Raw genomic sequence first — 124,739 nt, 5'->3', positions numbered from 1 at the left:
GCCAGTAATTTACAATTTACAGTTGTGAGATCATTTTCAGCATTTTAAATTGTTACAAGGAGGTAGAGGATATAGGAGACATGGAGGGCAGAGGGTGCATTGACAGAGGGGATAACCTGAGAGAGGGTGAGCACATATGAATACTGAACCCCAATACAATCAATCTTTACGCTGAGCAGCCGCATATCTACTAGACAGTGTGAGTGTGGGGAGGTGGGGGGGGGGAAGGATGGGGTGTGATGGAGGGAGAGTGGGGGGGAAGGGGCGGAGGGAGTGGGAAGGGGGGAGAGGGTGGGGATGGGGGGGAGAGGGAGGGGATGGGGGGGGAGAGGGAGGGGATGGGGGGGAGAGGGAGGGGATGGAAGGGGGAAGCGGGGGGGGGAGAGGAGGTTTGGGAGGGGGAAGCGGAGGGGGGGGGCAGGGGAAACCTGTTTTGGCAGGGGTCTGCCGCGGGAATCAGGGAAAGGGTATATCTCAACACGTGCTTGGGTAAAGATAGGGAGAGAGGGAACAACAAGCATACGACCTGTTCAAAGTGTTCTTTTATGGGGGGAGCTAAATTGGTCAGTCCAGGATAAGTTGAATGAGCTTCAGAGGAGCATCAGCCCTCCGTCGGGGGGTAAATCAAAATTCTCTTACTCTGGTCTTCGGGCAGTGCGCGGTCATCCACTGGGTGAGCCCCGCTGTGGCCTCCCACGGAACTCTCACGGAGTCTGCGAAGATCCTCCCACCCCGCTACCGACAGGGGCAGGGCTTCGACCGAGGCATCGTTGGGAGATCCCTTCCGGGAGGCAGCTTAGCCTGGATCAGGAACCCTTCTCCGGTAAGTGATGCTCTTTAGCGGAGGTGACACGGCAGCAGGTCCCGAGGGGGGGGAAAGGAGGTAGGGGGATAGGGGAGGGGAGAGTGAACTGGGACGGGCAATTTGTATGGGCCTGTCTGATCAATTGGTGGGCTTGGAGGGTGAGGATCATAGTGTACTGTGCTGTTGTGGGGGCTGTGCTAAAGGCAAGGGTCTCGGGGGGGGGGGGGTAGACCTGATCGGAGAGCCCTCTGTGTACAGTGGCGAGATGGCCCATCTTCTATGCCCGTAGTTGAGATCCATCTTCTAGGGTGCGGGTGGGAAGGTCCTGGGTGGCTCAGGGGACAGGGAAGAGCCAGGAAGGAGGGTGAGATGGGACTCGGGGGGGATCTGCTGGGGCCTTTTCTTGGGATAATCTTAGGTGGTCAGATGAGGCTAGGAGGGTGCATAGGAAGGTGAGGGAGGGAGGTGGGGAGTGGGAGGTGATGGATAGTAGGGGGGAGGTGATGGACAGTAGGGGGGAGGGGGGAGGTAAGGGGTGATCGGCTGGGTGGGGTAATTCAGACGGGGATCAAGAGGCCAGCGGGGGAGGGGGGGTATATCAGGGGGTTCTCAGGTATCTGGAGCACCACATCGCCTGGGCAGTTGGAGGGCTTCACGGGATGTCATCGGGTGAGCCTCTTCCTCCTGAGCTGAGCAAGTTCCAGAGACATCAATGGGGCCTCTGATTTGCAAGGCGCTCCGACGTCCGGGGGATCTCGGAGGGGTCCGGTCTTGAAGCGGTTCGTGGTACACGGTCACCGTCCTTCTGGGGTTTTTTTTCCGATGGCTTTTAGAAAGTCTTGGGAATCCACTGGGTCGGATATAGTGAAGTATCTGCCATTATTTACCACCACGAGCTTGAAGGGGAAGCCCCATCTGTATTTAATTCCCCAGTCTCTTAGCGTCATTGTGAGGGGCTTCATTTCTCGGCGCCTTGTCACAGTGACCCTAGAGAGGTCGCTAAAGATTTGAATGGCATTATCCTCCACTCGGAGGTCCCGGACGCCTCTGCTAGCGGCCATGATTTTTTCTTTCGCGGAATATTCATGCAGATTAACTATGGCATATCTGTGGCGATTGGGGTCAGGGGACTTTGGGCCCAGAGCCCGGTGGGCTCGGTCTATGAGTAGTTCGTGATCCGTTAAATCAGGAACCAGCTGGACGAAAACTTTTTTAAGGTCGGCCTGCAGGAACTCTGGGGACACAGTCTCAGGTATGTTCCTGAAGCGCAGGTTCTGCCTGTGGTCCCTGTTTTCTTGGTCCTCTAAGGCGTATTTTAATTCATTTATCGTGTGGCCAAGCCTGGCCACGTCATCCTCTGTATTGGATTGTACAGTGAGGGCCCCTTCCTGTTTGGTCTCTAGTACCTCCGTTCTCTCAGATAGGCCATTTAGGTCAGATCTTCTATCCTCCAGAGCCGTTGCAAGATCCTCCTTGAACACCTTCCTCATTTTAGTAAAGAGGGACTTAAAATAATCTTTATTAAGTCCTTGCCGCTCGAGGTCGGGATGTCCCTGTGCTGCGCTTCCTCCGGCGTGCTCAGGCTCTTCGCCACCTTCTTGGCTGTCGGAGGCCAGCTGAGGCTGTCTCTGCGCGGCCGGGAAGAACTTTGTGACCGGTTCAAAGCTTTCTTAGCTTTGCCTTCCATTCCTCTGTGTTCAGAAGGGGGGTAGGAAGCTTTTCTGGGTTTTTTTTTCTGGGTGGTTTTGCTCTTTCTGGTTGAATTCATAGGAGGGTGTCGGGAGCTCTTTCCCTAATAAGCCATGCACGGTGACGTAACCCGGAAGTCCGTGCCTGTTGCTTTAAACACAGCAAACATGTAAATCAGCAAACAAAATCCTCTCCTCCCTGGAGTATATATACACTTGTGATCCAGTTCTCTCTAACTGCGTGGTTAGCCCAGCGATTCACCATAGAGACATAGAGACATTCATATACTTAGATAGAAATAGATAATAGTCTTAAAAGAAAAGTCTTATCTATTAGCTGGGTTGCTGTAGGGGAAGGCTTTTTGTTCTCCTGGTGTCCACACCCGTGTGTGATAAAGCAATGTCAGGATCCAGGTATAGAAGTATTATCCCCTGTGTCTTGTTGTCAGCTTGCAGTCTCTTGTGGCAGGCTCAAGACGTCTGTCTCCTTGTTCAGCCCAGTTGTGGACTAAGGAGTCTCACTTCCTGTCTCAGAGGCAGGCTTTTTCTAAACCCTGTAATCAGCCAGGTGGTGTTAGTTAATTACCTACCAGCAGTTAACCCCCACACTGCTGGAATAGAGGTACATTTGTCAACAGGGATAAGTCTCCTGTTACAGGGGAGATATCTTCTTCCAGGAGGATGCCACTGAACATCTTGCTGCTGTTAAAATGAAGGAGATTAATTTCCATACTAGGCGGTCAATTTCCTCCCTCGGCCTGCCCAGTAGGTAGGTCAGCAGAACTATAGGGATTGTGAGGTCTGTGACCTCTTTTATTAGATTTTGAATTATGAGCCAATATTTCTGAATTCCTGGAAATAGCCACCAAATATGGGCCATATCCCCTTTTTGTCCACAGCCTCTCCAGCATAGATCAGAAGCCAGAGGGTAACTTTGTTTCAATCTCACTGGTGTGAGGTACCAGCGAAACATTATCTTATATATATTTTCCTTAGTTGTGGGGCATACGGAAGTTCCTGATGCCAAATCCCATGCCTTCCCAATCCTCTCTGTCAATATCTATATTCAATTCCGCTGCCCATTTGAGCATAAAATCATGTGCGGATGGATTCGCTGGTTTCTCCAATTCAGCGTAGATTTTAGTTATAACGCCTTTTTGGTGTGTGTCCTCCCGGCACAGTTTTTCAAATTTTGTGAGAGGGGGAAATTCTAATGTGGGGGACAACTTATGCAGAAAGTGTCGGATTTGGAGGAACTTGAATGTGTCCAGTTCTGGAGCATCAAATTTGGTGCGCAAGTCTTGGAGGCTCAGGAGCTTCATATCATTCAACAAGTGGCCAACTTCTCCGCTGCCCTTAGTTTTATATTGTTCGTATTGCTTTGTCTCACACCCGGGGGGGAACATGGGGTTTTTATAAAGTGGCGTGAGTTGTGAGCCAGGTGTCGAAAGTTGGAATTTAGTTTTCGTCTTTTGCCATATATCCCATCGCCCCTAACTCAAGCCTGCAGACCACCCTATCGCCTTTGTCCATAGACCACAGGCACGCTTGCAGAGAAGGCGTTTTGGTGTATTGCGACTCAATCTCTAGCCAGCAAAGCTGGTCTGGGTCCGAATTCCACATGACAGCCTGTCTTAATTGGGCTGCCTGGTAATACTTTGAGATATCAGGCACTCCCATACCCCGCCTTGCCCTTGGCAACATTAGTACTGACCTGGCAACCCTGGGCCTCTTTCCTTGCAGATAAATGTGAATATTCTATTTTGGACATTTTTCAATTCTGACCCAGGGACCCGGATCGGGAGTGTCTGAAAGAAATATAATAATCTGGGGAGTATGTTCATTTTAACTAAGAAAAAAGACGGTGTATAATCTGCGCTACAAATTGCAAATAATAAACCTCATTAGGAATACCCCCTAATTAGTGGGCTAGGCTGCCTGGTGGGATGCTGATTTGTACAAATCAGATGACAAGATATATGCAAAAGGAAAACCGGTGCCTTACAAGTCCAGTGAAGTACAAGAGACAGGGGGTGCCCAATGCTGCATCCAATTGACAAAACATATAAAGTAAAATACTTCAATAATAATAATTGGTTATTTAGTTAACCCTTTGGCCAAAGGCGTCATAAGCCTGCATACCAACGTCAAGGTATAACCAAAATAATGCAGGTCCTACACTACACTGTGAACACTTCCTTTTACCTCTGTGAGAGGGGAAACCATAATGGGTCTTGTTCCTGCAGCAAGTGAAATGACCTTCCAAGTTAAAAGGGTGAAGGAGGAGGAGTGAGCTCTGGGGGGAGGTGCCACAGCCTCCAAAGAGACATAGGTTAACACAGATACCCAGCAAGCTCAAACTCCCACGCCCACCACAAAGTGAATATATATTTATGTCAACCAGAGAGCTACTGAGCGTGGCAATTGTATATAACACGAGACAGGGGGTGCCCAATGCTGCATCCAATTGACAAAACATATAAAGTAAAATACTTCAATAATAATAATTGGTTATTTAGTTAACCCTTTGGCCAAAGGCGTCATAAGCCTGCATACCAACGTCAAGGTATAACCAAAATAATGCAGGTCCTACACTACACTGTGAACACTTCCTTTTACCTCTGTGAGAGGGGAAACCATAATGGGTCTTGTTCCTGCAGCAAGTGAAATGACCTTCCAAGTTAAAAGGGTGAAGGAGGAGGAGTGAGCTCTGGGGGGAGGTGCCACAGCCTCCAAAGAGACATAGGTTAACACAGATACCCAGCAAGCTCAAACTCCCACGCCCACCACAAAGTGAATATATATTTATGTCAACCAGAGAGCTACTGAGCGTGGCAATTGTATATAACAAGAGACAGGGGGTGCCCAATGCTGCATCCAATTGACAAAACATATAAAGTAAAATACTTCAATAATAATAATTGGTTATTTAGTTAACCCTTTGGCCAAAGGCGTCATAAGCCTGCATACCAACGTCAAGGTATAACCAAAATAATGCAGGTCCTACACTACACTGTGAACACTTCCTTTTACCTCTGTGAGAGGGGAAACCATAATGGGTCTTGTTCCTGCAGCAAGTGAAATGACCTTCCAAGTTAAAAGGGTGAAGGAGGAGGAGTGAGCTCTGGGGGGAGGTGCCACAGCCTCCAAAGAGACATAGGTTAACACAGATACCCAGCAAGCTCAAACTCCCACGCCCACCACAAAGTGAATATATATTTATGTCAACCAGAGAGCTACTGAGCGTGGCAATTGTATATAACAAGAGACAGGGGGTGCCCAATGCTGCATCCAATTGACAAAACATATAAAGTAAAATACTTCAATAATAATAATTGGTTATTTAGTTAACCCTTTGGCCAAAGGCGTCATAAGCCTGCATACCAACGTCAAGGTATAACCAAAATAATGCAGGTCCTACACTACACTGTGAACACTTCCTTTTACCTCTGTGAGAGGGGAAACCATAATGGGTCTTGTTCCTGCAGCAAGTGAAATGACCTTCCAAGTTAGAAGGGTGAAGGAGGAGGAGTGAGCTCTGGGGGGAGGTGCCACAGCCTCCAAAGAGACATAGGTTAACACAGATACCCAGCAAGCTCAAACTCCCACGCCCACCACAAAGTGAATATATATTTATGTCAACCAGAGAGCTACTGAGCGTGGCAATTGTATATAACAAGAGACAGGGGGTGCCCAATGCTGCATCCAATTGACAAAACATATAAAGTAAAATACTTCAATAATAATAATTGGTTATTTAGTTAACCCTTTGGCCAAAGGCGTCATAAGCCTGCATACCAACGTCAAGGTATAACCAAAATAATGCAGGTCCTACACTACACTGTGAACACTTCCTTTTACCTCTGTGAGAGGGGAAACCATAATGGGTCTTGTTCCTGCAGCAAGTGAAATGACCTTCCAAGTTAAAAGGGTGAAGGAGGAGGAGTGAGCTCTGGGGGGAGGTGCCACAGCCTCCAAAGAGACATAGGTTAACACAGATACCCAGCAAGCTCAAACTCCCACGCCCACCACAAAGTGAATATATATTTATGTCAACCAGAGAGCTACTGAGCGTGGCAATTGTATATAACAAGAGACAGGGGGTGCCCAATGCTGCATCCAATTGACAAAACATATAAAGTAAAATACTTCAATAATAATAATTGGTTATTTAGTTAACCCTTTGGCCAAAGGCGTCATAAGCCTGCATACCAACGTCAAGGTATAACCAAAATAATGCAGGTCCTACACTACACTGTGAACACTTCCTTTTACCTCTGTGAGAGGGGAAACCATAATGGGTCTTGTTCCTGCAGCAAGTGAAATGACCTTCCAAGTTAAAAGGGTGAAGGAGGAGGAGTGAGCTCTGGGGGGAAGTGCCACAGCCTCCAAAGAGACATAGGTTAACACAGATACCCAGCAAGCTCAAACTCCCACGCCCACCACAAAGTGAATATATATTTATGTCAACCAGAGAGCTACTGAGCGTGGCAATTGTATATAACAAGAGACCAGTCCAGTGAAGTGATTATGGAAGTCCAATCGGTTAAATATTATGTCTCAATATTCAGACCTTTCAGATCATTGAGTACCAGGTGGTCTGACGTGGCTTCCGCCGTGCGTTCAAGTGATATGTGGAAAAAACACAAAAAGAATTATAGTGCAATATGCCAAAAAATGTCACACTAAGACTGACATGCATGCCAATACAAACACAACATGTAAGACAGACAATACAAAACAAGACACTACCCGACAAACAAGACAAACAGTAGCAAGGCTAATATTGATAAAAGCTAATTTAATAAAAAAATAAAACAACATGAATGGTGATTTGCGGATGACTGAGAGACCGCCGGTACGGATAGGGTAAAATCAGGACCCTACTCACAAGATTACAGATATAAGCAGGCAATGGAAGTCGGTCATGAAATGGAACAGTTTCTCCTGCTGGTCACACTACGGAGCGTTGCTTGTAAACCCTCCTGTAGTTCCCCCGCGTCTCTGTGGCGGATGCTCCGTCACTGGGTGGCGGACCTTGTGGATGAGTACTCCTTCCATCTCCGACTTGCGTCTCCCGCGTCACTCTCGTCACTCCTTCACAAAAAGCTCTAAACTTCCCTACGCGTTTCGTGCGCTTGCGCACACTTCCTCAGGGGGCTCCTCCCGCTTGAGAAAGCACGCTGTAACGCGTGAAACGTACATCGGGGTAGCGTGACGTCAGCAAGTTGACGACCACGCTGTGCTGTTTGGAGGCAAGGTCTGCTCCGTTTACTCTCCTGAGCTGCAGCTGTTCACATGCATACATACATTGTATGCCTACAGGTTCTATACTTACCTTAAAATAAAAGAAAAAGACAAGCGCAAAACGCAATAGTATATCCCAGGATAACCCTGAAGAAGTATCATTCAGATACGAAACGCGTAGGATTACTGTTTTTATCTTTCAAGCCAATATGTGTGCAATAGCACATGAGACTTTCCTGCCCGCGCTTCTCCCGTTGGAGATACGCCTCGTGTGTGACGTCACACGCGTGCGCGAGGTGCAACGTCACAGCTGCTCGACGGGCTGCTAGGCGTGGAGACGAGGAACCGGCGGCTTCTGCCCCTGCAGGCTTATTGTTATTCACTAATAATCAAGGAGGGTTAATACAATTAATTTAATCACTGTTATTAATTATTAGACACTGTTCTATTATCACAATTGGGTTATTTTTGGTTGCGCACTTTATTTGTTTTTCTTTCTCTATACTTACCTTATTGTATGACCTGCTTTGATCTTGCTGGTGGCCATAAGCATTGCCTTTTTTCCGTAGGCTCTGCATGTTGTTCTCTTGTTTGCACAGCCTTGTGCACAGCTTATAAGGGACTGTACACCTGATTACAGCACTATTGTTGTTGTTTGTGCTATTTAAGCATTATAACACACTACTTACCTTGCTGGCCTTCATCCAACGCATGGGGATTTTATCTATGCATTTTTATTGTTTTTCGTCGGGTTTTAAATTAATTATTGGTTTAATAAAACTTTATTATTTTCGTGTACTCTAATGTGACCTTAGCGGTTGACCCCATTTAGGGGTTAGGCTATTTTGGCTTTCATTGAGCTGGCACTATTATTGCTAGTGTCACCTATTTAGAGTGCAATTACTGGGGGCTTTTTGTGATCCTCTGCGATCATTGATCTGTATGTTCTATGTTATCTTTTCCCCCATGCACCAGGTAGCTCTTTTTGTTGTCGTTTGTTTGGCGAGTGACGTGTTCATGTGTGTTTGATTTTACTCACTATGAATCCTGGCTCTTATTCTTTCTCTCCTCGGACTCTCATGTTCTTCTCCTTGGGTACTTCAACTGCCATATTGAAAACCCCTCTCTCTCCCTTGGGCTTCCCGCTTTATGTCTGTAATCTTTACTTTTGGTCTTTAACTGCAACCAGCATCCACAACTATGGTCACTAGCTAGACTTAATTTTCACTAAACGTTTCTCTCTCTAATTTCTCCATTTCCCCCTTCCACTCTCTGACCATTATCTCATCTCATTTTATCTCTCTCACTTCTCCCCTTCTCCACCTCCATCTACCCCTAGCTTCTGCAGAGACCTGCGCTCTATTAACTTACCAGCTTTTGTTTCCACTTTTCGCTCCTCCCTCTCCTCTCTCAGCTCTGATCAAGACCCCTACAACCTGGCCACAAGCTACAACTCTGCCCTGTCCTCCTCTCTTGAGCTACATGCCCCACTTTCTCTCTGCTGTCCTCTAACTTCTAACCCCAAACCCTGGTAAATTCCCAAATGCGCATGCTGCGTGCCTGCACTCGTTCCTCTGAACACCTCTGGAGGAAATTGCACACTCTCGCAGACTTCCTACACTACAAATTTATGCTATCCTGTTTCAGCTCTGCCCTCTCTCAGGCTAAACAACCCTACTTTTCATTACTAATCAGCACACATAAGTCTAACCCACGCCAAATCTTCTCTGTCTTTGATTTCTTACTCAGACCCTCTGCTGCCTGTTTTTCTTTCTCTATCTCACCTTAGGACATTGCTGACTATTTCAAGGAAAAGGTGGAATTCATACGTGAGGACATCACCTCTGTATCCTCCTCCCATCCTACATCTCTTCCTAACTCTCCCCTGCCTTCCTTGACATTTTTTCTGCTGTCACAGAGGAGGATGTGTCACTGCTGATTTGATCTTTTCCCTCTACCACCTGCCCTCTTGTCCCCATTCCCTCCTAAAACCTCTTGCTCCTAATATAATCCCTAAGCTCACACACATTTATAACAACTCCCTCTACTCTGGTACCTTTTCCTCCTCATTCAAACATGCAGCAGTTATACCATATCTCAAAAACAGCAAGCTTGACCCTACCTGTCATTCGAACTTTTATCCTGTCTCCTTCCTGCCTTTTCCCTCTCAACTCCTTGAACGTCTTGTATGCTCTCGCTTGCTCCATTTTCTCATCACCTATTCTCTCCTAGACACTCTACAATCTAGCTTTCACACGGCTCACTCCACTGAAACAACCCTCACTAAAATAACCAATGACCTCTATGCTGCCAAAGACAGAGGTCATTACACTCCGCTCATATTACTTGACATCTCTGCAGCATTTAATACTGTTTCTTCTGCTTCACATTCTCCATGCTCTTGGTATTCATAACAAATCTCTAGCCTGAATCTCCTCTTACCTCTCCATCATATTTTCGGTGTCTCTTTTGCGAACACCTCCTCATCTATCGATCTCTCTGTGGGGATACCCAAGGGCTCTGTCCTGGGACCTCTTCTATTTTCTCTGTACACACTTTCTCTAGGTGACCTAATCACATCTCTTGGGTTTAAATATCACCTCTATGTTTATGAAACACACACATTCACTTTTCAAACCCCGACCTTACACCTGCTGTATAGACCAAAGTTTCTGAATTTACCTCTGCTACATCTTCCTGGATGTCCCTCCGCCGACTTAAACTCAACATGTCAAAAACGGAGCTCCTCATATTTCCTCCAAAACTTGGCCCTACTAGCTCCATCCATATTACTGTTGGAAGCACTATCATACAGCCAGTACACAAGCACACTGCCTAGAGGTCAAACTCGACTCCTCTCTCACATTCGCCCCTCACATTCAAAAAGTAGCTAAAACCAGTAGTTTTTTTATCTGCAATATTACAGAAACACCCTTTCCTCTGTTGCTGGACTGCAAAAACTCTGACACAGGCCCTCATTCTCTCCCATCACAACTACTGTAACCTCCTGTTGCCCGGCCTTCCTGCCTCCCACCTGTCTCCCCTACAATGTATCCTTAATGCTGCTGCCAGAATCACTCTACTCTTTCCTAAATCTGTCTCAGTGTCTGCTCTGCTGAAATCGCTCACCTGGCTTACTATTAAATCCCGTCTCATACACTGCATTCTCTTACTCACTTTTAAAGCTTTACACCCTTCTGCTCCTCCTTACATCTCAGCCCTAATTTCTCGCTATGCACCATCCCGACTCTTGCGTTCTACTCAAGGATGTCTTCTCTCTACCCCTTTTGTATCTAAAGCCCTCTCCCGCCTTAAACCTTTTTCACTGACTGCCCCACACCTCTGGAATGCCCTTCCCCTCAATATCTGACCAGCACCCTCTCTATCCACCTTTAAAACCCACCTTAAAACACACCTGCTTAACGAAGCATATGAGTAGCTCCGTGACTGATAAGTAACGCCTCATACAAAAAGCTTGGTCCCTGCAGACGCACTTACCAGAACATCTTCCTACTGTCTCTGTACGTTCCTCCTACCTACCAATTAGATTGTAAGCTCTTTAGAGCAGGGACTCCTCTTCCTTAATGTTACTTTTAGGTCTGAAGCACTTCTTCCCTTTATGTGTTATTTATATTATTTGTTATTTATATGATTGTCACTATTACTGCTGTGAAGCGCTATGTACATTAATGGCGCTATATAAATAAAGATATACAGTACATACAGCAGTAATACATGACAGTCATACAGCAGGTGTAAGGTCAGGGGTGTGAATCGCTATGCACATTAATGGTGCTATATAAATATAGATATATATATAAATACAAACATCTATACATTTACATAGCAAATTTTCCACTACGCTTTTATTTTCAACTTTACATTTCAATTCTTTCCTTTCAGTTTTGAAAATATGACAATTCTCTCAACTTTTATCAAATAAGGTTTAAAGTTTAGAATGTACTGAAATTAAGCCCAGTACCAGTACTTTGTAAGGTACTTTGACTACTGACCTGAAAGTTGCCACCTCTCTTAGTAAACTTTTGTACAGTATACAGTGTTAGAAATGCAATAAAGCTAGAGACAGATAAATGACATGTTCATGTATTGATTCGTTGTATTACAGCATACAGTACGAGTTATTTAGTGCACAAAGTTGAAGAAACGTGTTCTTGATGACTTAGTCTTCCTTTGTCCTTGGTTTCCCTGTGTTATTAATGCAGTGACAGCTCCTCTCCCCCAATGCACGTCCGTATACAGCCATAGTCACAGCATTTCTGCTCTTCGATACAATGGATATCACTTTGGCATGATGGAGGACTGAATGGAGCTGTACATGGTGCAAATGTATTCAGCACAGGGCACTTCCCAGGTTTCACTGTAATACAGAAATTAAATAAGTGAGATGTTAGTCAGCACAAAGGTTCAGCTGCAAGAGCAGGATGGCCACATAATGACTGAGCCCACATAATCATACGTGTAGAACATGTAACCGTGATTAAAGGTAGAACTAACATGTTAGATACTAAAGGTGAAACACAAAAGACATATCACACCGCTCACTAATTTTAGATAGATACATTTTTATAATATTTTATTAAAGTCTAATTATGTCATAAATGGGTGCTACCTATGTACAATAGTTAATAGTATTAACAATTGAGTGAAGATTGTGACTCATCACAAAATCACTCACAGAGTGTACATTTGTGGTGCACACCACACTAAATGTTTTTAATTTTTGTAAATATATACACTGGCGACACACTTTATTCGAGCTCGGCTAGTCCCACGAATTCGGGTATACCCGGGTGTATTGAGGTTTGTGACTGTTTTCTGCCCGAGTGCATTGCGTTATTTTCCAGGCAGGGATTGAAGCATTTTATTCCCGCTGGCTGCAATACTGCACAGTATATATATATATATACTGCATTACAATTCATGAATTTATGCCATCTGGTAGACACGCGAAGCATTGCAGCCTATTAAATCCTAATCATTATCATTTAACAGATCAGCCGCCCGTCAGCCAGGCATGAACCCAGGCTGGGAAGGCAAACGCAACGGGGCTTGTCAGAGGTGAGGAGCGGCGCATTACAGGTATCTGCCAGGTACATACTGGGTATTTGCTCGAATAAAGTGTGTCGGTGCAGTATAGTGAAACACAATGGTGTTAAAGTGAAAAATAAAATGTAATTAAAACTGACACGTGGTATTGATGTCACTGATTCTGCTCAATTGTATGTAGGTAATGATTATATGATTTCACAATACTATGGGGTATTAACCTATCCTCCTGCTCAAATTGATAAATCAAGAGTAGTGCCCACAGTTGATAATTGTGAAATCTAGCAATCAAGCTAATTTACTTATATCTACAGTATGCCCCTGCATATAGCTTGATGAGTAATGCATAAAGTGAAACAAAATATCACATGGACTGGCATCCATGAAAACTCCAGAGTCACTGATAAATAATCTTCTCTCAGAGGTATGTTTGCAGAGTAAATGAGGGAATTCCCTGATCAGATAAACTACCATATGAACGCTGCGTGGGCGCAGTGACGTGGTGACGTCACATCACGTGGTGTAGCTGATTCCAGTTGTGCCAGTGCCCCTGCATGTGTGCTGGATGTGCTTGGTGTGCCGTGTTCCATGAGAGACGCAGCTTTCAGGCTATGATCAGCTGAGTATTCGTATATTATTATACAGAGTGTTATGTTGCATGGTATACAATTTCATCACTAGCTACAGGGACTCCCTAGTAAAATTTGACAGCGATGTTAGAGCTGTGCTGTTTGATCTCAAGCAGCGTTCATATGGTAGTTTAGCTGATCAGGGAATTCCCTCATTTACTCGGCAAACATACCTCTGAGAGAAGATTATTTATCAGTGACTCTGGAGTTTGCATGGATGCCAGTCCATGTGGTATTTTGTTTCACTTTATGCATTACTCATCCAGCTATATGCAGGGGCATAGATATAAGTAAATTAGCTTGATTGCTAGATTTCACAATTATCAACTCTGGGCAATACTCTTGATTTATCAATTTGAGCAGGAGGATAGGTTAATACCCCATAGTATTGTGAAATCATATAATCATTACCTACATACAGTACAATTGAGCAGAAATCAGTTACATCAATACCACGTGTCAGTTTTAATTACATTTTATTTTTCACTTTAACACCATTGTGTTTCACTACTGTATATATATTTACAAAAATTAAAAACATTTAGTGTGGTGTGCACCACAAATGTACACTCTGTGAGTGATTTTGTGATGAGTCACAATCTTCACTCAATTGTTAATAGATACTAAAGGTGCCTCATGCATCTGGTTGTGTAACAATTCAGCTGTGTAATGACTGTGCATTCAACAGCAGCAAGGAGCCTGCATTTATCAGTTACGTCATGTGTTATATGTGCAATAAACATCATAGTTGATGAAGTTAAAAATTCCTGATATTCTGAAAGGAAACCTTGGGAATTGCCCAGAGAGGACAAAAATATAAGTAACGAATAAAAACAGCAAGGTGTCAGTAATAATTTTTCCTACATAGAGGAAAAATTCAGGAGCATGGGATCCGTGCTACAGAGGCCTGGATTTACCCCACCCTCAGTATCCAGGGGATGAGCTGAGAAAGAAGAGTCTTCCTTTGGACAAGACAGCTAGCCTGAGGCCAGAAATCCTCTGTGAGTAAGAATTATTCATCTTACTATATTATAGCAAAAAAAAAAATCCTCTCCATGAAATATAGCTCATCGGTGAAATCATAATGCACATAGCTTGGTGGCAGATATGGAGAGTCACATAGATATACAGTTTAGGGAGAAAGTGACGGAGATACTAAAAACAGAGTGCTAGTTGATGGGAGGAAAAGCATAGGTCTTGTGGAAATATATTCGGAGGAGTAGTGGGTAATTAAAATACATCATATACCCCATTGGTGTATCTCTGGTGTGCTTCTTTATGAGCCCATGTGTCTCTCCATACTACAATTGGAGTGAGGTTTGAGAGGATATATATAGAACTCCATACTCTAATAGCTCCCGTCTCCCCCACTCTACCTTTCTCCCTCCCCATAATATTTTAGATCACAAGAAGAAGAGACCTGTACCCACAATAACATCTGTGAAGATCACAACCATTAATAAATCTACACTTCGCGGCTACTAGAACTTTTATAGATCTTCGAGAAATGTACAAATAATACAATGTAGTTACTGTGCTTGGGGTGTCCACTTACCAATGATGGGGTCTGTGCACTCCTGACCACACTTTGGGGTACAGCACTTCTTTATACCAGGACACTGTTTGTCACTTGTACACTTTGGCTTAGAAGAGGGGTTGACTGCACATAATGTCTTTGGCACTGGACAATTTCCAGGTTTCTCTGCAACACAGAAAGCAAGTGTTTTTATACGAGTTATTAGTGTTATTTTACTGAAGGGACAAATGTTTGATAACTTTGACTACCTTGGCCAACAAGTATCAATTAGTGGGAAACTTTTGAATATAATAAATAAACACACAGACTTTCCAAGTAAGCAGTTCTTTCTTTGACATGCAGCTGTTTTTGACAGATCCAATGTGATCATTCTTCCTCTACCTATAGAGGTAAATACGATTTTTAATCAGTTAGTATTAGGAGCTGCAATATTTGGTCATGCCTTGAAGTGGCTCGCAGGCTTAAAATGCTTTGGCCAAAGGGTTTAACTAAATTACCTCTTTTTAAGAGATAAATAGGTATTTGACTGTATATTTATATCATATTGGCTGTAGCTTTGGGCTTCTTTGTTTTTTTTGTTATGAATATAATAAATAGAATAAAGATGGGATGGGGTGCATTTGGAAGAAACCAGATAATCTTTAAAGTAAACCTTCTACTGTTCCTTAAGATAAAATTACTTTACCAGTGTATTCTACCTGCGCTCACATACGGATGTGAAACCTGGACCTTAAATTAAATGATAGCTCAGAAGATTCAAACAACTCAGAGAAGTATGGATGCAGAAAAATATACGCTGGGTAATACCTGAAGAGACAGGGGGAAAAATGAACGGGTTTTGGAAGCAAACAAAATTCTGCCACATCATGACAAGGGTGAAGAAATAAAATGACAGGGGGGTGGACATATCACAAGAAGAAATAGTCATCACTGGACAATGATGGTACTGGACTGGATTCCAAGGGATATTAAAAACCAAGAGGACAACCAAAAGTAAGATGGGAGGATAAATTCAATAATTATGTTGGACCAACATAGCCAGAAGTTGGCTAACAAGGGCTGAAGATGATGAGGATAAATAGATAGATAGATAGATGATAGATAGATAGATAGATAGATAGATAGATAGATAGATAGATAGATAGATAGATGATACATAGCAAAAAGAACGATTCCTGCGCTCCTACCAATTAGGCTAAAATAAAAAAAAAGTAATGTCATGAATAAGGGTTATTTAGTTAAACCCTTTGACCAAAGCGTTATAAGCCTGCAGCCAACGTCAAGTCATAACCAAATTTGTAGGCACCTACAGTGAATATATGTAATTATTGTCCCTTGGACTTCTGAAAAATGTGAAAAATCCCCGAAGTGGTTAAATAAAGCATATGCTTTTGTGAGTAGTGCAATTAAAAGCTGGCCAAAGCCATTATAATTGTTACCTTACTATAGAGGTAAACTGGGGGTGCCCAAATTCCTTGGTGTGAATATGATAAAACATACATAATTATTTCTGTCAGCCTCATACATTCACCTACTCTTCAACGGAGGGTGATGTGCAGACTGACATTGGGTGTAATATACCTGCACAAATTGTAAATTTGGTAGGGACTCTGCCCTGAACGGAGGAGAGATCAGTGTACTGTCGCGGCCGAGCTTATTCTAACATTTGCCCGGTCTCGGCCGCGACAGATACCGGGCGCGCCGGGTGTTCCCGCACGCGCGCCAGAGCCTCGGAGGATCGGTCCTCCGATCGAGGCATCCCCCTCCCCTCTCCGGGTCCGCCGGGTCCCCCGGAGCCCCCCCACCGCCACTCCCCACATTACAGCTCATCCCGATGAAGCGTGCATCGATGACGCGCAGCACGCCGAGGGAAAACATTGAGAAAACCGCGAAACCTCGCGGCTTGCGGCTCTAGCCGTGTTAGAATAAATAGTGTTGCCACTGTATCTTGAAAGTTCGCACAAATAAAAGCATTTCGTTGGTCACCGAACGGTATCATCTATTTATTTTTTGATTATTGAAGCTCGACTAACACGATACTGATACCTCTACATATACATATACAGTGTTCGACAAACCTATACATTTGCTCGCCCCGGGCGAGTGGATTTAACCCCCGGGCGTGTAAATATTGGCCCAAGCAGCACACGTTTGGTACTAGGTGGCGAGTAGATTTTTTTGTGTGGCGAGTAGATTTTTTGGTGATTTGTCAACCACTGTACATATATATACATATACATATACATATACATATATATATATTCCCATGACAATATACAGTATATATCGGTCCAGAAATCAGAAAACAAGGCACTCACATATATACATACATAAATGTGCTAAATATGGTGCAGACTGTCCAGGTGTAAGCAAGGCTACAAAACAAGACACGCATTCCAAGATTCAACTGAAATGTATTCCGCAATACATTTCACCTGTGGATTTTGGATATATATATACTGACAAATAATGAGTGTGTACACCTATATATGTATATATGAGGCTACAAATGATACAGGTGCAGTTACGTGGTTGGGTGTCCAATTGCGACTTTCACATGTAGGATGGGCTGAGAAGCATGAATATACAATAAATAAGAGCAACATAGAACATGAGAGCCCAATGTTTTTGTAAGAGATAAAGCAAATATGAAAACACCCTACTGTACATCCTCAGACAGACAGCCTAATACCCAGACTTTGTCATAATAGTAAGTGTTACCTTTCAAAGCCTTCACACACTGCATCTTGTTACCAGACACACAGCACTTCTGGTTGCGCGGACACTGAGAATCCGTGCTGCAGAGGGGAGCGCCAAGGACTGCGGCACAGGGTAACTGCTCCAAAATAACAGGGCAGAACCCAGCGCGCTCTGCAGAGAGGGACAGACAATATCCCAAGTCAATCTTTCAGACTGCATTCCCCGGAAAGAGTTTCAGACATTCAAAATATATTGTAGTGATCGGAGAGAAAAATACGGGAGCTGCTGCTTAATGTCTGCAGCAGAATGTCTATGGGATCACAGTGCTATGGATATTCTGGTTCCTGGGAAACGTAATTCCTGATGATGATAAAAGTGCTTCCCCAAAGTGAACTAAGAACAGGGATATGTTTAATGGGTTAAAACTAGGTAATTATTTTAATGACACCGGTCATTTCTGACTTTACAGTATCTTGAGAAAATCTATTTTAAGAATGTAACCCTGCAATAGCATGGAGAAATACTGTCTGCTGGAGAACGGTGATGAAGTGTTAATGCAAATAATGATTCAAGGCAGCAATGCATTATTATTATTATTATTATTATAAACAGCTTAGTTGCCAATAATATGTGTGGTTAATTCCCTCTATTTTATGAATTGGGGAGTTACTGTGCGACTCAACATCCACTCAAAGTCATTGCCAATAACACATGCTCAATACATTTGAGAATAAGAAGCAATTCTTAGGATCGTTGATCCCACTGCATGCACCAACCAGAAACGTGACATCGCTTAGTTACCTGTTTCTGGGTCCACACACTTGTTCCAACAGGATTTACAACACTTCTTATTCCCAGTACAGTCACTGTCCTTCTGGCACATTGGTTTAGGCAGCTTTGCAGGACACTTTCCCTTTATAGCTGGGCACTGCCCTGGTTTCACTGTAACAAAGACACAAAGTATTCCAGTATACATTGTTCAGAGCCGCATGTGCACAAAACACATAGAGAGGACATGTTTGACTCTGAGCACTGGGAGTAGCAGCTGTAACAGTTTTACATGTGATTATTAAAAAAATTGCCATCCATTTTAATCGTCATGCCCCATGGAATTTATGTATATTTGTATGTATGGGTGTATGCATATATTTATTTATATAGTACCCACAGTGTCCTCAGCGCTTTACAGTACAGTGAATTATAATACAATAAGTGTAACAAACAAAGTCAAACAATCCCTGCCCCGGAGAGCTTACAATCTAAGTGCTATGTTGGGCGATTTACAGATGCAGGAGGTGAGGGAATAAGTAGATGGCAGTGCTTGGGCACAATGGTTGGCAGGAGTGACTGTGGGTGTGGGACAGTAGCCATGAGTCTGGATTATTGAAATGCTTAATTGAAGAGGTGAATTTTAAGGTTTGACTTGTAGGTGGTGGGAGAGGGTGCTTGGCGCATAGACACGCGGCCGGCTTAAAGCTAATGCGGCTGCCCCTGCAGTTTAAAAATAGCTGCGGGCGGCACGCGGCTGTCTTCGGCCGTTTTCGGATGGTTTTTCCCGCGCCTCGGGCGCTTTCAATAGTAAGCGGCATTAGCGCTTATCTATTGAAGCGGCCGCCGCGCGGGAAACTCCATTTTTAAACGGAGAACAGACCCCCGGCTAGCCCGCTATGCACCCGGCAATCTTTCGAATAAAGCTTGCCGGGACAGTACTAAGAGTGATGGAGTTCCGCAGTGTAATGACAATGGAGTTTTGTTTCTGATGGTCCAGGTGCATGATGCTTAACTTTTGTCTCTAAGATATGCTTAAATGTAGTTTCTTTTGCTGTGTTGTGGAAATCTACAGCATCTAGCTGCGAAGCTCACCAGAAGAGCGTACTCCCCCTCGCCTCCCTTTCTGGGATGTTGGTTGAATGCCAGGATGTGTTTCCCTGATCAGGTTTGTCCAGCACGTAAGGACCAGACCCTCAACTGTGACCAGCTGGAGATGTTCTCAGCACTGTGCACAGTACAAACGTGATCACAGGAATATATTAACAGTCCGTTCATCCTAAACGATGACTGTGACGGTGAGGGGGTACCCAGGCCAGTAAATAAAGGTATTATGCCTGGCTGGGTGCCCCTGAGTCATATTGGTAAATGTGGAGTGTCAGCTCTGCAGCCCGGTATTGGCTGCAGAGCTGTAAATGTGTTATAATTGTCTGTGTGTGTCCCGCTAGGTATAAGGGGACACGTTAATACTCTGAGTGAAACTGTATAAGTGTGGTAAAAAGTACTGTATCAGTTATGTGTGCATTGCAACAGTGTTTCACTGCCAACCGCAGAAATGAAAAAGTTTTTAAAACATGGCAGCTTTCTGCATAGCGTATAAGCAGTGAGATATCTTTAGCTAGGAATGTCCTATCGCTTTGATATTTGCAATGCGAGCGGCTGGGGGTTCATCATTAGAATGATTGTAGTTTACTTTTCATAAACTTTTATGAAAAGTCATGAATGAAAGTCCCCCTCTTTTAGGTGTATTAAAGTTATAAGAGCCAAGGAATTTACATTCGGGAGGGCGGAGCAGCGGAAACACTTGATTCACGAGTACCACTATCAAAAGGTATATGGCAGGACATACCTGCATCATACATAACTTAACCCCGGATTTCTAAGGCACCCTGCGGGGATGGTCCTAGAATGTCTGAACAGGTCCGGAGTTAACAAAGGACCCGCATGTTAAAGTATTAAGATGGGAAAATGGTTTCAGGTCAGAGAGAGGTGAAAGGGGAGTAAAGGAGACAATTATGGGTAGAGCACAGGAGACAAGCAGGGCCATAATGACAGACAAAGGCTGATATGTATGGAGTAGCAGATGAGTAGAGAGCCTTGAAGGTAAAGGGAGCACTTTCTACTGCACTGTAGATGATCCAAAAATGTATGGGACGCAAGGAGCGGGATTTAAGGCTAGGAGGAGCTGAGCAGAGGCTGTTTTGGGATAAAGTAAATTTAATGTACCAGAACATTAAAAAAATCTTTTCACATTTCAAAGTTAAACGGACTGATCCATCAAATCAGAAGGTAGTAAAACACAGATAATTGGGAAGTTTTGCTCATTTCTTTGTGAATTCTAGAAATAGTCTAATCATTATCGATTTGATCAGTTTCAAATAACGAACCAGTGGAAACTCCCTAATAAAAATAAACTCTAAAGCTATTTTCAAGCAGTTATGAATTGATTTACTGTAGATGTAGAACCCCTTGTTCTAAACGCCAAAACGTTATGGCGCATATTTACTAATGCGAGTTTTAACACAAGATTTCTCATGACTCCATTCAAACTAATGAAGTCGCCAATAGCACTATTGTGTATTTGTGGATGAAAATCGAGCCATTCTAGAACTTTGAATGCGTTCGTATCAAGAAAAACGTGAATAAAAAAAATAAACTTTGCAAGATAAAGAATGAAGATTTGTATGTATTAAAGGGGAAATAGAAGGTAAGCAATGTACCTCAATGAATATCCAGGCCCATAATACTAGACAAGACATATTTCATGATCATTTATTATTGCTAGCTCATTCATTTATTGAAGGAACACTGATAATGGCAGGCGACTTTAACTCAGTAATGAATCAAAAGAAATATAAATCTAATCTTCCATTATCAATAAATGCATACTCTAATAAACTATTTGTCTAATTTATCAAGAACTTGTGGGTCTTTGATTGATGGAGATTGCTAAATCATACGGGAAAGGATTATACATATTTTTTTAACACCCATATTCTAGAATAGATAATAAATAGATAAAATATTTTTAGACTTGAGACTAGTTCCTGATATTGCAGATGCAGATATTGGTGCAATTGTGTGGTCTGATCATGCCTCAGTATAAATTATTACCCCACAAATTATGAAAAATTCATATTGCATCTAGAATACATAGAATCAGAGATAGTAAATAGAATATAATTCAAGATCCAGAGGAAATATGTAGAGAATGTGCCAGGTTTTTTACGACTTGATACAATTTACCTAAATCAGATGACCTGGTCAAAAAGGTTTCCATTACAATTCAAGATAATTTTAAGAAATGTAACATATCTAACCTTAAAAAGGGACAATGTAAAACAAATGGAATTCCTAAATGATCAGGACGAAATAGTATTAGCAATAAAATCAGGCAAGTCTCCAGGACCAGATGGGTCCCCAAACTAGCCCCAAACTATTAGCTCCCTACTGTACAGTATTTGGTTTAAATGTATAATCATGTTACAAAAAGTATCAAACTCCCAGAAATTCTAATCCAAGCTGTGATTTCAGTCATCCCAAAACCAAGAAAAGATCCAGTAAATTGTGCAAACTATAGACCTATACCCTTTCTTAATACAAATCTGAAAATATTTTCAGAGATTTTAGTGAATAGGTTAGGAACAGTGATTCCTAAGCTCCTACAGCCAGATCAATTTGGATTTATACTTTTTACAAGGAGGATAATTAATCTCATAAATATCACAAATGAAGGAAAAAAGGAAATCCTCGCTTGTACTGCTTAGTTTAGATGCTGATAAAAGCCATTGATCCTATCTATTGGACATTCATGTTATCGATTTTAAATTGTTAAGGACTAATCACATACTTTCTGAAATGGGTGAACGTACTAAATCATCTTCCGGCAGCTGGTGTAAAAATGGTTAGATGCATTTTGTTGATATTCTCCATAAGCAATAGGACTAGGACAGGGTGACCATTGTCTGCTCTCCTTTTTGCATTGTTAAATGAGACATTGGCTGCCAGAATATTTTCAGGGGTCAAGGTTGGAGGTAAAGATTATAAAACATCTTTATACGCAGATTATATATTTATTATTATAACAAAAGCAATGATCTCCTGGTTCAATTTACAGATGCAGCATTATGGTTGATCACGCTGGCCTCACAAAATCCGATATGGGCGCGTTTTTTATTCATGTGTGCTCGTGGATCCCCTGTGGCCAGACTAATGGCCGATCAAGATGAACACAGCGGGTGTCCCTGCTTCTGTTTGGGACTCCCACTGTGTGAATCCTACTGGGCTGGATCAGTCTATCAGTCTGCAAGAGACGCGCAATGAGAGCGAGACAGAATCTGACACACTCCCTAATATATACAATGACAGGGACAAAACTACCTCTTGATCCATGGACATTAATTCTGGGTAAATCTGTACCTTGGAAATATCACCACATTAAAGGGACCCTGGTGCATTATATTCTAACAGCAACTAGATATCCATAGCAGCAGCTTGGAAACAGTCCGAACCTCCCAACAATAAACAAGTAATTAGCAGAGTTTAGGGTATATTATTTATAGAAAAAGTAACCAGTATGACCAACAATACTTGTGAAATGTTTCTTGGGCTACGGAATCTTTGGATAGAGACATCTCCTAATGAACCTATGGTTTATAAATATGTTAAGTGTTATCAATCTCTACTTGGACAAGAGGAAATTGAATACTGGATCTCTAGCTAAAGTTATTACTATGAGTAAAAAGAGGACATAAGCATCATCACCTACATGCATTTTTCAGAAGCCTATCCCAAAATCCCACCCCTTCCTATTCCTATTATACATATGTATTTTTTTTCATTATTATGTACTTATTATTTAATGTATATTGATTGATTTGTTTATCTTTGTTTTATAATTTTATCCCATTCCCCTTTATTAATATACTACCAACAAAATGTATGAAAATTAAAAAAATATATGATGTTTAAAGAATAACAGACACAACATATGTGTATACTGTAGCCACTAGGAGCATGTACGGTGATCTTCATTTATACATAAGGGTTAATAAACTTTATAGGAGCATCACAGGAGTTTGTTAATGTTCAGTCACTCACTGTTTCATCAGTCAGAAGTGCGGAGAGGATAATTGTTCCTTACCTCGCTCAGTGGGGACGCACTGGCGTCTGCAGTTGAAGCAGCAGCACCTGTCGGATCCGGGACATTGGTCATCACTCAAGCATTCATTGGGAGCAGCATCAGCCAGGCTACATTTTGTGGAATCAAAGTATGGGCAGGAATCCATTTTATCTGCAGGGAGAGGACACTGTGACATTAGAGAATGTGCCAATGAGAAGAAAGAGAGAGAAAGAGAGGAAAAGAGAGAGAAAGAGAGAGAAAGTGAGTCTGAGAACATTTGTTTAAAGATCCAGTATTATCATTTTATTTATCTTCACTTTTATTTCAATTTTCACCAGGTACATTTGAAAGAAAGTGCAACAAACACACTGCAAACAGCACTTTTCTGTACGGGAAGTTGAAAGTGTCCATCTTTGTGCCCATAAAGACGATGCAGACAGATACAGAATTTCAAGTATTTTCTTAGAATGTCATTACTAAGTCAGATTTTTTAGGACTGGGCGAGATTTGTTTATTGGAGTAAGGAAGGATTTGCATTTCCCTTGTGAGAAATAACTGCCAAACCTCTGTATGAATATAAATATAATGCAAGTGTCACAACCAGACAGAATTTAACAACGAGTCTGACTTGATGGACTTTGGTCTTTCTCATTTAGTACAGTATGTTGCCATGCTATCAAGTTACTATAAAACTATCTTACCATATGATCATGTTTCTATGCTATCAAACATTAGAAAGCTATGTTACTATGTTGCTATAATAGTATATTACTGTTAGCTTACAATCATGTTCTATATACGAAACCAGCTAACCAACAACAGATATACAGTTATCCTAACACCCGCTCTCAATAATACATCATAAACCTACCGGTGCGTTCAGGGGGTAGAAGAGATATTCACAGAACAATGCAAATGTCCCGAAGTGTATGTTTGTTGCGGTGTTTCTGTGATCTTAGCTCAGAGGGTTGTTTACATATAATAGTTTAAAGTATTTTATGGTGACACTCTATGTGTGCTCTACTTTTTGGGAGACTTTTCTCCCCCTTTATTGGTACATTTTCTTGGTTTGCCTATTGCTATGTTATTATGTCATCATACTATTATGAAACTGTTACTGTATTGTTATTTTGCTATGTTAACATATTATTACTATATCATTATGTCAGTGTTTAAATGTGTTTATGTGTTACAAGGTTACTTACTACCTTACTATCTTAAATACTAAGCGTTGATGTTACTATGCCACTATTGTACTGTTACAACGCTACTGTGATACCATTGGTAGCGAGGGTGAGGGTAGTGTCCCTTAGGTGGGTGGTTAGGCCTCCCGGGTGGTAGTGGGGGAGGGTGGGCTAAGCCCTTAGGGGGAGGGTGGGCTAAGCCCTTAATTACTATAGTGGTTACTAACCACTAAACTGATTAAGGGGTTAGGGGCCATTAGATTGTATTTTTTTATTGTACTGTTGCTGACAACGGAGGACAAGGACGGTGATGAGGACGAGGAAGGTTTTCATCCTGGCAGGGGTAAGTGCAAGTTTTATTTACTTTATATATGGCTGGGTAATGTTTTATTTTAAATGGGCAAATGCACTATTATCCATATCTGGAAAATAGTAATGTTGCCCATTTCTCTACTGTATGTGTTAGTGGGGTTGTTGGGGGTACAGGGGGTGGGTTGTGTATTGGTACATCCAGTAGTAGATATTTTAATGTTTATTGTGGGTAGAGGGATTAAGTAAAGGGGGTACTTGGCCCAGGGTGTGTAGTTAGGCCTCTCAGGTGGTCAGGGTGGGGGTTAACCCGTTCATTACCACGGCGGTTACTAACCTGCTAAGGTAATGAAGGGGTTAACCCCTCCCACTGCCCAACCGAGAGGCCTAACCACCCACCCTGGGGCAATTACCCCCTTCACTCTCCCCCTCTGCCTCACCCCCTCTGCCCCAAATAAACCTGGTATTCTGCCTTAACCCCTTCATTGCTTTAGAGTTTAGCCGCTAAGGTGATGAAACTGCTTTTATTTTATTTTAATATTCCAGTATTGTAGCAGGGCGTCTCCGGAGCTGAACCACATTGATTTCAGGTCCGGGGGCCCCCTGCTTCCCAAGTTAGAGACGCTGTTATGTGGTGCCGGTATCCCTCTGCTTGGTTTAAATCCCCCGATCACGTGGGCCGTGACGCGGGAGAAATTAATTCCCCTCCGTCTGTAGAAAGATAATCTCTTTGTTTTTTATTCTGATTTCCCTTAGTGCACCTACCTTCTAATTATTTGGGATTCAGCTCGTTTCCTTTGCTGTTTTGTCTTTCTGTGCATGTGTATAGAGATTCATTTTCAGGAACATTAGACATAAATGTCTTTATATATAATCGAATTATTCCAAAGCACCAGCCCCAAGTGAGCAGTCCCTCCTCCGTACCTTCCAGTGGCAGGAGGCAGCGTTTGCTGCAGCCGGAGTAACAGCACTTTGCTTTCCCATCACAGTCACCGTCCCACTCACATCCCGACGTTTTTTTCATTGTATCCAGTTCACATCTGGGGTAATAAACATCCTTGGGGCACGTGCCAGGTTTTATTTTAGCTATGAGAACCTCGGGCTCTGAAATATGACAAATGAGAAAATCAACTCAGATTTTTAAGCTGTTTATAACCTGAAATTGGACCTGTAGTGGAATACCGAGAAAAAAAAGTAGTGGTACCAATCCGGTATTTACTGTCATTAAAAAAATAGAAGTGTTGATGTGTAAATAAAAGATTTACTGTTGGCTGTGATAGTTACATAGTTACATAGTAGATGAGGTTGAAAAAGACGTGCGTATATCAAGTTCAACCTATGCTAAATTTAGACAACAGATACTTTATCCTATATCTATACTTGTGTAGCCAGGTCCCTTAGGTTTGCCCTCACCTCCACTGTGGTGGGAGAGTCAGGGAGGGTTGCAGAGTGTGCAGGGAGCGTTCCGGTGCGTACGAGGCTCCGCATGCGCAGGGAGTGGCTGTGGTAGCGCGCGAAGCCCGGACCAATGGGAGGAGGGCTAGAGCAGGGGACTACAAGTCCCATGAGCACCAGAGAGACCATGTGATGCCAGGGAGCCAATAGGGCGACAGGGGATCTGCAGGAAGGATATAGGAGGTTGCGCAGGGGAGCACGTTGGCCAGTCAAGACCAGGAAGGGGAAGAGGTCGGAGCTATATATGTAGAGAAGCAAGTTGCCTCTACACTAGGCCAGAACTCCCCCCCCCCCCCCCAGGCCCAATATAGGCCCCTGAGTCCCCGGCAGCTTGTGGTTGCTGTAGGGACAGGCCCTAGAATAGGAACCTGCCCCAGTAGTGAGCAAAGTCAGGGACACAGTGGTCGCTGCAGTTCTGTATCAGAGGTTTGGGACCAAACCTCCTCAGAGACATTTACATCTATCCAAGTGGGATCACCCTGGAGGAGCACCGCGAAAGGCAACGCGTCTGCGGGTCCTTTGCGAAGATTAGTCTGCTGGTCCGAGTGCAGGAGCGCTCGGCAGGTAACTCTACACCAAAGTGCACCAACTATAACACTCTCACTCTAGTGGCCACGCGGTCACCACACACTTGGGGGTTTGGGTGTGGGACATTGGACATGGTGTGGGGAACACGGTGGAGGGTCGAGTCCTGCGAGACGCTTTGGCTAGTTGTGTCTCTATTGGGAGGAGTATGTGAATGTTATGCATATGAGTCTATGATTACTACTAGTAAAGATATCTGTTATTTTATGTACTGCGTGTATATCATTATATTGGTGTCCTGCGAGGATCAACTCCCGCTCTGCTGGGAGCCATCGCAGGTGGAGGCGCTGCATCTGGTAAGAGACAATACATGTAGATATATATATCGCCCCAGGCTCTCCGTGGCAGAGGCTCGGGCCCTGCGAGCCAACAGGTTATACAGCATTAGTAGTCTTCCTGTATTCTTGGGGAAACCGGGCTACACTTATAGGATATAGTGATACATGTCCATGAGTTACACATATATAAAACCTTATTGCACAGAGCTTTAAAAACCTGGCGTCTCTTTCTCAAGTGTACTGAATAAATATCTGAGGTTTCAAAAGCTCTCATTTTGGTCCCTGAAAAGTATCACAACCATATAACAAATCTACATTTCTCAAGACTTAGTACGGCTACTGGAACGGCTACTGTACGTTTTGTAAATTGAAAACAGCCGTGGTCCTGTGTAACATTCTGCAACTGCTACAAATGCCCTGCTTCAGTGATGCGATTCTCTGGGCCCTCAAAGAAGCCAATAGGTTGATGAAACGCATGTTGGGTACGTGAGCGACGTCCCACTTTATCTGGCACACGTTATCATGTGATTATCTGGGGCAGGGATACGCCACATTAGGGGTCCTGCAGGACCCCGGGTGCTCCCTTAAGTTCCTAACTCTTCCTGGTCCGAGGGATCCAAAATAGATTAATTGATAATCGTGTTAGAATTGGTAGAATTTAGACCCGAATACATTGTTAAAATTTAGGAATAGACCACAGGAGGTCTTTGCTGTCTCTGTTTTTCCTTCAGCACTTATAACCCTAATATCTATGTTTCCTCATTTACTTCATCACTACAGCCTTTTATCTGATATGAGGGTATTATTTAGGAGAAAGCCTATCACACACAGCTAGAGGTTGAGGCCACACTTTGTCTTTCCTATGGGTGTACTATTAGCTCCAGTTCTATTGACAATACACTGTTTGTCAAAGGAGGCTTTTCCCTTTTGGGAAATGCCTGAATACATCTAACAGGGGAAGGGGAGCTGCACACCACATGGAATAAGGTAAAAATACTTGCAATTAACCGGTGCTCCTGGGTCAGGGATATCTGTCTAAAAATCCAGTGTAAGGAGAAAAATGAACGATCCAGGGCAACTTCGGATTTCCTTAATGAAATTTAATTAGTACAAAACACAACGTTTCATCCTTCAAGAGGACTTTCTCAAGTGACTGAGTCATCTACATCTAACACCATGTGAGTGGAGGTGAGCTCTTTTACCACATGTATTTAAACAGATTGAACTATATACTGTTTTCTCTCTCTTTGTATTGTATCTCCACCCCGGGGACCTTTGGACTCCAGATTCCTTGTTTTATGTCTAAGAGCTGTTTGTAGTAGAGTTGATGACAATATAGTTGTTATGGGAATCCTTATAGCTGTAGCCCTGTGTTAAACTGGTGTTACATGTCTCTCTTCTTCTGTGCAGTAATCCCTGTTAAGAGGGCAGGTTTGCCAGAAGTCATCATGAGGATTGGCCTGAAACCCCTGTGAGGTGTAATATGTAACGAAGGAAGTGACAGCATGCTCTGTGTCCACCATTAGTGACACAGGGGTGGGCCTTCTGGAACCTATATATTACGCATCACTTCCTAAAGTCTGTCTGTCAAGTGAGAGTTCAGAGTCTGTTATGTCTGTCAAGTTCAAGTGTCAGTTGCAGAGAGGACAAGCTGACCCCACACTGTGTCAGGGCTCTGGCACAGATTGTGGCCCTCCCTTAGGGGACAGGTGGCAGAGATATCCCTGACTATATTAAAGAATCAGGAGGGACCTTCCTTGAAGTGAGCAGCCATGCTGATGTGCGGCTAAGTACCGGCCGCTATGATGGGCAGTCTGCCATGCCAGATGCAAATAAAGATGCCATTGATTCAAAGATCCTTCTTGCCTGAAACTGGAGTTAATCAGGGAGAAGATGCACCCAGGGGTTCTTTTCCAGAGACTCCTCCCTGCTGTCATGGGGACCTGGAAGAGATGGAGGCGCTGTACCAACTGTGAGTAGAACTCAGCAATTCCTCACGAGCCAGTCCTGGTGAATTCCCCAATACCATCCAGTGGGAGACTCAGGAGTCCTGTGAGCCAGCAGGTGCACCACACAATATACACACGTTACTGGGGCAGATTCCACACACAGGGGCCCATATGAGATTGGGGGGGAGGGGTCTGACCATTACGTTGCAAATGTGGGATATGAGTAATATATATATATATACTTTGCATATCTGTCAGCACTGGCGTCTCTCCCTATGTGATGGAGCTTAGGGGAAATATATATATAGAACTTGGGACAAGCAGAATATCTCTCTTTGCTGGCAGGATTTATAATTTTTAACAACTTGAATACAAGTTATATTTTATTGACCTGTACAGAAATATTCAACCGGAGGAGGTTTCCCATATTGGGATAGAGACAGAAGAAGAGGTTATTTTTGTGGATAGGAGAAACTTAAGTAAGGTGTGTGTGTGTGTGTGTGTGTGTGTGTGTGTGTGTGTGTGTGTGTGTGTGTGTGTGTGTGTGTGTGTGTGTGTGTGTGTGTGTGTGTGTGTGTGTGTGTGTGTGTGTGTGTGTCAGTATATGCTGTTCTGCTTATCATCTTTTGCAGAACATCTGACCAGTCAAAGAGCTGACACTATCATTTAATAGACAAAACAAACTAGAAGGATATTACTAAAATTACTCATTACACTAATAGCATTTCATTGTTTGTGAAAGAAAACCTTTTACATTAAACACCTCTGACATGAGGAAAGACTGTATGACAGAAGAATAGAAGAGAATATACAGGGACAGCATTATGTGTCACAGTGGGTGTGCATTGGGGTTTTATCTATTCCATGTTGGTTTATCTTGGCTATGTATGTAATAACAAGCATACAGTATATACAGTACTTTACATAGACGAGATAGGGCTAACAGCAGCCTCGAGTGGGAGAAGACTCTCATTCCTTCTAGTGGGATAACTTTACCTGGATAAATGTCATGTTTTGCCTCCGTTTTGCAGCTGGGAGACATTGATAAATGTCTCACTTGGAGGTGAAGGGGTTAAGAGCTCTTATAATAATAATAATAATAATAATAGCATGTTCTTGCATAGCGCTGCTAGTTATACGCAGCGCTTTACAGAGACATTTTGCAGGCACAGGTCCCTGCCCTGTAGAGTTTACAATGTATGGTTTTGGTGCCTGAGGCACAGGGAGATAAAGTGACTTGCCCAAGGTCACAAGGAGCTGACACCAGGAATTGAACCAGGTTCCCCTGCTTCACATGCAGTGTCAGTCAGTGTCTTAACTCACTGAGCCGCTCCTTCTCCCAGGTTCCCCTGCTTCACACTCAGTGCCTTTACTCACTGAGCCGCTCCTTCTCCCAGGTTCCCCTGCTTCACATGCAGTGTCAGTCAGTGTCTTTACTCACTGAGCCGCTGCTTCTCCCAGATTCCCCTGCTTCACACTCAGTGCCGGTCAGTGTCTTTACTCACTGAGCCACTCGCTCTCTGGTTTTAATATGCCGACATGTTCATAGCCAGGGGCAGTATAATCTATAACTATTGTGTAATGTAATGTCACACTGATCTTTGGCAGAGGATGGGTGTGCAGTGTTGTATTGTATTAGAGGTATTATTGCACACTAAGGTCACACCTATAATTACCTCTGCGGCAATATGTTGTAATGTTCCACCTTTCACACGTCTTCTAATAACTGGTAGATTGTGAGGAAACAAAGACACCCTCAGGTCAGCACTCGTTGTAGGTGATAGTGAAATGGTGATAGATTTAAAATTAAAATGCTTTAATTCTATTGGTTAAAATAAATGTCAAAATCGTTGAAATCAATAAACAACTGACAGTGGTAAAACAACACACATAACAGACAAAATTACAAAATACTATAACTGAAATCAGGGGGAAGGAAAGGTAGTGATCCTACCTGTCTGCTAATTAGCAGTAATGAACAGTCAACGACTAAATAGTCAGACCCCTGGTTCAGCAATAACAAGGTTTAAAAAGCCTGTAACATAAATACAGGTAACGGTGGACTGGTCATGCACAAATATATGCCAAAGAGGTTATACAAAATGTAATGCAATAAAGTGAGAGCTCACTATTAATAATACAGCTGCAGTGCCCTGAATTGTAAAACTGGCTTGGTAATGAAAAAGGTCCCCACTAAAGGGTTAAGGTAACCTAACTTGGGCTAAATGAGGTGGTAGTACGAATGTTAATGAACAGTGCACATAAGAGCTCACAAAATGTGATACTTAGCTCTGGGGCACGGATCTAGTCCGTATCCAGTTATAGCCCCCTAGTTCAAATGTGCCAATGGCTACCACTTAAGTGAGACCTAAACATATATGCAACATAGTAGCAATTATAACACTATATACAAATCTCAATATTGATCAAAGCTGCTGATAGCTAGAAGCACAAGAGCTTACAAAATGTAATATTCAGCTCTGGGGCACGGATCTAGTCTGTATCAATTTATAGCCCCCTAAATCAAAATGTGCCAATATAGCTTGTACAATTGTAGATAGCAAAGTGAGCAAACACATATAATGAGCTGAGGGGGAGGGAAGAGACATAAATGATGTAGCAATGATATATAACACACATATACTTGAGTATACAGGGTAGAGTAATTTCAAACAACCTGTGTCACTATCAAATGTATTCAGCCCTCGTCAGGGCTTTGCGCAGTAAATTGCCGCTGGTGTGGTAAATGTACCTCCTCTATAACCCAGCAGGCAAAGGCATAATACACAATTTGAATTCTAAGCTGCGTATGGAGCTTGTGTCCCTTCTAGCATGTATCGGCACTTAGCAGTGCCTCTCACCCTCTGCCCGGCATGTAACCATCATCGCGTGATGACGTCAGTCCTGTAGCCGCCTCCCACCTGACGCACGTTTCGCTGAGGCGCTTTTTCAAAGGTGGTGACGTGGAGAGCTACACACAAGGTATATATAGTGTATGTTGATTAACCAGCAGATGCAGGGCAGCTGAGTTTAACCACTTCTTTCTTTTACAGGTTGATGGCAGATAACTTGATGCTGCCACCGGGATCTATGAAGAGCATACTACATCAATAAAATTAATGTTGGAAAACGACAATGTGTCATAGTCATTGATTCAGAGACTGTATGAGCGTTTTTGTACAGTTAAAGGGACAGGATCCTACATAACGGGATACAATTGCTCATAAGGGCAAACCCTTAAGTTGAATGTTATAATAAAGCCACAGATCAGAAAAACAGAGGTCCAAAGTGTGGTGATGCTGGCACTCTAAATAAAGGGGGAGAATAGAAAACCCTCATTAATCCCTCTGGGTGCCAAAGTGCCCAGCATGTAAATCCATTTGGACTCTTTTTGTAAAATCAGACGATTCCAGTCTCCCCCTCTTGGACTGGGGGGCACACTTTCAATCCCTGTGAAACACAGATTGGTAATGTCACCGCCATGTACCTGATGTATATGGTTGGCTAGAGGGGTATCTAGATGATTCCGTATTGCCCCTAGGTGTTCCAAGATACGCTGGCGGAACTCGCGAATAGTTTTGCCAACGTATTTTTTGGTGCATTGACAAGTAACCTGGTAGATGACTCCCTTTGTTCTGCAGTTAATAAACTGTCTGACTTTGAAACATTTGGTATTGTTCCAATTAAAGAAGGTTTTTGAAAGGGATAAATGGGTACAGGCCTTACATCCTTGGCATTTGAAATTCCCCACTGATCTGTTAGTTAGCCAGGTACTTGTTGTTAATGGTCTTAGATGGCTATGAACTAACTGGTCTTTGAGATTTGGAGCCCTCCTGCTGACCAAAGTTGGTGTAGGTCGTAAGACGTCATTAAGGTCTGGGTCTTCCAGGAGGACCGACCAATGTTTCTTAAGGATGGCGTTAATCTCAGACCATTGGTTGTTGAAGGTACCCACAAATCTGATGAGTTTTGAGTCTTCTATTTGGGGGCGATGTGTGCTCAATAGAGAGGTTCTGTCTGTGAATTTAGCTCTACGATAGGCTTTTCTTATGCATCGATGGCTGTATCCCCTTTCCCTAAATCTGTCCCTCATTTTTTGTGCTTCACATTCAAAAGCTGTGATGGTAGAACAGTTTCTGCGAATCCGCAGAAACTGTCCAACAGGGATACTGTCCTTAAGTCGCCTAGGGTGGTGGCTTTCATAGCGCAGAAGGCTATTGGTGGCCGTCTGTTTTCTGTGTATTGTAGTTTCCACTTTGTCATCTACCCCTCTAGAGATTTTAAGGTCGAGGAAGGTTACTTCTTTTGTATCAATTTCGTAGGTTAGGTGAAGGTTAAACTCGTTGTTATTAAGTATGTTGATGAATTCAATAAATGAAGTCCTGGTCCCCTGCCACAAGACCAGGACATCATCGATGAAACGGACCCATAGTAAGATTTGGATGGTATATGCTTCATTAGCTTCATGAAAAACCACCTCCGCCTCCCACCAACCCAAATATAGGTTAGCATAGGTGGGAGCGCAGGTGGTCCCCATCGCCGTGCCTCTCAGCTGGTGGTAAATGACACCATTGAAGGTGAAATAATTATGTGTCAGTATGAATCTTAAAAGGTCCAGTATCAATTGATTGTGTTTCACAAATTCACAACTACGACTTTTGAGAAAGTAAGAGACTGCATCTATACCTACCTGATGTATAATAGAGGTATACAACGATTCGACATCAAGACTGATTAGTAATGTGTCCTTGTCAAGGACTATATCATTGAGTCGGTTGAGGGCGTCCTTTGTGTCTCTAAGGAATGATGGTAAGCTATCCACAAACGGTCGTAGTATTTGGTCTATATATTTACTACTTTGTTCCGTAAGGTTAGAGACAGAAGTGTCTGGGCAGTCTCTTACTTTCTCAAAAGTCGTAGTTGTGAATTTGTGAAACACAATCAATTGATACTGGACCTTTTAAGATTCATACTGACACATAATTATTTCACCTTCAATGGTGTCATTTACCACCAGCTGAGAGGCACGGCGATGGGGACCACCTGCGCTCCCACCTATGCTAACCTATATTTGGGTTGGTGGGAGGCGGAGGTGGTTTTTCATGAAGCTAATGAAGCATATACCATCCAAATCTTACTATGGGTCCGTTTCATCGATGATGTCCTGGTCTTGTGGCAGGGGACCAGGACTTCATTTATTGAATTCATCAACATACTTAATAACAACGAGTTTAACCTTCACCTAACCTACGAAATTGATACAAAAGAAGTAACCTTCCTCGACCTTAAAATCTCTAGAGGGGTAGATGACAAAGTGGAAACTACAATACACAGAAAACAGACGGCCACCAATAGCCTTCTGCGCTATGAAAGCCACCACCCTAGGCGACTTAAGGACAGTATCCCTGTTGGACAGTTTCTGCGGATTCGCAGAAACTGTTCTACCATCACAGCTTTTGAATGTGAAGCACAAAAAATGAGGGACAGATTTAGGGAAAGGGGATACAGCCATCGATGCATAAGAAAAGCCTATCGTAGAGCTAAATTCACAGACAGAACCTCTCTATTGAGCACACATCGCCCCCAAATAGAAGACTCAAAACTCATCAGATTTGTGGGTACCTTCAACAACCAATGGTCTGAGATTAACGCCATCCTTAAGAAACATTGGTCGGTCCTCCTGGAAGACCCAGACCTTAATGACGTCTTACGACCTACACCAACTTTGGTCAGCAGGAGGGCTCCAAATCTCAAAGACCAGTTAGTTCATAGCCATCTAAGACCATTAACAACAAGTACCTGGCTAACTAACAGATCAGTGGGGAATTTCAAATGCCAAGGATGTAAGGCCTGTACCCATTTATCCCTTTCAAAAACCTTCTTTAATTGGAACAATACCAAATGTTTCAAAGTCAGACAGTTTATTAACTGCAGAACAAAGGGAGTCATCTACCAGGTTACTTGTCAATGCACCAAAAAATACGTTGGCAAAACTATTCGCGAGTTCCGCCAGCGTATCTTGGAACACCTAGGGGCAATACGGAATCATCTAGATACCCCTCTAGCCAACCATATACATCAGGTACATGGCGGTGACATTACCAATCTGTGTTTCACAGGGATTGAAAGTGTGCCCCCCAGTCCAAGAGGGGGAGACTGGAATCGTCTGATTTTACAAAAAGAGTCCAAATGGATTTACATGCTGGGCACTTTGGCACCCAGAGGGATTAATGAGGGTTTTCTATTCTCCCCCTTTATTTAGAGTGCCAGCATCACCACACTTTGGACCTCTGTTTTTCTGATCTGTGGCTTTATTATAACATTCAACTTAAGGGTTTGCCCTTATGAGCAATTGTATCCCGTTATGTAGGATCCTGTCCCTTTAACTGTACAAAAACGCTCATACAGTCTCTGAATCAATGACTATGACACATTGTCGTTTTCCAACATTAATTTTATTGATGTAGTATGCTCTTCATAGATCCCGGTGGCAGCATCAAGTTATCTGCCATCAACCTGTAAAAGAAAGAAGTGGTTAAACTCAGCTGCCCTGCATCTGCTGGTTAATCAACATACACTATATATACCTTGTGTGTAGCTCTCCACGTCACCACCTTTGAAAAAGCGCCTCAGCGAAACGTGCGTCAGGTGGGAGGCGGCTACAGGACTGACGTCATCACGCGATGACGGTTACATGCCGGGCAGAGGGTGAGAGGCACTGCTAAGTGCCGATACATGCTAGAAGGGACACAAGCTCCATACGCAGCTTAGAATTCAAATTGTGTATTATGCCTTTGCCTGCTGGGTTATAGAGGAGGTACATTTACCACACCAGCGGCAATTTACTGCGCAAAGCCCTGACGAGGGCTGAATACATTTGATAGTGACACAGGTTGTTTGAAATTACTCTACCCTGTATACTCAAGTATATGTGTGTTATATATCATTGCTACATCATTTATGTCTCTTCCCTCCCCCTCAGCTCATTATATGTGTTTGCTCACTTTGCTATCTACAATTGTACAAGCTATATTGGCACATTTTGATTTAGGGGGCTATAAATTGATACGGACTAGATCCGTGCCCCAGAGCTGAATATTACATTTTGTAAGCTCTTGTGCTTCTAGCTATCAGCAGCTTTGATCAATATTGAGATTTGTATATAGTGTTATAATTGCTACTATGTTGCATATATGTTTAGGTCTCACTTAAGTGGTAGCCATTGGCACATTTGAACTAGGGGGCTATAACTGGATACGGACTAGATCCGTGCCCCAGAGCTAAGTATCACATTTTGTGAGCTCTTATGTGCACTGTTCATTAACATTCGTACTACCACCTCATTTAGCCCAAGTTAGGTTACCTTAACCCTTTAGTGGGGACCTTTTTCATTACCAAGCCAGTTTTACAATTCAGGGCACTGCAGCTGTATTATTAATAGTGAGCTCTCACTTTATTGCATTACATTTTGTATAACCTCTTTGGCATATATTTGTGCATGACCAGTCCACCGTTACCTGTATTTATGTTACAGGCTTTTTAAACCTTGTTATTGCTGAACCAGGGGTCTGACTATTTAGTCGTTGACTGTTCATTACTGCTAATTAGCAGACAGGTAGGATCACTACCTTTCCTTCCCCCTGATTTCAGTTATAGTATTTTGTAATTTTGTCTGTTATGTGTGTTGTTTTACCACTGTCAGTTGTTTATTGATTTCAACGATTTTGACATTTATTTTAACCAATAGAATTAAAGCATTTTAATTTTAAATCTATCACCATTTCACTATCACCTACAACGAGTGCTGACCTGAGGGTGTCTTTGTTTCCTCACAATTATCCTGTTCTCTCCCCTTATTGCACCGTTGTTTATTTCGTTTTATTATAGGCTGATGCGAGGGTCCCTCATCCCCTTCCCTTTCCCCAAACATTGTAATAACTGGTAGAGCAGGTCTTGCTGCTGCAGAGAGGTAATAGAGAAGAATAAAGATATGGGGCAGAGAGAGAAATAGAGTAAGAGAGATACAGGAAGAGAGGTCGCACCGCCTGGCCCGAGCCTCAGTATCAGCTCTCTGGGCATTTTAATCCCCGCGGGAGCTGTACCAATTATCAGTAATGGCTCTTTGGCGCAAAATTGCCACATGGAAATCTCATCTGATATTTTACTGCTCCCCAAAGCTGACATGTCTCAATCAGCGGTATTAAAATCGTGCTGTACTGCTCCCCAAAGCTGACATGTCTCAATCAGCGGTATTAAAATCGTGCTGTACTGCTCCCCAAAGCTGACATGTCTCAATCAGCGGTATTAATATCGTGCTGTACTGCTCCCCAAAGCTGACATGTCTCAATCAGCGGTATTAATATTGTACTGTACTGCTCCCCAAAGCTGACATGTCTCAATCAGCGGTATTAATATTGTACTGTACTGCTCCCCAAAGCTGACATGTCTCAATCAGCGGTATTAATATTGTACTCTACTGCTCCCCAAAGCTGACATGTCTCAATCAGCGGTATTAATATTGTACTCTACTGCTCCCCAAAGCTGACATGTCTCAATCAACGGTATTAATATTGTACTGTACTGCTCCCCAAAGCTGACATGTCTCAATCAGCGGTATTAATATCGTGCTGTACTGCTCCCCAAAGCTGACATGTCTCAATCAGCGGTATTAATACTGTACTGTACTGCTCCCCAAAGCTGATATGTCTCAATCAGCAGTATTAATATTGTACTGTACTGCTCCCCAAAGCTGACATGTCTCAATCAGCGGTATTAATATCGTGCTGTACTGCTCCCCAAAGCTGACATGTCTCAATCAGCGGTATTAATACTGTAGTGTACTGCTCCCCAAAGCTGACATGTCTCAATCAGCGGTATTAATATCGTACTGTACTGCTCCCCAAAGCTGACATGTCTCAATCAGCGGTATTAATACTGTACTGTACTGCTCCCCAAAGCTGACAAGTCTCAATCAGCGGTATTAATACTGTACTGTACTGCTCCCCAAAGCTGACATGTCTCAATCAGCGGTATTAATATCGTGCTGTACTGCTCCCCAAAGCTGACATGTCTCAATCAGCGGTATTAATACTGTACTGTACTGCTCCCCAAAGCTGACATGTCTCAATCAGCGGTATTAATACTGTATTGTACTGCTCCCCAAAGCTGACATGTCTCAATCAGCGGTATTAATATTGTACTGTACTGCTCCCCAAAGCTGACATGTCTCAATCAGCGGTATTAATATTGTGCTGTACTGCTCCCCAAAGCTGACATGTCTCAATCAGCGGTATTAATATCGTGCTGTACTGCTCCCCAAAGCTGACATGTCTCAATCAGCGGTATTAATATCGTGCTGTACTGCTCCCCAAAGCTGACATGTCTCAATCAGCGGTATTAATATTGTACTGTACTGCTCCCCAAAGCTGACATGTCTCAATCAGCGGTATTAATACTGTACTGTACTGCTCCCCAAAGCTGACATGTCTCAATCAGCGGTATTAATATCGTACTGTACTGCTCCCCAAAGCTGACATGTCTCAATCAGCGGTATTAATACTGTAGTGTACTGCTCCCCAAAGCTGACATGTCTCAATCAGCGGTATTAATATCGTACTGTACTGCTCCCCAAAGCTGACATGTCTCAATCAGCGGTATTAATACTGTACTGTACTGCTCCCCAAAGCTGACAAGTCTCAATCAGCGGTATTAATACTGTACTGTACTGCTCCCCAAAGCTGACATGTCTCAATCAGCGGTATTAATATCGTGCTGTACTGCTCCCCAAAGCTGACATGTCTCAATCAGCGGTATTAATACTGTACTGTACTGCTCCCCAAAGCTGACATGTCTCAATCAGCGGTATTAATACTGTATTGTACTGCTCCCCAAAGCTGACATGTCTCAATCAGCGGTATTAATATTGTACTGTACTGCTCCCCAAAGCTGACATGTCTCAATCAGCGGTATTAATATTGTGCTGTACTGCTCCCCAAAGCTGACATGTCTCAATCAGCGGTATTAATACTGTATTGTACTGCTCCCAAAGCTGACATGTCTCAATCAGCGGTATTAATATTTTACTGTACTGCTCCCCAAAGCTGACAAGTCTCAATCAGCGGTATTAATATTGTGCTGTACTGCTCCCCAAAGCTGACATGTCTCAATCAGCGGTATTAATATCGTGCTGTACTGCTCCCCAAAGCTGACATGTCTCAATCAGCGGTATTAATATCGTGCTGTACTGCTCCCCAAAGCTGACATGTCTCAATCAGCGGTATTAATACTGTGCTGTACTGCTCCCCAAAGCTGACATGTCTCAATCAGCGGTATTAATATTGTGCTGTACTGCTCCCCAAAGCTGACATGTCTCAATCAGCGGTATTAATATTGTACTGTACTGCTCCCCAAAGCTGACATGTCTCAATCAGCGGTATTAATACTGTACTGTACTGCTCCCCAAAGCCGACATGTCTCAATCAGCGGTATTAATATTGTACTGCTCCCCAAAGCTGACATGTCTCAATCAGCGGTATTAATACTGTACTGTACTGCTCCCCAAAGTTGACATGTCTCAATCAGCGGTATTAATATTGTACTGTACTGCTCCCCAAAGCTGACATGTCTCAATCAGCGGTATTAATATTGTACTGTACTGCTCCCCAAAGCTGACATGTCTCAATCAGCGGTATTAATACTGTACTGTACTGCTCCCCAAAGCTGACATGTCTCAATCAGCGGTATTAATATTGTACTGCTCCCCAAAGCTGACATGTCTCAATCAGCGGTATTAATACTGTACTGTACTGCTCCCCAAAGTTGACATATCTCAATCAGCGGTATTAATATTGTACTGTACTACTCCCCAAAGCTGACATGTCTCAATCAGCGGTATTAATATTGTACTGCTCCCCAAAGCTGACATGTCTCAATCAGCGGTATTAATACTATACTGTACTGCTCCCCAAAGCTGACATGTCTCAATCAGCGGTATTAATATCGTGCTGTACTGCTCCCCAAAGCTGACATGTCTCAATCAGCGGTATTAATACTGTACTGTACTGCTCCCCAAAGCTGACATGTCTCAATCAGCGGTATTAATACTGTACTGTACTGCTCCCCAAAGCTGACATGTCTCAATCAGCGGTATTAATACTGTATTGTACTGCTCCCCAAAGCTGACATGTCTCAATCAGCGGTATTAATATTGTACTGTACTGCTCCCCAAAGCTGACATGTCTCAATCAGCGGTATTAATATTGTACTCTACTGCTCCCCAAAGCTGACATGTCTCAATCAGCGGTATTAATATTGTACTCTACTGCTCCCCAAAGCTGACATGTCTCAATCAACGGTATTAATATTGTACTGTACTGCTCCCCAAAGCTGACATGTCTCAATCAGCGGTATTAATATCGTGCTGTACTGCTCCCCAAAGCTGACATGTCTCAATCAGCGGTATTAATACTGTACTGTACTGCTCCCCAAAGCTGATATGTCTCAATCAGCAGTATTAATATTGTACTGTACTGCTCCCCAAAGCTGACATGTCTCAATCAGCGGTATTAATATCGTGCTGTACTGCTCCCCAAAGCTGACATGTCTCAATCAGCGGTATTAATACTGTAGTGTACTGCTCCCCAAAGCTGACATGTCTCAATCAGCGGTATTAATATCGTACTGTACTGCTCCCCAAAGCTGACATGTCTCAATCAGCGGTATTAATACTGTACTGTACTGCTCCCCAAAGCTGACAAGTCTCAATCAGCGGTATTAATACTGTACTGTACTGCTCCCCAAAGCTGACATGTCTCAATCAGCGGTATTAATATCGTGCTGTACTGCTCCCCAAAGCTGACATGTCTCAATCAGCGGTATTAATACTGTATTGTACTGCTCCCCAAAGCTGACATGTCTCAATCAGCGGTATTAATATTGTACTGTACTGCTCCCCAAAGCTGACATGTCTCAATCAGCGGTATTAATATTGTGCTGTACTGCTCCCCAAAGCTGACATGTCTCAATCAGCGGTATTAATATCGTGCTGTACTGCTCCCCAAAGCTGACATGTCTCAATCAGCGGTATTAATATCGTGCTGTACTGCTCCCCAAAGCTGACATGTCTCAATCAGCGGTATTAATATTGTACTGTACTGCTCCCCAAAGCTGACATGTCTCAATCAGCGGTATTAATACTGTACTGTACTGCTCCCCAAAGCTGACATGTCTCAATCAGCGGTATTAATATCGTACTGTACTGCTCCCCAAAGCTGACATGTCTCAATCAGCGGTATTAATACTGTAGTGTACTGCTCCCCAAAGCTGACATGTCTCAATCAGCGGTATTAATATCGTACTGTACTGCTCCCCAAAGCTGACATGTCTCAATCAGCGGTATTAATACTGTACTGTACTGCTCCCCAAAGCTGACAAGTCTCAATCAGCGGTATTAATACTGTACTGTACTGCTCCCCAAAGCTGACATGTCTCAATCAGCGGTATTAATATCGTGCTGTACTGCTCCCCAAAGCTGACATGTCTCAATCAGCGGTATTAATACTGTACTGTACTGCTCCCCAAAGCTGACATGTCTCAATCAGCGGTATTAATACTGTATTGTACTGCTCCCCAAAGCTGACATGTCTCAATCAGCGGTATTAATATTGTACTGTACTGCTCCCCAAAGCTGACATGTCTCAATCAGCGGTATTAATATTGTGCTGTACTGCTCCCCAAAGCTGACATGTCTCAATCAGCGGTATTAATACTGTATTGTACTGCTCCCAAAGCTGACATGTCTCAATCAGCGGTATTAATATTTTACTGTACTGCTCCCCAAAGCTGACAAGTCTCAATCAGCGGTATTAATATTGTGCTGTACTGCTCCCCAAAGCTGACATGTCTCAATCAGCGGTATTAATATCGTGCTGTACTGCTCCCCAAAGCTGACATGTCTCAATCAGCGGTATTAATATCGTGCTGTACTGCTCCCCAAAGCTGACATGTCTCAATCAGCGGTATTAATACTGTGCTGTACTGCTCCCCAAAGCTGACATGTCTCAATCAGCGGTATTAATATTGTGCTGTACTGCTCCCCAAAGCTGACATGTCTCAATCAGCGGTATTAATATTGTACTGTACTGCTCCCCAAAGCTGACATGTCTCAATCAGCGGTATTAATACTGTACTGTACTGCTCCCCAAAGCCGACATGTCTCAATCAGCGGTATTAATATTGTACTGCTCCCCAAAGCTGACATGTCTCAATCAGCGGTATTAATACTGTACTGTACTGCTCCCCAAAGTTGACATGTCTCAATCAGCGGTATTAATATTGTACTGTACTGCTCCCCAAAGCTGACATGTCTCAATCAGCGGTATTAATATTGTACTGTACTGCTCCCCAAAGCTGACATGTCTCAATCAGCGGTATTAATACTGTACTGTACTGCTCCCCAAAGCTGACATGTCTCAATCAGCGGTATTAATATTGTACTGCTCCCCAAAGCTGACATGTCTCAATCAGCGGTATTAATACTGTACTGTACTGCTCCCCAAAGTTGACATATCTCAATCAGCGGTATTAATATTGTACTGTACTACTCCCCAAAGCTGACATGTCTCAATCAGCGGTATTAATATTGTACTGCTCCCCAAAGCTGACATGTCTCAATCAGCGGTATTAATACTGTACTGTACTGCTCCCCAAAGCTGACATGTCTCAATCAGCGGTATTAATATCGTGCTGTACTGCTCCCCAAAGCTGACATGTCTCAATCAGCGGTATTAATACTGTACTGTACTGCTCCCCAAAGCTGACATGTCTCAATCAGCGGTATTAATACTGTACTGTACTGCTCCCCAAAGCTGACATGTCTCAATCAGCGGTATTAATACTGTATTGTACTGCTCCCCAAAGCTGACATGTCTCAATCAGCGGTATTAATATTGTACTGTACTGCTCCCCAAAGCTGACATGTCTCAATCAGCGGTATTAATATTGTGCTGTACTGCTCCCCAAAGCTGACATGTCTCAATCAGCGGTATTAATACTGTATTGTACTGCTCCCCAAAGCTGACATGTCTCAATCAGCGGTATTAATATTTTACTGTACTGCTCCCCAAAGCTGACAAGTCTCAATCAGCGGTATTAATATTGTGCTGTACTGCTCCCCAAAGCTGACATGTCTCAATCAGCGGTATTAATATCGTGCTGTACTGCTCCCCAAAGCTGACATGTCTCAATCAGCGGTATTAATATCGTGCTGTACTGCTCCCCAAAGCTGACATGTCTCAATCAGCGGTATTAATACTGTGCTGTACTGCTCCCCAAAGCTGACATGTCTCAATCAGCGGTATTAATATTGTGCTGTACTGCTCCCCAAAGCTGACATGTCTCAATCAGCGGTATTAATATTGTACTGTACTGCTCCCCAAAGCTGACATGTCTCAATCAGCGGTATTAATACTGTACTGTACTGCTCCCCAAAGCCGACATGTCTCAATCAGCGGTATTAATATTGTACTGCTCCCCAAAGCTGACATGTCTCAATCAGCGGTATTAATACTGTACTGTACTGCTCCCCAAAGTTGACATGTCTCAATCAGCGGTATTAATATTGTACTGTACTGCTCCCCAAAGCTGACATGTCTCAATCAGCGGTATTAATATTGTACTGTACTGCTCCCCAAAGCTGACATGTCTCAATCAGCGGTATTAATACTGTACTGTACTGCTCCCCAAAGCTGACATGTCTCAATCAGCGGTATTAATATTGTACTGCTCCCCAAAGCTGACATGTCTCAATCAGCGGTATTAATACTGTACTGTACTGCTCCCCAAAGTTGACATATCTCAATCAGCGGTATTAATATTGTACTGTACTACTCCCCAAAGCTGACATGTCTCAATCAGCGGTATTAATATTGTACTGCTCCCCAAAGCTGACATGTCTCAATCAGCGGTATTAATACTTTACTGTACTGCTCCCCAAAGCTGACATGTCTCAATCAGCGGTATTAATATTGTATTGTACTGCTCCCCAAAGCTGACATGTCTCAATCAGCGGTACTAATATCGTGCTGTACTGCTCCCCAAACCTGACATGTCTCAATCAGCGGTATTATTATTGTACTGTACTGCTCCCCAAAGCTGACATGTCTCAATCAGCGGTATTAATATTGTGCTGTACTGCTCCCCAAAGTTGACATGTCTCAATCAGCGGTATTAATATCGTGCTATACTGCTCCCCAAAGCTGACATGTCTCAATCAGCGGTATTAATATTGTGCTGTACTGCTCCCCAAACCTGACATGTCTCAATCAGCGGTATTAATATTGTGATGTACTGCTCCCCAAAGCTGACATGTCTCAATCAGCGGTATTAGTATTGTGCTGTACTGCTCCCCAAACCTGACATGTCTCAATCAGCGGTATTAATATTGTACTGTACTGCTCCCCAAAGCTGACATGTCTCAATCAGCGGTATTAGTATTGTGCTGTACTGCTCCCCAAACCTGACATGTCTCAATCAGCGGTATTAATATTGTACTGTACTGCTCCCCAAAGCTGACATGTCTCAATCAGCGGTATTAATATTGTGCTGTACTGCTCCCCAAAGCTGACATGTCTCAATCAGCGGTATTAATACTGTACTGTACTGCTCCCCAAAGCTGACATGTCTCAATCAGCGGTATTAATATCGTACTGTACTGCTCCCCAAAGCTGACATGTCTCAATCAGCGGTATTAATATCGTGCTGTACTGCTCCCCAAAGCTGACATGTCTCAATCAGCGGTATTAATACTGTGCTGTACTGCTCCCCAAAGCTGACATGTCTCAATCAGCGGTATTAATATCGTGCTGTACTGCTCCCCAAAGCTGACATGTCTCAATCAGCGGTATTAATACTGTACTGTACTGCTCCCCAAAGCTGACATGTCTCAATCAGCGGTATTAATATTGTACTGTACTGCTCCCCAAAGCTGACATGTCTCAATCAGCGGTATTAATATTGTACTGTACTGCTCCCCAAAGCTGACATGTCTCAATCAGCGGTATTAATACTCTGCTGTACTGCTCCACAAAGCTGACATGTCTCAATCAGCGGTATTAATATTGTGCTGTACTGCTCCCCAAAGCTGACATGTCTCAATAAGCGGTATTATTATTGTACTGTACTGCTCCCCAAAGCTGACATGTCTCAATCAGCGTTAATAATATTGTGCTGTACTGCTCCCCAAAGCTGACATGTCTCAATCAGCGGTATTAATATTGTACTGTACTGCTCCCCAAAGCTGACATGTCTCAATCAGCGGTATTAATATTGTACTGTACTGCTCCCCAAAGCTGACATGTCTCAATCAGCGGTATTAATATTGTACTGTACTGCTCCCCAAAGCTGACATGTCTCAATCAGCGGTATTAATATTGTACTCTACTGCTCCCCAAAGCTGACATGTCTCAATCAGCGGTATTAATATTGTGCTGTACTGCTCCCCAAAGCTGACATGTCTCAATCAGCGGTATTAATACTGTACTGTACTGCTCCCCAAAGCTGACATGTCTCAATCAGCGGTATTAATACTGTACTGTACTGCTCCCCAAAACTGACATGTCTCAATCAGCGGTATTAATACTGTACTGTACTGCTCCCCAAAGCTGACATGTCTCAATCAGCGGTATTAATACTGTAGTGTACTGCTCCCCAAAGCTGACATGTCTCAATCAGCGGTATTAATATTGTACTGTACTGCTCCCCAAAGCTGACATGTCTCAATCAGCGGTATTAATATCGTGCTGTACTGCTCCCCAAAGCTGACACGTCTCAATCAGCGGTATTAATATTGTACTGTACTGCTCCCCAAAGCTGACATGTCTCAATCAGCGGTATTAATATCGTGCTGTACTGCTCCCCAAAGCTGACATGTCTCAATCAGCGGTATTAATACTGTACTGTACTGCTCCCCAAAGCTGACATGTCTCAATCAGCGGTATTAATACTGTACTGTACTGCTCCCCAAAGCTGACATGTCTCAATCAGCGGTATTAATATCGTGCTGTACTGCTCCCCAAAGCTGACATGTCTCAATCAGCGGTATTAATACTGTACTGTACTGCTCCCCAAAGCTGACATGTCTCAATCAGCGGTATTAATACTGTATTGTACTGCTCCCCAAAGCTGACATGTCTCAATCAGCGGTATTAATATTGTACTGTACTGCTCCCCAAAGCTGACATGTCTCAATCAGCGGTATTAATATCGTGCTGTACTGCTCCCCAAAGCTGACATGTCTCAATCAGCGGTATTAATATCGTGCTGTACTGCTCCCCAAAGCTGACATGTCTCAATCAGCGGTATTAATATCGTGCTGTACTGCTCCCCAATGCTGACATGTCTCAATCAGCGGTATTAATACTGTGCTGTACTGCTCCCCAAAGCTGACATGTCTCAATCAGCGGTATTAATATTGTGCTGTACTGCTCCCCAAAGATGACATGTCTCAATCAGCGGTATTAATATTGTACTGTACTGCTCCCCAAAGCTGACATGTCTCAATCAGCGGTATTAATACTGTACTGTACTGCTCCCCAAAGTTGACATGTCTCAATCAGCGGTATTAATATTGTACTGTACTGCTCCCCAAAGCTGACATGTCTCAATCAGCGGTATTAATATTGTACTGCTCCCCAAAGCTGACATGTCTCAATCAGCGGTATTAATACTGTACTGTACTGCTCCCCAAAGCTGACATGTCTCAATCAGCGGTATTAATATTGTATTGTACTGCTCCCCAAAGCTGACATGTCTCAATCAGCGGTATTAATATCGTGCTGTACTGCTCCCCAAAGCTGACATGTCTCAATCAGCGGTATTAATATCGTGCTGTACTGCTCCCCAATGCTGACATGTCTCAATCAGCGGTATTAATACTGTGCTGTACTGCTCCCCAAAGCTGACATGTCTCAATCAGCGGTATTAATATTGTGCTGTACTGCTCCCCAAAGATGACATGTCTCAATCAGCGGTATTAATATTGTACTGTACTGCTCCCCAAAGCCGACATGTCTCAATCAGCGGTATTAATACTGTACTGTACTGCTCCCCAAAGTTGACATGTCTCAATCAGCGGTATTAATATTGTACTGTACTGCTCCCCAAAGCTGACATGTCTCTATCAGCGGTATTAATATTGTACTGCTCCCCAAAGCTGACATGTCTCAATCAGCGGTATTAATACTGTACTGCTCCCCAAAGCTGACATGTCTCAATCAGCGGTATTAATATTGTATTGTACTGCTCCCCAAAGCTGACATGTCTCAATCAGCGGTATTAATATCGTGCTGTACTGCTCCCCAAAGCTGACATGTCTCAATCAGCGGTATTAATATTGTGCTGTACTGCTCCCCAAAGCTGACATGTCTCAATCAGCGGTATTAATACTGTGCTGTACTGCTCCACAAAGCTGACATGTCTCAATCAGCGGTATTAATATTGTGCTGTACTGCTCCCCAAAGCTGACATGTCTCAATCAGCGGTATTAATACTGTACTGTACTGCTCCCCAAAGCTGACATGTCTCAATCAGCGGTATTAATACTGTACTGTACTGCTCCCCAAAGCTGACATGTCTCAATCAGCGGTATTAATATCGTGCTGTACTGCTCCCCAAAGCTGACATGTCTCAATCAGCGGTATTAATACTGTACTGTACTGCTCCCCAAAGCTGACATGTCTCAATCAGCGGTATTAATACTGTACTGTACTGCTCCCCAAAGCTGACATGTCTCAATCAGCGGTATTAATATCGTGCTGTACTGCTCCCCAAAGCTGACATGTCTCAATCAGCGGTATTAATACTGTGCTGTACTGCTCCCCAAAGCTGACATGTCTCAATCAGCGGTATTAATATTGTACTGTACTGCTCCCCAAAGCTGACATGTCTCAATCAGCGGTATTAATATCGTGCTGTACTGCTCCCCAAAGCTGACACGTCTCAATCAGCGGTATTAATATTGTACTGTACTGCTCCCCAAAGCTGACATGTCTCAATCAGCGGTATTAATATTGTACTGTACTGCTCCCCAAAGCTGACATGTCTCAATCAGCGGTATTAATATCGTGCTGTACTGCTCCCCAAAGCTGACACGTCTCAATCAGCGGTATTAATATTGTACTGTACTGCTCCCCAAAGCTGACATGTCTCAATCAGCGGTATTAATATCGTGCTGTACTGCTCCCCAAAGCTGACATGTCTCAATCAGCGGTATTAATACTGTACTGTACTGCTCCCCAAAGCTGACATGTCTCAATCAGCGGTATTAATATTGTGCTGTACTGCTCTCCAAACCTGACATGTCTCAATCAGCGGTATTAATATTGTGCTGTACTGCTCCCCAAAGCTGACATGTCTCAATCAGCGGTATTAGTATTGTGCTGTACTGCTCCCCAAACCTGACATGTCTCAATCAGCGATATTAATATTGTACTGTACTGCTCCCCAAAGCTGACATGTCTCAATCAGCGGTATTAGTATTGTGCTGTACTGCTCCCCAAACCTGACATGTCTCAATCAGCGGTATTAATACTGTAGTGTTCTGCTCCCCAAAGCTGACATGTCTCAATCAGCGGTATTAATATTGTACTGTACTGCTCCCCAAAGCTGACATGTCTCAATCAGCGGTATTAATATTGTGCTGTACTGCTCCCCAAAGCTGACATGTCTCAATCAGCGGTATTAATACTGTACTGTACTGCTCCCCAAAGCTGACATGTCTCAATCAGCGGTATTAATACTGTACTGTACTGCTCCCCAAAGCTGACATGTCTCAATCAGCGGTATTAATATCGTGCTGTACTGCTCCCCAAAGCTGACATGTCTCAATCAGCGGTATTAATACTGTACTGTACTGCTCTCCAAAGCTGACATGTCTCAATCAGTGGTATTAATACTGTACTGTACTGCTCCCCAAAGCTGACATGTCTCAATCAGCGGTATTAATACTGTAGTGTACTGCTCCCCAAAGCTGACATGTCTCAATCAGCGGTATTAATATCGTACTGTACTGCTCCCCAAAGCTGACATGTCTCAATCAGCGGTATTAATATCGTACTGTACTGCTCCCCAAAGCTGACATGTCTCAATCAGCGGTATAATACTGTACTGTACTGCTCCCCAAAGCTGACAAGTCTCAATCAGCGGTATTAATACTGTACTGTACTGCTCTCCAAAGCTGACATGTCTCAATCAGCGGTATTAATATCGTGCTGTACTGCTCCCCAAAGCTGACATGTCTCAATCAGCGGTATTAATACTGTACTGTACTGCTCCCCAAAGCTGACATGTCTCAATCAGCGGTATTAATACTGTATTGTACTGCTCCCCAAAGCTGACATGTCTCAATCAGCGGTATTAATATTGTACTGTACTGCTCCCCAAAGTTGACATGTCTCAATCAGCGGTATTAATATCGTGCTGTACTGCTCCCCAAAGCTGACATGTCTCAATCAGCGGTATTAATATCGTGCTGTACTGCTCCCCAAAGCTGACATGTCTCAATCAGCGGTATTAATATCGTGCTGTACTGCTCCCCAATGCTGACATGTCTCAATCAGCGGTATTAATACTGTGCTGTACTGCTCCCCAAACCTGACATGTCTCAATCAGCGGTATTAATATTGTGCTGTACTGCTCCCCAAAGCTGACATGTCTCAATCAGCGGTATTAATATTGTACTGTACTGCTCCCCAAAGCTGACATGTCTCAATCAGCGGTATTAATACTGTACTGTACTGCTCCCCAAAGTTGACATGTCTCAATCAGCGGTATTAATATTGTACTGTACTGCTCCCCAAAGCTGACATGTCTCAATCAGCGGTATTAATATTGTACTGCTCCCCAAAGCTGACATGTCTCAATCAGCGGTATTAATACTGTACTGTACTGCTCCCCAAAGCTGACATGTCTCAATCAGCGGTATTAATATTGTATTGTACTGCTCCCCAAAGCTGACATGTCTCAATCAGCGGTATTAATATCGTGCTGTACTGCTCCACAAAGCTGACATGTCTCAATCAGCGGTATTAATATTGTGCTATACTGCTCCCCAAAGCTGACATGTCTCAATCAGCGGTATTAATACTGTGCTGTACTGCTCCCCAAAGCTAACATGTCTCAATCAGCGGTATTAATATTGTGCTGTACTGCTCCCCAAAGCTGACATGTCTCAATCAGCGGTATTAATACTGTACTGTACTGCTCCCCAAAGCTGACATGTCTCAATCAGCGGTATTAATACTGTACTGTACTGCTCCCCAAAGCTGACATGTCTCAATCAGCGGTATTAATATCGTGCTGTACTGCTCCCCAAAGCTGACATGTCTCAATCAGCGGTATTAATACTGTACTGTACTGCTCCCCAAAGCTGACATGTCTCAATCAGCGGTATTAATATCGTGCTGTACTGCTCCCCAAAGCTGACATGTCTCAATCAGCGGTATTAATACTGTGCTGTACTGCTCCCCAAAACTGACATGTCTCAATCAGCGGTATTAATATTGTACTGTACTGCTCCCCAATGCTGACATGTCTCAATCAGCGGTATTAATATCGTGCTGTACTGCTCCCCAAAGCTGACACGTCTCAATCAGCGGTATTAATATTGTACTGTACTGCTCCCCAAAGCTGACATGTCTCAATCAGCGGTATTAATATTGTACTGTACTGCTCCCCAAAGCTGACATGTCTCAATCAGCGGTATTAATATCGTGCTGTACTGCTCCCCAAAGCTGACACGTCTCAATCAGCGGTATTAATATTGTACTGTACTGCTCCCCAAAGCTGACATGTCTCAATCAGCGGTATTAATATCGTGCTGTACTGCTCCCCAAAGCTGACATGTCTCAATCAGCGGTATTAATACTGTACTGTACTGCTCCCCAAAGCTGACATGTCTCAATCAGCGGTATTAATATTGTGCTGTACTGCTCCCCAAACCTGACATGTCTCAATCAGCGGTATTAATATTGTGCTGTACTGCTCCCCAAAGCTGACATGTCTCAATCAGCGGTATTAGTATTGTGCTGTACTGCTCCCCAAAGCTGACATGTCTCAATCAGCGGTATTAATATCGTGCTGTACTGCTCCCCAAAGCTGACATGTCTCAATCAGCGGTATTAATATTGTACTGTACTGCTCCCCAAAGCTGACATGTCTCAATCAGCGGTATTAATATCGTGCTGTACTGCTCCCCAAAGCTGACACGTCTCAATCAGCGGTATTAATATTGTACTGTACTGCTCCCCAAAGCTGACATGTCTCAATCAGCGGTATTAATATTGTACTGTACTGCTCCCCAAAGCTGACATGTCTCAATCAGCGGTATTAGTATTGTGCTGTACTGCTCCCCAAAGCTGACATGTCTCAATCAGCGGTATTAATATCGTGCTGTACTGCTCCCCAAAGCTGACATGTCTCAATCAGCGGTATTAGTATTGTGCTGTACTGCTCCCCAAAGCTGACATGTCTCAATCAGCGGTATTAATATTGTGCTGTACTGCTCCCCAAAGCTGACATGTCTCAATCAGCGGTATTAATATCGTGCTGTACTGCTCCCCAAAGCTGACATGTCTCAATCAGCGGTATTAATATCGTGCTGTACTGCTCCCCAAAGCTGACATGTCTCAATCAGCGGTATTAATACTGTACTGTACTGCTCCCCAAAGCTGACATGTCTCAATCAGCGGTATTAATACTGTAGTGTTCTGCTCCCCAAAGCTGACATGTCTCAATCAGCGGTATTAATATTGTACTGTACTGCTCCCCAAAGCTGACATGTCTCAATCAGCGGTATTAATATTGTGCTGTACTGCTCCCCAAAGCTGACATGTCTCAATCAGCGGTATTAATACTGTACTGTACTGCTCCCCAAAGCTGACATGTCTCAATCAGCGGTATTAATATCGTGCTGTACTGCTCCCCAAAGTTGACATGTCTCAATCAGCGGTATTAATATCGTGCTATACTGCTCCCCAAAGCTGACATGTCTCAATCAGCGGTATTAATATTGTGCTGTACTGCTCCCCAAACCTGACATGTCTCAATCAGCGGTATTAATATCGTACTGTACTGCTCCCCAAACCTGACATGTCTCAATCAGCGGTATTAATATTGTACTGTACTGCTCCCCAAAGCTGACATGTCTCAATCAGCGGTATTAGTATTGTGCTGTACTGCTCCCCAAACCTGACATGTCTCAATCAGCGGTATTAATATTGTGCTGTACTGCTCCCCAAAGCTGACATGTCTCAATCAGCGGTATTAATATTGTGCTGTACTGCTCCCCAAAGCTGACATGTCTCAATCAGCGGTATTAATACTGTAGTGTTCTGCTCCCCAAAGCTGACATGTCTCAATCAGCGGTATTAATATTGTACTGTACTGCTCCCCAAAGCTGACATGTCTCAATCAGCGGTATTAATATTGTGCTGTACTGCTCCCCAAAGCTGACATGTCTCAATCAGCGGTATTAATACTGTACTGTACTGCTCCCCAAAGCTGACATGTCTCAATCAGCGGTATTAATATCGTACTGTACTGCTCCCCAAAGCTGACATGTCTCAATCAGCGGTATTAATATCGTGCTGTACTGCTCCCCAAAGCTGACATGTCTCAATCAGCGGTATTAATACTGTGCTGTACTGCTCCCCAAAGCTGACATGTCTCAATCAGCGGTATTAATATCGTGCTGTACTGCTCCCCAAAGCTGACATGTCTCAATCAGCGGTATTAATACTGTACTGTACTGCTCCCCAAAGCTGACATGTCTCAATCAGCGGTATTAATATTGTACTGTACTGCTCCCCAAAGCTGACATGTCTCAATCAGCGGTATTAATACTGTGCTGTACTGCTCCCCAGAGCTGACATGTCTCAATCAGCGGTATTAATATTGTACTGTACTGCTCCCCAAAGCTGACATGTCTCAATCAGCGGTATTAATACTGTGCTGTACTGTTCCCCAAAGCTGACATGTCTCAATCAGCGGTATTAATATTGTGCTGTACTGCTCCCCAAAGCTGACATGTCTCAATCAGCGGTATTAATATTGTACTGTACTGCTCCCCAAAGCTGACATGTCTCAATCAGCGGTATTAATATTGTACTGTACTGCTCCCCAAAGCTGACATGTCTCAATCAGCGGTATTAATATTGTACTCTACTGCTCCCCAAAGCTGACATGTCTCAATCAGCGGTATTAATATTGTGCTGTACTGCTCCCCAAAGCTGACATGTCTCAATCAGCGGTATTAATACTGTACTGTACTGCTCCCCAAAGCTGACATGTCTCAATCAGCGGTATTAATACTGTACTTTACTGCTCCCCAAAACTGACATGTCTCAATCAGCGGTATTAATATCGTGCTGTACTGCTCCCCAAAGCTGACATGTCTCAATCAGCGGTATTAATACTGTACTGTACTGCTCCCCAAAGCTGACATGTCTCAATCAGCGGTATTAATACTGTACTGTACTGCTCCCCAAAGCTGACATGTCTCAATCAGCGGTATTAATACTGTAGTGTACTGCTCCCCAAAGCTGACATGTCTCAATCAGCGGTATTAATATCGTACTGTACTGCTCCCCAAAGCTGACATGTCTCAATCAGCGGTATTAATATCGTACTGTACTGCTCCCCAAAGCTGACATGTCTCAATCAGCGGTATTAATATTGTGCTGTACTGCTCCCCAAAGCTGACATGTCTCAATCAGCGGTATTAGTATTGTGCTGTACTGCTCCCCAAAGCTGACATGTCTCAATCAGCGGTATTAATATCGTGCTGTACTGCTCCCCAAAGCTGACATGTCTCAATCAGCGGTATTAATACTGTACTGTACTGCTCCCCAAAGCTGACATGTCTCAATCAGCGGTATTAATATTGTGCTGTACTGCTCCCCAAACCTGACATGTCTCAATCAGCGGTATTAATATTGTGCTGTACTGCTCCCCAAAGCTGACATGTCTCAATCAGCGGTATTAGTATTGTGCTGTACTGCTCCCCAAAGCTGACATGTCTCAATCAGCGGTATTAATATTGTGCTGTACTGCTCCCCAAAGCTGACATGTCTCAATCAGCGGTATTAATATCGTGCTGTACTGCTCCCCAAAGCTGACATGTCTCAATCAGCGGTATTAATATCGTGCTGTACTGCTCCCCAAAGCTGACATGTCTCAATCAGCGGTATTAATACTGTAGTGTTCTGCTCCCCAAAGCTGACATGTCTCAATCAGCGGTATTAATATTGTACTGTACTGCTCCCCAAAGCTGACATGTCTCAATCAGCGGTATTAATATTGTGCTGTACTGCTCCCCAAAGCTGACATGTCTCAATCAGCGGTATTAATACTGTACTGTACTGCTCCCCAAAGCTGACATGTCTCAATCAGCGGTATTAATATCGTACTGTACTGCTCCCCAAAGCTGACATGTCTCAATCAGCGGTATTAATATCGTGCTGTACTGCTCCCCAAAGTTGACATGTCTCAATCAGCGGTATTAATATCGTGCTATACTGCTCCCCAAAGCTGACATGTCTCAATCAGCGGTATTAATATTGTGCTGTACTGCTCCCCAAACCTGACATGTCTCAATCAGCGGTATTAATATCGTACTGTACTGCTCCCCAAACCTGACATGTCTCAATCAGCGGTATTAATATTGTACTGTACTGCTCCCCAAAGCTGACATGTCTCAATCAGCGGTATTAGTATTGTGCTGTACTGCTCCCCAAACCTGACATGTCTCAATCAGCGGTATTAATATTGTGCTGTACTGCTCCCCAAAGCTGACATGTCTCAATCAGCGGTATTAATATTGTGCTGTACTGCTCCCCAAAGCTGACATGTCTCAATCAGCGGTATTAATACTGTAGTGTTCTGCTCCCCAAAGCTGACATGTCTCAATCAGCGGTATTAATATTGTACTGTACTGCTCCCCAAAGCTGACATGTCTCAATCAGCGGTATTAATATTGTGCTGTACTGCTCCCCAAAGCTGACATGTCTCAATCAGCGGTATTAATACTGTACTGTACTGCTCCCCAAAGCTGACATGTCTCAATCAGCGGTATTAATATCGTACTGTACTGCTCCCCAAAGCTGACATGTCTCAATCAGCGGTATTAATATCGTGCTGTACTGCTCCCCAAAGCTGACATGTCTCAATCAGCGGTATTAATACTGTGCTGTACTGCTCCCCAAAGCTGACATGTCTCAATCAGCGGTATTAATATCGTGCTGTACTGCTCCCCAAAGCTGACATGTCTCAATCAGCGGTATTAATACTGTACTGTACTGCTCCCCAAAGCTGACATGTCTCAATCAGCGGTATTAATATTGTACTGTACTGCTCCCCAAAGCTGACATGTCTCAATCAGCGGTATTAATACTGTGCTGTACTGCTCCCCAGAGCTGACATGTCTCAATCAGCGGTATTAATATTGTACTGTACTGCTCCCCAAAGCTGACATGTCTCAATCAGCGGTATTAATACTGTGCTGTACTGTTCCCCAAAGCTGACATGTCTCAATCAGCGGTATTAATATTGTGCTGTACTGCTCCCCAAAGCTGACATGTCTCAATCAGCGGTATTAATATTGTACTGTACTGCTCCCCAAAGCTGACATGTCTCAATCAGCGGTATTAATATTGTACTGTACTGCTCCCCAAAGCTGACATGTCTCAATCAGCGGTATTAATATTGTACTCTACTGCTCCCCAAAGCTGACATGTCTCAATCAGCGGTATTAATATTGTGCTGTACTGCTCCCCAAAGCTGACATGTCTCAATCAGCGGTATTAATACTGTACTGTACTGCTCCCCAAAGCTGACATGTCTCAATCAGCGGTATTAATACTGTACTTTACTGCTCCCCAAAACTGACATGTCTCAATCAGCGGTATTAATATTGTGCTGTACTGCTCCCCAAAGCTGACATGTCTCAATCAGCGGTATTAATACTGTACTGTACTGCTCCCCAAAGCTGACATGTCTCAATCAGCGGTATTAATACTGTACTTTACTGCTCCCCAAAACTGACATGTCTCAATCAGCGGTATTAATATCGTGCTGTACTGCTCCCCAAAGCTGACATGTCTCAATCAGCGGTATTAATACTGTACTGTACTGCTCCCCAAAGCTGACATGTCTCAATCAGCGGTATTAATACTGTAGTGTACTGCTCCCCAAAGCTGACATGTCTCAATCAGCGGTATTAATATCGTACTGTACTGCTCCCCAAAGCTGACATGTCTCAATCAGCGGTATAATACTGTACTGTACTGCTCCCCAAAGCTGACAAGTCTCAATCAGCGGTATTAATACTGTACTGTACTGCTCCCCAAAGCTGACATGTCTCAATCAGCGGTATTAATATCGTGCTGTACTGCTCCCCAAAGCTGACATGTCTCAATCAGCGGTATTAATACTGTACTGTACTGCTCCCCAAAGCTGACATGTCTCAATCAGCGGTATTAATACTGTATTGTACTGCTCCCCAAAGCTGACATGTCTCAATCAGCGGTATTAATATTGTACTGTACTGCTCCCCAAAACTGACATGTCTCAATCAGCGGTATTAATATCGTGCTGTACTGCTCCCCAAAGCTGACATGTCTCAATCAGCGGTATTAATATTGTGCTGTACTGCTCCCCAAAGCTGACATGTCTCAATCAGCGGTATTAATATCGTGCTGTACTGCTCCCCAATGCTGACATGTCTCAATCAGCGGTATTAATACTGTGCTGTACTGCTCCCCAAAGCTGACATGTCTCAATCAGCGGTATTAATATTGTGCTGTACTGCTCCCCAAAGCTGACATGTCTCAATCAGCGGTATTAATATTGTACTTTACTGCTCCCCAAAGCTGACATGTCTCAATCAGCGGTATTAATACTGTACTGTACTGCTCCCCAAAGTTGACATGTCTCAATCAGCGGTATTAATATTGTACTGTACTGCTCCCCAAAGCTGACATGTCTCAATCAGCGGTATTAATATTGTACTGCTCCCCAAAGCTGACATGTCTCAATCAGCGGTATTAATACTGTACTGTACTGCTCCCCAAAGCTGACATGTCTCAATCAGCGGTATTAATATTGTATTGTACTGCTCCCCAAAGCTGACATGTCTCAATCAGCGGTATTAATATCGTGCTGTACTGCTCCCCAAAGCTGACATGTCTCAATCAGCGGTATTAATATTGTGCTGTACTGCTCCCCAAAGCTGACATGTCTCAATCAGCGGTATTAATACTGTGCTGTACTGCTCCCCAAAGCTGACATGTCTCAATCAGCGGTATTAATATTGTGCTGTACTGCTCCCCAAAGCTGACATGTCTCAATCAGCGGTATTAATACTGTACTGTACTGCTCCCCAAAGCTGACATGTCTCAATCAGCGGTATTAATATCGTACTGTACTGCTCCCCAAAGCTGACATGTCTCAATCAGCGGTAATAATATTGTACTGTACTGCTCCCCAAAGCTGACATGTCTCAATAAGCGGTATTAATACTGTAGTGTACTGCTCCCCAAAGCTGACATGTCTCAATAAGCGGTATTAATATTGTACTGTACTGCTCCCCAAAGCTGACATGTCTCAATCAGCGGTATTAATATTGTGCTGTGCTGCTCCCCAAAGCTGACATGTCTCAATCAGCGGTATTAATACTGTACTGTACTGCTCCCCAAAGCTGACATGTCTCAATCAGCGGTATTAATACTGTACTGTACTGCTCCCCAAAGCTGACATGTCTCAATCAGCGGTATTAATATCGTGCTGTACTGCTCCCCAAAGCTGACATGTCTCAATCAGCGGTATTAATATCGTAGTGTACTGCTCCCCAAAGCTGACAAGTCTCAATCAGCGGTATTAATATTGTACTGTACTGCTCCCCAAAGCTGACAAGTCTCAATCAGCGGTATTAATACTGTACTGTACTGCTCCCCAAAGCTGACATGTCTCAATCAGCGGTATTAATATTGTACTGTACTGCTCCCCAAAGCTGACATGTCTCAATCAGCGGTATTAATATTGTGCTGTACTGCTCCCCAAAGCTGACATGTCTCAATCAGCGGTATTAATATCGTGCTGTACTGCTCCCCAAAGCTGACATGTCTCAATCAGCGGTAATAATATTGTGCTGTACTGCTCCCCAAAGCTGACATGTCTCAATAAGCGGTATTAATACTGTAGTGTACTGCTCCCCAAAGATGACATGTCTCAATCAGCGGTATTAATATCGTACTGTACTGCTCCCCAAAGCTGACATGTCTCAATCAGCGGTATTAATATCGTACTGTACTGCTCCCCAAAGCTGACATGTCTCAATCAGCGGTATTAATATTGTACTGTACTGCTCCCCAAAGCTGACATGTCTCAATCAGCGGTATTAATATTGTACTGTACTGCTCCCCAAAGCTGACATGTCTCAATCAGCGGTAATAATATTGTACTGTACTGCTCCCCAAAGCTGACATGTCTCAATCAGCGGTATTAATATTGTACTGTACTGCTCCCCAAAGCTGACATGTCTCAATCAGCGGTATTAATATTGTGCTGTGCTGCTCCCCAAAGCTGACATGTCTCAATCAGCGGTATTAATACTGTACTGTACTGCTCCCGAAAGCTGACATGTCTCAATCAGCGGTATTAATACTGTACTGTACTGCTCCCCAAAGCTGACATGTCTCAATCAGCGGTATTAATATCGTGCTGTACTGCTCCCCAAAGCTGACATGTCTCAATCAGCGGTATTAATATCGTAGTGTACTGCTCCCCAAAGCTGACAAGTCTCAATCAGCGGTATTAATATTGTACTGTACTGCTCCCCAAAGCTGACAAGTCTCAATCAGCGGTATTAATACTGTACTGTACTGCTCCCCAAAGCTGACATGTCTCAATCAGCGGTATTAATATTGTACTGTACTGCTCCCCAAAGCTGACATGTCTCAATCAGCGGTATTAATATTGTGCTGTACTGCTCCCCAAAGCTGACATGTCTCAATCAGCGGTATTAATATCGTGCTGTACTGCTCCCCAAAGCTGACATGTCTCAATCAGCGGTATTAATATCGTACTGTACTGCTCCCCAAAGCTGACATGTCTCAATCAGCGGTATTAATACTGTACTGTACTGCTCCCCAAAGCTGACATGTCTCAATCAGCGGTATTAATACTGTATTGTACTGCTCCCCAAAGCTGACATGTCTCAATCAGCGGTATTAATACTGTACTGTACTGCTCCCCAAAGCTGACATGTCTCAATCAGCGGTATTAATACTGTACTGTACTGCTCCCCAAAGCTGACATGTCTCAATCAGCGGTATTAATATTGAACTGTACTGCTCCCCAAAGCTGACATGTCTCAATCAGCGGTATTAATATTGTGCTGTACTGCTCCCCAAAGCTGACATGTCTCAATCAGCGGTATTATTATTGTACTGTACTGCTCTCCAAAGCTGACATGTCTCAATCAGCGGTATTAATATTGTGCTGTACTGCTCCCCAAAGCTGACATGTCTCAATCAGCGGTATTAATATTGTGCTGTACTGCTCCCCAAAGCTGACATGTCTCAATCAGCGGTATTAATATTGTACTGTACTGCTCCCCAAAGCTGACACGTCTCAATCAGCGGTATTAATATTGTACTGCTCCCCAAAGCTGACATGTCTCAATCAGCGGTATTAATATCGTGCTGTACTGCTCCCCAAAGCTGACATGTCTCAATCAGCGGTATTAATATTGTGCTGTACTGCTCCCCAAAGCTGACATGTCTCAATCAGCGGTATTAATACTGTGCTGTACTGCTCCCCAAAGCTGACATGTCTCAATCAGCGGTATTAATACTGTGCTGTACTGCTCCCCAAAGCTGACATGTCTCAATCAGCGGTATTAATACTGTGCTGTACTGCTCCCCAAAGCTGACATGTCTCAATCAGCGGTATTATTACTGTGCTGTACTGCTCCCCAAAGCTGACATGTCTCAATCAGCGGTATTAATACTGTGCTGTACTGCTCCCCAAAGCTGACATGTCTCAATCAGCGGTATTAATACTGTACTGTACTGCTCCCCAAAGCTGACATGTCTCAATCAGCGGTATTAATACTGTACTGTACTGCTCCCCAAAGCTGACATGTCTCAATCAGCGGTATTAATATTGAACTGTACTGCTCCCCAAAGCTGACATGTCTCAATCAGCGGTATTAATATTGTGCTGTACTGCTCCCCAAAGCTGACATGTCTCAATCAGCGGTATTATTATTGTACTGTACTGCTCTCCAAAGCTGACATGTCTCAATCAGCGGTATTAATATTGTGCTGTACTGCTCCCCAAAGCTGACATGTCTCAATCAGCGGTATTAATATTGTGCTGTACTGCTCCCCAAAGCTGACATGTCTCAATCAGCGGTATTAATATTGTACTGTACTGCTCCCCAAAGCTGACACGTCTCAATCAGCGGTATTAATATTGTACTGCTCCCCAAAGCTGACATGTCTCAATCAGCGGTATTAATATCGTGCTGTACTGCTCCCCAAAGCTGACATGTCTCAATCAGCGGTATTAATATTGTGCTGTACTGCTCCCCAAAGCTGACATGTCTCAATCAGCGGTATTAATACTGTGCTGTACTGCTCCCCAAAGCTGACATGTCTCAATCAGCGGTATTAATACTGTGCTGTACTGCTCCCCAAAGCTGACATGTCTCAATCAGCGGTATTAATACTGTGCTGTACTGCTCCCCAAAGCTGACATGTCTCAATCAGCGGTATTATTACTGTGCTGTACTGCTCCCCAAAGCTGACATGTCTCAATCAGCGGTATTAATACTGTGCTGTACTGCTCCCCAAAGCTGACATGTCTCAATCAGCGGTATTAATACTGTACTGTACTGCTCCCCAAAGCTGACATGTCTCAATCAGCGGTATTAATATTGTACTGCACTGCTCCCCAAAGCTGACATGTCTCAATCAGCGGTATTAATACTGTGCTGTACTGCTCCCCAAAGCTGACATGTCTCAATCAGCGGTATTAATATTGTACTGCTCCCCAAAGCTGACATGTCTCAATCAGCGGTATTAATACTGTACTGTACTGCTCCCCAAAGCTGACATGTCTCAATCAGCGGTATTAATATTGTACTGTACAGCTCCCCAAAGCTGACATGTCTCAATCAGCGGTAATAATATTGTACTGTACTGCTCCCCAAAGCTGACATGTCTCAATCAGCGGTATTAATATCGTGCTGTACTGCTCCCCAAAGCTGACATGTCTCAATCAGCGGTATTAATATTGTACTGTACTGCTCCCCAAAGCTGACATGTCTCAATCAGCGGTATTAATATTGTGCTGTGCTGCTCCCCAAAGCTGACATGTCTCAATCAGCGGTATTAATACTGTACTGTACTGCTCCCCAAAGCTGACATGTCTCAATCAGCGGTATTAATACTGTACTGTACTGCTCCCCAAAGCTGACATGTCTCAATCAGCGGTATTAATATCGTGCTGTACTGCTCCCCAAAGCTGACATGTCTCAATCAGCGGTATTAATATCGTAGTGTACTGCTCCCCAAAGCTGACAAGTCTCAATCAGCGGTATTAATATTGTACTGTACTGCTCCCCAAAGCTGACAAGTCTCAATCAGCGGTATTAATACTGTACTGTACTGCTCCCCAAAGCTGACATGTCTCAATCAGCGGTATTAATATTGTACTGTACTGCTCCCCAAAGCTGACATGTCTCAATCAGCGGTATTAATATTGTGCTGTACTGCTCCCCAAAGCTGACATGTCTCAATCAGCGGTATTAATATCGTGCTGTACTGCTCCCCAAAGCTGACATGTCTCAATCAGCGGTAATAATATTGTGCTGTACTGCTCCCCAAAGCTGACATGTCTCAATAAGCGGTATTAATACTGTAGTGTACTGCTCCCCAAAGATGACATGTCTCAATCAGCGGTATTAATATCGTACTGTACTGCTCCCCAAAGCTGACATGTCTCAATCAGCGGTATTAATATCGTACTGTACTGCTCCCCAAAGCTGACATGTCTCAATCAGCGGTATTAATATTGTACTGTACTGCTCCCCAAAGCTGACATGTCTCAATCAGCGGTATTAATATTGTACTGTACTGCTCCCCAAAGCTGACATGTCTCAATCAGCGGTAATAATATTGTACTGTACTGCTCCCCAAAGCTGACATGTCTCAATCAGCGGTATTAATATTGTACTGTACTGCTCCCCAAAGCTGACATGTCTCAATCAGCGGTATTAATATTGTGCTGTGCTGCTCCCCAAAGCTGACATGTCTCAATCAGCGGTATTAATACTGTACTGTACTGCTCCCGAAAGCTGACATGTCTCAATCAGCGGTATTAATACTGTACTGTACTGCTCCCCAAAGCTGACATGTCTCAATCAGCGGTATTAATATCGTGCTGTACTGCTCCCCAAAGCTGACATGTCTCAATCAGCGGTATTAATATCGTAGTGTACTGCTCCCCAAAGCTGACAAGTCTCAATCAGCGGTATTAATATTGTACTGTACTGCTCCCCAAAGCTGACAAGTCTCAATCAGCGGTATTAATACTGTACTGTACTGCTCCCCAAAGCTGACATGTCTCAATCAGCGGTATTAATATTGTACTGTACTGCTCCCCAAAGCTGACATGTCTCAATCAGCGGTATTAATATTGTGCTGTACTGCTCCCCAAAGCTGACATGTCTCAATCAGCGGTATTAATATCGTGCTGTACTGCTCCCCAAAGCTGACATGTCTCAATCAGCGGTATTAATATCGTACTGTACTGCTCCCCAAAGCTGACATGTCTCAATCAGCGGTATTAATACTGTACTGTACTGCTCCCCAAAGCTGACATGTCTCAATCAGCGGTATTAATACTGTATTGTACTGCTCCCCAAAGCTGACATGTCTCAATCAGCGGTATTAATACTGTACTGTACTGCTCCCCAAAGCTGACATGTCTCAATCAGCGGTATTAATACTGTACTGTACTGCTCCCCAAAGCTGACATGTCTCAATCAGCGGTATTAATATTGAACTGTACTGCTCCCCAAAGCTGACATGTCTCAATCAGCGGTATTAATATTGTGCTGTACTGCTCCCCAAAGCTGACATGTCTCAATCAGCGGTATTATTATTGTACTGTACTGCTCTCCAAAGCTGACATGTCTCAATCAGCGGTATTAATATTGTGCTGTACTGCTCCCCAAAGCTGACATGTCTCAATCAGCGGTATTAATATTGTGCTGTACTGCTCCCCAAAGCTGACATGTCTCAATCAGCGGTATTAATATTGTACTGTACTGCTCCCCAAAGCTGACACGTCTCAATCAGCGGTATTAATATTGTACTGCTCCCCAAAGCTGACATGTCTCAATCAGCGGTATTAATATCGTGCTGTACTGCTCCCCAAAGCTGACATGTCTCAATCAGCGGTATTAATATTGTGCTGTACTGCTCCCCAAAGCTGACATGTCTCAATCAGCGGTATTAATACTGTGCTGTACTGCTCCCCAAAGCTGACATGTCTCAATCAGCGGTATTAATACTGTGCTGTACTGCTCCCCAAAGCTGACATGTCTCAATCAGCGGTATTAATACTGTGCTGTACTGCTCCCCAAAGCTGACATGTCTCAATCAGCGGTATTATTACTGTGCTGTACTGCTCCCCAAAGCTGACATGTCTCAATCAGCGGTATTAATACTGTGCTGTACTGCTCCCCAAAGCTGACATGTCTCAATCAGCGGTATTAATACTGTACTGTACTGCTCCCCAAAGCTGACATGTCTCAATCAGCGGTATTAATACTGTACTGTACTGCTCCCCAAAGCTGACATGTCTCAATCAGCGGTATTAATATTGAACTGTACTGCTCCCCAAAGCTGACATGTCTCAATCAGCGGTATTAATATTGTGCTGTACTGCTCCCCAAAGCTGACATGTCTCAATCAGCGGTATTATTATTGTACTGTACTGCTCTCCAAAGCTGACATGTCTCAATCAGCGGTATTAATATTGTGCTGTACTGCTCCCCAAAGCTGACATGTCTCAATCAGCGGTATTAATATTGTGCTGTACTGCTCCCCAAAGCTGACATGTCTCAATCAGCGGTATTAATATTGTACTGTACTGCTCCCCAAAGCTGACACGTCTCAATCAGCGGTATTAATATTGTACTGCTCCCCAAAGCTGACATGTCTCAATCAGCGGTATTAATATCGTGCTGTACTGCTCCCCAAAGCTGACATGTCTCAATCAGCGGTATTAATATTGTGCTGTACTGCTCCCCAAAGCTGACATGTCTCAATCAGCGGTATTAATACTGTGCTGTACTGCTCCCCAAAGCTGACATGTCTCAATCAGCGGTATTAATACTGTGCTGTACTGCTCCCCAAAGCTGACATGTCTCAATCAGCGGTATTAATACTGTGCTGTACTGCTCCCCAAAGCTGACATGTCTCAATCAGCGGTATTATTACTGTGCTGTACTGCTCCCCAAAGCTGACATGTCTCAATCAGCGGTATTAATACTGTGCTGTACTGCTCCCCAAAGCTGACATGTCTCAATCAGCGGTATTAATACTGTACTGTACTGCTCCCCAAAGCTGACATGTCTCAATCAGCGGTATTAATATTGTACTGCACTGCTCCCCAAAGCTGACATGTCTCAATCAGCGGTATTAATACTGTGCTGTACTGCTCCCCAAAGCTGACATGTCTCAATCAGCGGTATTAATATTGTACTGCTCCCCAAAGCTGACATGTCTCAATCAGCGGTATTAATACTGTACTGTACTGCTCCCCAAAGCTGACATGTCTCAATCAGCGGTATTAATATTGTACTGTACAGCTCCCCAAAGCTGACATGTCTCAATCAGCGGTAATAATATTGTACTGTACTGCTCCCCAAAGCTGACATGTCTCAATCAGCGGTATTAATATCGTGCTGTACTGCTCCCCAAAGCTGACATGTCTCAATCAGCGGTATTAATATTGTACTGTACTGCTCCCCAAAGCTGACATGTCTCAATCAGCGGTATTAATACTGTACTGTACTGCTCCCCAAAGCTGACATGTCTCAATCAGCGGTATTAATACTGTATTGTACTGCTCCCCAAAGCTGACATGTCTCAATCAGCGGTATTAATACTGTACTGTACTGCTCCCCAAAGCTGACATGTCTCAATCAGCGGTATTAATACTGTACTGTACTGCTCCCCAAAGCTGACATGTCTCAATCAGCGGTATTAATATTGAACTGTACTGCTCCCCAAAGCTGACATGTCTCAATCAGCGGTATTAATATTGTGCTGTACTGCTCCCCAAAGCTGACATGTCTCAATCAGCGGTATTATTATTGTACTGTACTGCTCCCCAAAGCTGACATGTCTCAATCAGCGGTATTAATATTGTACTGTACTGCTCCCCAAAGCTGACACGTCTCAATCAGCGGTATTAATATTGTACTGCTCCCCAAAGCTGACATGTCTCAATCAGCGGTATTAATATCGTGCTGTACTGCTCCCCAAAGCTGACATGTCTCAATCAGCGGTATTAATATTGTGCTGTACTGCTCCCCAAAGCTGACATGTCTCAATCAGCGGTATTAATACTGTGCTGTACTGCTCCCCAAAGCTGACATGTCTCAATCAGCGGTATTAATACTGTGCTGTACTGCTCCCCAAAGCTGACATGTCTCAATCAGCGGTATTAATACTGTGCTGTACTGCTCCCCAAAGCTGACATGTCTCAATCAGCGGTATTATTACTGTGCTGTACTGCTCCCCAAAGCTGACATGTCTCAATCAGCGGTATTAATACTGTGCTGTACTGCTCCCCAAAGCTGACATGTCTCAATCAGCGGTATTAATACTGTACTGTACTGCTCCCCAAAGCTGACATGTCTCAATCAGCGGTATTAATATTGTACTGCACTGCTCCCCAAAGCTGACATGTCTCAATCAGCGGTATTAATACTGTGCTGTACTGCTCCCCAAAGCTGACATGTCTCAATCAGCGGTATTAATATTGTACTGCTCCCCAAAGCTGACATGTCTCAATCAGCGGTATTAATACTGTACTGTACTGCTCCCCAAAGCTGACATGTCTCAATCAGCGGTATTAATATTGTACTGTACTGCTCCCCAAAGCTGACATGTCTCAATCAGCGGTAATAATATTGTACTGTACTGCTCCCCAAAGCTGACATGTCTCAATCAGCGTTATTAATATTGTACTCTACTGCTCCCCAAAGCTGACATGTCTCAATCAGCGGTATTAATATTGTGCTGTACTGCTCCCCAAAGCTGACATGTCTCAATCAGCGTTATTAATATTGTACTCTACTGCTCCCCAAAGCTGACATGTCTCAATCAGCGGTATTAATATTGTGCTGTACTGCTCCCCAAAGCTGACATGTCTCAATCAGCGGTATTAATATTGTACTCTACTGCTCCCCAAAGCTGACATGTCTCAATCAGCGGTATTAATATTGTGCTGTACTGCTCCCCAAAGCTGACATGTCTCAATCAGCGGTATTAATATTGTGCTGTACTGCTCCCCAAAGCTGACATGTCTCAATCAGCGGTATTAATATCGTGCTGTACTGCTCCCCAAAGCTGACATGTCTCAATCAGCGGTATTAATATCGTACTGTACTGCTCCCCAAAGCTGACATGTCTCAATCAGCGGTATTAATACTGTACTGTACTGCTCCCCAAAGCTGACATGTCTCAATCAGCGGTATTAATACTGTATTGTACTGCTCCCCAAAGCTGACATGTCTCAATCAGCGGTATTAATACTGTACTGTACTGCTCCCCAAAGCTGACATGTCTCAATCAGCGGTATTAATACTGTACTGTACTGCTCCCCAAAGCTGACATGTCTCAATCAGCGGTATTAATATTGAACTGTACTGCTCCCCAAAGCTGACATGTCTCAATCAGCGGTATTAATATTGTGCTGTACTGCTCCCCAAAGCTGACATGTCTCAATCAGCGGTATTATTATTGTACTGTACTGCTCTCCAAAGCTGACATGTCTCAATCAGCGGTATTAATATTGTGCTGTACTGCTCCCCAAAGCTGACATGTCTCAATCAGCGGTATTAATATTGTGCTGTACTGCTCCCCAAAGCTGACATGTCTCAATCAGCGGTATTAATATTGTACTGTACTGCTCCCCAAAGCTGACACGTCTCAATCAGCGGTATTAATATTGTACTGCTCCCCAAAGCTGACATGTCTCAATCAGCGGTATTAATATCGTGCTGTACTGCTCCCCAAAGCTGACATGTCTCAATCAGCGGTATTAATATTGTGCTGTACTGCTCCCCAAAGCTGACATGTCTCAATCAGCGGTATTAATACTGTGCTGTACTGCTCCCCAAAGCTGACATGTCTCAATCAGCGGTATTAATACTGTGCTGTACTGCTCCCCAAAGCTGACATGTCTCAATCAGCGGTATTAATACTGTGCTGTACTGCTCCCCAAAGCTGACATGTCTCAATCAGCGGTTTTATTACTGTGCTGTACTGCTCCCCAAAGCTGACATGTCTCAATCAGCGGTATTAATACTGTGCTGTACTGCTCCCCAAAGCTGACATGTCTCAATCAGCGGTATTAATACTGTACTGTACTGCTCCCCAAAGCTGACATGTCTCAATCAGCGGTATTAATATTGTACTGCACTGCTCCCCAAAGCTGACATGTCTCAATCAGCGGTATTAATACTGTGCTGTACTGCTCCCCAAAGCTGACATGTCTCAATCAGCGGTATTAATATTGTACTGCTCCCCAAAGCTGACATGTCTCAATCAGCGGTATTAATACTGTACTGTACTGCTCCCCAAAGCTGACATGTCTCAATCAGCGGTATTAATATTGTACTGTACTGCTCCCCAAAGCTGACATGTCTCAATCAGCGGTAATAATATTGTACTGTACTGCTCCCCAAAGCTGACATGTCTCAATCAGCGGTATTAATATCGTGCTGTACTGCTCCCCAAAGCTGACATGTCTCAATCAGCGGTATTAATATTGTACTCTACTGCTCCCCAAAGCTGACATGTCTCAATCAGCGGTATTAATATTGTGCTGTACTGCTCCCCAAAGCTGACATGTCTCAATCAGCGGTATTAATACTGTACTGTACTGCTCCCCAAAGCTGACATGTCTCAATCAGCGGTATTAATACTGTATTGTACTGCTCCCCAAAGCTGACATGTCTCAATCAGCGGTATTAATACTTTACTGTACTGCTCCCCAAAGCTGACATGTCTCAATCAGCGGTATTAATACTGTACTGTACTGCTCCCCAAAGCTGACATGTCTCAATCAGCGGTATTAATATTGAACTGTACTGCTCCCCAAAGCTGACATGTCTCAATCAGCGGTATTAATATTGTGCTGTACTGCTCCCCAAAGCTGACATGTCTCAATCAGCGGTATTATTATTGTACTGTACTGCTCCCCAAAGCTGACATGTCTCAATCAGCGGTATTAATATTGTACTGTACTGCTCCCCAAAGCTGACACGTCTCAATCAGCGGTATTAATATTGTACTGCTCCCCAAAGCTGACATGTCTCAATCAGCGGTATTAATATCGTGCTGTACTGCTCCCCAAAGCTGACATGTCTCAATCAGCGGTATTAATATTGTGCTGTACTGCTCCCCAAAGCTGACATGTCTCAATCAGCGGTATTAATACTGTGCTGTACTGCTCCCCAAAGCTGACATGTCTCAATCAGCGGTATTAATACTGTGCTGTACTGCTCCCCAAAGCTGACATGTCTCAATCAGCGGTATTAATACTGTGCTGTACTGCTCCCCAAAGCTGACATGTCTCAATCAGCGGTATTATTACTGTGCTGTACTGCTCCCCAAAGCTGACATGTCTCAATCAGCGGTATTAATACTGTGCTGTACTGCTCCCCAAAGCTGACATGTCTCAATCAGCGGTATTAATACTGTACTGTACTGCTCCCCAAAGCTGACATGTCTCAATCAGCGGTATTAATATTGTACTGCACTGCTCCCCAAAGCTGACATGTCTCAATCAGCGGTATTAATACTGTGCTGTACTGCTCCCCAAAGCTGACATGTCTCAATCAGCGGTATTAATATTGTACTGCTCCCCAAAGCTGACATGTCTCAATCAGCGGTATTAATACTGTACTGTACTGCTCCCCAAAGCTGACATGTCTCAATCAGCGGTATTAATATTGTACTGTACTGCTCCCCAAAGCTGACATGTCTCAATCAGCGGTAATAATATTGTACTGTACTGCTCCCCAAAGCTGACATGTCTCAATCAGCGTTATTAATATTGTACTCTACTGCTCCCCAAAGCTGACATGTCTCAATCAGCGGTATTAATATTGTGCTGTACTGCTCCCCAAAGCTGACATGTCTCAATCAGCGTTATTAATATTGTACTCTACTGCTCCCCAAAGCTGACATGTCTCAATCAGCGGTATTAATATTGTGCTGTACTGCTCCCCAAAGCTGACATGTCTCAATCAGCGGTATTAATATTGTACTCTACTGCTCCCCAAAGCTGACATGTCTCAATCAGCGGTATTAATATTGTGCTGTACTGCTCCCCAAAGCTGACATGTCTCAATCAGCGGTATTAATATTGTGCTGTACTGCTCCCCAAAGCTGGCATGTCTCAATCAGCGGTATTAATACTGTGCTGTACTGCTCCCCAAAGCTGACATGTCTCAATCAGCGGTATTAATACTGTGCTGTACTGCTCCCCAAAGCTGACATGTCTCAATCAGCGGTATTAATATCGTACTGTACTGCTCCCCAAAGCTGACATGTCTCAATCAGCGGTATTAATATTGTGCTGTACTGCTCCCCAAAGCTGACATGTCTCAATCAGCGGTATTAATACTGTGCTGTACTGCTCCCCAAAGCTGACATGTCTCAATCAGCGGTATTAATACTGTGCTGTACTGCTCCCCAAAGCTGACATGTCTCAATCAGCGGTATTAATACTGTACTGTACTGCTCCCCAAAGCTGACATGTCTCAATCAGCTGTATTAATACTGTATTCCCTTTCCTTCTGTTCTGAATCTTTGTCCGGTATGGCTGATTATATAACGTGGCTTCTTGCTAAACGCTGCTGATTGGGTAGATCCGGCTTGTGATGTCAGGACTCTGACCGTGCGCACGTAATACAAGCCACGCTTACTCGCTCCTCCCACAACGCCGTGTAAAATATAGCGTGTTCCCAGTATATAGCAACTCAATTCTGCACTATTACTGCTACTAAACCAACTATTACCGGTGTTTCTGAGTTTTACGCGACGTTGAACTTGGTGATGATTTTGACACATGGAAGCATTATTTTTAGTACGTAACGTTACCACCTGTAAGCTTAGTGCAGGGATTCCTGCGCTTCCATCAAAAGTTATATATGTTTGCCTGCCGCTGCCGATAGCAAAATGTTCCGGTTACTACATCGGCGTGGACAAGCGCAATCAAAAATTATATTTCTCTGCTACAATTCTGACCCCAAAATATGAAATTGTGACACTTAGTACATGCTATACTGTGCACATCCGTGTCCTTGTACATGCTATACTGTGCACATCCGTGTCCTTGTACATGACATGCACAGTATTACCCGCAGCATTGAACAATAAATAAGCCAGTGAGGGGGGGGGGGGGGGCAATATTTTCCTGATCTGTTTATCAAATACATTTTGAGATTTTCTATAGGGTGCGTTACCTATATAAAGAACTATAATGGGAGGTCTCCCTGGGATAATTTTGAAACCTCACACGTCTCTTCTTCAAGGATCAGTACTGTGAGTAGATTTGACATAAAGACCAGTGAGGTAAACACTCCTTTCTCATTTCAAAACGCTTCAACCCATATTATACCTGCTGTGAAGACATCTTCCCTGTGCTGTGGAAGTGCTCAGCTCCAGTCACCCAGAGAGGGAGAGAACTTCCCTGTGCTGTGGAAGAGCTCAGCTCCAGTCATGCAGAGACAGAGATAACATCCCTGTGCTATAGAAGTGCTCAGCTCCAGTCATGCAGAGAGGGAGAAAACTTCCCTGTGCTGTGGAAGAGCTCAGCTCCAGTCATGCAGAGAGGGAGAGTTACAGGGTCTTATCACTGTTTAAGAGAGGCTGCCCCTAAACCCAGCAGGGATCTGGTTAATTGCAGACAGGCCACATTGAGCTCTAAGAAAAGCCTCCTGTTTGAAACAGGAGAGAGATTTTCCCTTAGCTCACAATGGAGCTGACAGAAGGAGGAGGAGGGCTGTGTTCTGAGAGAAAGACACAAGGAGACCAGACCTCTATGCCTGGACCCTCAAGCAGACACCCACCCGGACACCACAGACCTGAACGGCCCCCTGCGTTAAGGTACCGCTGAGACATTGGGGAGACAAGTGGGTAAGGGGCGTCCCCCCCCCCCAGACTTGCAGAGAGGGGCTGGGGAAGTGAGTTAGCCCTTACACAGGGATAGGTTTTTATTTTATGTATATTTTTGTTTGCTGTATTGTTTAAAGGAACAGGAAATAAAGCCTTATAATAATTTCAAATTACTATAAAGAGAAACCTTGCTCTGACCCCTTGGTGGTAAAAGTGTGCTGCCTAGGGAGAGTGGCAATGTGAGCATAGAGGTGTACCTGAGAGAGACACAAGAAGATCCCTGATATAGGCGCACTGCAGACCTTTATAAAATAATATGGTCAGGAGTGAAACGTGTATATACAATATTTTATTAATTAAATTGTGGAGTGTACTTAAAAACAATGTATATAATATATTAAAAGTATACGTCTAGTAGCTAATGTCACTCAATATCAAAATACAGTATACTACATCATTGTTCAGTTGAGGCTAAAGGTGCAGAGAATAGGCTCAACGGATGTACTCTTGAGTATGAATACACTTGATGTAAATATGTCATGTATATATATATATATATGTTGTTTCAACCGTGATCCTGAAGCAGGTTCATAAAACTTGGTATAACACCAAAGTGAAAACACTGCCTGGTGGACTTGTTTACTCTATATGCTCCGTGGTGGATATACACCTGGTGAAATTGCTGTATTGAAAGGACACAGTGGATGTGCACTGCTCAGTAGTGTGAAGTTCACTACTTATTGTGAGGCAGATCGGCTGCCTGTTGTAGATACATTATAAGTTTAAAGGTGATCTGTGCAGTAGAATATTCACTGCGCATGCGCCGTAGTCGGTAGCAGATATAGTAAAAATCTGTTACTGAAACACAGTGGGTGAAGATTGCTGAGGGGAATTGGACCCTCTTGAATGCAGAAAGGCAAGTCTGCTGCCTGTTGCAAAAAATAGTGAGTTTTCATATGGTCACAAAAATACACATGTTGCTGGTGTATCAGGTATACATAAGTTACTTTCAACACGATCATAAGAGAGGTTGGTGAGACTTAGTATACAGTAACACCAAAGTGAAGGTACTGCGTAATGAGCTTATTTGCTCCAAGGTGAATGTACAATTGGTAAACCGGCAGTGCAGTGTCCTTTGCCTGTGATGGGACAGGTCAGCTTCCTATTATGGACACTGTTAGACTAGTAGGTGATCTGTGCAGTAGAATATTCACTGCGCATGCGCTGTAGCAGCTCACAGGTATAGTGAGAATCTGTTGCTTACACACGGTGAATGGAGCTTGCTGGGGGGATTATTACCCTCCTGGATCCAAACAGGTAAGTCTGGTGCCTGCTATAAACGTGGCGGGTTATCAAGTGATTACATGAACACACATCATATTAATATACCATGTAATAGTATTAATATACCATGTAATAATATACCATATATACCATTAATATACCAATCATATTAATATACCATGTAATAATATATCATATACACCATTAATATACCAATCATATTAATATACCATGTAATAATATATCATATATACCATTAATATACCAATCATATTAATATACCATGTAATAATATATCATATATACCATTAATATACCAATCATATTAATATACCATGTAATAATATATCATATATACCATTAATATACCAATCATATTAATATACCATGTATATTAAAGTTATTTTATGCGCGGTCATGATGCGGGTTCGTGAGACTGAGTGTACCATTAAAGTGATAGCACTGTCTAATGAGCATTATTGTCTATGTGTGCTCCGCGGTGAATATGCATATAGTGAACCTGTTATTTTTGAGAGAGCACAGTGAATGCACACTGCTCAATAGTGTTATATCCTATGGCATTAGTAAAGCATGTCTGCTGCCTATTGCGGATACCGTGATACCTCAACTGATCTCTGAGATATCCAAATTAGAGAACCAGACGATAAAGTATAGGAATAAAATGTCTCAACAACGGTCTGAGACTGGCTCGTGAACTGAGTGAACTTATTAAGCTAATAGATTTTAACAATAAATATCGGTCTTAGATTATTACATGGTATATTAATATGATTGGTATATTAATGGTATATATGATATATTATTACATGGTATATTAATATGATTGGTATATTAATGGTATATATGGTATATTATTACATGGTATATTAATATGATTGGTATATTAATGGTATATATGGTATATTATTACATGGTATATTAATACTATTACATGGTATATTAATATGATGTGTGTTCATGTAATCACTTGGTAACCCGCCACGTTTATAACAGGCACCAGACTTACCTGTTTGGATCCAGGAGGGTAATAATCCCCCCAGCAAGCTCCATTCACCGTGTGTAAGCAACAGATTCTCACTATACCTGTGAGCTGCTACGGCGCATGCGCAGTGAATATTCTACTGCAGAGATCACCTACTAGTCTAACAGTGTCCATAATAGGAAGCTGACCTGTCCCATCACAGGCAAAGGACACTGCACTGCCGGTTTACCAATTGTACATTCACCTTGGAGCAAATAAGCTCATTACGCAGTACCTTCACTTTGGTGTTATACTAAGTCTCACGAACCTCTCTTATGATCGTGTTGAAAGTAACTTATGTATATACCTGATACACTAACAACATGTGTATTTTTGTGACCATATGAAAACTCACTATTTTTTGCAACAGTCAGCAGACTTGCCTTTCTGCATTCAAGAGGGTACAATTCCCCTCAGCAATCTTCACCCACTGTGTTTCAGTAACAGATTTTTACTATATCTGCTACCGACTACGGCGCATGCGCAGTGAATATTCTATTGCACAGATCACCTTTAAACTTATAAAGTATCTACAACAGGCAGCCGATCTGCCTCACAATAAGAAGTGAACTTCACACTACTGAGCAGTGTACATCCACTGTGTCCTTTCAATACAGCAATTTCACCAGGTGTATATCCACCACGGAGCATATAGAGTAAACAAGTCCATCAGGCAGTGTTTTCACTTTGGTGTTATACCAAGTTTTATGAACCTGCTTCAGGATCACGGTTGAAACAACATATATATATATACATGACATATTTACATCAAGTGTATTCATACTCAAGAGTACACCCTTTGAGCCTATTCTCTGCACCTTTAGCCTCAACTGAACAAGGATGTAGTATATATTGATATTGAGTGACATTAGCTACTAGACGTATACTTTTAATATATTATATACATCGTTTTTAAGTACACTCCACAATTTAATTAATAAAATATTTTATATATATGTTTCACCCCTGACCATGTTATTTTATAAAGGTCTGCAGTGCACCTGTTTCAGGGATCTTCTTGTGTCTCTCTCAGGTACACCTGTATGCTCTTATAATAATTTCACCTTAAAAACGGTCTCGAGGCAATACCTCTGCACACATCTCTTACAGGGAGAGAACTTCCCTGTGCTGCAGAAGAGCTCAGCTCCCAGATCGCTCCTTAACTTTACTTCTTATCGTATTGTCACCTTCCTCCCATATCTCCCAGCCGTGTTACTCACCTCCCTCCCATATCTCCCTGCCATATTACTCACCTCACTCCCATATCTTCCTGCCGTGTTACTCACCTCCCTCCCATATCTCCCTGTCGTGTTACTCACCTCCCTCCCATATCTCCCTGAAGTGTTACTCACCTCCTTCCCATATCCTCCTGCGTGTTACTCACCTCCCCCCCATATCTTCCTGCCGTGTTACTCACCTCCCTCCCATATCTCCCTGTCGTGTTACTCACCTCCCTCCCATATCTCCCTGCTGTGTTACTTACCTCCCTCCCATATCTCCCTGAAGTGTTACTCACCTCCCTCCCATATCCTCCTGCGTGTTACTCACCTCCCCCCCATATCTTCTTGCCATGTTACTCAACTCCATCCCATGTCTCCCTGTCATGTTACTCACCTCCCTCCCATATCTCCCTGCTGTGTTACTCACCTCCCTCCCATATCTCCCTGCTCTGTTACTCACCTCCCTCTCATATCTTCCTGCTGTGTTATTCACCTCTCTCCAATAACTCCCTGCCATGTGACTTACCTGGGGTAACAGCTGCCCAGGTACCCACACAGCACAGAACGAGCCCCAGAAGGAGGGAGCCAGCGGTTGGAGTCATGTTGGTCTCTAGAGCTGTATCTGGTCCCCAGGACTGTCACACACTGGTATTTATACCCTGAGAAAGGGCAGAGTCACAGGACAAGGAAGAGGAAAGGGAGTGGACAGGACAGGACAGGATAAGGAAGAGAGAAGTTAGGGACATAGAGGGAACAGACCTGGGGCTGTTTCATATACAGTAAGATGTCACAACAAGCCTCTTACAGTGTTACGTTACTGAGAACTGAGCATCATTTAGAAATGTATTAACCCCATCACTGTCAGTGACCTGACAACCACTGAGAAATATAGTAACCGCATCATTACCAAAGACCTGCAGAGCAGCACTAGGTAATGTATTACCCCTGGATAATAACCGGATGGTGCAGGGAATGGCGCATTGGTGCATTAGGGCTCCCACAGTGGGGAGGATTTGCTGGTTGATTGTGATAAACAAACAGCTGAGCTCACATGTGATCTTGTGAGGCGGGGACACCAATGTCTGTCCATATCTTCCATACAGTAAATTGGGAACATCCAGGAAGGTTATGGAGAACCTATAAATGGGATTTCAAACAGTTCTGGGGTCTGAACCTGAAGATTGACAATATTGGATATGGTTGTTGTGTGTTTGAATCATGACTACAGTATTCCTTCATTTTGCTGCAGTGACCACCCGCTGTCCCACCCAAATCCCATTGACACATGGGCCTGGATCAAACACGCTGCGGTAACCACCAAGCTTCCCACTGACTCAGCCCCGGTGATTGCCAGATCTACAACAATTGTTTCTATGCTTTAAAGACAAGGGAATCGGTTAGTGTGATTCCTCTTATCTGGTTTTTATGTTATTATATTGTGTTTTATCAGAGTTATGCTATGAATATTCCCTTTCCCTTATGTAATGAGATTGCACAACCTCTGACCCTTTCTGATTAACCTTCCGATTAAGGGCCTTATTCAGTAAAGGTTGATAAAAATTATCTAGCCCGCAAATAATGTTTTTTAATATACATTTGTTTCATAGTGTAGATGTGCAGGGCATCTCCGGAGCTGAACCGCGTTGCTTTTATGTACGGGGACCCCCTGCTTCCCGAGATACAGGCACCTTTATGGGGTGCCGGTATCTCCTATGCAAGGAAATGTCCCGGTCACGTGACGTCATCTTAAAAGAAGCGGTCCCTCTCTCTGTGTCTCCCCGCACAGCTCTTACAGCATAGAGATCAGAGAGAAGCGGTCCCTCTCTCTGTGTCTCCCCGCACAGCTCTAACAGCAGGGAGAGCAGAGAGAAGCGGACCCACTATCTGTGTCTCCCCACACAGCTCTTAAAGCAGAGAGATCAGAGAGAAGTGGTCCCTCTCTCTGTGTCTCCCCGCACAGCTCTTACAGCAGAGAGATCAGAGAGAAGCGGTCCCTCTCTCTGTGTCTCCCCGCACAGCTCTTACAGCAGAGAGATCAGAGAGAAGCTGTCCCTCTCTCTGTGTCTCCCCGCACAGCTCTTACAGCAGAGAGAGCCAAGAGAAGCTGTCCCTCTCTCTGTGTCTCCCCGCACAGCTCTTACAGCAGAGAGATCAGAGAGAAGTGGCCCCTCGCTCTCTGTCTCCCGCACAGCTCTTACAGCAGAGAGATCAGAGAGAAGCGGCCCTCTCTCTGTGTCTCCCCGCACAGCTCTTACAGCAGAGAGATCAGAGAGAAGCGGTCCCTCTCTCTGTGTCTCCCCGCACAGCTCTTACTGCAGAGAGATCAGAGAGAAGCGGTCCCTCTCTCTGTGTCTCCCTGCACAGCTCTTACAGCAGAGAGATCAGAGAGAAGCGGCCCCTCTCTCTGTGTTTCCCCGCACAGCTCTTACAGCAGAGAGATCAGAGAGAAGTGGTCCCTCTCTCTGTGTCTCCCCGCACAGCTCTTACAGCAGAGAGATCAGAGAGAAGCAGCCCCTCTCTCTGTGTCTCCCCACACAGCTCTTACAGCAGAGAGATCAGAGAGAAGCGGTCCCTATCTCTGTGTCTCCCCGCACAGCTCTTACAGCAGAGAGATCAGAGAGAAGTGGTCCCTCTCTCTGTGTATCCCCGCACAGCTCTTACTGCAGAGAGATCAGAGAGAAGCGGCCCCTCTCTCTGTGTTTCCCCGCACAGCTCTTACAGCAGAGAGATCAGAGAGAAGCGGTCCCTCTCTCTGTGTCTCCCCGCACAGCTCTTACAGCAGAGAGATCAGAGAGAAGCGGTCCCTCTCTCTGTGTCTCCCCGCACAGCTCTTACAGCAGAGAGATCAGAGAGAAGTGGCCCCTCGCTCCCTGTCTCCCGCACAGCTCTTACAGCAGAGAGATCAGAGAGAAGCGGCCCCTCTCTCTGTGTCTCCCCGCATAGCTCTTACAGCAGAGTGATCAGAGAGAAGCGGCCCCTCTCTCTGTGTCTCCCCGCCCAGCTCTTACAGCAGAGAGATCAGAGAGAAGCGGTCCCTCTCTCTGTGTCTCTCCGCACAGCTCTTACAGCAGAGAGATCAGGGAGAAGCGGTCCCTCTCTCTGTGTCTCCCCGCACAGCTCTTACAGCAGAGAGATCAGAGAGAAGCGGCCCCTCTCTCTGTGTCTCCCCGCCCAGCTCTTACAGCAGAGAGATCAGAGAGAAGCGGCCCCTCTCTCTGTGTCTCCCCGCACAGCTCTTACAGCAGAGAGATCAGAGAGAAGCGGCCCCTCGCTCTCTGTCTCCCGCACAGCTCTTACAGCAGAGAGATCAGAGAGAAGCGGCCCCTCTCTCTATGTCTCACCGCACGGCTCTTACAGCAGAGAGAAGCGTCCCCTCTCTCTGTGTCTCCCGCACAGCTCTTACAGCAGAGAGATCAGAGAGAAGCGGTCCCTCTCTCTGTGTCTCCCGCACAGCTCTTACAGCAGAGAGATCAGAGAGAAGCGGTCCCTCTCTCTGTGTCTCCTGCACAGCTCCTACAGCAGAGAGATCAGAGAGAAGCGGTCCCTCTCTCTGTATCTCCCCGCACAGCTCTTATAGCAGAGAGATCAGGGAGAAGTGGCCCCTCTCTCTGTGTCTCCCCGCACAGCTCTTATAGCAGAGAGATCAGGGAGAAGTGGCCCCTCTCCCTTTGTCTCCCCGCACAGCTCTTACAGCAGAGAGATCAGAGCGAAGCTGTCCCTCTCTCTGTGTCTCCCCGCACAGCTCTTACAGCAGAGAGATCAGAGAGAAGCGGCCCCTCTCTCTGTGTCTCCCCGCACAGCTCTTACAGCAAAGATCAGAGAGAAGTGGCCCCTCTCTCTGTATTTCCCTGCACAACTCTTACAGCAGAGAGATCAGGGAGAAGCAGTCACTCTCTCTGTGTTTCCCCGCACAGCTCTTACAACAGAGAGATCAGAGAGAAGCGGTCCCTCTCTCTGTGTCTCCCCGCACAGCTCTTACAGCAGAGAGATCAGTGAGAAGCGGTCCCTCTCTCTGTGTCTCCCCGCACAGCTCTTACAGCAGAGAGATCAGAGAGAAGTGGCCCCTCGCTCTCTGTCTCCCGCACAGCTCTTACAGCAGAGAGATCAGAGAGAAGCGGCCCCTCTCTCTGTGTCTCCCCGCATAGCTCTTAAAGCAGAGAGATCAGAGAGAAGCTGTCCCTCTCTCTGTGTCTCCCCGCACAGCTCTTACAGCAGAGAGATCAGAGAGAAGTGGCCCCTCGCTCTCTGTCTCCTGCACAGCTCTTACTGCAGAGAGATCAGAGAGAAGCGGTCCCTCTCTCTGTGTCTCCCCGCACAGCTCTTACAGCAGAGAGATCAGAGAGAAGTGGTCCCTCTCTCTGTGTCTCCCCGCACAGCTCTTACAGCAGAGAGATCAGAGAGAAGTGGTCCCTCTCTCTGTGTCTCCCCGCACAGCTCTTACTGCAAAGAGATCAGAGAGAAGCGGTCCCTCTCTCTGTGTCTCCCTGCACAGCTCTTACAGCAGATTGATCAGGGAGAAGCGGTCCCTCTCTCTGTGTTTCCCCGCACAGCTCTTACAGCAGAGAGATCAGAGAGAAGCGGTCTCTCTCTCTGTGTCTCCCCGCACAGCTCTTACAGCAGAGAGATCAGAGAGAAGCGGTCCCTCTCTCTGTGTCTCCCCGCACAGCTCTTACAGCAGAGAGATCAGAGAGAAGTGGCCCCTCGCTCTCTGTCTCCCGCACAGCTCTTACAGCAGAGAGATCAGAGAGAAGCGGCCCCTCTCTCTGTGTCTCCCCGCACAGCTCTTACAGCAGAGAGAGCAGAGAGAAGCGGTCCCTAGCTCTGTGTCTCCCCGCACAGCTCTTACAGCAGAGAGATCAGAGAGAAGCGGCCCCTCTCTCTGTGTCTCCCCGCACAGCTCTTACAGCAGAGAGATCAGAGAGAAGCGGTCCCTCTCTCTGTGTCTCCCCGCACAGCTCTTACTGCAGAGAGATCAGAGAGAGCGGTCCCTCTCTCTGTGTCTCCCCGCACAGCTCTTACAGCAGAGAGATCAGAGAGAAGCGGTCCCTCTCTCTGTGTCTCCCCGCACAGCTCTTACAGCAGAGAGATCAGGGAGAAGCAGTCCCTCTCTCTGTGTCTCCCCGCACAGCTCTTACAGCAGAGAGATCAGAGAGAAGCGGCCCCTCCCTCTGTGTCTCCCCGCACAGCTCTTACAGCAGAGAGATCAGAGAGAAGCGGCCCCTCGCTCTCTGTCTCCCGCACAGCTCTTAGAGCAGAGAGATCAGAGAGAAGCGGCCCCTCTCTCTATGTCTCACCGCACGGCTCTTACAGCAGAGAGATCAGAGAGAAGCGGTCCCTCTCTCTGTGTCTCCCCGCACAGCTCTTACAGCAGAGAGATCAGAGAGAAGCGGCCCCTCGCTCTGTGTCTCCCCGCACAGCTCTTACAGCAGAGAGATCAGAGAGAAGCGGTCCCTCTCTCTGTGTCTCCCGCACAGCTCTTACAGCAGAGAGATCAGAGAGAAGCGGTCCCTCTCTCTGTGTCTCCTGCACAGCTCCTACAGCAGAGAGATCAGAGATAAGCGGTCCCTCTCTCTGTGTCTCCCTGCACAGCTCTTACAGCAGAGAGATCAGAGAGAAGCGGTCCCTCTCTCTGTGTCTCCCGCACAGCTCTTACAGCAGAGAGATCAGAGAGAAGCGGTCCCTCTCTCTGTGTCTCCTGCACAGCTCCTACAGCAGAGAGATCAGAGAGAAGCGGTCCCTCTCTCTGTGTCTCCCCGCACAGCTCTTATAGCAGAGAGATCAGGGAGAAGCGGCCCCTCTCCCTTTGTCTCCCCGCACAGCTCTTACAGCAGAGAGATCAGAGAGAAGCGGCCCCTCTCTCTGTGTCTCCCTGCACAGCTCTTAAAGCAGAGAGATCAGAGAGAAGCGGCCCCTCTCTCTGTGTCTCCCCGCACAGCTCTTACAGCAGAGAGATCAGAGAAAAGTGGTCCCTCTCTCTGTGTCTCCCCGCACAGCTCTTACAGCAGAGAGATCAGAGAGAAGCAGCTCCTCTCTCTGTCTCACCGCACAGCTCTTACAGCAGAGAGATCAGAGAGAAGCAGTCCCTCTCTTTGTGTCTCCCCGTTTTAAGGATTAGACTTAGGCCCTGCCTCCGTTAGGTGTTTCATGATGCCCCTTGTCGCCTTGCGCTGACAGGATCGTGCACAGGTGTCGTCCATTTGTTCTCAGGCGATGGACTCACATGGTCTATCTCCCAATCCGATTGTTATAGTCCCATGTGTTAGCAGCCTGTTTCTTTCTATCTATTAGTACGTCCGGATGACGAGCCGTCCTCTCTGACGTGCTGCAGACTCCCAGGTGTTGCACTAACAAGGTCATATTGTTCTGTAATTATTTAATCACATATGTATATAAGGTCACATTGTATATGTATTTCACAATGTAACATTCACAGTATTTCTGTTTGTCACAATACATTTTTGACACATTAAGTATCACATAATAATTTGAATATATTTATTGAGTCATATCATTTCACGCTATATCACTATCCGGTGCGCGGTATTTTCACTTTTTGTTTTTTATATAAGGCAACAACTTTATTGCCTTCTTTAACAAATGTAACCATGCTTATAGCACAGATTTTTTGTGATATCCCTTTGGAAATTACATGTGAGCACAAATTCATTTTTAATAGGGCCTCTGAATGGGGGAATGTTTCCTGTACCGTTATCCCACTGTGTCCTTACAAATGGGTCAATAAAGATTAGGGGAGGGTGTCACAGGAGACCACGTTATTTACACCTTTTAATTGGATTATTCATTGAGCAAAACAAGGTAGAGAAAAAGAATTGTAGTTTATTCGGCTTAAATCCACATATACACAATGGAACACAAAATACAGACAAAAAGACACACTTACTGGGGGTCTAGGGTGAAACACAAGACTGTCCTAGGTGCAGGGAACCCTATGGGAGAATTTTGCCCTGATCGGGACAGCCCGGAATCTCCTGGAATTCAAATCGGCAGAAAGTTCCTGACGCCTCCGCCACGTTCTTGTCCACAGAACTTGGTCTCTCCTGGGTCCGAGCCAGCCTGAATCTCCTGAAACTCAAATCGGCATGAAATCCCAGACGCAACTGCTACATTCGTTTCTCAGAACTTGGGCACAAGTGTCGGGAATTAGTCTCTGGCGGGAAGACTTTTCAGGCTTCAAAACGAATCTGAAACGAAATATCAGGGGAGCGTCAGTATCTGAAATAAAATAAATAAACTACCATAGTGCATAACGTTACAATAAAACATTGAGCAGGTAGAACTCCATAGGAATATGCTAGATTATGGATGATAAATCAAACATCAGTCATAAACCAGGAGGTTGGGAGAAAAAAGACCCAGTAGAGAGACACACAGCCAAGATGTTAAAATGCCAAAAAACACTTTATCCGACAATGATAAAAAATCAAGGCTTACAGGATACCAGATGATATAAGGCGTTGGTTTTAGAGTGATCTTGATGCCGAGTCGCGACCTCGGGAAACCCCCTCACACAACCGCCTCATTCACTGGCTCCGTCCTTGCTGCTAGTCCACGCCGACACGTCACTTCCGGTTTGCACGCTGGTAGCTGGCGTCACCGGAGCTGCTGCTGCAGACTGTAGCTTGTCTCCCTCTAGGATCTCACGCTGAGGGTAGTTTATTTATTTTATTTCAGATACTGACGCTCCCCTGATATTTCGTTTTTGCTTTGAGTGTGGACGTGGGAACTAGTCCGTGAAGGGTTTGAGTGTCCTTTTTTTCATATTTTTGTGCACAAGTATTTTGTGTTATTTCACTGTATATTAGCACTGTTACTGCACTGTTGCACTTAGATAGAGTGTTTTGAGCACCATTTAGTATTTTGTATTTGTTTCAAAACGAATCTGGTTGCTTTGCTTTTCGAACAAAGCGACTGTCTTTTGTTTTGACAAACCTCCAGGCAGGCCAAATCTAGCTGGCACAAACTCTAGTTTCTAACCACTAGCTATATTTGTAGACAAGATACTACAGCCCCTAGTTAAAACCACACCTGCAAACCTCAAAGATGCAACAGATTTTTACAACTGATAGATCAGATCAAATCACAAGCGAATAACATTTGGCTTTGCACCCTGGATGTACAAAGTCTTTATACAGCAATTCCACACAAAGACGGCCTGCTATCTACTAATAGAACCATTTGCATGTTTGATTACCCACACCTCCTCAAAGGGCTGTTTGCCTTGACATCCTAAACTGATTATTGATATAAGACTGTTAAAATTGATCACTGTTTGTAAACCTAACCAGTTTATAAATCATATTCTTTACAGCACTAGCATCCTTAACATTGGGCGCATGAAAACATTGAAAGAATGAATAAAGAGAAGAAGGACAGGGTTCCTTCCAACACTCCTGGGTATTATTAGTGTGTGCCTGTTCTGTTGTTTGTATTAGTGACATTGAACTTAGATTCGCACTACTTACTGCATGTGCCATGCTTGCCAGGTTGTGTTTCTCATGCTGCACAGCTGCAATGCTGTGCCGTTTTGTATGTTCTGTGGATATTCTCTATTTTTGTTGTTATAGACGGTGCGTTGCCTAGCAACATGACGTCATTGTGTAAACTCTGATTTCTTTACAAATATAACAAGCATATCAATGCTTTTGTCTTTACAAATATAAAGAGTGGGAAGATGTGACGGTGAAGGGGTTAACCAGGCTCACTAATAAAGGTTAAGCCCACAGTTACCCCTGATCCGTGTTTTGAGGTCCTAGAGTGTCAGCTCTTGGACCCGACTGTCGTATATGCATTGCTGTGACTGTGTGCATATTATGCAACAACAAACATTGTGTTATGTTTGTTCCTTTCCTGGGGTGCTAGGACCAGGAGATTTCTAGACAATAAGATTCAGGGTGGGGTTGTCAGAGAAAGTCTTTACAGAATGTGGCTATGTATCGGGGGTCTCCAGAGTTATAGGATACCCCAAAAACCTATCCGGAAATCAAGTGAGATTCTCGGGTAGGGTTAAAGCACATTGCTCCGGTCAAACTCTAAGCCTGGGAACGTTACTGCGGCTCACCACCAGGGTTCCTGCTTCAGCACACATGGGTCAGGTAAATGGAACATGAGGGGTTAATGTATCCCTGCAACCTATACGGGTTCTCTAGTATAAGGGCGGTTGCCCAGGTAGATGCCCAGCAAAGTTATAAACCTATGAGGGCTAGCATTGTGTGTAAAACATTAATTTTAGTTTCTATAGTGTGGCCAGGTATAAGGTTAATAGGAGGAGGGCGTATATTCATCTTATTCTATCCCTGACACAAGAGAGAGAAAGTTATACAGTTTTACACAAAACATCAGACACAGGGAAAAGCATATTTTATTAAAATGTTTATATTAATATGTATATATGCTGTAACCTGTGAATGAACTTTGGGGTAAATATGAAAGAACCCAAGGTTTATATTTTTATTAAAGTAATGTTCAGAGGGGTCATCCAGTATGGATAAAAATCCATTTGCATGGGAGACAGAGTGGCAACTCTGCCCTCTAAGCTTCAAAGGCAATCCAGGATATGGAAGTGTTAAACCATTTGTTAGCAAGAAGGGGTAAAGGAAGAAACTTCAATAAGCTATCCTGGCTAGTTGTCACCTGCCCCAGACTTTCGGGCATTGAGCCTACGGAAGGTTTAGAATAGTAAATGAGCAAGAGGCTATCTGTGCACATGCCCTCTTACTTTTCTGAAGCCATAGGTGACAGCTTTCACAAACCTGGCAAAGTGTGTAATTGGTCAGCGATGAAATTCCCATCCTGTCCCAAAGTGTATAAGACAGCTAGTCACTATCCCAGAGGTGAGATTCAATGTGTGGTCCAAGATGTCCAAGTTCTCAAGATTCCAAGCTGTTTCCAGTTCCCTGCTTCAGCACATCTTTGCAGTTACAAGCCTATTGGGGGTAAACTTTGGGAGGTGAAGTCTCTACATCTAAGAAAGATTAGTTTTATATCCCAGTTCCAAAGTAAGTGTGTCTTTTTTCTGTGTTTTGTGTAACTGCCTATATAAGTGAATAAATTACAATTTATTTCATCACTCGTTTTGCTCAATGAAATGATTCTGGTAAAATGGTGCATTTTGCCTGGTCTCCCGTGACAGAAGATTATTGATAATTGTGATGGATGGCTGTCGCGTATATCTGGTCAGGCTGCAGCGCCAGGCTGCCGGTACCCAAAACATAGGCAGGCCACGTCGGTTAAAACTCAATCCAAAAATAGAGCAATTAAATAAGAATTTAATCTAGAAGGGTACAGTACATTATATCACGGGAGACAGGGTTTATTAACAACTTCTTATACCGGGATCATTGATTGAGCAAAGCAAGGAGGTAAAATAAATTGTAATTTATTTCAGGAAAAGACATACACAATGTAACACAATTTGCACAGTTAACACACTTACTGGGAACGAGCCTAACAAATAAACTTGTCCTTTAAAATAATTCACAAAAATGACCTCTGTAGGAGCCCTTTCCAATGGCCGGTAGGTACTCACGAAAGTCCTGGAACTAATTTCGGCTGCAATGCCAGACGCGACCGCTACGTTCTTCATAAGTGGGACTTAGAAGAATTCTTGAGTCAAAATCTTTGAAGTCGTCTCACGTCTATTCAGCACAGAGTATCTTTGCATTTGCTGCTGATGGGTTGGCGCTTGGAATCTGTGCTTCTCATTGGCTGCAAGGTTTCTTATGGGTTTCAGTGTCCCATTTACAAACCTCTACAGCCTATCAGTGCGTGGGAATTCTCCTGCCAGCCAATCACCGATTTTCCGGTATTGTAAAGCCGGATGGGCATCTTTTCTTAGTCTGCCAAGGGACAGGGGCTAACCTGTCACCTCTGCTTCTTTGCATACTGAGCCCACCCGCTGTCCAGGCTCCAAAGAGTCTGGGCTCCGGCAAAAGGTGGCCGGATAGCCCTGTGTTAGCCCAGGATGTGGGTACTCAAGCAGAACTGCAGTACCCCTCCTGTTCTAACACCTTGGCATTCCTGAGGCTTTCATGTCCGGACTCTGCACAGACACAGAGGCACCAAGCTTGGTAGCCATCGGGTCTCTTGGAATCCATGACTTGGAAATCCCACAGTTCATTCACAGTTTATCAGTACATACACCTATCAAACATAACTCTTTAATAAAATATACCGAGTCCTGTCTTTGTGTGATAAACTATACAAGTCCCTGTTCTGGTGTCAGGGATGGAGTGAGAGTATAATTTGCCTACACTCACTAGCCTCATTCTTGGCACACTTTAGAAATTACTTTTAAAACTTTTATACACAAAAAAATCACTTAGCTGGAACACCTGCTGAACCCCTATACCAGGTCCAGGGTACCTGGGCATGTATGTAGGCACCTCTCATACTAAGGACCACTCTTTATACTAGGGACCCCGTGTATGATTGCAGGTATACATTAACTCCTTCATGCCCGGTTACCTTGTCTGGAAGATGGTGCAGCATGAATCCTAGTGGTGAGTCGTAAGAACGTTTTCAGAGTCAGAGTTTGCCCGGAGCAATGTGCTAGGCTGCAACCGAGAATCTCACTTTATTCCCAGATCCCATAACTCTGGAACCCCAATACATAGTCACATTCTGTAACTCCGGAACCCCGATACATAGACACATTCTGTAAAGACTTTCTCTGGCAAACACACCCTGAAACTTACAGCCTAGAAATCTCCCGGTCCCAGCACCCCAGGAAAGGCGAAACACACAGAAATCTTTAATGTCGCATAATTTGCACACACTCACAGTAATGCATTTAGGACATCTAGGTCCAAGAGCTGAAACTCTAGGACCTAAACACATGGATCAGGGGTAACCAAGTTGGCTAAACCTTTATTAGTAAGCCTCGTTAACCCTTTTACCGTCACACATAATATACAGTCAGCAACAGTAAAGAAACTGGGAAGGTAGTAGAAAAAGGTTTCTTGAAACTTACAGGTAGTTCAGTTGGCCCAGTGGGTACAGGATAGAAGTCTTTGGGATGGCACAGGGACAGTAGAACAACTGCACATGCTCTAAAGAGAGATCACAACATCTAAATGTCTTTCCTCAAGTGAATCTGAAATTACCAGTCAAGAGTTTTGAAAGATGTATTTTTCCATTACCCCTATGTGGTTTTTGGACCAATCGGTGATGTTTTCATCTTCATCCAATCATATGAATAGACCACATCTAGCAGATATTTGAAAATAAGAGGGAATCCAGACCAGAAAGGGTTACTGACTTAGCAACTAATGGTGACGCATTGTCTGAAATTTAGGGAGATTTAAAGGACCTCATTTCAGCAGGGGTCATGCAGCAAATGGTAGAAGCTACCTGGTACACAGGACAGTGGGACACAGGGGACATCTGGTGGGTGTGACTAGGGTGAAGGGGATAAAGTATATTATAAAGCTGCACAATATAGCAACATCCATTTTCCTGATATTTCACTTTGAAGTTGCACAGAAGCAGCAGGCTGGGCTAAAACTTATTTTTTTAAGGGAGCCCTATGTATTCCGTCACAATAATATCTTCCAGTGTTATAGCACCTTACATTTCCTGCAATGTTTTACACTTGTACATCAGGGATGGGAGGATCAGTCCAAGGCAGTGGTAGGAAACATCATTTACTTCAAGGTGCCGCTCCTCCAGTCTGCAGCATAATGCGGGGGAACTGACTCATACTGCCCCTCTCCTCTTCTATTACTGGGAGTAAGGGACAGCGCAGGGAAGGAGGAGGGCAGTATGTATCAGTCATTAAATAGCAGAGGGAGCAGGAAGAAGCTACAATACATGGCAGCAATATCTGTTACCTCTGCACTGGGAAGAGAGGGAGAGAGGTACTGTATGCTGGGGCAGGCAGAAGTTCGGGGCTACAGGTGAAGCACCCGAGGGCAGTATGTGACCCCCTGGCCTCCTGTTGCCCACTGATGGAATAAAGATTTAGAGAAGCTGATCTGATCTGAACCCCGTCTCTGCCAGAAGGGTGAGCAAGGCATGGTCTGGTTATACCATAGTGAGCATGTTCTGATGCACGAGTCTCTGGGATATAAATGTGTTTTTGTTGTATTCTAAGAACTTGTAAGTCAGGTAACAAACTTATTTGAGCTGTACGACCTATAATTATAAACTGGGAGCTATGTGGTAATGCTTTGCTAACCTGTTATATCAGTCTGTAATTGATCTGACCTTTCTGGCATAACTATCTGATATTAATATATTTACACATATCATAAAAAGGAAATGGAACAGCACCTGTAAATATGTCATTACTTCAATCAAGTAATTAACTAAGTAAAAGGATTGATGGGCTAAAAGAATAAAATTAATTCAAAACAATATTGTGTGAAGTGAATAGTACTGAATAAAACAGATATTATAACAATGAATGTGTAAAGAAAATAGAAATATAGCTAGTGATGAATCATAAATTGGGTGAATCGGGAGTGAAACTAATCTACAAATCCATGTAGCATTTTAGTGCGGGTATATATGTAGCGCACTTTCCCCCACCCCCTGGGAGATGTGTGGCTACGGTGTGTGGATGCGATGCTGGTACCCAGGAGATCTGAGCCTCCGCTGCTGGGAACCTGGGATGCACCTACGTGATGCTCGGTGGCGCCTCCACCTGTATGGGATTCTATTGTATAGAATGACCCCGTTACAGGGCACATACAGTAAGAAATACACACGGTGGTATAACGGAACAGTTTCACTATGTGCAGAGGAATATAATATACAGCCTACCCACCAGGCCACGCACGGCCGTACCTTCCCACTGGAGTCATCGTTTCCACAGTACCTAGGGGCCCTTGAGCACCCAACCAGCCTGGTGTCCACAAAATTAATGCCAATAACTCCCAATGTGTGGTACAGCGCTGCCCACTATAGTGTTTGTTGGTGCACGTGATACGTTGGGTACCTGCTGGGTCTCCCTGCACCCAGGCGTGCTGACAACGCAATGATGGGATCCACGGATCCAAGATGTCCTCCGTGAAGCCTCCACCTCTACATTAGGTGGGTCCCGCGTAGAGTGTACCACCGTATGCAATGTCTCTTTGTTGCAGTTGTCTGACCCCAGATCATCTAAGTCCAGGATGCAGCCACGTCCTGGCTGTGTCCTTCACTCTGCTACTAAAGGGGCAATGTCCCTATCTATGGGCCTGTCCCTACAGCAACCACAAGCTGAGGGAAGTCGGGGCCTAGCTGGGGCCGAATGGGGGTGCCACAGACACTTGCACACATACCCTACACTGATGGCTCCCAGCTCCCACTGGTGTGGTCCTAGATGTGCCAAATGTATCAATATATCAAGATCTCTGTAACCCGATTGGGTGTCACTTGATCCCAGCACTAGAGGCTTCTGGGGGCTGTAGTCCCATGCGGAGCCCTATGCCTAACATGTCTGCCGCTCGCGCTGATATACTGCGCATACGCAAGTCTGTATGGCCCCCACTAGCAAGGTGCGCCGCAAAGCTCCCGGCGTCTGGCTCGCCTCACCAGCTGCCCCCGCAACACTCCCAGCACCCGCCGGACTCGCTGGCCACTACAGCGGAGGAGGTAAGGGGTAGGAAGGGGACCCAGGGGGATCCTAGCAACATAGACAATAAACAAAACATAGCGTGCAATCTCTAGTACTAGTGGTAGACATACATGGAGCACTAATTATATACCGTACACGCCTATTTTCCAATCTTGGCTGAGAGGGACAGCATTTGCATAACAGATTACAGCAGATTAGTGGGGAGTTTTCTTGAAGGGCGTCTTGAAAAGTCAGCTACTATGTTTGAACTTACTGTAAGTAGCTACAGAAACGAGAAACAAATTCCCAGGCGCAAATGAAAATGATACCAGTCCCAATGTTTGTAATGAGATCCAAATCCTGGGTACAGGTCCCAATAGATCACTTCAAATGGATCTCCAATGGGAAAAAGGAGAACAAGACATTGCGCACAAGACATTTTCTAACCTTTTTAGCTCTTGTGGTTGTATTGGCTATTTATAGCCTAAACGTCCATTAACCCTTTCATATCCTTTTTCAAGAGGGTACGGATATAATTATAGAAATAACAATAATATTGGCTGCACCTTAACACTAAGGATTGCAACAATACAATTGCTTTGTCAGTGCCGATGAGAAACTGATATTACATTAAAAAAATCACTAATATCACACTTAATAAAAAGGACGACAAAGGGATTGGCTCCTCATTAATCACTGAACAAACAGATGCTTTGGCACCCACCTCGCAAGAGGTAAACATAAGAAATGTTATCACAATATCTAAAATATTAATAATAATTTTGGTACTGTTGAAACCGCGTGAAAATTCTGGATACTGTCATGATCGATATGAAATAGCAAAAAAACAATTACTCAGAGATAACGCCTTTAGGGACGACTCACTGTGACATTGACGAGGGAACAAGGCTCTCAAATAAAGGTTAATCCCATTTGGTTACCTCTGGTCCATGTTTTGGGGTTCAAGAGTGTTAGCTCTTGAGCCTAACTGTTGTTCACGCATGATATGTAATTATGCGGCAATAAAGTATTTTATGTATTTTTGCCTTTGCATGGATGCCAGCAAGCAGAGATTGCTAGGGTTTGAGTTTAAAGGGGGGTTTTGCAGAGAAAGTGTTGTCAGGATGTGTTTAGGTAGTCAGAACCAGAGTTACTGGATTCCCCAAAGATGTACCCGAGAATCATGCTTGGTTCAATTCTCAGAACTTAACTGCAAAATGCTGGACATAAAATATTTCTAGAAAGAAAAAAAGACACTCAGGCGCATAAATATTACTGATGAAATTTTGAAGTATTAAGGTGTACCAAGTTTTCTTTAGAATAAGCAGCTTAAACAATATGCATATATGAAACAAAAACCATTTATTAAAATATACTAAAATAAGCACACAAATACTTCCATATATGCAAGTGTATTACATATGTAAACCTGTAACATGATGAAGCTTAATCAAACCTGCATTATCATATAAAAAATAAAAAGACAAATATATCCAAAATTTGGACTTGGTCAAAAAAGATTTAAATGGACCCTTTATAATGTAGAGACTGGTTGACTCCAGTGATAACTCCAAAGTTGGATTGTAATTTGAGTTGGTATTGAATCACAAAAAAACAGCACTTTTTTATAAGTCTCTTTATATCAAGAGGGATACAGTATATGTTAAAGTCTGTGTGGATTGTTTATGGTAAATGTGGCTGTGACCTGTAGCCTGGGATTTTCTGTATGTTATCCTCTTAAAGATATTTGCAGTGTGAAGTCTTGGAGTGCTTGCACTAGCAAAGATACTGATATGCTGCAATGTATAAGAAGGTTCTCTACCACAAGCTGTAATGATTGATTATTGGCAATGTTAATGCTGCATGTAGGATATTCTGGTGGGTATCTATGCCGGTAAAAGTGTATGCACAGTTCTTACTCACAGACTCCTAATGGTAATGGCACCTCCACTGTTATTTTTTGTCCGATTTTGAGTTGGAGTCTGCTTCCTATGCCCGCAAATCTCTCACGGCTGTAGTGTCCGTCTGTGCTAGTTACCTTATCTTTGGCGTTGTACTCACACGTCAACGATCCTCGCAGCTGCCGCTAAGCTCTCCATGCTTCATTCTTCCTCCGCTCCCACGTCAGCTGGGTTAGTTATATGGTGATAACTCTGGCTTCACACCAGGATCTGCTCCGATAAGTCATGCGTCCATAACCAGCACGCCAAGCAGATATAATGCCTTCTCCTCGGTAATCCGATTTGGCAGCAAACACGGAAAATCAGGTGTGTAGGTGAATAATGAAATATGGGTGCTCACAAGTTTGCAAGCTGCAGGTGTCCCACCCAAGGTGTTTCACCAAAGGTTGGCTTTATCAGGGGTTATCACAATATAACTAACCCAGCAGAAGTCGGAGCGGAGGAAGAATGAAGCATGGAGAGCTAAGTCCAGAAATGTAAAAGGGGCACAGGGATGAAAAGTGTCCCTGTAACTGTTGGGATCCCTAGGTTAAGGGGGTACCACAGATAATGCCCAGGTAGCACAGAACCTGTATTGGTTTCGTGGGTGCTCCAACCGTAGATAAAGTTGTGAGGGAACACTCAGAGTCCAGGCAAAGTCCCACAGATAGTGTGTGGGGAATAAGGGCTGATAGAAATAAAAGTACATGTTTCTATTCTATTCCCCACACCAAGGGCTTAGGGATGTATTAAATTATATTATTTTACTAATACATTGTACCATACTGTAATGTAGTGTTGTGTACTGTAAGGTAGTGGAACATTTCAGAACCGATGCCCACACAGACTGTCAGGGCTACCAAGTTGGTGCCAGTAAGTCTGCTGGACATCAGAGTTCAAAGAAACCAGAGGATGCAGGAGGTGTGAAGGCATTTTGGTTAGCAGGGAAGGGCCCAAGTACCCAGGTCCGGATGACAATAGCAGTCATCCAGGCTGCCATATATTCTGCCAGACCTAGTGGAGCCCGACCCAGCTAGTGGCATGAGATAGCCAGGGACAGAGGTGGCAAACTTGTGCATGAACCTTGGCAATTTCAGATTTCTCGCTGACCCGGCTTTTCATACCGGCTTGTCTCTGATTGGCTTCTGAGAAAGTTCCCACATGATGTTTGGTTGCTGAGTTTCATGAATGAAACTCAGAATCCGATAAGAATCGTTTAAGCCTATCAGATTTGAGATTTCTAGCGGTAGAAGTGCAGGAGGACTTCTCAAAGTTGCTTCTGTGCGAATAGCAGAGCAACCGGTCTCGATTTCAAGGCAGGAAAGTCTGCCCGCCAGTTTCTAAGTCCAGCTTTTGTGACCGTTATAATAATCGAATGTAGCTATTGCGGCTGGGATTTGATGCCAATTTCGGTTCCAGAGGATCGGTGATAGCTCGCGTTCAAAAGAGTCCAAGTTCTCAGAAGAGAAGTGAGCGGTGGCGTGTCGAACTTCACGCCGATTTGGGAACCAGGAGATTCCGGGCTAAATCTCGGTCAGGGTAAAACTCTTATTTATAGTTCCCTACACCTAGAATAGTCTTGTTTTCAACCCTCAGGCCCCCCAGTAAGTGTGTTTTTCTTCTGTATTTTGTGTTTCATTGTGTGTATGCGAATTTATGCTGAATAAATTACAATTAATTAACTACCTTTTTTTGTTCAATACTCTCTTTGTTGAGGTTTTAGTTATATTCATTTTATTTTCATTGCAATTTTAGGTCTAGCGCTTTAGTTAGATTTGTTTTTGTGTTGTTTTGCTCAATGAATGATCCTTTTAAAATGGTGTAAACTGCCTGGTCTCCCGTGAAATTAATGTACACAGCAAAAAAGTACACATTACCTTCCAGTTAATCTCTAATAAGACATTACAGAGTTACAGTCCCAGAACTGATTCCTGTGATACCCCACTTGTCAGATCTCTGCAGTCAACATGTAATCCTTACTGCTGTAATGCCTCTCATGGGTTCAAAAGTGGAGAGTCCCGAGGGGTTATCTATTAAAGGAAGAATAGAACATTGCTGCATTAGAAATTATACAAATATTCATTTTCAATGGTTTCTTTCATCCCAGACTCTGGCTATGATTGGGTTAATACAAGTCTGAAGGATTCTCAGGTCCTTGGCAGCAACAGCGTTAATACATTATAAATTATGCTCAGGTTACATGGCGCACTGTGATATGCTTGTTATTAAATCTTGTATGAAAAAAACAGGTGTTTTCCCTGTGTCCCCTCCCTTCCCTCTACCTTGTTCTGTCCCCTCCCTTCTCTCTTCCTTGTCCTGTCCCCTATCTTCCCTCGCCCTTGTCCTGTCCCCTCCCTTATCCGAACTCAGGGTTTAAATCACAGTGTGTGACAGCCCTGGAGACTCAGATACAGCTCCAGAGACCAACATGACTCCAACCGCTGGCTCCCTCCTTCTGGGGCTCGTTCTGTGCTCTTTGGGCATCTGCATAGCAGTCACCCCAGGTGAGTAACATGGCAGGGAGATATGGGAGGGGGGTGAGTAACATGCAGGGAGATATGGGAGGGAGGTGAGTAACATGCGGGAGATATGGGAGGGAGGTGAGTAACATGCAGAGAGATATGGGAGGGAGGTGAGTAACACGGCAGGGATATATGGGTGGGAGGTGAGTAACATGGCAGGGAGGTATGGGAGGGGGGTGAGTAACATGCAGGGAGATATGGGAGGGGGGTGAGTAACATGCAGAGAGATATGGGAGGGGGGTGAGTAACATGCAGAGAGATATGGGAGGGAGGTGAGTAACACAGCAGGGAGATATGGGTGGGAGGTGAGTAACACGCAGGGAGATATGGGAGGTGGGTGAGTAACACGGCAGGGAGATATGGGAGGGAGGTGAGTAACATCAAAAAACAAAACTGTGCGCTACTACCTAACTACCTATAAAAAAGGAAGAGGGGGATCTGCACACTCAAAGAGCAGACAACAAAATTACCACACCTATGAACAAAGGAGAGAGAGCAGAACCAGTAAAAATGACCGATCAGACAGAGATCGCTCACGCTCTAATCATGGTAATGGGTATCGTAATCCCAACTATAAAGGGAAAAATTACATTGAGGGCTTTAGATATAGCTCAAGGCCACAGGGCCAACATAGGAATTTTGAATATGAGCATAAAGACCCTCATCCAAGAACAACTAAATATGCTAGACCGGAACTCACTACAGATTCACCTTCTTTTTTAGATTTGGTAAGAACCAGACTAGAAAGGAAGGTGAACACAGTAAAAGATATACAGAATACCCCTCAAGAGAAAAGAAAGAAAAGGGTTACATCAGACGAGGAACACGAGGAGGGACCAGAGCACAAAAGAAGAGAGTACTCTTGGGAAAGAACACCGTAGTAAACCAAGGGGTCTTTAATCTCTCCTCAACAGCTTTGAACAAGGATCAATTGAACGTACTTGGAAGGGGTTTGAGTTTCTCCAAAACTTGTGGACCCAGCTCCTTCCAGCTGTTCAAAGATCTACATAAGTTCACTCGCAATATTACCCTAAAGAGACATTTTCTGAAACACGATAGGGATCTTGTTTCTGACAAGGCTGCAATGGTTTCTGTGAGTAATATAGATACGGAAGTTAAAATCAAACATACTGATTTTAAAACCCAATCCAAGTTTTATCCCGCACATTCCAAGGGTCATCATATTGATACATTTTTTAATATGGTCATCAATGATTTTAACATTTTATCTAGTAATTTTAAGTCAGGTGATATTAAACACAACCTCAGTGCAAGTGAGTCCTTAGCCCTTAAAACTTTGCGTGATGACGAAAGCCTCATTATAAGACAGGCAGATAAAGGTGGGGGCGTAGTAGTCCAAAATAGGTGTGACTACGAAAAAGAAGCTCTAAGGCTTCTCAACGATACATCGTCCTATGTAAAATTACCTAAGGACCCTACAGCTGAATATCTAAGGGTGCTTAAAGCACTATTAGACAACGCAGTAGCCCTGTCCGTCATCAACACAACAGAGTTTGCTTTTCTATTTTCTGAATTTCCTAGGATACCCATATTCTACCACCTGCTGAAAATTCATAAGGCTCTGGTTGACCCACCTGGACGCCCAATTGTGTCAGGTATACATTCTATGTCAGCCAACCTTAGTCAATATGTGGATTTTTTTCTCCAACCGTATGTTGGAAAATTAACCTCTTATCTGAAGGACTCTACAGCAGTTCTAAACTTATTTAAAGATTTTGAATGGAAAAGTTCATATGTATGGATTACATGTGACATAAAATCCCTGTATACTAATATACCTCACCAGAAAGGGTTGGATGCTGTTAATTCCTTTCTGGAATCAGACTCTAATCTGCATCCATTAAATAGGGAATTTATTCTAGAGTCTATCAGTTTCATATTGAAACATAATTATTTTCTGTTTCTCTCCACTTTCTACCTACAGGTTTGCGGAACTGCAATGGGTACTAGGTTTGCCCCCAGCTTCGCAAACCTGTACGTGGGAAGGTGGGAGTCTCAGTTTATCATGCCCGACCAACCATACCACAGGAATGTCGTTGTGTGGAGACGCTACATAGACGACATCCTGTGTGTGTGGGATGGTGATTACGATTCAGCCAGTGCATTTGTAGCCAACCTTAATAGGAATGACTACAACCTTGAGTTCACACACAAGGTGGATGCCACCCAGATAGATTTTTTGGACTTAAGATTAACTTCCAAAATGGATGGCACCGTGGAGACTGAGACCTTCTTTAAGGAGGTGGATACCAGCAATGTGCTGATGGCGAATAGTAATCACAAAAAGACATGGATAAACAACATACCAGGGGGGCAATTTGTGAGACTCAGACGTAACTGTAGTAGTTTAGAGGTTTTCAACCAACAGGCTAACAAATTATTCTGGAGATTTAGAGAGAGGGGATATCCTAAGGAACTTCTAGAAAGAGAGATCATAAGGGTACGTAATATGGATCGTAAGGATATGTTAGTTCAAAATAGATCCACGATTAAAAATAAAGAAGGTCAAAACACAAAAAAGGACACTCTTAATGTGGCTTTCATTACAGACTTTAATTTGGTTCATAGAGACATTGAAAAGGTTTTTAACAAACACTGGGGTATATTGTGCAATGATCCCATTTTGGGATCACATCTTGACGTTAAACCACGGTTTATTTACAGGAGAGCAAAAAATATCAAAAACTTGTTAGCTCCTAGTGATGTTTTTATAAGTAAGAGCAATACTACATCGAAAAAGAACTGGCTAGGGCCTAAACCAAAAGGCAACTATATCTGTTGTAATTGCACGATTTGTAAATACCAACATCCTGACAAACACACTTTTTATTCACAAGTAACGAAGGAAGTTTTTAATATTGATGACTTTATTCTATGTACCTCTACACGTATTGTATACCTATTGGAATGTGCGTGTGGGTATCAATATGTAGGCAGAACCAAACGCAGCCTTAAAGTTCGGATTCAGGAACATGTCAGAAATATTAAAAATGGTTTTGAAAAACATAGTGTATCTAGACACTTCCTGACACACCATAATAAAGATCCGTCAAGTCTCACTTTTAAGGGGATTCAGTTGATTCCTGTAAATAGAAGAGGAGGGGACAGAGTTAAAACATTGTCTTCTAAAGAGACATATTGGATACATAAGTTAGATACTATGTCCCCTAAGGGGTTAAATGAGGATGTGGATATTTGGGCACTTTATTGAATCTTTAGCTCACCACCCCTCTGTACCTAGGGGATGTATCATTTATCTCTGTATCTCTGTTTTCCTTTCTTTATCCTACGCTTTTTTCAAGTTACATCTTTTTATGCAAGTAATGATGGTGTCTATTTTAAGTCGACTAATATTGTGTTTCTTTTATTCCAGCATGTTTTTAATTATTTATGCTAGGTTTTGTCTATATGTAAGTTTATATTAAATAGGTATTGTTTTTTTTTTGTTTTGTTTTTTTGTTAATAAAGTTGTTGTTTTAAAAGTAAACTACACATCTTCCCTATCACGCAGACCATTACCTATTATAGATGATTGGTCTATCCCTAATTGGTTGACCAATAAGGTATCTATGTGAGGTATTTAAGACCTCTGGGTAATGGCCTAATTATTCCCTGAAGAAGTAGTTAATTCTACGAAACTAGTTGGATGTAACATTCTATTGCCTTATATCTGCTTACATTGGCCTTTGTCTATGTATTGGCCTGTCCTGTTTTTATTTCATCCTGTGTGCTGTTTTGGACACTTGTGAGAGACTTTGTAAGACTGTTCAAACTTCCCTATTGAATCCACCACTGCTGTGAAGACAGTGACGTCATTACACAGCGTCCCGCGACCGAGCGGCACCGTGGCACGCTGAGGGCACCCCAGCAAGCTGCGTTTTAACCTCTGTGCAGAGGATACACCTGCCAAGGTACAGGAGCAGCTTCATATCGGTCAGGAAGCAGGAGCGATTTCACCGAGCCCCAGAACCAGCTGCTGAACCTGGCTGCATGAAGGGAAATCCCCTTGGGAGTGAAAAGACTGACGTCCTGCCCCAGAATCAACTGAGCTGCATCAGCAGAGGGAAGCAAGCACCTGAATCTACAGCTAACAGCTGCCGAGTGGTAAACAGTGTGATACACACTACATGCCTTTTACCAACTTTTTTCATGTACGCAGATATATTACCCCCTTTTTAGTTCTATAATATATTGTTGAATTTGCTTCACTATTTGGCGTTGTGCGCTGTTTTCTTTTGTTTCCATTCTCTTAAGGTGAGTAACATGCAGGGAGATATGGGAGGGAGGTAACACAACATTGAGATGTGGGAGGGAGGGGAGACAGGATAAGAGGTAAAGAGAAAGAGAGAGCTAAGGTGTGAGATGGAATGAGAGGAAAAGGGGGAAAATTAGAAAATAAATGAAGGGCTAAACATTCATGTAGAGCAACTTAGAGGGAGACACAGAAAGACAAACATAGAAGAGGTTAAGCGGCACAATTGTTCATGTATAGTAACTTATACAAACTCGCTCTCTTGAAAAAGACTTAATGATTTCAAAATGTGTTGTATAGACCCAGAAAGAGTAAAAGTGTAACGCTTGTGCTCACCACAAACCGGGACCGGTCCGCGGGGCTGAGGTGGGGATAGATAGTCACTGACCTTAGACCATGAAGCCGGGTCCGGGTTGCATAGTCCGTAGTCGTTCATAGCCGGGTCAGGGTTGGAGAAGGCAGGGTAATCCATAGGTAAGCTGGGGTCAAGGCAGGTGGCACAGGAGCAATGGTCGAGGTCAGAGGCTTGGGTCAAGGCAGGCGGCACAGGAGCGATGGTCGAGGTCACAGACTGGGGTCAAGGCTTGAGACACAGGAGCAAAGGTTGAGGTCACAGGCAGGATTCAGCAATGTGAAGGCTTCAGGAAAGAGCTTCAGCGTGAAACTCCAGCATAGACGCTTCAGAGTAGACTTTTCAGCATGGGGGATGGTCCCCGGGACAGAGCAGCGGCCGTGCAAGGAATCCAGCAGAGCTGCTTCAGCATGGGAGATACTAAGGAACAAGGAAGCTTCAGCTTAGGCGCTTCAGCACGAGGAAAGGCCTCAGGATAAAGGAGGCCAAGAAACACGAAGCTACAGCACAGGGGCTTCAGCACAGGAATAACCTCCAGTTGGTGGAGGCTTACCGGAACAAAAGCTGTAGCACTGGGGATCCAGCGCTTCAGCACGGGAACAGGAATGGCCAAGGCAGGGCTGTTTGTGGCAAGCACAAGTTACAAGGAACACAGTGATTCCAAAATTATGATGAGCAGCTTCCTGGGGGGAAGGGCTGACTCTAAATAGCATAGACAGCCAATAGGGGCAGAGCTGCATGGAAGACAGCAACAAGCAGACTGCAGTGTAAGTCCAGAAGCAGGTGATTCTGATTGCAGGTTCAGGGAGGGATGTGTCTGGAAGCTCTATAGCTTTGTAAGGATGAGTTCCAGGCCAACCCAGGAGCGGATCCCTTACAAAAAGAGACAGACATGAAACACTTTCTATACATCACAGCAAATTATTATATCCGGAGAGGAATCAATGTAACATGTTCCCAACATGTGAATATTTTGCTGCATGGGAAATTCTATCTTAGAAGAGTTAAAATGTAAGCAAAGTCTTATTATCGGTGGTCCAATCGCATTTAAAGCCAATTCATTTAAAAAAGATGCTCTGGACAAAAGATAAAGGGTTTTTATAGAAAAGACTTTGCCTGGACGTTGTTCTAAAAGTGGAGTTACTTGTGACATCAAATAAACAGTATCGCTGCTGTTCTTTAATAACAAATGTAGTACTCGGCTCCAGTGGCCGTACGGGGCCCAGTAACATGCAGAATAGTTGTACTGTAGGTTGGGATTTATATTAAAAGACCAGCTTGAGAATTCTTCACAGATTACATTGTAGTCTATAGAAATGGGCACATTCTTTAGGTGGTTCTGGATCCGCCTCGGAACAGCCGGTTCCTTCGGTCCATGGATTTCTGTGGATCGGTCTCAAACATGGCGCTTCTACCTTCTGCAATTTTTTCTTTTTTCACACCGACAATCGGCTGACGGATTTTAAGAATCCAATTTGCGGACTCACTAATTAAATGGATGGCTTGTTACAATTTGCCAGCGGGTTGTATCCAATGGCGGTTTTGGATTAATCCGCACGGATTGAAACTGTAACAATCCGTCAGCGGATTTGACACCGCGGAATGGATTTGGCGTGGAGCACTTGGGAATTCCCGGGAAACGGGTTTGGACTGGTCGGCCCATCTCTAGTAGTGTACAGAGGTGTTGAAACCTCAGATACAACTTTAATACACTTGAGGAAGAGACCTGTGAGGTTTGAGAAATTCTGTACAATATAATTTTTATGAAGAAATCTCATGTTTGTCCATTATCGAAACCTAAAATATGTTTTTTTTTTCTTTAAATAGGCTAATTTAAGATTTTGTCCTCTGCTATTCCTATACATGTATCCTATATATTTGTTCTGACATTGATAGAGCTTTGTGACAATGTTACAGCAGCGGCAGCTTTTATTGCTACTTTTGCCGGCGGTAGGCCGGGATCTACTCCGGCTGGCGCCGGGTCTAGACCTCGCGCCGCCGCGTGTTCCTCCGCGCACCCCCCTCCACTCCGCTCGCATTTTAGCCCCCCTTCCCGACCCCGAACCCGGCTCCTGCTCTGCCCCTCTGCTTCCCCGTACCCCCGTTTACCTCACTTCAAACTCCAGGGGTGTCGGGGAAGACGGGTGCGCACGTGACTGTGACATCACAGTGACGCCGCGACAAGCCGCGTCACCACACTTCCCGCACGCATCCTGCCGTGCGGGAAACGTGAGAATAAAAGCTGCCAGTTCTGTACGTAAAGATTGGCCCTCCCCTGTGCTGAAGCGCAGAATTAGGACTTTTATTTCTGAGACTACAAGCCCAGGTCTCTTTCTGCTCAGAAATCTCAGCTAATTTCCTGTTTCATTATTTTTCAGGAGTTGTGGAAAAAAGAGGTGCGTGTCCCCCAGTAGTGTATAATCCCAAATGTCTACGGGTGAAAATACTTCCAGAATGTAACAATGACAGTACCTGCAGCGGGACAAAGAAGTGCTGTTACTCTGACTGCACGTACCGCTGTGTTCAGCCAATATAAGGTATGGAGGGACTGCTGAAAAAGAGAGACAGAAAGATTGGGAGGGAGAGACATGTGCAGAGACAGAGTGAAAAAGAGACAAAAAAGAGAGAAATAAAAATATAAAGGGGAAGAGAGAAAGAGAGATAGAGGGAGGAATGGAAGAGAGAGAGAAAGATAAAGAGATAGAAAGACACAGAGAGTGAGATAGAGAAAGAGACAGAGAGAGAAACAGAGAAAGTTTGCATTGTCGTGACAAGCGTTAACTTTAGGCTGTAATTATACATAAAAATGCACATGGCGGCGACGCACCGCCGAAACAAACATTATACAGACCTGCAAAGCGCTTATACCAAGAGAGACAGTTGCGCCGCTTGCTACTGCAATGCGGGCGACAGTGGAAGCATTTAGCAAATTTGTTTTCTGGTTACGTCGGCCGTGTCACATGACGTGGACGTCCAATCAAAATACAGATTTCAGCCTGCAGCCGCGCGCAGTAGCATTGGCTTGTGCATATGTCGCTCATGTGACGTCACATGATTGGACGCAAACCCTGCAGTTTGGCTGTATAATCGTAGCCTAATACATACAGTGATGGGGAGCCATGCTAAAAGAGCTGCTTATGTCGGGAAAATGCTTTTATCACTGTATAATGAATATGCTCCAAGAACAAGTACATGTTAGGACAATAACATATATTCCAGCCAGCCACAAATCTACAAAAAATATATATAAATGGAATCTCAAATAAAATACGGCAAACTCCTAATAGTATCATAAAAGACATCACAAAGTTTCTACCTCCTGAAACCAGAAAAAAATATAAAACTGCATGATATAAAACAATATAGTAACATAGTATCAGAGTACTGCAGTATCATGGTATTGTGGTAACATAGCAGAATGGTAACATAGAATCATAGTAATACAGTAAAAAAAAAAACATGATAGCATGATCATAAGTTAAAGTGGTAATATGGAAACATAGTAAATAAAGTAACATGGTTACATGAAAACATACTGTAATAAATTAGACTAATCCCATGAAGTTGGACATTACCTGGCTGGACATTACCTGGCTGGACATTACCTGGCTGGACATTACCTGGCTGTGACACCTTCATTGTGTTTATATTGGTGCAGAAGTTTCCCAACAAACCACAGTTCACTATTTGCCAATTTTGCCTCAAAAAGGAAATGCGAATCTTTCCTAACTAGTAAACTGCAATCAGATTTCTCCCAGGATAAAAGCATCTGCTATATCCAATATTTTCTTAAATGTAACTACTGTGTCTGCCAGAACCATTTTAAAATGTAATAAAATTGACATTTTAACTTCCTTAAGAAACAAATTTCAATTGTTACTGGTGAAACTATGGTATCCAATTCCGGTTTTGGATTCATCTGCACGGATTGAAAAGAGCATCATAAGAAAAAATTAAAATAGATAGATAACGTACAGTAAGACGATTGTAAATAGTAAAGAGCGTCAAGGATCAAATAGGGTCAGAAGTTTTACAATATTCAGACAAATTATTAGACTAGTGTAGATGTGACACGTGGATTTTATCTGCCATCAAATTCTATGTATCTACTGTATAATGCATAAATATTGGAAGTTCAATGAGAAGATGAGCAAATTCATTTCCATAGAAGAGTGGATAAATATCATAAATATCTTAAAAGTATATAGAAGTCAGGGATCAACTGTGATCTAATGTTTCACAACATCTCAGGATAATGCGCAGGAGACAAGTGGAGCTAATCAGCTAGAGATGTCTCTGTTCCTACTTTATATGTTTCAATAACAAATGGTATATATGTGTAACGGGTATTCCCCCACCCAATCTCACATTGGCCCGGGTAGTCTAACCAGTCCCCATTACATGTACGTGTCTGGTGGTGCACCTGTAGGCAACAGGACTCCTGAGTCTCCCGCTTGATGGTATTAGGGGATGTCATCAGGACAGGTAGCCGAGGTAGTGTGTGCGAGTCCTACCTATATCCAGTGCAGCGCCTCCACCTCATCAGGATCTGTGCTTCCGCAGGGAGATGGTCCTGGTGAGGAACTCCTTCTTGGTGGTGCCATCCACTGCTGAGTAACTTCACACTCACACAGTGGAGGTATATTCGAACAGGGCATCTTTATTGATGGTTGGTATGGGCAAGCTGCCCCTCACAGATAACAGCTCAGCTACTCATCTCTTTGTAGCACTCTCTTAGGAAGGTCCCTTCTCTAATAGATCTGCTTTCCACCTCTACTCTTAAAGAGATTCTCCAGCTTCTCTGGCTGCTGTCAGCTCCTCTCCTGAGCTGCTTTGTCTCTCTCAGCTCCTGTAACTCTGCTGCGTATGCTCACTGACTCACAGCTAGCAGGAGACACTGCAACATTGTTGCAGACCTTCACGTGCCTCTCACTGAACTGAGCAGCTCAACAACAGGAAACTGAACTTCTAACTTTAGGCAGTGCTGTGTCTTATATCACCCCCCGGAGAACAAACATGCCTGTATCCTAATTGGGAACACACTGCATGCTGTCACTTCCTTTGGGGACATATGACACCTCACCAGGGTGTGAGGGCAAACCTCCTTTGATTGTTGCTGGCACTCCTGCACACTTACCAGGGTTACTGCCAACATGAGAAAGAGATATGTACACCAATCCTAGACATGGCTACATTCTCCCCCTGGTGGAACCCCAACGTCCTCGCTTGGGACCTAAATTTGCAGAACCTTCCTTCAGGTAGCACTGCAAAACATAACAACACATTATTACAGTACATATCTTTTCTCATAAACATAATAACAGACACATCCTAACGTAGATGTGTAACAACCAGAATTACCCCCTGCTGTAGTATCCATTACTGGTACCCCTATACCCTCTTAAGGTGGCTTGCGTACAGCATGGTCCACTGGGCTAAGAGCATCAAGGCGGTAACACTCTGGGTGACATACTGGACACCCACAATCAGCCCATAATTCTGGCATGAATGCTAATGGAATGAAAGGATCATGCCCATACACCTCCCTAATGCATCTCCTTGAGATGTAGCATATCACCCCTTGACTACACCACTTCTCATCTAACCCGCCAGGATCCCAATTTTCTGCATCAAGGGAACCCATTTCTAACGTAAGTTCGCCCTCCCAGAAATGGTGAAAATTACGTACCCAATTTTGGCGATCCCTAATAACTCTTCCTGACAGTGAGGGCACATAGGGGGCTCCCCGGGCAATAGGCACCATATGAGCAACATTACCCAAATCCCCAGATGAAACTCCCAAAGTTCCTGGAGACCCAAAATTTGACCCAATGCTCTTAGAATCACATCCCACCCCAACAGCACGATTGTCATCATTAGGGCTGTATAACATCCTTTGCATAGCCATTTTCCTCCCCGATCCCTCATCAGAGGTAAAACAGTCACCCCAGTCCAGATTTCCCCCAGTCCATTCTTCAGAAGTGGCTCGGGACTCCCCAGACAACCCTTGGCTAAACTGGGACCCATAGGAAAAAGTGACAGGGGCAGGGATTTTAACTATGGCCGGGGGTTGGGCATAGGGAAACACTGCCGGCATACGCGGGGCTACGACCCGCAACTTCTCTCTACCTTGCCCGGTACCATCGGACTGGCACTCCGGTTCACTCGCCTCCTTACTCCCAGGCTTCCGCAGGGCCTGCTGGCTCTTCTCGGACCCAGGCAACCTGGTACAGCTGCTTGGCCGAGAGGACACGGCCATCTCGCTGGACTCGCCGCCATCTTGCGTTGGGTTCCCAACCGGAACCTCTTCCTCCAGAACGACATCCACCGCCGTAAGTGATGGTTCTGCTCTTTGCTCCGTTCGGGCCTGGACTAGGCCCGTCTCCGCCGTTGCCACCACCGGCGCCTGTGGAGGGTAAGGATGTATCTCACCGCTCCGTCGGCTCGGGATGGAATCTTCTCCTCCTTCCGCGCTGTAAGTCACCACGGCCGTGGGACTCCGCCTCTCGGGTTGGTTCTGCACCGGCAACACGAGACTCCTCTCCTCCGCGACACAGGTAAATGCCGGTTCTTTTCCAGCACCGCTGTAGTGGTCCGCCGGTAGGCGCATCACCACAGACGAGACTTCCACCTCTTCCTCGGAGGATATCACGATCGGATCCTCCGCAAGGTAGTCACCGGGTTCTTCTGCGATACAACCAGTGGTTGTTGGTACGAAGCTGGCGTGCTCCGGTACCTCCACTGCGGTCGCGCTCTTCTCCGCCGTTGGTTCTTTCTGTTCCGTAGCCTGCAGCAGCACAGGCTCTAGGAACTGTGCTCCGCAGCAGGCACACTTGGGACCCCAGGTCGGTTTGCCACCTGGGAATTCACACTGGTCACAAGCACATCTTATGCACCCCTCTCCATCCACCCAGGCCACCCGGTATTTTATGGGTAACCTAACATGGTTAAAGTCCATACCACCAGTCAGGTTCAATTCCTTTTGTAGACACGGGCACACAAGAAAGGATATTTTCCCCCCTTTGTATCGCCAGGCTCCATACAACTGCGGGTGTGCTTCTCTGCATTCTGTACTGTCTATGGTATGAACAGCGGTTGCTGATCGCTGTTCACTGCGCTTGCTCCCCCTGGTGGACTGTACAGGAGGGGCATGCTCTATAAGGGAGTGGTTCTGGCTCTGCGCTGAGTCACTCACATCACCGGGGAGGGGCTCTGAGTCCGTCACCGTCCCTGAGGGCGCGGCCACAGCTTTCGCGCCATACCCCCCCCCCAGGGTGGGGTTTTTCCTTTGGCGCCAATCCCAGCCAACTTTCTACAATTTTAGCATTTGCAGAATTTCCTGCAACTGGTCCACGCGGTCTCCCAGAGAAGCGGGAACCGCCATTTTGATTCGCACCATCAGTCTCTTTGAATGTTGAGGTAGCATTTAACCGTTGGCATGCCGACTGACATTCAATTTCCACAGGCTCTCCACACATCACTACAATGTCCTCCTCAGTATCCTCGGGGGTATTGCCCCTAGACCCCAGACAGGACAGAAACGGCGCAGCCACAGCTTTAGCACCACTCCATAGCAGGCTCACAAAATTCGGTTCTGTAGTTTGCTCTTCACCCGCACACACGCCATGTGCGCTCTCTCCTTCGGCCTCCGTCCGCCATTTTGGACCTTCCGCACCGCGCGGATCCTCCATTCTTGCGGCCGCCATTGGATTACTGTGTTCGTTCTGATCGTACATGGAGCTCCTCTCTGCGGGGCAGCTGCCACACCGATACAACAAACATGCCGTGTGCACCACCTTGTGTACCTAACGTAGATCTGACTCGTGTTTGCACTACCTCAGGCTAGGCTCACTCTTTCTGTGTCTACTGTATCTCCTTCCTCCAATCTGTGCTCCCTTCGGTAAGTGATCTGGAATGGAGACTAGAGTACTCTGGCTCTTCCATGCAGTACTTTGGCGTCTACCTCCTGTTGGCTAGCCTAGTGCAGATCCTCTCCAGAATTCCTGACCACGTTAACAGGCTATCCCTTCAGGCATCCTACCCCTAGCGCTACCTCAAGGTGACTAGGACAGCTATAGCCCCCGGCTCCAGACTCACTAACCCCTTAGGTCAGTCTAGGGCGTGCTTTGCGAGGTTTTTCGTTCTCCTGACTACCCCTAGATTTTCCCTTTCCAGCACAGAGTGGCAGCAGACACTCTCCCTGTTTCCTATTGTGCCTAGCAAAAGCCTGTCCTGTTGACAGGTATCTCAGCAGCGCCTCCAATTGTAACGGGTATTCCCCCACCCAATCTCACATTGGCCCGGGTAGTCTAACCAGTCCCCATTACATGTTCGTGTCTGGTGGTGCACCTGTAGGCAACAGGACTCCTGAGTCTCCCGCTTGATGGTATTAGGGGATGTCATCAGGACAGGTAGCTGAGGTAGTGTGTGCGAGTCCTACCTATATCCAGTGCAGCGCCTCCACCTCATCAGGATCTGTGCTTCCGCAGGGAGATGGTCCTGGTGAGGAACTCCTTCTTGGTGGTGCCATCCACTGCTGAGTAACTTCACACTCACACAGTGGAGGTATATTCGAACAGGGCATCTTTATTGATGGTTGGTATGGGCAAGCTGCCCCTCACAGATAACAGCTCAGCCACTCATCTCTTTGTAGCACTCTCTTAGGAAGGTCCCTTCTCTAATAGATCTGCTTTCCACCTCTACTCTTAAAGAGATTCTCCAGCTTCTCTGGCTGCTGTCAGCTCCTCTCCTGAGCTGCTTTGTCTCTCTCAGCTCCTGTAACTCTGCTGCGTATGCTCACTGACTCACAGCTAGCAGGAGACACTGCAACATTGTTGCAGACCTTCATGTGCCTCTCACTGAACTGAGCAGCTCAACAACAGGAAACTGAACTTCTAACTTTAGGCAGTGCTGTGTCTTATATCACCCCCCGGAGAACAAACATGCCCTGTATCCTAATTGGGAACACACTGCATGTTGTCACTTCCTGTGGGGACATATGACACCTCACCAGGCTGTGAGGGCAAACCTCCATTGATTGTTGCTGGCAATCCTGCATACTTACCAGGGTTACTGCCAACATGAGAAAGAGATATGTACACCAATCCTAGACATGGCTACATATGTAACACCCCTATCCTCCCAGCAGCAAGATATGGGGTTCTGACTCGCTCCAGATGGGATTAGATTGTGTTCTCTCCCTGGTTCTTTACCTTTGATCTCAGGGATCCTTCTGGCAGGTTCAGGCATTGTCTGTAATGGAGGATGAAGTGGTGGTCATGAGGACAGGACTAAAAGTAGGGCGCCAGGATCTTTTGCAACTCAAAGGGGTTTATTGACACGCACAACAGTTTCAGTGCTTCCACTGCATTAAAGATCAATTTTGGCATACATCCCAGCGCAGGGGTATCACCCCTTCCCTGGGCAGGATAAAACTAGGCATCTTCAGCCATAAATCAAGGCAGGAAAAACCAGCAATGGTAATACCCCCTCTGTCTCTTCTCAGCATCCCTCTGGGAATCTTCTCATGTAAGTGAATTTGTGCAGGCTTTAGCCTCTAGTCCACCTCAAGCCTTACATTGAACAGAGGAGCCTGGTTCACCAACCTTCTCCGCAAGAGCGGTCTCCTGTTGGCTTCCTAGTCCCTAGCACCCTGCGTCTCAGAATACTCCCTCTGCCTGAGCTTCATATAGGAAGGTCTTGCCTCTCTTCACTCGCCCTAGACTGTCATACCAGGAGCTTGAGGCCCCGAGGCAGTTTACATTAGAAATCCCTGTTCATCACTCCTAGATGAGGGATAAACCTGCACTTCCCTAGATGGGGGATAAACTGAGTATTCTCTCTAGCATCTTCCACTTAGTCATATAGCAGGAGGAGCCATACTATCCCTCCCCCTCATTCTGGCAGCTTCACAAGCCCAGACTTGTGCTACACTCAGCAATTGAGGAGATGTGATGTCACTAGCTCACAATTAACCCCAGCACTGCCTGCTCTTAACAGAATTTATGTGCCAGGCTGGGTGAAAAAATAGTGAGGAGGCTACATATACATTTACATATGTGCACACAGAACAAATATCAATATTACAGTATATTCAAATTAAATGTATTGCTATATAATATATGGCTACATTATATAATACAGTACATCATATGACAATGTCTATTTATGTAAACAATGTTAATAACTGTATTTGTCTCTCTATTGATAGATTTCCAGATTTGAACCCCATCAAATTATTCTGGCATGCATTAAAGTATCATCTGTGCAAGTTTGTGAAGCCAGTTAACAAATATGAACTAGTGAAGGCGAAAAATAAATACTGGGATGAATGTCTGAGTGTTGAATATGCCTTAGCTACATAAACAATCTACGGAATATATTACCGGTAGTTATAGACAGAAACGGGATGGGAATAGAATAAATGAATCACTGCATTTTAAGGCTTAAAACTTTTTATTTTGATGTCCTGAACAAAATCTATTGTACTCAATTCTGATGTACTGCACCTAAAAAATAAAATAATGGTTGCATGCACACAGCTGCATATGGTATGTTTTCTTAAAATCTCCACTGTGCTTTGCTTTGTTTGATTAAAGCTTAATCTGTGGATCACCATGCCTCACTGTCCCAAATTGTGTCCAACTTTATTAGCTACAGATTCAATCAGTTTCACCAGGAATTGTTTGCTTAAGGACCTTGCCACAGTTTGCTAGGTTTTTTAGGCTTAATCAGCTGCTTAACATGCCCCACTGCTCTGAACTACAGTAGAAATGCAGAATGAATATAGCGCACGGTTGAGGTGGGAGGGGGCTGAGTGAGAGAGCGGCATTCTAGCCTGTTCTTTTGTCACTAAGGGCCTCATGCAGTAAGCGACGATTATGTGAAATCGGCAAGCTTATCGATTAGTCATGTTATTGGCGTTTTTCCCTCTCCGTATGCAGTAAGTGCCGAATACATTCAAAATCAACCAGAAAACAAATCCGCCCACTCTCACGATGATGAGCCGATCACACACAGGTGTATCGGCGTGCGTGGCGGGGTGCTGTTAGGTTGCACAATCACAAATCTTGCTGAATCAGGCGAAACAAGCATGTTTTTGATTGCGCGCCATATTTAAAGGCAACGTGTACTGCTAATCATTCTCTGTGTTGTTGGGAGTGAGAGAGAGAGAGAGACGCACAGAGCTGGACGATTGAAGATTTGCATATTGACTGAGAGACTTGTTGTGTATTGGGTGAGCTTTGTCCTTTGTTGTTTTGTTTACATCTTTGTCTTGTTTTATATGTGGAAGTGGGTCGTGTGATTGCCTGTACATTTCTTGTCTGTTTTTTGTGAGTGCTGGAAGTATGCCCGCAAAGCGTGGGAAGAGTGATGCTGGTGGGAGTGGGAGTGCTACTCGTGCGAGTACGCGTCGGAGTGAACGTTCTGTTCAGGGGAGTGATGTTGCTGGTGCACCGAGTGGTGTTGCTGGGAGTGGGAGTGCTGTTGTTGGGAGTGGGAGTGCTGGTGCTGCGAGTGGTGTTGCTGGGAGTGGGAGTGCTGTTGTTGGGAGTGGGAGTGCTGTTGTTGGGAGTGGGAGTGCTGTTGCTGTGAGTGGGAGTGCTGGTGCTGGGAGTGGGAGTGCTGTTGCTGTGAGTGGGAGTGCTGGTGCTGGGAGTGCTGGTGCTAGGAGTGTGAGTGCTGGTGCTAGGAGTGTGAGTGCTGGTGCTAGGAGTGGGAGTGCTGGTGCTGGGAGTGCTGCTGGTGGCGCAGTTGCTGATGGGGTGTCTGGTGGTGGCGTGCTTGCTGGTGGCCAGCTTTTGGAGGCTCTTCCATTGGAAGAAGGAGAGTCCAGTCAGCACCAGCCAAGCTCTGACCCTAAACCTGCTCGGAAAAAACGTGTGGAGAAGCCACGTAATCCTCGCTTCAATGACCAGGAAAATAGGGCTCTTGTCACTGGCATTCTGGAGCACTATGACAGTCTCTATGGACATTTAGTAGGTAAGTGTAACTTTACATTTATTATTCAAATACATGTGATCCTAGGTCATCTGAGTTTTGTTCATATGCAAATATGGGTACACAATATCTTTCTATGTTCATTAGTGTGGAAACACAGCTTTTTATCATGCCTTACAAGGACAAATAAACACAGGCGGTCAATTTGCCAGAACTGCATACAATATGAATGCAACCTTGCTTACATGTATAGGTTTAGTAGTGAATGCTCATGTGCTGCACATATTACACATAAAACAGCATGTTTGCTATCTCTTGGAACAGCTAGCAGTGTAGGAAACTGGTGCTTATATTATTATTAATTTACCTCATATCTTTTATATGTTTTTCAAGGGCGGACAAGTGCAGCAAGCAAAAAAGAAATGTGGGACACAATAGTCATTGGTGTCAATGCCTGTGGGAATAGTGTCAGGGACAAGTATCATTGTCGGAAAAGATTTGATGATATTAGGTCCAAATTGAAAAAGAAAATACAAGACCAACGCGTGCATGCTACTGGCACTGGAGGTGGGCCCACACCACAACGTCTCATATTGACTCCATTGGAGGAGCTGCTTCGGCCAAAATTACTTACCGTCATCGTGGAAGGCTTGGCTGGTGACCGTGACATTGGAATTTATCCGTCACAATTTCCAGCAGGTGATAAATATTACTGTACTAGGCGTGTCGTTGCTTACAGTTATTTTGCATATTTACACTGCTTTTTATACTGTCTTCACAATATAAGCATACCTGCATCTATATATGTATATGTCTGATTCTGTATATATATATCTCAAAATAGACATATATGTAGTAGTCCTACTAAAAGCAGTAACTAATATAGCACGTGCCATTGCGTGCTCATTTACATGTGAATTCCCAAAATGCAAAGCTGCAGTGGAAGCAATTGATGGTGGGCGAAGATGGGGAACAACAGGGTAGTACACATGTGTAACACATGTTCATGAGAAATTATTAGTAGCTACAGGTACAGAACAGAAATATGTATCATATTATTGTGTATTTTATTGATTTTACTCCGACAAACATGACATTACTGCCTATTTTAAGCATGCATCAAAGAAATTGCATGTAACGGCCTACAAACATCACTGGCACTAACACATCTATAGTTGCTTATGAAAAGGTCCATTTTTGCTTTATGTCATATACAGACAGCATAATGAGGCACACGTATCATATGTTATGTCATTGTTTTCATAACTTAAACACTGCAGATGACTACTTAGCTCATCTACCATTGTGTTAAAGCAGCTGCAATTAATATCTCATCACAGCATACACTTCAACAGAGGGGGTGGGGTTCAGCACACACATTAATTACAGCCTCATTTCACGGTCAACTTAGTTCACACCATTTGCACCTGTTTCAAGTAATTGAAAGGTGTGGCTGATTAGGCTTTTTGGGGAAGGGAATACCTTTCTTACAACCTGAATAGCACAACTGAAGTTAATCACACTCATTTGAAAGCTTAACTCTAGCTACTAAATGCCCCAACAACTCATTACTTATCAAAGCGTACGTCACACATTAGTTCACTCATATCTATAGTTGAACTACTATGAAAGACACATTATCACACACTGCATGTGTTGTCTTGTTGAGTCACAGCCACATTCAGGTGTGCCACATCTTCGATTAATGTACCACACATATCCTCTACCAAAAACAACACTTTTTGCAATATGACCACCTTCATGATAACCATTGTGAATGGTCATCTCATGATAGTTATGTACATTATGATACTGATATCACTACACAACATATGATTTTTATGTACTCATTTAATCTATTTATCCTCACGCATTACTGCAGAAACATAGTATGTTGTATGTTAGGGAACTCAAAAATTCTAAGTACACAGGCATGTACAGTGTTATTACAACTATTTATGTTCACTTTCACACACATTTTCGGTTAAGGAACTGATGTTGTTAGTTAATCATAAATACAGAACATACAATAAGTGTTTGTTCAATATTTACACATGTAAATGTAAAACTTATGTTATTGTTATATATAGTTGCCCCTGGAGGACATGTGTCACCTGAGATGGAACAAGTGTCTTCACCTGGGTCAGCCAGCTCAACACTACTAGAAGGTGAGTGTATCATTTGCTGGCCATATAATATGTGCTCTTCTATATGTTATGTTGTCATGTGCATTTTTTGTTTTGCACATCTTCTTTAAATAGGATTACTTAGTGTCAGTGAAAATTAAGTGTAAGGCAACATGTATTGTGTTAGTGATGTTAATTATCATGTAGGACTTCTGAGTTTAGAGCAACTTTTCATTCATTCATATTTCATACTGAGTCCAAACATTATTCGTAAGTCAAGGTAGTTTTTAATGTGAGGTTATAAAACGTATGCTAACATGTTAGGTGTTACTTAGGACACAGTACAATTACATAGTAACACAGCATACATTAACATGCCATTTAATAATGTGTACATTTCTTTTTAGAACATCATGGTGATGAGGATGATGAGTATGATGAGGATGACGCCACAGAAGAGACTGAAATACAATCATGTGACCATGAAGAGGTGCCAATAGAAACTGTTGTACCGCCAAATCGTCCATCAACTTCCACATACGATGCAATTGTAGCTTCAGAGGGAAAAATAGTGGACGCAGAAAATCGTCGCCATTCAGACATGATGACAGTGCTGGAAAGGATGATTGGACTGCAGGAAGAAACAGTATCACAATTGGCACATCTCCACAGAGTCTTCATTGAAGTGCCTAAACAGTTGCAAAAAATCAACACCTCATTCGAAGCATTAGTTGTTCAGCAAACACAAGCTAATTACTGGAGAATGACTAATGTACCACAATTCAACACCTCCCAGCCAGGATCTGTTCATGCAGGTCAGTTTTCACCACATTCATCTGATATTCATTCACCAGGCCCAAATGTTACCGGTCAAGTAGCAGACATTGCTGTGCAGGTTCCTGATGACATCCTACCGCTGCCATCTGTACAAATTCAGCAGCAGACACCTACAAAGGAGGCGACAAAAACAAAACAAGACACACATGAAACAGACCAACCATCACTTGTGCAGTGTCTACCAACTTGCTCACATGTGTCACTGGGCACAAGCCCTGTCCGTGAACAGTCACTACCCAAAAGCCCTGTAGGTGAGTCGCTGCCCAAAAGCCCTGTAGGTGAATCGCTGCCCAAAAGCCCTGTAGGTGAGTCGCTGCCCAAAAGCCCTGTAGGTGAATCGCTGCCCAAAAGCCCTGTAGGTGAATCGCTGCCCAAAAGCCCTGTAGGTGAATCACTGCCCAAAAGCCCTGTAGGTGAGTCACTGGCCACAAGCCCCGTAGGTGAACAGTCACTGGCCACAAGCCCTGCCCGTGAAGTGCCAGAGGCCACTCAAAGTGGCTCTGTTGTGCCTAAAGTTGGTGGCAAAAGAAAAAGGAAAATTCAAGAGACAACAAGCAGGCCTGTTACTCGCTCGCAAAAGGAACAAAAAAAATAAATGTTATAATTCAGAAAATATGTCTTTGGCCTTGTTTTGTTGACTTCAGATTATCTAATTACTATTGTATGTATGCTGAAGACTGTGTTGTTTCCAAACTTTCAACTATGTTCTTGTACACGTGAAGTTTTGGAAATGTTAACACTCATAATTAATTGTGTTATAAATATTTATGTTGTAATCGTCTGTTCAGTAATGGTCCACCAGGAGCCAGTTGCTAAGTTTAGAGAAGCTGCCATTGACTTTGCAGCAAAACATTGCATTTGGGTGTGTTAATTGATGTAAGAATTGCATATGCATATTAGTCACATGCAATTATTAAAACACCTAAGTAAGTGCAAACATCTTTCTTGTACGTGTACAGCAGGATTATGTGTAAATTATTACTTACCTTTGCCTTGCTTGGCCATTGTAATTTTGTCCTTTAATCAGTTGTGTGTTCGTTTCTATAACATCTCAGAATGTATAATAATATATATATACACACACACACACACACACACACACACACACACTGAGTGAGTGTGAGTGTGAGTGTGTGAGTGTGTATATATATATGTATATGTGTGTATGTATATATATATATATATATATATATATATATATATATATATATATATATATATATATATAGTACTATATATATATATATATATATATATATATATATATATATATATATATATATATATAGTACTATATAAACTGGTATACACAAACTAATACACTTCATGCTTCCTTGTGAAAACACTATTTTAATAATACAGGCCTAATGTTTGAGAAATATCCTAAGTATGAGACTCTAACAGTATTGTGCTTAAACAAATGTTTATTACTTAATTCAATCATGTTTCTCACCATTTAAATAGGTTTCATACAAGGTATACTTAATGCCATCAATGTTGTGTGTACTCCTGCAAAATAAAAAAAAATAAAATATTATATATAAATATATATATATTTTTATAAGAGATATATTTTATATATATATATATATATATATATATATATATATATATATATATATATATATATATATATATATATATATAGTACTATATAAACTGGTATACACAAACTAATACACTTCATGCTTCCTTGTGAAAACACTATTTTAATAATACAGGCCTAATGTTTGAGAAATATCCTAAGTATGAGACTCTAACAGTATTGTGCTTAAACAAATGTTTATTACTTAATTCAATCATGTTTCTCACCATTTAAATAGGTTTCATACAAGGTATACTTAATGCCATCAATGTTGTGTGTACTCCTGCAAAATAAAAAAAAATAAAATATTATATATAAATATATATATATTTTTATAAGAGATATATTTATATATATATATATATATATATATATATATATATATATATATATATATATATATATATATATATATATATATATATATATATACACACGTATTTAAACTCATGCAGGCAGGGAGTTAACCAGACTTTCACATACACACAGAAATGTAAGCGGGGAAAAAACATTTCTTTTTGCAGGTGTGTTTTTACTGATATGCCTGGCTAAGAAATATTTTCACACACTGGTCTTTGTTAGTTTTCAAAAAAACACTATGTGAACGCATTCACAGTCTAGGGATGTTTTTCACAAACGAGATAAAAGAAGGAGAAATGTTTCTCCCACAGTCCCATATCACGAACCACAACTGTTAACCCAATTAGACAAACAAATCCAATTGGCGTTTGAAATAAGGAGTCAAAGTAGTTACTTTTGTTGACCTTGACAAGGAAAAACAGGAGTTTGTTAGCCATTCAGCACATTCATTTTGATGAGCAAATAACACAGACCTGCACACAGCTTTTGTGCTACTCAGACATGGCTGATGAATTCGTTAACAATATTAATCCCCTTTTAGGGTATAAGTACATGATCTGTGAAGCCATCTTGAACAGTCGCGGACAGAAAGCAAGCACACGCCAAATCGATGATTTCATTCGAGCAAAATATCCTTATTACCAAGACCGTAAGCATGCACGGAATTTTAATTCCTCAATAAGATTCACTTTATCAAGTAATGACTTTTTTGAACGTGACCAGGATAAGCTACAACACACCTATGGTTTCTGGAAGATTGCCCCGGAAAAACAATTTATCCTGAAAGACGGCACTTATATTGTCGTGAAAGGCATATTTATTCCTAATGGCAATAGCAATGTATCCGCTACTACTGATCCGTTTGAATCGATACGTGCTGCAATATCTGCAGCCTCCATTCCTGAAACCCACATTGTACAAGAACAAAAGTACTATGATTATGTACCAAGCCTTTCAGCTGAAAATGCATTGGAATGGGAACCGGAAGAAATGAACCTACCTCCCGACCAATTATTTGAAGAAAGCAGTGGCGATTCCTATGAGCGCATCCTGGAGGAGATATGTGCCATACTGGATTCAGCGGTTGGGTTAAGCGTGGATGAAAATGGCTTGCATTTCTGGAGCGACCAGTTGCAGCCAGGCGAAGAGTTAATTCTAGAAGAATGGTAAATATAACAATCGTTATGCGTTGACTCTGCGTTTAAATTTTTTTTTTTTTTGTAACCACCATTTTCACTTTTAATGCGTGGATACAGCGTAACATTGCAGACTGCATAACATGTAGCGATCACAAACAAATTGTTTCCTAATACAATATAGTAGGACCTGAAAGAGTAGTACACATTGCTGACGGAATAAATATACGTACTTTCCTATCCCTTTAAACATATTAGCAACATTTTACCATTACTCTAACACATACCTGTTTTGTTATCATGCAACATCTACAACATTGAAAACCGGGTCCACCACGTATGACGTGGGACCCTTGTCATGGGCCAAGGCGTCCTTAAAAAGGATTAGTGATGTAAGTCCCGCCCCCAAGCGACGTGCGCGCCTCAAAGCCTATTGGCTGTCATGTTTTGTTATAGTAACGGTAACTGCAGTGTGTGATGCGTGCGGCTCAGTGTTTGTAGGCGTACCCTGGGCGTTAGCCGAATGTTAATTGAGTGGGAGGAGTGTTAGCGTGCGTTTCACGCTGGCTTAACATGACGTCACACGTATTGCATTTGCGCATTGTGTTATCGGCCGTGCTTTCTGTTCAAACACGTCTGTTTAAAAAGAATACAGATGTACTCGTTTAGAACGAATGTAGTTTCGTCTTCATTGTATTTGAAATAAAGATGTTATGTTTACTGGTATTTTCAACATGTATTGAACGCACAACGTACGCTTTGTTTTGCGCATGCGCTAACAGTTAGTGGAGCCAAGCGTGAAGTGCGTGCGCACACAAAGATGTGCGCGCACATCTTTCAGTATACAGGCAACGTTCACTTCTTATACATAGTTATGCCTGCTACAAATTTAAAGAAACATTACATACTGATGAACAGTTTTACTTCTAACATATAAGTGAGTGACGTGTGTATCTACACAATCATATAGAGCTGCGTAACGCGTTGTCACGGATGCATATCTAGTAAGGTGCCATCTTTGACCATCATGTGTTTGCTGTATTTCAGAGATGTCGGGGAAGATACAATCGGATCAATGTATGATTTCAGAAGAGTCTACCTTTATATGAGATGATTGTGAGGAGGAGCCACCGACTACTATACTACATATGGAACTAATTTTATATTGCTTGCAGCACTTATTAACAAACAATTAAAAATGTGATACCCTTATGCCTATATTGCATAAGCACTTAATTAACATAATGATGTTGCAAAAGAGTGCCTCATGAATTTTTATTGAGTGTTCTTTAATGACTACTAACATTTTATGACATGGTGTGTTTTATATATAACAACCATTCCCACTCTGCTAACACATTTGTGTATTCTAATATGTAATGGAACGTATGACTGTCGAAACTATGTATCAATAATAATAATAATATGAGCATGTTCATGTATAGGGCTGCTAGTTGTACGCAGCGATTTACAGACACATGTTTCAGCCTGAGGTCCCTGGCCCGTGGAACGTACAAATGTTTTTTTGCCGCATGAGGCACAGGGAGATAAAGTGACTTGGCCAAGGTCACAAGGAGCCCACACCGGGAATTGAACCAGACTCCCCTGCTTCAAACTATCAGTGCCAGTGTGTGTCTTTACTCACTGAGCCACTCCTTCTCCCAATGTAAAGGACACTTACAACCAAGTAGCCATTTATTTTTAAAATCTCTTGTTACATGGGTATGTAGATAAAATGGTTTGGGACTGTAGCAAATAATGTTACTGGCCAGATGTTATGGTCCCCTCCAATGCATGATGTTCTGAATATGACATCACCATCATGTTATGAAGTACGTTTCTGTGTATATTTCATTAACCTAACTAACTATAGTTTACTGTGTTTATTAATCGTTTAGAAATACATAGTATAGTCAATATGATGATATAAGCTACCATAATAAAGCTGGTGTTATCATTTGTCGGTGTTATACATGGATCCTACACCAATTGATAGAGACACAAACAGTTGTCTTAAAAAGTGTGTCTATGCTAGTGATGAATGTGCTCCCGTAAGTAAACAAATAAGTACAGTTATCCCCTTTTCTCCAACCACCTCTATATTACATTAATGGAAATTATAAGGAAACATACATAAAATGTGATGAAATGTGAGTAATCATTTTGTAATACAATGCACATGAAAGCTCAAGAGTAGCTAAATGCATATACATGATACAGAAAGTACATATATGTAACATTTGTGTTTAAACCAATATGTTGGGTTTTTAGTTCCAATAATTATAGGAAGATTGAGGTAGCCACATCTTATGAGAGATGTCAGCAAATATACATACCATGATCAGTCATACTGGAGATATACCTATAATGCAAAGGAACAATATATAAATTGCAAACATTGACATGCCATCTTCAGTACCGTAAACAACACAGCAAAGTGTGTATTTGGTGTTAAATGTACAACACCATGTATATTTCATGACATTCAAAATGTAAATCAGCCTGGTGTACACATCATATGGATGTACATGTTACACTGCACCAATAACATTGTATGTAAGCATACTAGAAGCATGAATGATTATGGGCATAATATGTGTTTTGTCTTAGCATAAGGAATAACACAATGCTAAAATATTATTGCTTTGTTACCCAAGTTGTATTCACATACACACAACTAAAGTACAATTGAAGAGGGATTATATAACCTGTGCAACAATAACATACCGGTGCCACATCCCTTTGTGCACACAGCAGAGAAAAGAAAGGTGTGCAACCCATATTCATCTGTGTCCTAACAGAAGGTTATATAAAGAAACATTATTGTTAATATAACATAATTAAACTATAAAAGTAGTACTAGGAACATATGAGTTTGTACTTACAAGAAAAAAATGAATTGATGAGATTCTGTCGTGTCTGGCCACCACTGGCTGTTTGTTCATTTTCAGCAGCTACATGGGTGGGATGCTCGTCTACCAAAGCCTCAGCTAGGTCTGACTGTACATTGTGCCTGAGTGCAACATTGTGCAAAATGCAACAGGCAAGGATAATATCAGACACTTTTTGAGGCTTGTATAGAAGAGCCCCACCAGTTCTGTCCAGACACCTAAACCTGGTCTTGAGTAGGCCAAATGTCCTCTCTATAACAGATCTTGTAGATATATGGGCTGCATTGTACCTGTCCTCTGCTTCAGTTTGAGGGTTTAGCACCGGAGTCAAGAGCCACGGCCTAATTCCGTATCCTGAGTCACCTATAATGAATGGAGCACACATAAGCTGACATTAGTGATCAAATTGTACAATGCCAACATTCCTAAATCAACATGTGTTTTGTGTTAGAACATGTAAATATGTACTCACCCAGCAGCCAACCAGGTTCAAAATGTCCCTCTTCGAACGCATGGAAGACTGAAGAGTTCCTCAGGATAGAGGAATCGTGACTGGAACCAGGGAATTTGGGTACCACATGCATTATCCTCATCGTCGCATCACATACCACCTGTACATTGAGTGAATGGTAGTGCTTCCGATTGCGGTACACATGCTCACTCTGACTAGGTGCAATCAAAGCAACATGTGTGCAATCGATTGCACCCAGCACAGATGGTATCCCTGCTATATTATAAAAGCCAGTCCTGACTTCCAGCCACTCTGTTGCCTCTGTAGGAAAATGAATATAATTCCTAGCGCGTCTATTGAGTGCATAGAGAAACTGGGTCAAGGCCCGCGAGAATGTAGATTGCGAGACCCCGCCCACTATGCCCACAGTTGTCTGGTATGACGCGGAAGCAAGATAATGTAATGAGCACAGCATTTTAACAAGCCCAGGGACTGCACGACCTCTGGCTGTGAAAAAATCTAAATCCCCCCTTATCTCCTGATAAAGAGCTAAGATTGCTGCTGAACTCAAACGATAGCGACTTACAATCTCCTCCTCACTCATCCCATCTAACAGGGTTCTCTCCCTGTACAGACGCGGACGAGGCACAAGTTGTCTCCTCTGTCTTCTCCTCTGATCTCCTGTCCCTCTACCTGTCCCTCGGCCTGTCCCTCTCCCTGTCCCTGTCGTATCCGCGTCACTGTCACTGTCCCTCGGTGTGTCCCTACCTTGCCCTATATCATTCTCTTGATCAGCAAGCATGTCATAGAAAAGAATGTTCCTGCGTCTCCTAAACATTCGCAACATTTTGAAATGAGTAGCTGTGAATGAGCAGGTAATGTGCGTCCTTTAAATAGGTATGTGATGATGTCAGGTGACATAGTAAAATGCAAGGTGTTACATTAACATAATAAAGTACTTCTGTGGCAAGCTGTGTGCACTTGTTGTTCTAAGTATTTGTTGTGTGTATTCTGCAGGGAATGATGATATTTGGCAATGATGTGACGTGAAGCTTTGTACAAAGATTGCTTGCAAATAAATAGTTGCATGTGCAATGCATGTAACACTTGTGAACGCAAGAGTCAGTCATGTAATGAGACAAAAAGGCTGAGATTGACGTGGGAAAAGTTTTGTGTAACATGTGTAATTATCCATGTTATTGTGACATGTTGGCAACAATGAATAGTCGTGTGCATATGCATGCATTTGTGTAAGGAGGATAGTTGGTATAGAATGAGTTTACAAGGTGTCCCAATGATGAATTACTGTACATGTGTGTATAAGTTAGGTTGAAGTGCTTGTAATGCAACGGTTACAATGTAAACATGCAATGTGATTGAGCGTCCAATAAGTGACGTCATGAAAATAGGGAGGACCCAAAAGTATATGTAAACATGAGAAGACAGATGTACATGAACGTTTAAAGATGCGTGTCACATTACAAGCATTGTGTAATGTAAAGGAAGATGAATATACTGTGTATGTGTGACATGTGTGACATGTGTAACATCATGTAAATAATTGTCGCTGAGTTGAGTAAAATGTGTGCTATGATGTGAGGTTCTCCTTTAAGAGTGTAGTATAGTATTTTCCCTTGCCACATCATCACATGATGAGTAATGTGACCCGCAAATGCTGAAAACATGTAAAAGTCGAATGTTATGCAAATAAGACACATCAGCTGTGACACAATGCAGGGAATGCCCCCACACTGTAATGCAAATCCCCCTTGTATTGTGAGCAATGAAACGTAAACAGTACTATACTGTTATACGTCCCCGCTCCATTGACTTCCATTGATGTACAGAAGATTTTTTTTTTCTAAGTGCCGTTCCGGCAGCCTTAGCGATCGTTCTCCCGTCCAAACTGCCAACTTTAGTTGGCGGGAGAAATCGGCCATAACATCTCAATTTCGTAGTGCCGATCAGCCCCGATAAGCTGTTTTTTTTTGTTGAATCCAGCCGATTTAAAAAAGTGGCGATCAGTGTCGAAAACAGGCTTATCGGCAGGCGACTGGCCATAACCAAATTATCGGCTCCGAAACCTGGCGATATGAAGCACTTATCGGCGCTTACTGAATCTCAAACCCAATTTTGGCTATAACATGGCCATATTTCCCTTATCAACGCTTACTGCATGAGGCCCTAAATCTTCACTAATGTTATGATTTAGCAGTAGCAGTAGTACTCTGCAGTAAAGATAGGTGGTGCTAGTGTGTGTCTGCAATCGAAATGCAATGTAACCCACAATGTAACCTGCCCTTTATTCCCATTCATTTCATATGACAAATTAGTATTTTTAAATTATATAAACACACAAAATCTCAGCAATCTCAAGAAACCCTAAAACACATCACATTATATATATATAGATACAGCGGCCGTTATTTGAACAAATCTCGCAATGGATTTGAGATTTGTCCTTGATCCTCACTAGTTTTTCGGCGGCAGACGTAATGGCCAATCAGATTAACACAGCGGGGATCCCTTCTGTGTTAGTCCTACCGGGGTCTGCCTGTCTGTAATAGACACGCAGTAAGAGGCTGAATCAGTCACTCTGCGTGCCTCTCACAGGTGCTCCCAGGGGTTTTATTTCATTTTAAACATTTCATTAATGTAGCTGTGGGTCTCCGGAGTTGAAACACATTGATTTCAGGTCCGGGGACCCCCTCCTTCCCAAGATAAAGGCACCATTATGTGGTGCCTCTTAGAAGGTTGAAACGTCGTGCTGATGTGACATAATAACTATTTTGGAAAATTCGCAGTGCCCTGGATTATCTATTCTTATTCTTGTGCCGGTATCCCCGCCGTGTTAAGATCCTGTGGGTCACGTGACCGTGGGATATAAACAAAGCAGAGGGATACCGGCACCCCATAACGGGGTCTGTATCTCGGAAAGAAGGGGGTCCCTGAGGATTAAATCAACTTTGTTCAGCTCAGGAGACACCCTGCTCACACACACTAGTATCAAACCCCCCAGCCCCCCCCAATAAAAAATCATTACCTTTGCGGGTAGCTGCTAAGGTAATGAAGCTGCTTACATTTTATTTTTATTGATAGTGTGAGTGAGGAAGGGGTCTCCTGAGCTGAACAACATTGATTTCAGCTTTGGGGACCCCCTACTTCCCAAGTTACAGGCCCCGGTATGGGGTGCCGTTATCCCCGCAATGTTAAAATCCACGTGGGATCTAAACAAACAGAGGTCCTCCATACCGGGGCCTGTAACTCGGGAAGTAGGGGGTCCCCGAGGCTTAAATCAACTTTGTTCAGCTCAGAAGACCCCAATAAATAAAAAAAATGTATGCAGCTTCATTACTTTAGCGGCTAACCACTAAGGCAATTAAGGGGTTAAGGCAGACTATCACGTTTATTGGGGCAGAGGGGGTGAGTGAAGGGGGTAATAGCCCCAGGATGGTTGGTTATGCCTCTTGGGTGGGCATTGGGAGGGGTTAACCCCTTCATTACCTTAATGTTGGTAACCACTATGGTAATTAAAGGGTTACACCTCCCACTACACACTGAGGCCTGACCACCCACCCTGTGGTAACTACTCCCTTCACTCAATCCCTCTACCCACAATAAACTATAAATACCTACTACCTATTGTACCAATACACAACCCACCCCTGTACCCCCAACAAACCCCCTAACACATACAGTACAGTAATGGGCAAAATTACTATTATCCAGATATGGATAATAGTGCATTTGCCCACTTAAAATAAAATATACAGTTAATCAGCAGCATAAAGTAAATTAAACTGGCACTTACCCCTGCCAGGATGAAGGCTGTCCTCATCCTCATGACCGTCCTTGTGCTCCGTGGGCATCAACAACAATAGCACACTAAAAAAAATTGACTGGCATGGTGGCACTCCCATGCCCAGTGGGCATGAGATGCCACTATGACAGAGAACAACATGCATCCTGCCAATCTGGAATAGAAACCTCTAATAAAAAAACACATTCCATTTTAATCTTAAAATGCCACACCAAAAAATTGACTGGCATGGTGTCACTCCCATGCCCTGTGGGCATGACCTGCCACTATGTCAGGCAACATGCACCCTGCCAATCTTCAAAACAAGCCACTAATAAAAAACACGTTCAATTTTAATCTTAAAATGCCACACCAAAAAATTGACTGCACTGTGCCAGGCAATAAACATGCATCCTGCCAATCAAAAAAATAAAACATGCATTAAAAAAACCACATTGCAATTACAGACAATAAAAAGGTTAAAAAAACATTGAATGGCATGGTGGCACACCCATGCCCAGTGGGCATTAGATGCCACTATGCCATGCAATGGGGAACCTAAAAATAAAAAATACAGTTTCAATATCCACATCAGGGATATAATAGTGTTCAAACTAAA

General features: G+C 43.6%; 2 protein-coding genes and 1 long non-coding RNA gene across 4 annotated transcripts; 1 reads left to right on the top strand and 2 right to left on the bottom strand.

The window, feature by feature from the left end:
• Window positions 1-11,828: 11,828 nt before the first annotated feature.
• On the bottom strand, window positions 11,829-75,965 carry LOC142492534 (uncharacterized). The gene is made up of 7 exons (XM_075595233.1): window positions 75,878-75,965; window positions 25,981-26,160; window positions 23,585-23,734; window positions 18,475-18,615; window positions 17,695-17,844; window positions 14,992-15,138; window positions 11,829-12,118 (listed from the first exon to the last, which is right to left on the bottom strand). The coding sequence occupies exons 1-7, from the start codon at window positions 75,951-75,953 to the stop codon at window positions 11,955-11,957; spliced, it is 1,008 nt and encodes a 335-aa protein (XP_075451348.1). The 5' UTR covers window positions 75,954-75,965; the 3' UTR covers window positions 11,829-11,954.
• Window positions 75,966-91,343: 15,378 nt separating this feature from the next.
• LOC142492533 (uncharacterized) lies at window positions 91,344-106,063 on the bottom strand. Of its 2 annotated transcripts, none has more exons than XM_075595232.1 (4): window positions 103,510-106,063; window positions 101,468-101,546; window positions 99,032-99,868; window positions 91,344-93,878 (listed from the first exon to the last, which is right to left on the bottom strand). In XM_075595232.1, exon 1 carries the CDS (start codon window positions 105,951-105,953, stop codon window positions 104,397-104,399), a length of 1,557 nt encoding a protein of 518 aa, XP_075451347.1. In that variant the 5' UTR covers window positions 105,954-106,063; the 3' UTR covers window positions 91,344-93,878; window positions 99,032-99,868; window positions 101,468-101,546; window positions 103,510-104,396. The 2 variants fall into 2 exon arrangements, with proteins under 2 accessions (XP_075451347.1, XP_075451346.1); XM_075595231.1 differs by lacking the exon at window positions 91,344-93,878 and adding an exon at window positions 96,933-97,474.
• LOC142492539 (uncharacterized) lies at window positions 94,215-109,561 on the top strand. Its single transcript, XR_012800837.1, has 3 exons — window positions 94,215-94,352; window positions 101,374-101,532; window positions 109,206-109,561. It is a non-coding gene; the product is annotated as an uncharacterized LOC142492539 (long non-coding RNA).
• Window positions 109,562-124,739: the final 15,178 nt, after the last annotated feature.

Source organism: Ascaphus truei, chromosome 4 (assembly GCF_040206685.1).
Source record: "Ascaphus truei isolate aAscTru1 chromosome 4, aAscTru1.hap1, whole genome shotgun sequence".
Taxonomy (NCBI): domain Eukaryota; kingdom Metazoa; phylum Chordata; class Amphibia; order Anura; family Ascaphidae; genus Ascaphus; species Ascaphus truei.
This window is presented reverse-complemented; position numbering and strand designations above follow the sequence as displayed.

Excerpts from the sequence above, each read along its gene's own strand:
- LOC142492534 (XM_075595233.1), bottom strand. The coding sequence starts at position 75,953 with ATGACTCCAACCGCTGGCTCCCTCCTTCTGGGGCTCGTTCTGTGCTGT. Across the intron at positions 17,845-18,474 it reads GTGTGTGGACCCAGAAACAG|AGCGCGCTGGGTTCTGCCCT; the intron begins GTAACTAAGCGA and ends CCCTCTCTGCAG. Across the intron at positions 15,139-17,694 it reads GTGTGTGAAGGCTTTGAAAG|AGAAACCTGGAAATTGTCCA; the intron begins GTAACACTTACT and ends TCTGTGTTGCAG.
- LOC142492533 (XM_075595232.1), bottom strand. The coding sequence starts at position 105,953 with ATGGACTTTAACCATGTTAGGTTACCCATAAAATACCGGGTGGCCTGG.